General features: G+C 36.0%; 2 protein-coding genes across 6 annotated transcripts; one reads left to right on the top strand and one right to left on the bottom strand.

Annotated features, from left to right (window-relative positions):
* Positions 1-2,370: 2,370 nt before the first annotated feature.
* BDP1 (B double prime 1, subunit of RNA polymerase III transcription initiation factor IIIB) lies at positions 2,371-98,073 on the bottom strand. Of its 5 annotated transcripts, none has more exons than XM_037149058.2 (39): positions 97,636-98,073; positions 93,339-93,615; positions 91,815-91,924; positions 89,723-89,779; positions 88,015-88,143; positions 83,828-83,961; positions 82,608-82,702; positions 75,300-75,354; positions 72,047-72,190; positions 69,636-69,920; positions 67,965-68,112; positions 60,249-60,407; positions 57,402-57,561; positions 55,166-55,257; positions 53,944-54,133; positions 52,695-52,822; positions 47,884-49,039; positions 46,547-46,734; positions 45,620-45,842; positions 43,757-43,935; positions 42,847-43,057; positions 41,887-42,023; positions 34,515-34,716; positions 34,062-34,252; positions 32,698-33,088; positions 29,330-29,452; positions 24,447-24,483; positions 23,875-23,970; positions 22,372-22,597; positions 21,735-21,892; positions 20,348-20,498; positions 19,923-20,103; positions 17,505-17,568; positions 17,013-17,190; positions 16,062-16,266; positions 9,971-10,010; positions 9,117-9,384; positions 7,403-7,649; positions 2,371-5,027 (listed from the first exon to the last, which is right to left on the bottom strand). In XM_037149058.2, the coding sequence occupies exons 1-39, from the start codon at positions 97,845-97,847 to the stop codon at positions 4,896-4,898; spliced, it is 7,359 nt and encodes a 2,452-aa protein (XP_037004953.2). In that variant the 5' UTR covers positions 97,848-98,073; the 3' UTR covers positions 2,371-4,895. The 5 variants fall into 5 exon arrangements, with proteins under 5 accessions (XP_037004953.2, XP_053513243.1, XP_053513242.1 ...); XM_053657268.1 differs by having other exon boundaries at positions 16,062-16,161; XM_053657267.1 differs by having other exon boundaries at positions 60,249-60,404.
* A 2,917-nt stretch (positions 98,074-100,990) lies between these two features.
* Positions 100,991-105,396, top strand: LOC119052082 (small EDRK-rich factor 1). Its single transcript, XM_053657176.1, has 3 exons — positions 100,991-101,106; positions 101,907-102,015; positions 105,030-105,396. The coding sequence occupies exons 1-3, from the start codon at positions 101,100-101,102 to the stop codon at positions 105,100-105,102; spliced, it is 189 nt and encodes a 62-aa protein (XP_053513151.1). The 5' UTR covers positions 100,991-101,099; the 3' UTR covers positions 105,103-105,396.
* Positions 105,397-105,728: the final 332 nt, after the last annotated feature.

Raw genomic sequence — 105,728 nt, 5'->3', positions numbered from 1 at the left:
GGGAATCTTTAGGGTTTTCTACATGTATCATCTGTGAACAGAGATAATTTTACTTCTTCCTTTCCAATTTCAATGCCATTTATTTCTTATTTTGCCTAATAGCTTTGCCTAGAACTTCCACTACTATGTTGAACAGAAGTAGCAAAAGTGGACATTCTTACCTTGTTCTTGATGAAGAACATTTCCCAGAAGAGAAGGAAATGAGTTTCATATTTAAAAGGCCCATGAACTGCCCAACAGCATGAATGTGGGGACAGGAAATGGGCAAACTTACACCAATGTGGCTTTCACCATTCATTATGGTGCAGAATACCAGGATCAAAAAATATATAAATAAGCAAGCCAAAAACTTAGGTGTTAAGAAATGAAACACTGCTTATTTTGGTTCACATTAATACTACGTATTATAGGTTATAAATAATCTCAAGATGATTAAAGTATACTGTAGGATATGCAAATACTCTAGGATATGCCATTTTATATAAGGACTTGAGCATCCTCAGATTTTGGTACCCACAATGGGGTCCTGGAAACAATCCCCACTAATACCAAGGGATGACTGTACTGTATTTTTTTTACCTTTAAAAAAAATGTTCTATTGATTATGCCATTACAGTTGTTCAGTTCCCCCCCTTCATTCCCCTCCACCTGCACAACCCCTCCCCCACCATTCCCCCCTTTAGTTTATGACCACGTGTCTCAAGTTCTTTAGATTTTATATTTCCCATACTATTCTTACCCTCCCCCCATTTTCTACCTACCATCTATACTACTTATTCTCTGTACCTTCTCCCCCCTTCTCCTCCTCCCACTCCCCTGTTGCTAACCCTCCACGTGATCTTCATTTCTATGGTTCTGCTCCTGATCTAGCTGTCCTCTTAGTTTGCTTTTGTTTTAGATGTGGTTGTTAATAACTGTGAGTTTGCTGTCCTTTCACTGTTCATCTTTTTTATCTTCTTTTCCTTAGGTAAGTCCCTTTAACATTTCATAAAATAAGGGGCTGGTGATGATGAACTCCTTGAATTTGATCTTACCTGAGAAGCACTTTATCTGTCCTTCCATTCTAAATGAAAGCTTTGCTGGATAGAGCAATCTTGGTTGTAGGTCTTTGGATTTCATGACTTGGAATACCTCTTTCCAGCCCCTTCTTGCCTGTAAGGTCTCTTTTGAGAAATCCACTGACAGTCTGATGGGAACTCCTTTGTAGGTGACTGTCCCCTTATCTCTTGCTGCTTCTAGGATTCTCTCCTTCATTTTCATCTTGGCTAATGAAATTATGATGTGCCTTGGTGTGTTCCGTCTTGGGTCTAACTTCTTTGGGACTCTCTGAGCTTCCTGGATTTCCTGGAAGTCTATTGCCTTTGCCAGATTGGGGAAATTCTCCTTTATCATTTGTTCAAATAAGTTTTCCATTTGCTCTTTCTTTTCCCCTTCTGGTAGCCCTATAATTCAGATGTTGGAGCGTTTAAAGATGTCCTGGAGGTTCCTAAGCCTCATTTTTTTGAATTCTTGTTTCTTCATATTTTTCTGTTTGGTCATTTCTTTCTTCCTTTCTGGTCCACTCCCTTGATTTGAGTCCCAGTTTCCTTTCCATTACTATTGGTTTCCTGTGCATTTCTCTTCATTTCAATTAGTTTAGCCTTCATATGTTCCTCTAATTTGTGACTGAAATCAACCAGTTCTCTGAGCATCCTAATCACCAGTGTTTTGAACTGTGCATCTGGTATGTTGGCTATTTCTTGGTCACTTAGAGTTACTGGCTCTGGGGCTTTGAGTTCTTCTTGAGCCATGTTTTGGTCTGCTTGCGCCTGTTATGTATGAGGAGGGGAGCCTTACGTGTTCACCAGTGCGGGGCCACCCAGGTCGCTGGTTTGTGACACTGTATGTGGGGGCGGGGTCAGAGAGGGACAATAGTGGTCCCTTCTGCTGCTTTCTGCTGCTTCCTGTCACTGGGGCCTGCATGGTCTCACTGCTCGCTCCTTCGCCAGTTTATCTGCGTGCGAATGTGTGGCCAGGGTCAGCCTGTTGCTACTCGCACCTGGGATCGGCCCTTGGCTGCCTGTGTGCCTGGGTTGGGGGATCTTTTCTGCCTGACCCTGCTCTGCTGCTGGCTCTGACCCTCTACCGATCTGGCTGAACGGTTCATTGTTGTCGGACTCCGGTATAGTTCAATTTTCTGCATTTTGGCTGTGTTTTTTGTTACTAAAACTTTGTTGTCTTTAAACTTGGTTGTGCGAGAAGGCACAATGTTTCCACCTATGCCTCCATCTTGGCGGAAGTCTGTACTGTATTTTTATGGAAAGGAGAAAGTAAGTATAAGCTTATGTGAAAAACTACTTGTTTAACATTAAGAAAAGGACACAACAGAAATAGTAGAAAATAAACTTTATTTACATAATTTATATCTGTAGAACATAATTGCTTTCTTTAAAACAAGAAAATTTACAAGTGACATATTGCTTTTTTGTCAAAGACTTCTTCAAGCAAGACAGTATGTACACACTGTCACTTCTATTTCAAATAACATAGTGGTAAACAATGGATATTTATATTTTTATCTCTGCCTCAAACATTTACCAACAAATTAGGCTCTTAAACTGTCATGTTAATCATTTGCTAAGATGTAAGTGTTCAGGAGGAAAGTCAAGAAAAAATAAAGGCTTTTAATTATATCTCCTTTAAGATTCATAAAATACAAATTTTTCCCCACATCATCTTTACATGAATAGATTAAATACAGGTCTGAACAAGTCCTTCCACCTTAAAAGGTAAATAAATACAATGATTAAGTTTCTCTTTCTCCAAGATTAGTTTTAAAGATATAATAGTAGGGTAATTTGGCTAGGTGACTTCTCTAATAAAATAAATGCCCCCCAAATAAAATTATTTATACAGTAAAAAGTTACAACTGGCATAAAATTAATTCAGTTTAGGTGTACAAAAGACCAACATTAACAAAGTTAAAACATAAATATTATACAAGAGATAAAATAATAGTTTAATTGTGGCAACCTAACACCCAAATCAACATTAATCAAATGAAAAAAACCTTTTCAGAATGAGTTGTTTAAAAATTTATAAAAACAGGACATTAAAATAGCAATGTGATTTACTAGCATGATTATTGTGAGCGCATGAAATAAATAAATGCATGCCTACAGAGAATTTCCACTCAGATTTATAGATCCTCCTTTATGGCAGAAAAAAAGTTACATTTCACTAAAAGAAAATGAAGAACAAATGTTCTCATATCAATTATTTTAATAAATTATGATTACTCCTGTACTTCCTCCTGAGCCACATTCTATTTTACTAATGAACCTGAAAATTATCACTATTTTTTCAATATACAATTATCTAGATATTAAAAATCTCTTCCTTTTGAAATACTGATCATTCCATAATGCAATCAATAGTTTTGTTAGGCACAACTACAACTTCAATGACAAATATCTCATAGATAAAGACATAAGCACCTTAAGGTAAGAAATGTACTGTCTCCGTAGAGGGTCAAACTAAAAGCGAAAGCCAGCCACATCCATCATTTAAGTATCGTCTGTGGCTGTTTTCAACTCAAATGGCAGAACTGAGTAGTTGCCACAGAGGTCATCCGGCCCATAAACTGACAAATATTTTGCAAGAAGTGTTTCTGACTCCCAACTTAATGTATTAATATTATCAACTGAGGATAAATCTGCTCTTTGAGAAGTTTAATTTGAACCACACCAAAGATTTGCTTGGGTGAATAACAGATTACATATGTAAATTACAAAAGCAAAAACACCTAAAATTCATAATCACTGAATTAACAGTCTTATTGTTATCTTATTTTCTGTTTTTAATGTCATAATTATGTTCTGTACTTAAAAGCCTAAGTGTTTCTTAAGCAGAATTTGATGGGGGGAAACTATCAAGAAACCAGTTTTTAAAAACAAGGAATGTGTGTGTGTGTGTGTGTGTGTGTGTGTGTGTGTGTGTGTGTGTAATGGAGACTGGTTTTGTATGAAAAGTTGCCTCATCAATGAAGGAAAGGGTTTTTTTCCCCATACAAATCCTGAGATTATCCAAAAAATAAGAAGAAAACAAAATATTCACAGTACAAAGTCAATATACTAAATCTATGAGAAAAATGTATTCAAAACATACATACTATCCAAATACTTTTAGTTATATCACTTTCAACAGCTTTAAAATTAAAGAGGGAAAGGAGACAAACAAAAGCGTTTTGCCTTCTTTACCCATATTCTGAGGGGTGAAAATAATTAAAACTGAATATTCTTTTAAATAAAAAATTTAAAAATAAATAAGCTTTGTGATGTTTCATCTTTATAAATAAATTTAAATACTAGTTCTTCAATTAGGGCTAATGTTAACATGAATTAGAAAAATACATTATTTCTCAGTCAAACAGCTGATAATAGAAAAAATTTTAACAATTTTCTTTCATATGCTTAGAGGCAAGTGAAAACACCTTAATCACCCAAAGAAAAATCTAAACAAATAAAACAAAACAAACACTTCACAAAAGTAGTCTGCTAAATGTTAAATACAATCCACCTCCAAATATGTAAGCACTGTGATTTATACAGACACATTTATCAACTCACAACATTCCAAAATGTCCATGTGTTTTCAGTACAGGAAGAGTCAAAATGTAAACAAGAGTTGCTATTTCTGAGAAAGCAATCTTAAATACTTATTATTTCCAAAATGCTGAATTAATCAGAATGAAGGGAACCTCAGCAATGTGTCCCAATGATCATATAAAAAACTTCGAGTTCAAACTTCAAATCAATATAAAGAAAAACAGACATGATGCTTTTTTCTAAATAGAGTTCTGTTGATATAATTGACTCTGGAAATTCTGGACTTAAAGAAAAACAACAACGAAACTTTCATTCTGTTTCATCCACTTCAATAAAGATATCATTAAAGAAATACTCAGAGACTGTGGATGACTCTTCTTCAAATGCCTGGTTTTGGACACTTTTACATTCTTCTTTCGGTAAGGAATAATCACAGGAAACCTAAAAAAGGTAATAAAAATAAGTATGCAATATAACATTTATTACTGGTAGTGGCAATCCAAATTGATATGTTTGAAAAGCCATAAGGACAAATATTAAGAGCTTTAAATATGTTCATACTCACTTCTATGGTATTATATTAAGGAAATAATCCTAAACATAGTTTTGTGAATAAGATAATCTTTGTAGCATTAACTATAAAAAAATTGGAATCAACAAATAAACACTAGACATGATGAGCTTAATTGTAGTATATCCCTAATCCATTATATCACCCTAACTTCCATGAAAAAAATGTAACATAAGAGAAAAAATATTATTATTTAGCATATAATGAAAATGTTTTAATAGCCAATATAAAAATAAACCCCTAAACAAAACAGTACCAATGGAATCATCAGAAATAAAAGCAATCCTATCAAAAATTACCATACCTATAAATCTGTAAGAAATTAAGACAGCATAGTATTGGCACAGAAACAGATGCGTGTATCAATTAAATAGAAGACCAGAAATATCCCCACCACATGCATGGAAATAAAGTATCTGATACAAATAATGCCTCACTTAGATTCCAGACGCTATAAATTAGCAAGATAGAACAAAAAAAGACAATAAAGTATCTAGTAAATATATGGAATAAACCAAGTCACTGGTAACTAAAGAAATGCAGGTGACGGGAGGGGGTTCTTCCCTATCTCCTTCCCCCTTCCTGTTTTAAAGAAATGCAGGTGACACAAATAAAATGAAATGCCCCTCCATCGTTACATTAAATTTAAAAAATTATTTTGAAGAGTTATTATCTGATGCTGGTAAGAATATGAATGAACTGGCACTGGAACAGTGCTGGTAATTGCAGCACTATTCTCCAAAGTAATCTGGCAAGGATAACACTCAGAAAATCTTGGTATTGGAAGACAATTCTGAGAAATAGTATAAAATATTTTTAAAAGTTTAAAGATTTTTTACAAAAGTACCCCTTCCTTTGAGTCTCATTCTACTCATTAGAAGTCACCAGCACTCCAAGGCGCCGCTTGTCCCACTTAAAGGGCCAGAACAGACCAAAAATGTCGCAGGCAGAACTCAAAGCCCCAGAGATAAATCTAAATGACGAAGAAATAGCAAAACTCTCAGATGCACAGTTTAAAACACTGGTCATCACCTTTCTCACAGATTTGGTGGATTACAGCCACAAATTAGAGAAACATATGGAGGCTAAATTAAGGGAAATGAATGGAATTCCACAGGAATCCCATAGAGATGAAAAGGAAACTGGGACTCAAATCAATGCAAGGGTCCAGAAGAAAGCTAATAATGGACAAGCAGAAAAGAGTCAAGGAGCAAGAATTCAAAGAAATGAGGAGAGTCTTAGGAACCTCCAGGACATCTTTAAACGCTCCAATATCCGAATTATAGGGGTACCAGAAGGGGGAAAGACACAACCACCAGTGGAAAAACTATTTGAACAAATAATAAAAGAAAATTTCCCCAATCTGGCAAAGGAAATAGACTTCCAAGAAATCCAAGAAGCCCAGAGAGTACCAAAAAAGTTGGACTCAAGAAGAAACACACCAAGGCATATTATAATTACATTAGCCAAAATTAAAATGAAGGAAAGAATCCTGGAAGCAGCAAGAGCTAAGGGGACAGTCACCTACAAAGGAGTCCCCATCAGGCTGTCAGCAGATTTCTCAAAAGAGACCTTACAGGCAAGAAGGGGCTGGAAAGAAATATTCCAAGTCATGAAATCTAAAAACCTACAACCAAGATTGCTCTACCCAGCAAAACTTTCATTTAGAACGGAAGGACAGATAAGGTGCTTCTCAGATAAGACCAAATTCAAGGAGTTCATCATCACCAAGCCCTTATTATATGAAATGTTAAAGGGACTTATCTAAGAAAAAGAAGATAAAGAAGAAGTCACCAGCCTTTGCTGAAATTCTAAGTCACGCAATATTCTTCTGAAATCTTTGATAGAGCTTCTCAAATTGCTCTATCCCAGTACTTCCCACATGTACAGCTTTGGAATGCATAGAAATAAAACAGGCAAATAAATTCTCATTTACTGTTCCTTGAATTCTTATGGGTGTTAGGACACTTCTCTGAAAGAAAATAAAATGCAAGCACTGCTCTGTTTTGTTTCCACCCATCAGAAGAATGTTTGCTTCACAGAAATGGTAATTAAGTGTCTATTTATGGCTAGTTCAATAGCTCTATATTAAACTAGCTGTAACTTCCTAATTCAACACCGTATCTTCTTCCAATACAGTGGTGCGAGGGGTGGGTATAATGTAGAGATGGGACAGGATTTGCTCTGCAATATTTCTGATATCCAACCCATCCCATATGAACAATAATAAGCAGACATCACATACCTGAGCTACTGAACTGCCAACATTCTCAGGCTGAGTATTATCAACACTTGGAGATGAAAGCAGATCAGAGGATTCTTGAATTTTTTTCTGGCTTTCACTGAGTGGTTTGGATCTTTTCAAATTCTTTCTTGATACAGGTATAAGAGGTTTTAGGCGTTTCTTACTATGAACCTGAGTAGGTGCATCAGACTCCAAACTATTCTTTGAACATATTAAAGACAAAAATCCCAGGGGTCTTCTACCAGGTCTAGAAATGCAAATATAAAGGTATTTTTAAAATATCCAGAAAGACATATTCTTACTACTGACTTCTTTCCATTAATCCTAAAATGGTATATATGATACCACATTAGTGGTATCAGCACATCTACTAAGTACTGAGACCACTATGCCTTGACATATATTTGTGACAAAGGTCTATGCTTACTGCACAACAGTACTTCTCAAGCTTAAAAATGTGTACAAATCATCAGGGGATCTTATTAACATGAAAATTCTGACTGAGTTAGTGCAGGTGGGGCCTGAGTTCTATATTTCTAACACACTGTCAAGTGATACCCATGCTGGTGGTCCCAGGACCAGACTTTGAAAAGCAAGCTCCAGAGCAGAGGTCAGCGAACTACTGCCCACAGGCCAAATTACAGTTCACCATCTGGTTCTCTAAACAAGTTTCAGTGGAACACAGCCATGCTCATCTGTTTAAAAACCACTGCTTTTGCACTATAAATGCAAGGTAAGGAGTTGCAAAAAAGACTACAGGCTACAAAATCTAAAATATATACTACATTATCTTTACCAAAAAATTTGCTGACCCTCAACTGATTTTAACCCAAAACCCCATGATGCTTCCTCCCTCATTCTATATTCAGCACATCTCTAGGACCAGAACTACTGATCCTCAACTATTTTTAACCGAAAACTCCATGATGTCTCCCTCGTTCTATCTTCAGCACCATACCATCTCTAAGACCAGAAAGGATACTGCCAAGCTTCACTTTCTGTAGTTTACATTACGAAAATAATAGATTCATTAAATAAGCCTTTTTAAGCTACACGTGTCCTTCCCCTCCACCTTTTCTTAACGGAGGTTAGTGTATATCCTCTCCTCTTCAACTCACCAACACTGTGTTAACAATGTTAATACTGCTGACGAGTCAGTAATTACCTATAACCAAGAAGGCTTGTTTCTAGAGTATGAGGAAAATAATGTGTGAAAAGCTAGCTCTGGGCTTAAATTCAACACTTGCATAGGGAGAAAGCTGTGGTTTACCTCTCTGGTATGCCACAAGAGAGAAAAATGGACACGTTATTTGGGGCCTCAATAAAACAACATCCAGAGCTACTTCTGATGTCAGCCCTGTGTCTCAGGTCATCTACATCTGCACTGGCAGCTACTGTATGACAGAATATATAATGATCAAAATAACCATGGACAATCTGGAAAACAAAGTACACAACACTAAACTCTAAAGATTTCCTATCTAAAAAGTCCAGGTTTAGGCGCTTAAAAGTTAAGCTCTTGTTATATGAAATGCACATTGTCCTCAAACAATCTTACGAAAGTGTTTGACATTACCATATTTCCTTCCTTTACCAACAAAGGGTTATTTTCTAAAACACCATCCTTAGTATTGAATTTAGTCAAATATATATATTATATAAATCCCGAGAGAGAAATGGAGAATGAGAAACATTAGGGATTTTCTCATGATACCTGGATAGTGGAGTTTTTGAAGATGGTGTGATGCCATCCACTTGTTCAGACTTAGAAGCTATACAAGTTCTTTCTTCCTTATCAGACACAATCATCTTATCCTGAGGTAACTGAGGAGTGTTCTTTTCTATATGGGTATCCATTATTTTACCAAGAGGTCTAGATCCTACACTCTGAAAAGTTGGTTCAAGTTTCTCTTTCTGAGGTTCTGGAGCTATGTGTGTGCTTTCTGAAGTAAGAAAGAGATCTTGTCCCTTGTAAGACTTCCCTTTAAAAAAAAAAGAAAACAAATGGTAAGAACACATATTAAAATTAATACAGCCAACTGAATTGCAAAATTTGAAGGAAAAAACCCCATGACATTCTATTATAAACATGCCCTCATAAGAGTAAGCTGAATTATAAATTAGTGGAGTTACCTGGACGCTTAAGAATAATATAACTAGTTAAAAGCTAATAGCTTCTACATTCAGATACATAATAGTCATCCCAATATATTTTCACCTAGAAAATATTTCTCTACAAATATTTCTTGTATTAACAAAGTGATCACTTTCTAATCTGAAGATATAGCTAAGGACCTATGAAAACTCCTTTATATCCAGGTTTCTAATTTCCAAAATGCAGTTGTCACCCTTTTTCAGGAATCCTGTAGATACATCATTTTCTACTAATTACAAGAAGAAAGAATTTTATGGCTACCAAAGTGATAAATCAAAAATCTTAGCAAGGAAGAAAAACTGCTAATAATAAGTGAGCAAGACTCTGCTTAATCCTAAATTTGAACAAGATGCATCAAAAATAATAAGGGGTTCTTAGGAAAATGTAACCACAATAAAATTTATTTCACTCACCTGTTTCCTCAAAAACGTTCATTAATTCCTTTGAACATACCTGTTTTAAGAAAATTTACAAAAAAATTAAAATCCATTTATCAAATGAAATTAAATTTTCTTTCATTCATTCTTTTTTAGGTAAAGAAAGCATGTGTCTCTCAGAAAGCTCTAGAGTTAGGCATGGCTTATGGGAATTCTATCAAATATTTATTGAAAAGACACTTTTGCTGTTATTTATATTGTTCCAGAACACAATAAAAGAGGGAAAGCTTCCAAATACCTTTTATAAATCAAGTATAATATTGATATGAACTAACCCTTTTCACGTAAGCGCAAAAATATAAAATGAAATATTACATATAATTCAGCAGTATATCAAAAGATCAATAACACATCATAATCAAATGGAGTTTGTTTCAGGAATGCAAAGATGGTTCAATATTATGAAATCTATTAATATAATTCAATAGGTATGAAAACAAAATGATATAGCTTCTTTTCGCAGGAAGTGTCCAATAACATTCTTTAAAAAAAAACTTGAAGCCCTGGCTGGCATAGCTCAGTGGACTGAGCATGGGCCTGTGAAGCACAGAATCGCGGTTCAATTCCCAGTCAGGGCACATGCCTGGGTTGCAAGCCAGTTCCTGGCAGGGGACTCACGAGAGGCAAACACACACTGATGTTTCTCTCCTTCTCTCCTTCCCTTCCCCTCTCAAAGATACATAAATAAAATCTTTAAAAAAATAAAATAAAATAAAACTTGAAATTCAGTAAACAGACTTTTAAAAAAATATTTTATTTATATTTAGAGAGAAGGTAAGGAAGGGAGGAAGAGAGGGAGAGAAACACTGATTAGTTGCCTCTCATATGCCCCTAACCTGGGACCTGGCCAGCAACCCAGGCATGTGCGTTGCCTGACTGGGCAACTGAACCAGTGACATAAAGGTTTTCATTACAATGCCCAACCCACTGAGCCACACAGGTCAGAGTAAATAAGACATTTTCTTTCTTTTTTTACTTACTTATTTCTAGAGAGAGGAAAAGAGGGGGAGAAAAAAAGGGAGAGAAACATCAATGTGTGGTTGCTTCCCATGCGTTCCCTATTGGGGACTTGGCCCGCAACCCAGGTATGTGTCCCAGACTGGGAATCAAACCAGTGACCCTTTGGTTGGCAGGCCGGCACTCAATCCACTGAGCCACACCAGCCAGGGCAAGAGACATTGTCTTAAAACCCTAAAATGCAACCATGGCAAACCAAAAGCCAGCAGCGCCCTACTTCTTAAACACTATTAAGTATCTCCACTAAAATCGGGAATTTTTTAAAGAAGTCTAATATCAAAAATATTTTCTGATATTTTGAGTTATATTAGTTAATATAATAGAAAAGAGAAAGGAATTAAAGGTATAAAAAGTAGAAGAGAAGAATTAAAGTTATATTTGCATACGATTATTTACTTAGACAACCCAAGAGAATCAACACAAAACATACTGCGGGGATTTCAGTAAGCTCTCTAGGTAGAAAAGAACTCTATGATTATAGCAACAAAAATAAAATAAAATAAAATTCTTAGGAAAACCTAGTAAAAATGTACCAGATTTATGTGAAGAAGAGTTTCAAGTACCACTGAGACATACAAAGTTTTTAAATGGGAACATTCAATATCACAATTATGTCATCATTTTCCCTACGTTAATCTGTCAAGTAATTATGATTGTAATACAAGTACCAATAGGATTTTTTTTAAGTTCTGAACAAGCTAATTCCAAAATTGATATGAATTTTGAAACAAGTAAGCAACTAGGAGAAACTTGAAATGAGAAGAATACTTGTATGGGCTGTAGGGGGTAAGGGGTGGAGAGACTATCCCTTTTAGATATTTAAGCACTTAAAGCTACAATAATTAAAACAGTATGATACTGGCCCTGGCCAGGTGGCTTAGTTGGTTAAACAACCACCACCATATGCCAAGCTTGTGGGTTTGATCTCCAGTCAGGGCACATATAAGAAGCAACCAATGAATGCATGAATGAGTGAAACAACAAACTAATGTTTCTCTCTCTCTCCCCACCCTTCCTCCCCTTGCCTCTAAAATCAATAAATTTTTAAATTTTTTTTAAAAAGGCAGTGTGATATTGGCCCCAGAACAAATAAGTGAATCAATGTAAAAGAAAAAAAAAGCTCAAGAATATACCCAAATACAAATGGGAATTCAACACCTGATAAAAGTAGAATTTTAAATAAGTGGAGGAAAATTAATTATTCAATAGATGGTGCTGGAACAACTACATAGGCATCTGGAGAAAATTAAGTTGGTTCCACTCTTCCTACCACCAAATAAATCTAAACAAATCAATAATGTTAACTAGAAGAATTTATATTAAATCTCAAGGTAGATTTTCAACGTGTAACATAAACACCAGGAGCCATTACATACAAAAACTGATAAACTTGATCACAAAAAACAAAAAATGTTCATGTGTCTATGTGAAAGCAGTATTTGTGCATTATAGAATTCGAAATTGTAACTTTCACTTTTATCAGCAATTTTGTTGTTAAAATGTGAAAACAAGGTTTAGAAAATAAATTAGCCTAGACATGATACTTCTCATCAATGTACATCTATCGTTTTTTAAATGGCATATTAAAAACCAAAGACTCAGTTTTGCATATAGTAATGTTCTATGATCTTTTTTCCTGTTCATTAAATATATTTCTAAAACAAAACAAAACAATACAATGTATGCATGGAATGCTAACTGATAAAACTGGGTGACTAGTACATAGGGATACATTATACTAACCTATCTCTTTAAATGTTTGAAAATGATAAATATCATTTGTGCAGCTAAATTTTAATCTAAATTTAATGCATAAAGGAAAGCAGTCAAAATCTAGGTCATCTTTCAACTTCTATGGCTAATATTTAAAAGTCCAGATTCCTTTTCATCTGCACATTTCCTCAGAGAAGATACTCTGCAAGTCTAGTTTAAATACATTTTCTATTTATTTGTACACGAGTTAAAGTAATGTCAACCTTTGGGAGTTAGTTTATATTATAACCAGAAGCTGCCACTTAGGTTCTAAGAATTGAAACATATTAAATTACAAGTTCCCTTTACAGAGGAATATAAAATACTTCTGAAAATATGTTTTAGTCTCACCTTCTTCATTTATCCAAATAAATAATGTACAGAAATTCAAAATAGTTTTCCCTGAAAGCAAAGCTAACCAATGGTATCGTAAGTTCACATAATGGTTACGTGCAGGAGAGAGATGGACAGTGACTTAGATGCGCATAAGGGAGCCTCTGCAGTGCTGGAGATACTTTATTTCTTGAGTTGGGTGATGACTACAAGAGTGTAATTATTTTGTGAAAGTTTAGTGACCTGCTAAAGCTACAGTTTCTTGCCTATCCTGTAATGTTATATTTTAATAAATAAGTTCCTTAAAATTTTCAAATGGAAAAAAAAAGTTTCAAAATTAAAGATTTATTTAAGTTATATCATTTTAAAGTTATCGTATTAAAGTTAACCAAAAAAGTCTGCATTGAGAAACCATATAAAGAAGAGTCAAATGACAATTAACCAACTGGGGAAAAATATTTGCAACTCATATCACAGACAAACGTAACAGAGTTACTCCGAATCTATAAAGAAAAAGATCAACAACCCAATTAAAAAATGGGTAAGGAATATACAGAGTCAGTTCACAGAAAATAACAAATGGCTCTTAGGAATATGAAAAGAAAAAAAATACAGATTCCGCCAAAATGGAGGTATAGGTGGAGACTCCGTGCTTTCTCACACAACCAAGTTTAGAGACAACAAAATATTAGCAACAGAAAACACAGCCAGAACACAGATAATTGAACTTTTCAGAAGTCTGATAACAACGAATGCTTCAGCCTGACCAGCACGAAAAGACCAAAAATGGCTCAAGAAGATCTCAAAGCCCTGGAGCCAGTAACTCTAAGTGACAAAGAAATAGCAAAACTTTCAGATGCACGGTTCAAAACACTGGTGATCAGGATGCTCACAGAACTGGTTGATTTTAGTCACAAATTAGAGGAACACATGAAGGCTAAACTAATTGAAATGAAGGGAAATGCACAGGAAACCAATAGTAATGGAAAGGAAACTGGGACTCAAATCAAGGGAGTGGACCAGAAGGAAGGAACAAATGACCAAACAGGAAAATATGAAAAAAAAACAAGAATTCAAAAAAATGAGGAGAGGCTTAGGAACCTCCAAGACATCTTTAAACGCTCCAACATCCGAATTATAGGGGTACCAGAAGGGGGAAAGGGACAGCCACCAGTGGAAAACTTATTTGAACAAATAATAAAGGAAAATTTCCCCAATCCGGAAAAGGAAATAAGACTTCCGGGAAATCCAGGAAGCTCAGAGAGTCCCAAAGAAGTTGGACCCAAGAAGAAACACACCAAGACACATCATAATTACATTAGCCAAGATGAAAATGAAGGAGAGAATCCTAGAAGCAGCAAGAGATAAGGGGACAGTCACCTACAAAGGAGTTCCCATCAGACTGTCAGTGGATTTCTCAAAAGAGACCTTACAGGCAAGAAGGGGCTGGAAAGAGGTATTCCAAGTCATGAAATCCAAAGACCTACAACCAAGATTGCTCTATCCAGCAAAGCTTTCATTTAGAATGGAAGGACAGATAAAGTGCTTCTCGGATAAGATCAAATTCAAGGAGTTCATCATCACCAAGCCCTTATTATATGAAATGTTAAAGGGACTTACCTAAGAAAAAGAAGATAAAAAATATGAACAGTGAAAGGACAGCAAACTCACAGTTATTAACAACCACATCTAAAACAAAAGCAAATAAAAGGACAGCTAGATCAGGAGCGGAAACATAGAAATAAAGATCTCATGGAGGGTTAGCAACAGGGGAGTGGTAGGAGAAGAAGGGAGAAGGCACAGAAAATAAGTAGCATAGACAGTAGGTAGAAAATAGATAGGGGGGAGGGCAAGAGTAGTATGGGAAATATAAAATCTAAAGAACTTGAGACACATGGTCATAAACTAAAGTGGGGGAATGGTGGAGGTGGGGGGTGCAGGGTGGAGGGGAATGAAAGGGGGAATAGAACAACTGTAATGGCATAATCAATAAAATAAAAATTTTAAAAAATACAAAAAATGCTCATAGTAGGAGAAACTAAAACCATTCTGGGAGACCATTTCTCACCTACCACGTATACGAAAATGCATTGCCTCTGTTGTCTGCCATCATCTAAGGATTATTGGTCAACCCCTGTCCCTTTGAGAATATAGATGCTAACTTACCTTTTCTGTAGTGTGGTTACATAATGAGTGCATTATGCTGAGTTCCAGCAAACAAAAACCAGAGGGTGCTAAAAAACACACAGCAGCACAGTGGATGCTGACTGAATCTGCACAGTATTATCAAACTTTCCTAAGGTTATGACAAATTGAGCTAAAGAACTTTGTATATTTTACCAGGGAATGTTCCAGAAAAAGAGACCTCAAAAGAAGTGCCTGGGACATGAAGGAGTATTACGCTTTTGAGAAACTAAAAGATGGCTAATATGTTTATAGAGTGAGGCGGAGATTGGCACCAGACAAGACTGGAGGCAGAAATGAGCCAGACGAATAGAGGGCCCTAGAGGTTCTAGTTTCATTCCTAATAGCAACGTGAAGATTTAAGCATTATGGTAACAGTGGTGGTATAATTACTATCATCATTTTACACAACAGCAAAACTCAACCAGAGAAAAGTGAAGTATCTTGCTTAATGTCCCACAGCTATTAAGTCGTACAACCAAGATCCAGATCTGGATGATGCTTTCAGCCTTCTTTTTAGCTGACACAGAGCTGGTAGTAGAGTTCCTGATTAATGTCAATCAATTTTTTAATGTTTTGTTAATTGTTGTTCAAGTATAGTTTTCTTCCCTTTATCAATCAATTTTTATGTAGAACAGTTTGAAAGTAGAAATACAAAACTAGTTTTCCCTAATTATTTATGGCAAAAGTATTAGAACCATCTTTATATAAAGAATCTAAAGGAAAAAAACCCAAAATAGATTTGTTGTGATATGGCCATCCTACTTAAAGACTCTCTTACCTCAGAGGTGTATTTGTGACAATTGTCTCTTGAAGTGAGTGAACATTTTTTGGCAGGAGGAACATGATCGCTTTCATCAAGCCTATAATGAAATCTCTTCCTAGATATAAAATCCAAATTAGCAGGAGGCTTTTCAGAATCATCACTTCCAGAATTAGATAAACACATGGCATCCTGACCAACTGAAGTAACTGGAAAACTCATACTGCACAGAAAATACATACATATTAAATCAGTGAATTAAAAGTTACTTAATGAGGTTAAAGGCTGAGCTACCTATTCCAATGAAAACTGACAAAAACACTCCAAAGTAACTAACATATACATGGCCATGACCATAAAAATATTGTTTTGAGCTCCATTAATACTTGAAGGCTTGAACTTCAATTCCATAATAATAAATTAAATCTGAGGTATAAAAAATGTATTCCTTGTCTGTAAAGTTAAATTTTAATCTAAAATGTCTCTTCCTAATATTGACGGCTTCAATTTCTAGTGTTAATTAATGGACAATTAAGCATCTTAATCTATAATAGTTAAAATATAACTTAAGAATGAAAATGAGTATTCAAAATATACAGAAATGTCACCTCTCTCCTATTTTTAAAACTTTTGGTGAATGTATATTCATTTCAGAATTTAAAATGTAAATAAATGTTCAAAAAATAACCATACCTTTAATAGATGCCATTTTATTATTCAGATTGCTAAATTTTTTAGCTTTTGAAATACATAAAATACCAAGCAAGTTTCATACAAAAGATTTTATTATTATACATTTAAATGACATCTTCACCACATTAAAAAAGTAAATGATTTCTTCTCTAATTTACCACACAATTACTAAACAAGATATCTAGGATAATTACAAATAACATTGTTTCCAATCAATACTGTCTGAACCATAAAGCACCTTTCCTCCTAGCAAAAACAGTTTAGCTTATTCATTACCTCATGTCAGCCTTTTCTTCCGCAGTCACTGACTTGACCAATATGGGCGCTGGCAGTAAAGGGTTTGGCATCAACTGTGTAGCAGTGTCAGTAAATTCTTCTAGTGTACTGGTTGGAATTTCCACCAGAGTTAAAATGAATTCTTGTTCATCCTCAACATCATGATGTACATTAGCAACTAGATTCATTATCAAAATTTAAAAGTTAGTAATGAAAAGCTGAACCATCAAAGAACAAAATCATTAATTTATTTCCTTTGTAAAAAGTCTCAAAACTTACCACTAAGAATAAAAACTGAATTACACTAAGAAAAAAGTAATTTTATAAAGGATAAAGACAATTCACTATGGAGATTTATAATTTTGAGCAACAAAGGTTATACGCAAAGTACTTCAAGTTTTTTTTTTTTTTAATTTAAGGTCAAATATGGAGAGGGGACATTAAAACCATACTGTTAGTTTTGTGATACTTTAGTAAGGAAGATTATCATACCTGTTAAATCCTGAGGACTGGTTGCATTCTCTTGTTGGACTTCTGGAACAGTAGTTGGTGTACACTGCCATAAAAATTAAAATGAAAGAGTGAAGCTGATCAAATCTGTTTTAGAAAGTTTTCCTAACAATTTGGTACAGTCAACAGTTGTTTCAAAATTCATCAACATATCCAACCATGTGCAATTTTTCAAGTGCTTTGAAACTTTTAGTTGTACCAATAAACTTTCGATTACTTTAAATAAACATATACATAACACACGCACAAAGGAATTGACCAAATTGCTCAATATGTTTAGTCTATGAAGGGAGCTTCAAACCCCTCAAACTCTCTGCATCCACCTCACAGCAGCCATCGTACTATTAGGAGGTGACATCTAATGAAGGCCAACTGGATTCCTTACCTCCAGCATGACTCCCTCTCATGGGTTTTTCACAAAACTGCAAACACTGTTTCCTCTAAAATGCAATTGATTATAATTCTCTAGTGTTTAATATCTTAAAGCAGAGGTCCTCAACCTCCAGGCTGCAGACCAGTACCAGTTCAGGCCTGTTAGGAACCAGGCCACACAGCAGGAGGTAAGCTTGAATGTGATGCAGGTGAATCATCCCAAAACCATCACCCCCACGCACTGTGAAAAACTGCCTTCCACAAAACCAGTCCCTGGTGACAAAAAGGTTAAGGAGCACTGTCTTAAAGGTTTCATTTTACAACCCACAACAACTGACTTGGGCAAGAATCATCGATGTACAATAAAACTACCAGATATGAGGCTGCTGGGTTTCATCTGACAAATTATTAATAATTAGAAAAGATGCTACTGAAATGCAGAAAGCACCATTTTAGCCAACTGATCAATCAGCATCACCAATAGAACAAGTTGATACTTTGTGTCTTCCAATATGATGCAAAAGGAAGAAACAGTATCTTATATGTAGTAATCTCGCAAAAAGAAATGTTTACCTGAATCTAATAATGAGGAAACATTTAAGAAATCCCGAATGCAGACTAGCCTGGACTCTTTCAAAGTGTTGGGTTCACAAGAGGGAAAAGGGCAAGGAAACTAGTTTAGATTAATAGAAAGTAAGAAGAAATGACAACTTAAATGCAACGTAAAAGCCCTGACTGAAACTGTGTATTACACGTGATTAAGTCAATGTTAGATAGTATGTTAACACTGAGTGTGACAACAGTATTGCCATTTGTCTGTATGAGAATGTCCTTGTTCTTATCAGATACAAGCTGGAGTGTTTCTGGATGAAGGCTCAAGTCTACGACTTGACTTTCAAATGGTTCAGTTTTCTAAAAGTAATATAGAGATGGAGAGCAAGACAGATAGACAAAAGAGAAAAAGAACAAATGAGGCAAAATGTTAACAATAAATAAATCCCAGTAAAGGGTTTATAATTTCTATGTAAGATTCTTGAAACTTTTCGCCAAGTTTGAAATTATTTCAAAATTTAAAAAGGTGGAGAGTGGGAAAATCCCCTGTGAATGTAGTCCAAACTCCTCAGCAATTCATAAAAATTCCTTTTATGATCTGACCCCCAGGTAGCTATCTAACTTCACCTCTGACCACTTTCTCTTTCATATTCCTCACAACTACTTGTAGTCCCCGAACATGTCATGTTGTGCCACATTTGTTCTTTATGTATGTTCCTCTCCCTTTAGCTGATAAATTCATACTTGTTCTTCCAGATCAAGAACTCTCTCAGGCCTGGATGCGCATCAGAATGACCTGGGGAACTTGAAATACAAATGCTAAAGCTTGGGCCCTACTTCTCCCAGAAACTGATTTCACTGGACTTCACTGAGGACCACTCACTCCCACAGTCTTGTGAGACACTCTTTCATAGTACCCATTAGACTGAGTTTATTGGCTAATTCATTGGTTTCCCACAACTTTGTACCCCCATATCTCACACAGTGTTGGATACATAGTAATAACATCTCAAGAGATGCTTGCTCTGCTTGTTCTGTAACTTCTCAGATCCAGGGGCTAAGAAGTAAACTAGCCAATACCTAGCTTTATAAGCTAATACCTAGCCAATTTTTTTTAAAAAGCCAATACTTTTATAACAAAGCTGGGTATTGGACAGTTTGCCTCTATGCTCTAGAGAGTAAAATACATTAAAATTTTTATCACAGAACACTCTTATGAAGGCAAAACATACCAGTGGTTGCCAGGGGCTGTGGGCAGCAAGAGGGGGGTGATTAAAAAAGGGCACTGGAGAATTTGGGGGGCGGGTGATGAAACTGTTCATGTATTAGTCTAGTCATATGACTGTGTACGGTTGTCAACACTTACAGAATTGCACACTAAAGAGGGTGAAGTTTATTGTGTTTATATCATACCTTAATTAGATTTAAAGAGAAACAAACACCTAGCACCACTTGTTATATTTTTCATTCTTTTACCTCTGGCACACAAAGTGTAAGCACATGGTCTCCATGTGAGTCCTTTCTCAGTGGCTCTCCAACAGAACTCTCACCAAGACCCCTACCCAAACCGAGTGCATGGGAGCTTGTCTCAGCGGAAACAATCGGAGCAAATGACAACATCTGAACTTCCTGAGATCCCTGGTCTTGATCTTCCTTTCTGAAAGACCAATTGGTATGTATTAGAGTTTCAGTATGTATTTGAAATCAAGCAGACAAACATAAAATAATGTTTACAGCTAGGTATGTCAAATTAACCTAATTTAATGTTTTTTAAACTGTAATGTTATACTTAATGCAACAGAACCCCATTTTTTTCTTTTTAAATCAAATTTTTACAGTAACAGTTATGGTTGCAGTTGAAACAGACTAGAAACCAAATCCCACAATCTTTCCCCTTTTACCTGTCAGCTATGCTTGTTTCCTGCAAAATACTGGTCTCTTCAATACCATGTACATGTGCCAGCGGGCTTGGCTCCCTAGTCTCTTCTGTGGTAAATGATTCAAGGTTTTTATCTTCTAATCCTGTTGCTTTAGAAACATTTTTCTCCATTTCTTAAATAAAAAACATTTAAGATATAATCCAAAACAGTACAGCTAAAATCTCTGTATCAGAAACATATTCACCCTTCAAAGACAGATCACTATATAGTGGCTCTTCCAAACATCTCTTAATCCAAAAAGCAAGTTTATTCACAGGGTAGAAGGGTAGTCCTGGCCAATGAGATTTTTGAACAGTAAAACAGATGATTGATGAATCCTGCACTGCACATATTTAAGTCCTGGTTATCAGCACAATAACTGTATCTCCACTTTATGATAATAGCAATATAATTAAACCCACAAACAAAAGAGGTTTAGAGGTGGATACACATGAGGTCTGGCCAGTTCCACCTTGGGAAAAGTACTGGGGTGGGCCTGGGGGGGGGCTGTTTTACAAAGAATAATGTCACACAGGAGAATAAAATGACTGCTATAATACAGAAAAGGTAACGAGCCTGCATAATGAGAGCGCTAACTGAATGAACTAACTGAACCATAGGCATTGCTGGTTGAAAGAGAAATTCCAGAAATTGGGAATCCCAAAACAGAGAAAAGATGCTAACTACCCAGATCTTCTACGCACAGCACACAGTTTAATACAATTTTGGTAGACACAGCAAACACCACTAACTTGTACATTTTAAATGGGTGAACTATATGGTACATGAATTATCTCAATAAAACTATTATTTTAAAAAGTGCTAAAGTGTACAGTTAGCATATATTTTTTTTTCTGAAAGAAATATACACAAGGATGTATGGGGGTACATACATATATCCCCCTCATTAAATGCTTATGTACATAAAACATTTATAGAAGTCTACAATAATAACTGTTAAAAGCAGTTTACCACTAAACGTGAGATTAGAGGGCTGGGAACCAAAGGAGGAGGGAGTTTCTAAAATTGTATACCTTTTGGGCACTGTCCTCTGCCACATTCATGCATACGTTTCTAAGAAATGTGTGCTTGAGCATTCATGTATACACACAGAAAAATACATATATGAAAAGAAAGTCTGATCAAATAAATACAGCAAAATAATAATTTCTGAATTATTTCAGTAATAATTACTGAAACGAATTGGTGGATTTGTGGGTATTTATTTTATAGCTCATTCTACTTTTTGCATGTATGAAGTTAATTATAAGTTAATATAAGTTTAACAACTGAATATTTTATTTGAAATGTTAATGCAATTTCTTGTGTCAAAGTAATTTGTAACTTGAAAGGAAACGATAAAATTTACCTCTTTGAATTTCCACTTCTTCTTCCTTTGGTAACAAACTGGGAGCTTCCTGATGAGCACGGAATCTGTTGCTCCCTAAAATCTTTTTAAGATTGGGCTTAGGCTTGGCAAATCTACCTCTCATTTTCAAATTATTGGTCACTTTAGAAGTTGTATTCCTAGGAAAAGAAGGGAAAGAGAGATATGCCAACCGTGTAAGAATTCTCTCTCACGGTGACACATTCTGACTAATATTAAAACAGTTACGTGCCACCTCCTAAGGAGCCACATGGTCTCTATGTTTCATTTCTTAATGTTAAAATAGCACATGGTGCTAACTTTACTAAACGTCTTGAGAGAAGGAAAGAAAATTTGGACCATGTTTGTAAAACAGAGACTATTACATAAAACTATTTCATTAAAGCTTCAAAGACACACATATTGTAGTAATTTTAACATGCAAAACATTAAATTGAAATCAAAATCAATCAGTTCTTTAAAGGGTGAGAAATTAGCATTGCCTACTTTACATTTATACAAGTATTATTAAAAGCCATTAATTAAATTGATGGTTGGCTTAGACACACTTATTAACTAAATACTATATTTGTTTAGTAAAACTCACAGGGAATGATAATTTTAATAAAGCAAAATAAACCTGGTTGATACAGCATTTTCCTTTACTGTCTCCATTAAACCAGTTTCTTCTTTAGTACTTTGTTCCTCCAGTACGATCTTATTTCCTTCTAATGGTGAAGGAGGCACACTACTGACAGGTAAAGAAAGCTCCTGACATTCGTGAACAATTTCATGACTGACATGATCGAGGCTGAAAGTAATATGGCTTTTATCCTTTGAGTGAACACCAGGAAGTACACATATTCCTATCGCAAAAAAAAAAAAAGAAAAGAAAATGCAAATAGATGTTGAAATAAATTCTTCAACATTCAGCAACTGCAAAATTCTATATTTTTAAAGTCTGGTCTTTTTGCCAGAGTTTTAACCTAAGTTAAAAAATTCTTATAGACTGAAATTTTTGTGTGAGTATAAGTAAAAATGAATCTTTCTGTTAGTTTCAGTAACTACATAACCTCTAATAAACTTCAATTTCAAGATAGGCTTGCCTTTGTTTACATTATTTTAAAACCTGTATTTTTATGTTCATGTTCTAGAGATCTGTGACATGTTCCAATGCAGTACTCCACCATTAAGAAAGAAGCCCTGCAGGGAACACAAATCAGAGTTTCCTGATAAATATATAGTTACAGGCCTGAAAGTCTAATATCTGCTCTGGCTGAGTGGCTCAGCTACGTAGAGTGTTGTCCCACACACCAAAAGGTTGTTGTGGGTTCGGCCCCCAGTCAGGGCACATGCCCAGGTTGTGGGTTCGATCCCCAGTCAGGGCATGTACAAGAGGACACCAAACAACGTTTCTCTTTCACACTGATGCTTCCCTCTCTCTCCCCACCTACCATTTCCTCTCTCTAAAATCAATAAATCTATCCTTAGTTGAGGATTTTAAGTTTTTTAAATAAAAAACAAAAGTTTTACACCTAAATAAACGGCAGGCTACTCATCACCAGTCAAAATAATTAAGAAGAATATAATTAACATAATTATATGTAATTTAATGTACTACAGTAGAAAATACCTAGATACTCAAGACCATTGCTTCTCTGTAAGGTCAGCCTAAAATATTAAAAATCTAGGTTGACATTTCTTTTGGCTTAGTGCAAACTAACAGAACATTTTAAATGGAATGATCTCAATGATGGTTACAGCCCCTTCATACTGTATTTGATTGTCATGTAATTGTGAAACTATCCAAAGAGGCAGCTCCTTTGCTAAAGAAACGTGAGTAATCAGTGATCAATGAGCTCAGTTAACTAATGACATTGATGATGACAAAGGTAGTTCCATAAACATAAAATGTTCTTACTAAACCAAGTGCACTATCTCGAAATGGTTAGCGCTATATCCAAAAGAGCAGTTAGGTGGGTAGTAAAGGCATAGGTATTACCTTCTCTGGGAAAAATCAAAGAGGTGCCAACTTCAAATGTAAAAGGCAGGTAGGTATTCACTTATTTCTCAAATGTGGGTATAAGTTTCTTTAAAATTGGATTTAAAAGTTTCTTTTTGAGGACTTATCTTTCATTCTTACCATCACTCTGTCCTGTACTGATCTCTGACTGCAACACTAGATCTCCCATTGTAAGTAAAGTTATGGCGGCTTCAGCACTTCCATCGTTGTTGGTATCTTGTGAGAAAATATACCAACATTAAAACAGAAGAATGAATCTGGAAATTTAAGTTTGTTTACTCAGAAGTTTTTAAATGCAGGTGTTTATCCTCTGGTAACAAGTTTCAATATCCTCTGTACCACTAATCCTTTACTAGAGTAATGTTTTATTCAGCTTACATACTGCAAATAAAGAAATCAACTGTTGCCTTCAACCCGCTGAAAATGCCTCCCACCCATTAAGTAACTTAATATCTTCAAAAAATGAATCTGTGCAGATCAGAGGAAATAAATACTTCTTTATTAAACATTTAACTCTTTTTCTAAAGTAACATTCCAAAAATCTACATTTCTTCTAGAGATAACACATTCAAAAACTGAATCTTTTTCTTCAATTCTCCAGCAAAATGACTCATTTTTGAACTGCCACTATTACTAAATCACGGTGCTAGTGTTAACCAAGTAGTTTTTAACAGTTTCCTATTAACAATTACCTGTTTCATCTTGGGTATGTTCACCTGTGGTCATTTCCTAAAAGAGGAAGAGTAATATCTTACGCATTTTCCCAAATACATGTTCTGTATCTCAAAAAGCACTATGTTGTTCAAATCTTTCTCTGCTTTTGATTACAATGGAATGAACTGATTTTCCCCCTTAATTATAATTATTCATAACTTTCATGAACAAAAGCAGAAATCATTTAAAAGCCACGTACTTTTGTCTCTTAATCCTTATTTTACCTTAGACTTATGTTATATGCAAATTTTAACTCATTATATTGCATTGTACATCTGTCATTCTTACTTTATTTCTTCACTTTCATGATCCTTCAACTTTAGTCACAGCTGCCACTAGGTTTTTACTCAATGGAAACCAAGTTCTGAAGAATAATGCAATTTTTTCACACTACTAGGTGGCTTAAAACTTGATTTTTAACAAATGAAGAAGTTACAGGTCTGATGTCCAGCATGACAGCATGAAGAGCTCTGCTGTTCCTCTCTCCGCTGACACTGGTCAAGTTCATTTAGAAACGACCATTAAAGTCTCTAGAAATGGTCCTGAGGGCACAGGATAAGAAAACATCCATTCGAGAAAACTGACGAAATTTGATAACAAAGGCAAAAGTCTGTGGCATCTGAACAAAGACTGATCTCCTCCTCATTCCTCCCAGCTCAGCAAGGCAGCGACACTACCTTAAAATGCTGCAGCCAAGAAAACGGGCCCCTTCTCCCCGCAGGTGCCAGCTAGAGGGCTTTCTTCCTAAGAGGAACAGGACTTCAGCTTCTGACACAGTCATCAGGTGTCAGATTCATAACCAATGTCAGATACACCAATATCTACTATGAATACGGACACAAAAATCCTCAAGAAATTACTAGCAAACTGACTCCAACAACATATAAAAATTACACATCATGACCAAGTAGGATTTATCACAGAGAAGCAACTTGTGGTCTGAGATCCAAAATTTAATCAATACATCTTATCAATACGATAAAAAGCAAAAGTCACATAGTCATCTCAATAGATGCACAAAAAGCACAGCAGAAACCCCCACACCCTTTCATGATAAAATATTCACACAAGCTAAAAATGCAATGGAACTTCTTCAATTTGTTAAAGGGGATCTACAAAAAAAACCCATAGCTAACATCAACTGAGTGGTGAAAGACTAAGGCTCTGCCCTAAGACCAGGAGCGAGACAAGAATGTCCACTCTTGCCACCTGCAGTCGGCATTGTACTGGAGGTTCTAGCCAGGGCAATTAGTCAAGCAAAAGAAATAAATGACATCTAAATGGCAAAGTAATTTAAATTGAACTGTGTCCCCCAGAAAGATCTGTGAAGTCCTAAACCTCATTACCGTGACATGATCTTATTAAGAAATAGGGTTTTTGCAGATGTAATCAAGTTAAAATGAGGGTATACAGGATTAGGATTAATCCAATGTGACTGGTATCCTTACAAGAGGAGAAGAAACACGGACATACATACAGACAGAAAGCCACAGCACTGGAGGCAAAGGCTGTGCTGCCACAAGCCAAGCAATAACGAGGACTGCCAGAAGGTAAGAAAAAGGCCTGGGGTGGTTTCTCCCTCAGAGCCTCCAGACGGAGCCATCACTGACAGCACCTTGATGTCAGAATTCTGCCCTCCAAAACTGGGAGAAGAACTTTCTGTTAAGCTGCCCAGTACATGGTACTTTTGTTATAGCAGCCCTGGGAAGCTAATGCAGAAAGGCAGAAGTAAAACTACCTCTATTCACACATGCCATAGTCTTGTATGTAGAAAATCCTCAGGAATCCACTAAAAACTATTAGAGATAATAATATAAATGGCAAATTTGCAGGATACAAGACCAATATACGAAAATCAATTATATTTCTATACACTTGCAATAAACCCAACAATGAAATTAGGAAAAGTTTCATTTACAATAGCATCAAAAATAAAAACATACTTGAAAACAGATGTAACAAAGGAAGTACAAAGTTTATACTCTATAAACTACAAAACATTTTAAAAAATCAAAGACCAGAATAAATGAGAGAATATCCCATGTTCCTGGATTACAAGACTCAACACTGTGAAGATGGCAATGCCCTCCCCTGCTAAAAAAAGAACTGATCAACAGGTTCAGTGCTATCCCAGCTGATGTCTCTGTGGAAAATGACAAGTTAATTTTAAAATTCCTATGGAATAACAAGGGACCCACAATTAGCCAAAACAATCTTGAAAAAAAGAATAAAATAATCCTTACATGTCCCAATTCCAAAACTTACTACAAAGAAACAGTAATCAATAGAGCATGACCTGCACAAAGACAGACACATAAATCAATGGAACAGAACTGAGTACAGAAATAAATCTATACATCTACAACCAATTGATTTTACTTTTTTTAAAAAAGATTATATGTGTGTGTGTGTGTGTGTATTATTCAAGAGAGGGTTAGGGAGGGAGGAAGAGAGGGAGAGAAATATCAATGTGTGGCTGTCTCTCACGTGCCCCCTACTGGGGATCTGGCCCACAACTCAGGCATGTGCCCTGACTGGGAATCGAAAAAGTGACACTTTGGTTTTCAGGCCAGCACTCAATCCACTGAGCCACACCAGCCAAAGCCAACCAATTAATTTTAGACAAAAATGCAAGACCTTTTAATGAAAAAAGAATAAAAGGTGCAACAGACAACTAGATAGTCATATGCAAAAAACTGAAGTAGGATTCTAACCTTACAACATATAAAAATTACTCAAAATGGATTAAAGACCAAAATGTAAAATTATAGTTAAAACTGTAAAACTTTTAGAAGAAAAATAGGAGTAAATCAGCCCTGACAAGTGTGGCTCGGTTGGGTGACATCCTGCAAAGCAAAAGGTTGCCAGCTCAATTCCTGGTCGGGGCACATGGCTGGGTTGCAAGTTCAGTCCCCAGTCACGGGGCATACGAGAGGAAACCAATCAATGTTTCTCATATCGATGTTTCTCTCCCTCCCTTCCCCTCTTTCTAAAAATAAATAAATAAAATTTCTAAAAAAACATAGGAGTAAGTCATCAGGACCTTGGCTTTGGCAAAAGATTCTTGGATACGTGAGCAACGAAAGAAAAAAATAGATACACTGGACTTCATCAAAATTAAAAACTTTTATGTTTTAAAAAGAATCATCAAGAAAAAGAAGATAGCCCACAGAATGGAAGAAGATATTCACGAATCATGTGTGTGATAAGGGACTTGTAAACAGAACACCACAGTCCCCCTAACCCACAGTTTCACTTTCCACGGTTTCAGTTACCTGTGGCCAATCATGGTTCAAAAATATTAAATACAAAATTCCAGAAGTAAACAATTTATAAGCCTTACATTGCACACCATTCTGAGTAGCATGAAGAAATCTCAAGCTGTGCCACTCTGGCCTGCCCCAGACATGTTCGCCCCTCTGTTCAGCATACGCTCTGCACATACAGTACAACAGCTCTTCTGAAAAGCCACATTCACATAACTTTTTTTACAGTATATTGTCGTAACTGTCCCAGTTTATTATTGTTGTTAGTCTATTACTATGCCTAGTTTATAAATCAAACTTTATCATACATATGTATGTACAGAAAAACATATATACCCAGTGAATAAGAGGGTACTACTGTATAAAAGAATTCTTAAAACTCAATAATATACAAATAGACGAAAAAATTTTTTAATGGGCAAAGGCTCTAAATAGACATTTCTCCAAAGATTTAAAAGTGGCCAATAAGTATATGAGAAGACGCTAAATCTCATTTATCATTGGGGAATGCAAATCAAATTCATAATGAGGTGCCATTGCACATCCACTAGGTTGTTTGATCCAGAAAGTCAAATAAAAAACAATGACAGAGATGTGAAGAAACTGGGATCCTCATACACTGCTGGTGGGAATGTACAATGGTACAGCTGCTTTGGATAAGTTTGCTAATTCCTCAAATGATTAAACAGAGTTACCATGTAACACAGTAATTATAGGAATTCTAGGACTATACCCAAGAAAAATGAAAATATATGTTCACACAGAAACCTTTACACAAATGTTTATACAATTATTTACAATAGCCAAAAGATGGAAACAATCTAAATATCCGTAAACAAATAAATAAGAAAAAATGTGGTATATTCATATGTAATATTATTTGAACACAAAAAGGAATGAAGTACTGAATCATGCTGCAATGATGAACCTTGAAAACGTTATGCTCAGTAAAAGAAGCCAGACACAACAGTCCACTTATATGAATCTGTTTATATGAAATGTCCAGAATAGACAAAGCTATAGAGACAAGTTGGTTGGCTAGGCATGGGGAAGGATGGGAGGAAGTGGAAAGCAACCGCTACTGGGTATGGGGTTTCTTCTTGAAGTGATGAAAATGTTCTAAAATTAACTGTGATGATGTTTGCACACATCTGTATACTAAAAATCACTGAATTGTACACTTTAAATGGATGAACTGTATAGTGTGTGAATCATATCTTAATAAAGTTGTCTTTAAAAAGTTGTAATCCCAAGTCTTTGTTTGCAAAAATACAATAAAAGCTAACCAAATAAGGAAGAATGCCAAGCAAAATACAATTAAAAATAGTTCAAATAATTTATATTTGGCATAGATTTAATGCAACACAAGTCTACAAGGATATTAAGACCTATATCCACACACATACACAAAGATCACTATTTTTCAAGTCCAATATAAAACCTATGGATTATTCACTAGTTTCTGCTATTTATTTCTCCAGATGACAGAAATTAGCTAAGAACTGCTTGTAAACCTAAAGTATTCAAAATTAACTTCCAGGCTTTTGAAAGTAAGCAAAGAATTAAAAACAAAACATATTGAAATGGATGCTTACAACTGATAATACATTCAAATTTTCTTCTTGTTTCATTTCCTGAGGGGTCACATCTGTGTTTGAGAGCTGATGTTCATCAACAGTTATGAATCCTATATCTGGGACATTCACAGTTATTTCCAGCTGTCAAAATGAAAAGTTTCATTATTTCACTTTGGTGTACTATACACAGACAAACAAGTAAAATAAAATGTTAAAGTGAAAAAATAATCCGCATTTATACACAATTAAAAAACTGAAATACGGTCATTTTTAAACTTATTTGACACCAACTTGGCTAAAGTAAAATATAAAGCTTTTGAGGAGTCTATGATTCTTATTAAGCAGTAACCAAAATTTCTAAAGCTATTCTTCCTAGTACCTAGCCTTTAACTTTGCATTATCCCCACTTTGTCCCCTACTTTCCTATATTTCTCTCATCAGTCTGTTAATATTTATGGAGTGCTTCCTAAAAACTAAAAGGCTACAGGTACAAGAATATAAAGCTGAATAAGACAAGTTTGGCCCTTGCTCTCAAGGAACTCACAATCTAAGAAAAACAGACACATAATTAACTAACCATATACTGTGCTAAGTACTGTAACAGAGACGAGTTGGAAGCACTTACACAGCTATGTTACCTACCCCTAACCCCACCAGGGAAATAACCCTCAAACCTCTATCATTCTTGATAGTCATGTCATGGCTATGTAAAACAATGGGTTTACTCACATTTACTCTTCATTTAGCAATTTTACTGGTCAAAGACCCCTACAATTTGGGGGCTAAAAAGACTAAGATTTATTTCTTAGACTGTATCCAAGACAGACTGGCTCCTATTCCCTTATTAACAGAGAGATGAATATAAAATCTGTATAATTCAGTAGAAACTTAATATAAAGTATGAAAACCTGCTTTAAAGACATTTATTATAGTAACCCCATTTATAGTAACCTCTGTGTTCTGTGTCTGTATTCTCAGATACAAACATTAGAGAAAAATTTTTGCTAATATCCTACAGGGCTGAGATGATTAAAAAGTTCAAGTGATTTGAAAAGACAAAATATTTTCTGAAAAGTTGGGTGAAATATTAGAATATTCCAAATAACTGAAAGTTGTTTCTTTGAATATCATAGTTTCAAAGCTTTACTTTTTAACAGCTTCATTAAGATGTAATTTACATAATTTACATGCCATAAAATTCACCCATTTAAAGTTTCTTGGATTACAGATAAATACGTGCACCAATACCAGTCACTTTTAGGACACTTTCACTGCTTAAAAAAAAACAAAAACCCATACTAATTAGTTATCGCCCCCTTTACCCCTCATTCCCAAATCCCTAAGCGACCAGTCATCTACTCTCTGTCACTACAGACTGTCCTATTTTGGACATTTCATATAAATGGAATCATACACTATGTGATTTTTTGTAAATGGCTTCTTTTGCTTAGCACAATGTTTTCAAGGTTTCAAGATTCATTTTATAGGTATTAATACTTTTATACCCCTTTATGATTTAATAATATGCCACTGTATTTCAATGCTTTTTAAAGGAAACACTTTCTAACATAAACAACTTCCCTGTCTTAGTAATCTTGCTATAAGGCACATAATTTAAGCTTTCTTTACTCAATTATTATGATTAATGCTATTTAAGAAGGCATTCTGTATTAACTCAGGAATTTAATTTTCATAATTTAATTTCTGATACTAGTTTTCACTAGCAATTTGCCTTTCAGCCAAAGAAATTTATAAAATACAAAACATATAGCTAAGTGAATTCATATGTAGCGTTAACCAGCTGTCCTTGCAAAAAAATTTAACTTTTTCTTTTGCATTTTCTTAGTTTCAACTAAAACTTAAATTTACTATATTTATTTTGAACTTTTAGTTACAATAAAAAACTTAATTTTGCCTCATTTTTGTTTAGCTTCAATTATTCTAACTCAATAACTTTACCACTCCTGGCATGTTATTATCAACAGTGAATAAAGGTGGTTGCAGACTGCCGTTCATAAATGTACATTTACGGATTCAGTAATCCATTAATTCTGGGTTAACTTAACCAAATGTTTAATGTTTCCTACATCTTTTATTATCACCAATACCATCTCAGTTAACTCCTGATTCTGTTTCAAGTGAGTAAGTACTGACTACAGAACTGATGTATATATGTCACTCTATAAGCTACACAAGCCACTGAAAATTGAAGCAAAACAGGAACCTTTGAGGTTACAGAGTTAGAATACTAGATCTAAAGGCAAAGGGGTCAGGAGCTTTTACAATAAAGTAATTTGAAGTACTATGTTCCTCCACTCACATCCATTAGGATAGCTACTGTCCAAAAAGAAAAAGAAATAAGAAATGAAAAGTGTTGGGGAGGATATGGAGAAATTAGAACCCCTGTACACTATTGATAAGAATGGACAATCATGTAGCTGCTATGGAAAATAGTACAGTGGTTGCTCAAAAAATTAAAAATAGATTTATAATTTATCACACAATCCAACAACTTCCACTTCTAGGTATACCTCCCCAAAAAATTAAAAGCAGGAATTAGAGGAGATATTTGTACACCATGTTCAGAGCAGTATTCTCTGCAACAGACAGAAGCTGGCAGCAACCCGACTGTCCACTGAGAGCTGAAGAGACAAAACGCAGTATACATACACCACGGAAATTATCCAGCCTTCGAAGAGGAAGGCGTTCTGCTGGAACTCTGATTTCTCAGGGAGCCAAAGCAGCCCCACGTAAGCTCTCTCCTGTTGCTGCTCCTGTCCTAAGGCCTTCCTTGTGTCACTGTCCCTCGCTTTAATAAACATACTCTCACAATTTAAAAAAAAAAAAAAAAAAAAGGACATTCTGGCACATGATGCAACAGAGATAAACCCTGTGAAATAAACCACTAACAAAAAGGACAGACACTGTATGATTCCACTGAAATGAAGTTTCTAGAGTACAGCACACAGACAAAAGTAAAATGGTGGTTGGCACAGGCTACAGAGAAAAAGGTAATGGGGAATTATCATTTAATGGATACAGACTTTCAGTTTTACAAGGTGAAAAAAGTTCTGTGAATGGATGATGATAATGGTATATAGCACAATGTATGTACTTAATGCCACTGAACTATACATTTAAAATGGTTAAGATGGTAAATTTTACGTTATGTATAATTTATCACAATTAAGAATATACAGGTATTAATAGATGTCCCTTGTACCTTCTCTTCCAACCAAAGGTCAGCCTAAGCACGTAAAAATTACATTTGGTAGAGGTAATTCTGAGAATGAACTCTACAAATCCTAAGAATCACTAAGAGAAAAAAAAATCAACGAAAAAAGAAAACAAGTAACAAAGTTCTAAGCATTCAAAGAACAAACTACCTCTTCCATCGTTTCCTCAATCTGAGCAGGAACAGGTTCAGGAGATCTGAGACCAACAGGTACAAACACTGGAGCTTTGTTTATTTCTTCTGGAGCAAGATGACAGCTTTCTTCTCCAAAGTCAGACTCAAAATCCTCAACATCATCTTCATCCTCTTCCTGTGAAGCCCGAAGAGTCACCAGCATGGCCTTGGAAGTTCTAGGTTCCTTCTTCGAAGTCTTAGTACGAGCTCGTTTTGATCCACGCCCTTTGGTGACATTTGGTTTGATCTTTCGATGTGTTCTCCTGACACTACGATCTGTCTCATGGCCTCCAGAGGCAGAAGAGAGAGTTGTCCTTCGACTTAGGGCAATTTTAGTGTAATTTGATTCTTTTAACATTTGTGAATGGCTGGAAGTTTAATCAAAACAACAACATAGTCACTACATGCACAAGGATAATTTTAATGAAAACCAAACTTTTAGAGTAAAATCCCACTTCAAGCCATTAAAATGAAAACTCCCACCACTCATTCTGTCAAAAACTTACACTGTGAAAAAAGAAACTTACTATTAGTTTCTCATCCACAGTTAATTCTTAGTTATCTACCCACAAATTTTTCATAATAAGTTTTTATTTCTGGGCCATTTTTCTGCTAAGTAAAGATGAAATACAAAACTGGACATCATCAGAAGAAAAAGGAGGCCCTGGCTGATGTGGCTCAGTGGATTGAGCATGAATTTGCAAACCAAAAGGTCCCATTCCCCCAGGGCACATGCCTGGATTTCAGGCCAGGTTCCCAGTTGGGGGCATCACAGTCAATTATTGATGTTTCTCCTCCTCTCTTTTTCCCTTCTTTCCCTTCTCTCTAAAACTAAATAAATAAAATCTTTTAAAAAAGGAATAAAGATCAATGGACCAATAAATACAGAATATCAGGTTTATCTTCGTGGGTAAACACAATAGGATTATTAAAAAAAGAGGCAGAAAATCAATCAGAACAATGTTATTTTTAAAACCTCAAGTTCCTTTCTACTTTTCTTCAAAATTATGGCACTTCACTTGTGTTTGTGACCCTACTTGAATTAGTAAACTAATTATTTACATACGATATACTACTCTTTGGTGAGCCTTTTGCCCATGTGTAACACTTAATAACCAGAGATTTTAAATGTCAGAAGAATAAAATCTTCCTAAAAAGGTCAGAAAAACCTAAATTTTAGTAGATAACAATCAAAAGAGGGAAAGAAAAAGAACTGTCAGTAAAAAATCTATATTCTGTTAACAAGCCATCTTTCACTCCATCAATAAATCAAGGTAAGACATTCATAAAGAGTAACTTTTCATTTCCTCTTCTGAAAGTATTTGTTACATAAAATTTTACCTTGCTAGTTTACTGAGACACTGCTCTTTAATAATCGAAGAGACAGAATTATCCCCTACAGTTTTCTGTCCAACACTTCCTGATGGTCCAACTTCTGAATGAGCATCTTTCTTGGCCAAACCATCCTCTTTGGAACCCACACAATCCTTTCTTGCAGAAACCTCCAGAGATGTCGGAAGCTCAGCTTCTTCCTTAAATTTAAGAAGAAATAGCTAATATTACCACAAAAACATAGTAATTTAATTTGGTAGCTCAGTCTGCAGATCCAAGCTTGCTCGCTTACACAAACTCACAACTGGATTTCTACATTTTCTGTAATACTGGGAATGTCACTAAATTTTCATGAAAATAGTAACAATAGAAAAGGCAACACTATATACATTTTAAATGCTCTGTTTCACGATCCTGAAAAAATATAACCCACAAATAAAAAATAAAACTTTTCAAACTTACTTTTTGAAGGAGATTGGTGTCAGAATCTCCTTGCTGCAGCAAATTATCTTCTGGCTTCCTCTCCTCACTCTGGTCTGCTCTCTCTTTTTCTACACCCGGTTCCTCTATCTTAGCATGTGCTCTTCCCAAATTTGGCTTAGGCTTTTGGAACTGCCTTCTTACCAATTGTGCTGGACTAGAACCATACGTTTTATGTTCATGTCTAGAATGAAGCACAAATCATGATGAAGAACAAAAATCAAACTTCCTTCTTAGTATAACAACTGTTAAACAGTTTTTGACAAACCACTCCTACATTCTAAGGACTGTACATAAGTTGGGTATGCTGCTAAGAAAGGAAGAACATGAAAGCTTTTTTTGGTCAGTTTTAATATACTTTATTGATTATGCTATTACAATTGTCCCATTTCCCCTCCTTCACTCCCCTCTACCCTGTATAGTCTCCCACCCACATTCTCCCCCCTTTAGTTCATGTCCATGTGTCATACTTGTCAGTTCTTTAGCTTCTACATTTCCCATACTATTCTTGGACCCCCCCCATCTATTTTCTACCTACAATCTATGCTACTTATTCTCCGTACCTTTTCCCCCCTTCTCCTCCTCCTACTCCCCTGCTGATAACCTTCCATGGGATCTCCATTTCTGTGGTTCTGTTCCTGTTCTGGTTTTTTGCTTAGTTTGTTTTTGTGTTACGTGTGTTTGTTAATAATTGTGAGTTTGCTGTCATTTTACTATATGTTTTTTATCTTCTTTTTCTTAGATAAGTCCCCTTAACATTTCATATAATAAAGGCTTGGTGATGATGAACTCCTTTAACTTGACCTTATCTGAGAAGCACTTTCTTGGCCCTTCCATTCTAAACAATAGCTTTGCTGGACAGAGCAATCTCGGATGTAGGTCCTTGCTTTTCATGACTTGGAATACTTCTTTCTAGCCCCTTCATGCCTGGAAGGTCTCTTTTGAGAAATCCGCTCACAGTCTGATGGGAACTCCTTTTTAGGTGACTGTCCCCTTATCTCTTGCTGCTTTTAAATTCTCTCCATTTTAATCTTGGGTAATGTAACTATGATGTGCTTTGGTGTGTTCCTCCATGGGTCCACCTTCTTTGGGGCTCTCTGAGCTTCCTGGACTTCCTGGAAGTCTATTGCCTTTGCCAAATTGGGGAAGTACTCCTTTATCATTTGTTTAAATAAGTTTTCCACTTGTTGCTCTTCCTCTTCCCCTTCTGGTAGCCCTATAATTCAAATGTTGGAACGTTTAAAGATGCCCTGGAGGTTCCTAAGCCTTTCCTCATTTTTTTGAATTCTTATTTCTTCATTTTTTTGTTGGGTCATTTTTTTCTTCCTTCTGGTCCACTCCCTTGATTTGAGTCCCAGTTTCCTTTCCATCACTATTGGTTTCCTGTGCATTTCCCTTCATTTCAATTAATTTACCCTTCATTTGTTCCTCTAATTTGTGACTAAAATCAACCAGTTCTGTGAGCATCTTGATCACCAGTGTTTTCAACTGTGCATCTGATGGGTTGGCTATCTCTTGGTTGCTTACAAGTATTGGCTCTGGGGCTTTGAGCTATTCTTCTTGAGCTATAATCTTTTGGTCTGTTCTCGCCTATTACGTATGAGATGTAGAGCCTTAGATGTTCACCAGGGCGGGGCAACCCAAATCACTGCAGTGTGACACAGTTTGTGGGGTTGGGGTCCGAGAAGAAACAATGTCGCTTGCTCCACTCTCTGCTGGATTTCAGTCCCTTCCACCGCTTCCTCCAAGCAAACAGGGCCTTCCTGGTGCTGATTCCCAGTGGGTGGGCTTGTGTACGCTCCAGGACCCTGTGGGTCTCTCCAACAAACTCTCCTGTGAGGCTGGAAGTCTCTCCCAGTACCTCAACCCCCACAGGTGTTTTCAATCGGCGTTTTAAGACTCTATTTCCCCTGCGCTGGTACCCTGGGTTGGGCAGTCTGTCCCACTCCCCAGTTTCGCCTGGTTTTTCTGCACACACAAATGTGGGACTGCCTGGTCAGCCAGCCGCCTTGTGTGTTACTCCCCTCCACAATCCACTGCCTTACTGGGTTTAACTATTGCCACCCCGCACCCAGGGTCTGCCAGCCACGACTTTTTTGCCACAACCTGTCTCTGCTCAGCCACCCAACTCCACCCCTCCTACCAGTCTGGATGAATATGTCTACTTTAACTCCTTGGTTGTCAGACATCCATATAGTTCAACTTTCTGTCAGTACTGGTTGTTTTTTTTTGTTTCTAAACTTTCGTTGTCCTTATTTTGGTTGTGCGAGGAGGCATAGTGTGTCTACCTACACCTCCACCTTGGCTGGAAGTTGAATGTCTGAACATCAAAGCTTTTATAACTTCCATTTCCTGTACAGCCTGGGAAATAGTTTTACAATAATATTAATTTTTTTTTTACTTTCATTGATTCTGGTTTGTGGTTTCATTCTACTTTAAGTAATTTTTCAGAGTAATAACTAGAAATAAAGAAAAATTCTAGTAGCTGAAGATGGGTTTCATAATGGCACATTAAACAAATGCTTTCACTGGGCTCTGAAGCAGGAACAAATACACAGTGGTCCCAACAACCATGGTCCTCCTGGCTCAAGAGCAGCCTGGAAAGCTAGAGTCTATTGTCCCTCCATATGCCTATCAGCTCATAAGAAACAGTTTACTGATAGCCAGTGTCACAAGAATCTCAATACAACCCATTTTATCAGCCAAAACATATAAAGACAAGATTTAAACATTCAGTAGAGTAACCACAGCCTCCGAGGCAATCTAAACAGCTGTCTTAAGGTTTCCTGGGAAGAAATAATTGGCAAATACGTGAATTCTGAATTAGAAAGCTTAAAACTAATATAAATTGTAGATATTTATCAAGAATAACTGGCCCTGGCTAGTGTGGCTCAGTGGATTAAGTGCCGACATGCAAACTGAAAGGTTACCAGTTCAATTAGTGGTCAGGGCACATGCCTATGGTCAGTTGCATGCCAGGTCTCCAGTTGGGGGTGTGCAAGAAGCAACTGATTGATGTTTCTCTCGCACATCAATATTTCTCTCCCCCTCTTTCTCCCTTCCTTCCTCTCTAAAACTAGATAGCCTCTTTTACTTTTTATAAATGAATAACTGGATATATATCTATCATTAGTTCTCTAAAATATCTGTATTAAAGACTAATCTTAAGCAATATTTCTAATAAATTAACCAGAAGAAAAAGTACTGTACTTAGCGACATTTTCAAATGTACCAACCTAAGCTCTTCTGGAAGTGAAATATCAAGGAAGTTCACAGAAGTTCTAAGAAGGTTATGATGCTAACTGATACATCTAGTGTAGGCTAATGCATCTGGGAAACCAATTTATATTTAACTTAACTATAAGCTATTTATAATCAAGTGTTTTCTACAAAAGTACTTAAAAATAAAAATATATACATAAGCAGCAATGTGCTACTAAGGTCCAAAAGGATAAAAAAATGCTGTACATGAGAATAAGTTAGCTTAAAAACTGTACAGAATATGCACTCTGAAGAAAGTATCAGTCAAGGTATAGGTAACAGCTATAATAAACTTCATGAACAGAGAACGGCAGATTTAAGGGGGAAATAGATTTCCCTCTTAAGGGGGAGGGGCAGATTTAATTGGGAAATAGATTTCCATATAGATAATTTTAAAATGCAAAGGCTGAGCATAAAATCTCTTGGCACAAGCAAAATTTCTTCCAGGAAGCTCTCTCCAGGAATTCTCTAGTCTGAAAGTCATAAATCCTGAAAACTTAAGTTTTCATACTAAATTGCCAATGTTACTTTAAGCAATCCACTTAAATCCTCTAGGTTTACGTAGTGAATTAATAAATGAGAATATTAGGAAAGGCTGACTGCCAAAGGTCACTAGTCCCTCAAGGCTCACTCAGAATAAAAATCAAAATCCCTACAAAGGCCCTACATAATCTGCCCTTCTCTCTACCCAGTGTTCACCTTTCTTTCATCTATCATTCTTTCTCTCCCTCTGGTTCATTCTCACCCGTTTTGCTGTTCCTCAAACAGGCCAGGCACGTTCTTCCCTAAAGTGCTCTTTAACTGCGGTTCCCTCTTTCCCTACATATTCCCTTGACTTGCCCCTTCATTCCTTTTAGGTCTACTCTCCAATGGTACCCTTTCAATGAAGTGGTCTCTGATCACTGCTAATTAGAAAGTAAATGCTGCCCTGGATGACAGCTCAGTTGGTTCAAGAGTCATCCAGATGTGCCAAGTTCAATCACTCTGGTCAGGGCACACACAAGAATCAACCGATGAATACATAAACTAAGTGGAACAACAAACTGATCTTTCTCTCTCCAAAAAATCAAAAATCAAAACCCAATCATGATGTTCCCAACTCCTCCACCTGCTTTATTCTTCTCTACTTACTTATTACTGATTTAGTCAAATTATCTGCTTATAATCTGTTCCCCAAATTAGAATGTAACCACCACAAGGACAGGATTTTGTTTGTTCCTATACTGTCCTATATTTTCAGCACCTAGAACAATGTCTGGCACATAAAACACTAACAGGTTTGTTAAATGATTCTTTTCGATGGCAAAATTATGTAACTCTGTAAGACCAAAAAGGGATTAAATTACACAAGGACAAGAAATCCATAAACAGTAAATTATGAAAAGCCAGAGATTGAAACAGGTTCATCTTTAATGTTTGGGAATTTACATTCCAGAAAGTGTTCCCTGGAATTATTTTTAGAGATGAATTCCTCATTGGGATCAATCATCAATCTAATCCAATATAGCACCTGTAATACAAATGTTATCTATAACGCATTTTAGTGAAAATATTTCTGAGCACCAATCATTTTATTTAAATATCCAGCCTAAAGAAATTAAAAAGTAACAAGGAACCTTGAAATTAATGTAAACAAAAAACTGGCCTCTAGTTTTAAAATAGAAACAATATAAAAAGGCCTTTCAACACACACTCACATCCACATATAGGGAAATAAATTAAAAGAAATTCATACTAAAATAATAAAAACATCTCACCTATAAGTGGAACCTATAGTTTGTTCCTACAAAACAAATCTATGTTTATTCTGTAATTAACAAAACAAGCAAGCAAGCAAACCATAACCGGACACATTGAAATTAAGAACAACTGACAGTGACCAGAGGGAAGGGGGAGGGAAATAACGGGGAAAAAAGGGAAGGGTCATCAATGAACATTTATAAACGACCCACGGACAAAGCCTCAGGTTAGGACTGAGGGTGGGAGGCGAGGGTGAGTGGGGCAGAGGAAAGTGGTGGTGAGAAAATGGAGACAACTGTATTTAAACATCAATAAAAAATGATTAAAAAGAAAAAATAAAAGTTTCGTATAAGAAATATGCCTCGCCCCGGCCAAGTGACTCAGTTTGTTAGAACATTATCCTATATACCAAAACCTTGTAGGTTCAGTCCCTAGTGAGGGCACATGCCTAGTTTGGAGGTTCAATCTCCGGTTGAGGGAGGAGGGGCAGTGCATAGAGAAGGCAACCAATCGATGTTTCTCACATCGATGTCTCTCTCTCTTTTTCTCCACCCTCCCTCCCTTCCTTTTGCTTTAAAATCAATAAATATATCCTTGGGTAAAGATATATTTATTGATTTTAATATACCCCTCCTTCCTTCCTCTCTAAAATCAATAAATATATCCTCAGGTGAGGATTTAAAAAAGAGAGAGAGGAAAGAAATCTGCCTAAATGAAACAAACTGTTTAAAATCATCCAAAATCGATAGCACTACTCATGTGGTTAGATGACATAACATGTCCAAATTCTATTTCTATGGCTTCGCAGAGGGTGAAAAAGGCTACAATAACATGTCTTCTGTAAATGGCCCTCAAAAAACAAGTTAATTCTATATAATTAAAGAAAGCTGGACTGTTCAAGTAAATTATCTATGCTAAAGATATCCTAGAACAATGTTAATAAATACTTCACTGAAATATATCCCAGATACAAAGATAGTGCAGTAAATTAGATGTATCATGGACTATATCCAGAGTAAAAAATGTATTTTAGAGGGCATATAGACATATGAAAGGATGCTCAATATCACTAGCCATCAGAGATGCAAATTAAAACCACAATGAGAGCACTTCACACTGGTCAGAATGGCCATCAAAAACAAATCAACAAACAAGTGCTGGCAAGGATGTGGAGAAAAGGGAACCCTAGTGCACTTTTGGTGGGAATGCAGACTGGTGCAGCCACTGTGGAAAATAGTATGAAATAGCCTCAAAAAAAATAAAAATGGAACTGCCTTTTGATCCATGGGATTATACCCTAAGAATCCTGAAACACCAATTCAAAAAATCTATGCACCCCAATGTTCATAGCAGCACAATTTACATTAGCCAAGTGCCAGAAACGCCTAAGTGCCCATCAGTAAATGAGTGGATCAAAAAACTGTGGTACATTTACACAATGGAGTACTATATAGCAGAAAGAAAGGAGGAGTTCCCTCCATGCTGCTTCATGGAGAACATTATGTGCAGTGAAATAAGGCAGGCAGCAAAAGACAAATACCATATGATCTCAACTGTAAGTGGAACCTAATGAACAAAACAAACAAATGCACAAGACAGAACCAGAGACAATGGAAATAAAGAACAAACTGACAGCGACCAGAGGGGAGGGAAGAGAGAAGTAATGGGGAGAAGAAGAGGAAGGGCCTAGTCACAGAACACGTATAAAGGGCCCATGGTAATGGACAACAGAAAGGGACTGACTGAGGCAGCAGGCAGAGGGTACGGCAGGGGAAAGCAACAGGGGAAAAATTGGGACAACTGTAATTGAAAAAAAAAAAAAGAAAGGTGTTTTATTTTCCTTATGTCATAGAAAAGAACCTTACACATCTTGCTTTAATATCAGTAACAAAGCAGATTGTAATAAATAATTAAAAGTGGTAATGCTGATGTATCTTCACCCTTCTGGCATATCCCATTTTAAAAGGTATCATTCTTACCGTTTGGTTTGCCAGACAGCTCCAAGTACAGCATATAGTAAGTACTCTATAACACTTTCTGCTTTTAAGAATTTTAGTCAAGAGATTATAAATTTCTAAGACACAAGAACTTAAAAACCTATCTACTGTAAGTTTAGTTTTAAATAAAAAAACTAACATTCTTGCCAAACTTTTTAAAGAATTTACAAATTAAAAAAACATCTCATACATTTCTTATAGTATTAGAAGGAGCAGATTTAAAATATTCTAGTTTCATAATTATTTATCCTTTCATAAAATTTTCAAGGTATGAAGTTATATAAAACCAATTATGTAAAAATCCAACCTTTATGTTTGGAAAGTTTGATGTTTCTCTGACTTAAAAGCACACTCACCTGATCTTTTTATTTAAAGCATTAATTCTGTCAACATGACTGTCTTCAAGAGCCACATGACTGTGATTTTCACACATTCTTCCTTCAGAAACTTTGGAGGATACAACTTCAATTTCAGTTTCAATTTGAGAATTTGGCTGAAATGACAAATCCATACTTGATTGTTTTTTGTTTTTTGTTTTTTTAACAAGAGAATATACCTGCTAAAATATTTCAACAATTAAGAAAGGCACTTCATTTTTTGAAATGAAGACTCACACTGGGTATGTTCACATTTTGCTGTCCAAAACAAAACTAACACTTATCACAGTAATGTTTAGATGATGCTTTAAAACTATAACAACCATCTACTATAAAACCAAAAAAAAAAGAAAGTTTAATGACTTTTTTTTAAAAAAAGAGTTGGGAAGTTCAAATACAGATCACAATCACTTTAAATCTAGACTTTCCCTTAATACACAGAGAAAAGGACAGAAAAACCAGAACTGTTGAAAAGGGCATTGAACTACTTAGATCTGTTTCTAATATCAAAAGATCCATCAGTAAGAAATGGATAAACTATCATTCAAAAGAACAGAATGTTATGCAGCAGTTAAAAATGATATATCTCTGTATTCTTGACAAAGTCAATTAATATCAATATATTAAATGAAAAACAGTAAGTCACAAAATAACATGTATATAATGATTTCAGTATTTAAATTTACATTTGCACGCGTAGAGATATATCTGGTAAGATATGTCAAAAGATTTTCGGTTATCACAATGAATAGGTACATTAGTTAAGAAAAAATCTATATTCACTTTTAAAAAAAATTCAGAATGGTAATCTGAAACAAAACTAGATACATTATATATTCATTGAGTAGAGTGTCAGATAACCTAAAATATGTCTGAGCTATCATTTGATAATTTAATATGCATTAAAAGGCTCTACTTAAGTATATAACAATAACTCACCAGAGTCAGGAATTTCTTTTTAGTTTCATCTCTTGGTACTGTTGTTCTTTCTTCTCTAACTATGCCTGTGGCTTTACCTTTTTCTGCCACTTGGCTCTGACCAGCCTTTCCTATGTTTGGTATGGGTCTCTGAAGTTGCCCCCTTACCAGCTGAGCAGTTTGGACAGCACTTTCATTCATTTCTTGTTGAAAAGTATTTATGTTATCAGTCCTAGAAAAAGGGACAGGGAAAAATAGAGGGACTTGACTGTAAAAAGATGAAAACTACCGAAAAAATACAAAACTTGAGTATCCTCTAATAAAAATATCCTCTCTACAAAAACATTTTATAGCATTAAAGGAAAACTGTATTACTTTATGACTATATATAAACCTTATTTTATAAAAAAACATAGTTATTCCAATTCCTAAAAGGTAATGAAGTTTTAAGAGGGACAGACAATATTCAAATTCATAGAAAGAAAGTACAATCGAAGTTGCCAAGACTTGGAGGAAGAGGGGAATAGAGAGTTACTAATTAATGGGTACAGATTTTTAGTTTGGGAAAATAAAGTTCTGGAGGTGGGTGCTGATGATGGATGCCCAACGTGAATGTATTTAATGCCACTGGACTGTACACCTAAAAATTAGGTTAAAAGGTATGTATTATGTTATATTTTTTACCATAATTTAAAAAATAATACATACCTTATATGCATGTATTTTTAAATGCAGTGCTCTGTATTAAGATCTTAAGCAGTGAACAATGAATATAAGCAGACAAGCAGTCTGCCATATGAATAAAAATAAATGAAGTACAGTATTCTTTATATCCATTTTTAAAATTCATTAACACATCTTAGTAAAAATGAAGAAGTATTTGAAAGAACTTTGTCTCATTTTAGCTTTTCAAGGGACTATCACTGTTTACCCCATAGGAACAAGTAATTCCTTTTCCTTGGCTTGTATAGACTGAGACTCCTCTTGGGCATCACAAGAACTTGAAGGCAGAAGATTCTTTTCTGTCTGTGCACATGGTAATTTCATAGGCTCCTCCTGTTTGTGGCTTGGTTTGTCTTTTTCTCTTGATGTCATTAAGGAAGATACTTCCTAAAAAGATATTTTTAAAATTTTTTATTGGAGGTTGGTAAAAAAAAACCAAAAAACTGGAAAACAGGAACTTTCATATACTATTACAAGAATAAGTATAGTCCTTGGAGAGAACAGGGCAGCTCTATTAAAAATTTTATTTCCCAGCTATTCTATAATTGTCTCTTATAAAAATACTCAAATAAGTATTCGAGAATATTTATTATAGCAGTATTATTGATCCCTTTTAAAAAAAGGAAACGGGCATTACACTAAAGAAAAAATAAATAAAAATTGAGAAAGTACAAATCTATCAGTAGGAGACTGAATAAATTATAACTTCTATATAATGCAACAGTACAAAGCCATTTAAAAGACAAATTTCTGGCCCTGGCTGGTGTGGCTCATTGGATTGAGCACCAGCCTGCTAACCAAAGGATCACTGGTTCCATTCCCAGTCAGGGCACATGCCTGGGTTGCAGGCCAGGTCCCCAGTAGGGGGGGCATGTGAGAGGCAACCGCACATTGATGTTTCTCTCTCTTTCTCTTTCTCTTTCCCTTCCCCTCTGTCTAAAAGTATTTTTAAAAATATTTCAAAAGACAGATTTATATATACTGATCCAAAAAGATGTTCACAATGTTGTGTTAAGTGAAAAATCAGAAGATAAGTTATGATGTCATTTTTGTAAAACAATAAAAATAGCCTCACATTCTATTATTTATATAGTAAGTATATAGAAATGTCTAGGTGAATATATTTAAAATTGCTACATGATTAACTGAGAGGGAATGATGGGGCATTATAAAAGACTTTCACTTTTTAGATTCTATCTTTTTTCCAATTTGAAATTTTTATCATCAGATAAAATAAGCAATAAAAATTATTTATTTATCTTTTTAAATACATAATTAGAAGGAAAAAGTACAAATGTTCACACACAATAAGACCTAAGCTATTTTAAGATATTAAAAAGGAATTTTAATTCAAAAAAAGTACTTTCGTCCTGGCTGTTGTGACTCAGTGGATTGAGTGCCAGCCTACAAACTGAAAGGTTGCCAGTTCGATTCCCAGTCAGGGCACATGCCTGGGTTGCAAGCCAGGTCCCCATTTGGAGGCATGCGAGAGGCAACCAATTAATGTATCTCTCACATATCAATGCTTCTCTCCCTCTCTTCCTCCCTCCCTTCCCTTCCCTTCTTCCTAAAAATAAAATTTTTTAAAATCTTTAAAAAACAAAAGTACTTTATCTGTTTCAGCATTAGCATTTCATTTCAAAGTTTTTGATGCTACATCGCACAATCTTAATGTTACGAATCAAGTAAATAAAATATTGCCTTTAATTTACATGAAGCTCTTAACTTGTTACATCATCTTCCCAACAGAGTGAAATTAAAAAGTTGTCGTCCTCACATTTCCTCTGAGGAAAATGGTTGCACCACGTGGCTATGATAACACAGTAAATAAAGGTCAGAACTTGAACTAGAGCCCAGGCTTCCTAAATTCCTTCCCATGACACACTTGCCCATCATCAGATATTTGAGATTCTTATGCAAAACACGTGGGGAAAAAAAGGGCAGATTAAGGACAGCTACAACGAAATCACACAAAGTAAAAATTCTATGAGGAAATATTTGTGAAATTTCAATTCCAGGTGTTTCACTCTATTAACTAAAACAAAACCTCTCCATCTTAAATATCACTTACATGCTGAGAAGGGAGAGTGTTCATTCGTTCACTATCCTGTTGTAGCACAACAGTCTCCATTTTATCCGTTTCCAATCTCTTCCCAGGCACATGTTTTTCTGCTTCCACAGTCTCTCTTTTTAAAGCTGCTCTTGATAAGTTTGGTTTTGGTCTTTTGAATCGACTTCTCATGAAAGGTACTGGCTTAACTTCAAATGGCTTTTGTTCTTGAGGAAGAGATTTGCTTTTGGAACAAGGATTAGCAAACATTAGCATGAGCTGAAGGGGCAGTGGGAACAGAGTTTTAGGACAACCTTAGTGATTGACAGTAAACATTAATTCTAATTCTTAACAGGAAAACAAACCAAACTATTTGGTAGATCCTGAAAAACATAAGTGTACAACCCGGGTAGATAAAAGCCCAAGAACTATATCATCTTTCTGCAAAGAAAATACAGGTTTGTCATACCCGTATTGACTTAGGAGTTTGTGTTACATACAATTCTGTATGTTAGTAATTCTCACAATCAACTGTCAGAATAATTTCAATCCTCTCCTAGTCTTCCCAAAACTAACTTAAAAATTTCTAACACTATGCTATAGATTATTATGTCTTGAAATTTCCATGTAACATATCTGCAAATATAACTTTATATGCTTTTTCTTTTAAAACATGCAGACCTGATCTGGCTGGTGTGGTTCAATGGACTGAGTGCCAGCCAGTGAACTAAAAGGTTGCCAGTTCAATTCCAGGTTAGGACACATGCCTGGGTTGCGAGCCAGGTCCCCAGCTGGGGGCATGCAAGAGGCAACCAAATGACCATGTATCTCTTGAACATCGATCGATGTTTCTCTTTCTCTCCCCATCACTCACTTCCCTTCTCTCTAAAAATAAATAAATCTAAAAAATAAAAATTTAAAAAAGCACACAGACCTATATATTTGTACCTTAAATTAGTGTCTGAACACTGTTCTGGAACATTAGCAGATTGTGTCCCCTGGTCTTCTGCTTTATCAAGCTTAGAAATCATTGAAGAAGTCTTTAAAGTACTCAACTGACTTGGTAATTCCTTTTCAGAATTTCTTTTTTCTTTTACAGGTGTATGTACCACGCATAGTACTTCACTGCTAATGTTCTGGAAAAACAGTCATAGTAAATCAGCACACATAAAAAGTCCTAAAGCATATCAAATAAAAGCCTACTATTTTCTAAACACTTTTAAAAATTTAGAAGTTTGGCCCCGGCTGGTGTGGCTCAGTGGATCAAGTGCTGACCTGCAAACCAAAGGGTCACCAGTTCAATTCCTAATCTAGGGCACATGTCTGGGTTGCAGGCCATGTCCCCAGTGGGGGACACAGGACAGACAACCACACACTGATGCTTCACTCCTTCTCTTTCTCCCTCCCCTCCCCCTCTCTAAAAATAAAAATAGCTCTAAAAACTATTGAAAGAAAATTTGTTTTTTAACTAGAAGTTTGTTTTCTTAATTTTTAAATAAAATGTACTAATGTTAAAACATAAAATCTAGCTAACTCTTCTTTTTATATTGCATATTATGTTTCCAAGCCACAAATGCCAATGTTATCTATTCCAAAAAAAAAGTCCTTGAAAATGTCAGAATGGAATGAAATTCAAGTAACTGAAAATTTTTAATAAAAAAGAACTTTAAAAAGTGGAGTAAGTGGAGTAAGCAGGAAAAAGAGAGAAAATGGGTATTTATAGTCAAAAGAAATAATTCCAATGTATGTTCCTACTAGTTAGCACAAATTTGTCCAATTTTATTTATTCCTTTTACCTAAAAAAGTAAACTTCAAAGTAACAGTAAGAACACCAACTCCTCCACAATTTACAAAAAGTTAATTAAAAAAAAAGAATATATAGTTTCTTTAAGATCCCAAAGCACAGGTTTTAGGGCTAAGAAAGACTTTAGGCTTTAGTTAAACACTGTTGGACTGGGTAATAATCATAGAATTATTTTGATAATGTTTCTCTGAAAGAGGATTTACCAAAAAAAAAAAATATATATATATAAGGACAGCCCTGACCTACGAGGCTAAGTTGCTTGGGTGTAGTCCCACAAAGCAAAAGGTCGCAGGTTCAATTCCCAGTCAGAGCACAAGCATGGGTTATGGGTTCAATCCCCGGTCAGGGCACATATGAGAGGCAACTAACCAAGGTATTTCTCTCACAGCGACATTTCTCTCCCTCTTTATCCCTCCCTTCTCTCTCAAAAAAAAATAATTAATTAATTAATTTTTAAAATGTTAAGGACAAAAATACATACTTTGATACTTAGTGAAGGCACAGCACAGCAGTCAGCACTACTGATAGGCATTAAATCTGTCTCAGTTTGTAGCAGTGTCCCAGTCTCCTCTGCTTCATTTTCCCTTAGAGAAATGTCTATTTTTCCAGTTTTTTGCAAATTTGCCACCATTTCCTCCTTATCACTGATCTCTTCTGATCCACTGTCCATCAAGTAAATTTTTCCAGTTTCTCTCAAATCTGCCTCTGTTACCTTAATGGCAGCCATCTTTCCTGATACCGTTTCCATCGGGGAAATGTCTCTTCCAGTTTCTTCCACGTTAATCTCCCTTTCCCCCAGGGCACTGATCCCTGCTAGCTCCTTTTCCCTTGAGGAAATTTCTTTTTCAATTTCTCTCAAATGTGTCTCCACTACATCTACAGTTTTGACCTCTGGGGACTTTTCTTGTGCAGATACTTCTCTTCTTTCGGTTTCTTCCAAATCTGTTTCGCCCTCCTCAGTGGCATTAGAAACCTCTGGCACCTTCTCCCTTGGAGAAATCTCCCCTCCGGTTTCTTTCAAACCTGCTTCCACTTCCTCAGTGTTGTCCTCTGGGGCATTTTCCTGGAAGACTATTTCACTTGTGGTTTCTTCCAACTCTGTCCCTATTTCCTCAGTGGTGTAAGTCACCTCTGGCACCTTCTCCCTTGGAAAAACCTCCCCTCCGGTCTCTTTCAAATCTGCTTCCACTTCTCCCACAGTGTTGTCCTCTGGGGCATTTTCCGATGGGGATCGTCTCCCAGTTTCTTCCAACTCTGTGTCTATTTCCTCGGTGGCACCAGTCACCTCTGGAATCTTCCTCCTTGGAGAACTCTCCCTCCCAGTTTCTTTCAAATCTGTTTCTGTTTCCACAGTGAGATCACTCATTTCTGGTGTCTTCTTCCTGGGAGAGACGTCTCTTCTCCCAGTCTCTTGCAACTCTGACTCCGTGTCCTTAGCAGTGTTAGCTTCCACCAGTACCTTCTCCCTTGGTGTGGTTTCCAGCCTTGCTGCTATCTTTTCCCCAGAGGCAACAATACCTTCCTTTGAGAAAATCTCGCTTCTTCCAGTTCTTCCTATATTTGGTTTTGGTTTTTGAAATCGATTCTTTAAAACTGGAACTTGTTTGAGTATATTTGCTTCATTATGGTCTTGAGTACTATAAGGGGGGAAAAAAACATAATCAAATTTTAAACCAGACTGACAGTTGAAGAGATGTGGTTGAGAACTCATTGCTAAAACACCAGGAACTCTCATTAAAAAAAAAAAATTTAAACCCAGGAAAGCCCCAGAAATCTCTGGGTAAAATTTAAAAATTAAAAGAGAAAAAAACTCCCCATCTTTTAAGTTATGGCAAATTTCTAAAATAATTAACTATATCTATTTATATACACTCATATATAGAGAAAAGTCTATCAGTAAGGTCAATTAGAGTAGCAGCTAATTGGCCCTGAATAGTTTCTTACTAATTGTCATCCACACCATTCTTTGCAAGTACTGGCTTAGAAAAACTCACCAGGCTCTTCACTGGAGCTAGCACAATTTCTGTCTATTAGTCCTACATCTTTTCCCTGACTATCCTTTATGGACATGTGCCTTTCCATAGAGTTAAGGAACTCATTCATATGGCCAACCCTGACTGGCATCTCAAACAACTAGATAGAGATATGACTTGAACAAGATACTCCTTATGACTAAGAACTAGGTTCACACCTTCTCACTTTTAAAAACAATTAAAAATTATATTGCCTGTACAAACATTTCTCTGAGAGCTGTGATTTCATAATAAAAATTGGGAATAAAAGGGAAAATTAAATACACAGTATTTTGCAGTCTGCTGAATGTTATTGGGCATACAACAACCACTATCTTGAACAAGTACCTTGTTCTCCATAAGAGCAGAAACACTTTTGTCTGTCTTTTATCATTTTATTGAGATAACAGTAAATGGTAAAAACCAATAAAAATCTATTAAGTGAATGAGGGGTGGAAATGGAAGGGAGGTGGGGAGTGAATGAAAAGAGCTCTTAGTGTCTGGTTAAGAAAGGTCATTAATCTGGGCAAAAGCTAGATCAAATGAAACACTAGATTTACTCAGCAATGTTAATCTGAACAAGCATAAAACTTAACAGCTTTTTAAAAAAGATTAAAAACAATGCTGGTGCTTGTTTGAACTTGTCTAGGTCCTAAGCTATCTTTTTTCATTGAAACATGTTTTTTATAATGCAATTTTTTATAACACAGGTTCTTAGGAACAAGACTGCTTTTCAAGTTATACTTGTTTATGTAACTGAGGTGTTTTTTAAACTATCATTAACTTTAGCAGTCAATAACATTTAATATAAAATTAATACCAATTGTTAAAGGAAATTTAATTTGGTTAGTCCTCAGTGGATTTTATTGTTTTATGACAGTTTTTATCTCCATCCAGAAATATCTAGCTTTTAAGGAGGTTCACACTCAAGCAATCTTGGTTTAATTATTACTGGAAAAAATACAAAGTCACATTTTAAACACTACATATTCTTAAAACATCTAAATGTTTTAAGCAAAGGGTTTATTAATGATTTAATTACTTCAGTATCAATTCAGATTTTAAGATATGAATATACAATGTTATAATTATATTCTATGTGCTTAGATTCTAAGTAATTAAAGGACTTTGATGAGCTTTACTTTTATGGATAAATACTCAGCATCACATTACTTGGAGTTCGTAAACAATTAATCAACAAATAGTTCTAAGCACCTATTACACGCCAGAAGGCCATGTTCTAGGAACTAGAAATATAACTGTAAACAAGACAAATCTCTTACAGAGCTCATGTCAGCTGCATAATTAACTGAAGGACAATATCTGAGATTAGAAATCAGATATGCAATTGTACTTGATTACTTCTCAACTTAAAACATACAATGGTCTACAACTTTCTCCCCAGATGACAGAATTTAAAAGGGGAAAAAAACAACAAAAAAAGGAGGATCACAACTGAAAAAGGTTAGAGAAAGTAAGAGAAGAAATGTACACAAAACTATAAACCTGTTCCACAGTCCACATGTGTTTTTCTAAAATATACAGTTTAAGAGTCAACAAAATACTTATAATCCTCCTTAAGATAATCATCAACCATGACACTAACCTCAAAATATTTATATTAAGTACATAGGATGTAAATTAGCCCAGAGAAATAAGTTTAAAAGACACATTTGCTAATTTATATAATCAAGAAAAATTTTTAATGCATTCTTTATCTCAAAGTCTCTTTCTCTATTTTCTCTTCCCCTTGCATCTTGAACAGTTCAAAGTGTTTGGGGAAGGGGGAGAACTGCCTATTACATATAAAGAGGCATATGATGTGATAAAACACAAATCTTAGAATCATTTCTTTTTTAAGGATGCTGAAGATTCAAAGAACAGAAAGACCACATGATAAAACAGAAAGGACACTGCCTTAAAAAGAAAAGTTGTTGAGATCAGACTGGATATAAGTTACATACAGTATCTACCAGGTTTCTAAAACCCAACGACCACTAAGAGAAAAACTTAATTTTCTACAAAGTCACATGAACTATTAAGTAGATTCTAGCTTAAACTGAAATAAATATAAACAAAAATTCCAAACTGTCAGATATCTGTAGAGATGTATAACAAGCAATGTCATTTCCAAACTATCAGACATCTAAGTAATAACTGTCAGAGATACGTAATAAGTAATGTCCGCGATTCTTCCTAGAAATTCTATAGCAGAGCAGTAAAATAGTGTGGGGTGGGAGGGAATGTGGTACAGGGAGGAAAGTACAGAAGAACAGAGGAAGAAGCAAGAAATAAAGGAATTTTTCCATCTTCTGAAAAAGATCTTCAAAATAGTTCAGGAAATCAAGCTTTCACTCTCAGGTTAGGCAGTATTTAAAGAGGCTAACACGGCTGTGAGAAAATTTAGAATAAGCCAGACTTTAATGTAAAACTGAAAAAATATTAATAATTGTTGAATCTAGATAGTAGGTACATAGGAGCCCATTATTCTGTTCTCACTGCTTTTCCAAAAGAAAAAAATTAAAGTATATTAATAATCCTATCAGTCTGACTTGCTGTCCTCCAAAGGGAATATAACAAATATAGTTTTGGCTGTGAGATGTATGGGTTTTTTAAAAATATATTTTATTGATTATGCTATTACAGTTGTCCCACTTCCCCCCATTCATTCCCCTCTACCCTGAACACCCCCTCACCCACATTCCCTCCCTTTAGTTCATGTCCATGTGTCACAAGTTCTTTGGCTTCTATATTTCCCCTACTATTCTTATTCTCCCCCCTGTCTATTTTCTCCCCACCAACTATGCTACTTATTTTTTGTACCTTCTCCCCCACTCTCCTCCCACTCCCCTGTTGCTAACCCTCTATGTGATGAGATGCATGGGTTTTTACACATGGGTTTTACACAAAATGTAAACCTTTAATAAAGGCAATATGCAACCAAATCTAATCCCAAGGAACCAAGTATTTAAAAAATAAATAGTGTTTTCACATTTAGACAGAAGACATCCAACTTAACATGCATGTTAAATGGATAATCTTATCTATTTAACCCAAGGTCTAATTTGTGATGAGTAGCTCTTTTCAAATCATCCCATAACTGAGAAACTGACATGAAAGCTGTGATATAAATTGCCTTGAAAAATTAGTTATATTTCTAAATATTATGTAACTTGATATACAGAAAACAAATCAGTCTGATCTGCTTGTTTTTAAATATTAACAACTTCAAAAACTTTTATAAATTTAAAAATTATATAATCAATAAGATGATGCTTACCTTAGACATTCATTCAGAGACTTGGGCTCATCTGGCTGAACACTTTGAAAAGTATCTCTTTTTTCAGATTGTGATGTAATGTCTTCACACTCAAAATTTTTACGTGACTGATCTATCTGTTCAGGAGTCTTAATAATAAACACATTTTAAAAAAAGCATTAGATTTCAAAATGAAAACAACCATTTATAAAATACTAGATTTCACTAAAAACTGTGCCCAATTTGAATACAAAAAAAAACACAAGTAAACATTTCAAAATATAAAATGACATTAAAGGCATGCTTTTTAATGTTTTTTTCTTCAGAGACCTTAGAAAATTTCATAAGCCACATCTTTTACCTCATCTCAAAGCCCGTATTTTTCTCCCAATCAGAAAGCAAGTATCATATTTTGCTGTGTATAATGCGTAACTTTTTGCCCAAATTTTTTAGGAAAATATAAGGATGCATATTATACATGGGTATTACTAATTCCATAACTAAATACATATTTTTGATGCTTTTATTTATGCTTATGCATTAAAAGTGTAACTCTACAAAGCAATAATGCTATCCATATGCAAACTAAAACCCTAGAATACAATAATAGGCTTTGTTTCTAGACATAAATAAATAAGTAATTGAATTAAAAAGTTAAAACAAAAGGTTTTCTTCCTGCAAGTCTAGGCCAAAAACATAGGTGCACATTATACATGGCAAAATTTGGTAACTGCTTCAGTCTCAACCATAAGAATTATCCCCTGGTGTCTATCTTTCTGAATCCGTCTTATTATTATAATCACACTATAGACCTTGAAGATTATAAGAAGAAATTCAATTACAGCAACTGTTACCCTTATCATGAAGATGTATTATTATGTAAATAATCTAAAATCCATAGTCTTTGTTCTTAAGATTATATTTTAGTAGGGAGTTTTTAACATTTTATTCAGCTTAAGCCAGCGTTAAAATTCACACATCTAGCTATATTTTCAAAAGGGAAGTGTAATTCAAAACCTGCAGAGTATTGGGGGAAAGCAAATCCAAATGAGGCAGGGTAAAAGCTGACGGTCCAATCACATTAATGCTCAAAATCCAGAGTGTTGCCTGGCTTTACAATTAACAAAGCAGCTGGCTTTGAGGTTTTGGCCTTGTATTTAATGAACGATGTACACAATTGCATAGCACTGCTGTTTGAATAAATGGGACGGTAAAAGGAGGCTTATGTACCTTGTTGAACAAAAAAACTGGGAGGAATCAGAGTACTTACATCTCTACAAGATTCACATTCATTCTTTTCTACACCGGCCTCAATTTCTCCCTGTGATGCAAGAATTTCTCTTCTTTCAGATGCTTTACCTATATTTGGCTTTGGCCTTTGCAATCGGCCCCTCATTAGTCGTGCAGGTCTAAAAGCCTTTGGTTGATCATCTTCCTGCAGACCCACTTTTTCACTCGAACTAGAACAATTACAAAGGAATAAGATCAATGAAGTCACATACTTGCTTATTTTCAGTAGTCCCTTCTCTTAGGTATGAATAAATAAGCCATTTATAAAATAATTCACCAGTGTCCTAAAGAACATCCTTCAAAGATACTTACACTTCTACACTCTGACCCTTTGGAACCAAGACATAATCCTGAGTATAAAAAGCATTTTAAAATCCAATTTTCATCACAAATATAGAAAAATCTACACCTGACAAGCATGTAACACAATTCCCCACTTAGGACAATACTGTGTAATGTACACTTCCAGGGCACTGGAATCAGATTGTAGCATCAATGCACAGTTCATAATCCACTGGTTCAGATTCATACTGGAGCAATGCTTCTTACCGATTTCCACTGCAAATTAAATATTCCCTTTTGCAACCCCTTGCTATAAATATAATTATCCAGAAACACATAACTTACCCATTAAGTTATCTAACAAGACTTGTTAATAATCTTGTTAATAAGCTGAGGAAGAAAAGTAATTGCTAACTCGATGGAACCATCTTCTTATTTATTTCTACAATACAGGGGTGGACAAAAGTAGGTTTACAGTTGTTTGGAAAAAGAGATGCAGGTTATGATTGTAACACGAACATAAAGTGCATACTCACAACTGTGAACCTACTTTGTCCACCCCTATCTTAAGCATAAAAAGCATTATTAACATGTTCCAACAATACCTACTGTTAAAAATGCACCTGAACGCCCTGACCGGTGTAGCTCAGTGGATTAAGTGCGGGTCTGCAAACCAAAGTGTTGCCAGTCAGATTCCCAGTCAGGGCACATGCATGGGTTTCGGGCTAGGTCCCCAGTAGGGGCACACGAGAGGCAACCACACATTGATGTTTCACTCCCCCTCTCTCTAAAATAAATAAAATCTTTTAAAAATGCACCTAAAGTACATAGAATAAACTTCAGACGGTATCAAGTAGAAATCAAGTTATTACAATCATTACTGAGAATTACTATTTTTATTCTAATTCCTCTCTACTTACTTAGGTACGGTATCAGCTGCTGAGTTCTTCCTCTCTGTATTCTCCATTCCAGAAATGTCAAATAAATTCATTTTATCCTTTTCCATTTGAATCTATGAATTCAATGTTTTACATTTAATCTACTTAATATAAAAAGTTAAAACTTTGTAATAGTAACTGGAAATTAAAAACAAAATCTCTTTTGTACTTCTAATTAGAAGAGAATTTTAAAAACCATACATACAAAGTACTATAAAACATAGAGTGTGGGGCAAAAGTAGGTATCCAGTGTCCATATGGAAAATAATATAATAAGTAATAATACAAGAATAAACTTGTGCCCTGGCCAGAGTGGCTCAGTTGACTGAAGTGTCATCCTGTAGACCAAAAGGTCACAGGTTCAATTTCCAGCTGGGGCACATGCCTGGGTTCTGGTTGGGTTCCCTGTTGGGGCATGTTCGGTAGGCAATTGCTGGATATTTCTCTCTTTCTCTCTTTCTTTCTCTCTTTCTCTCTCTCTCTCTCTCTCTCTCTCTCTCTCTCTCTCTCTGGAATCAATGTATATACCCTCAGGTGAGCCTTAAAAGAAAAAAAAAGAAACAGAAGAATAAACCTGTGCTTTGTGTACTCACAACTGTAAACCTACTTTTGCCCAACTCTGTATCACCTTATACATTACTGAAAAAAGCACAAATCACTATATCCTTTCTGGAAAGACTTTTGCCAATATGCATCAAAGCCTTAAAAATGTTCATACTTTCTGACCCAGTAATATGACAGTTCTAAGACTCCGTTATAAAATATTTAGATAAAGATTTAAGTACAAGGATGTTCACTGGAAAATTATGCAAAATAGCAAATACTGGAAACAAAATATTCAATAATGAATAAATGGCTAAATAAATTCAGTCTAACCCATTGACAGAATATTATGAAGTCACTAAATCTTTAAAAAAATGTTTTCAAAAGACATTTAATGATACAAAAAAATATTTATAAAATGTTAGGTATCAAAGAAGGATACAAAACCAAATTAATACCACCACTCGATTTTGTAAACAAAAACCTAGAAGAACTGTATTTTAAAGAGTCAGCTGCATCTGGATAATGAAATACAAGTAGTTTTTGTTTTAATTTTTACATGAATCTATATTTACCTTATTTTCTAGAATTTAAAAACATCGTATATAATAATATAACTATATGAAAAAAAGTATGATAAAAAATATTTCACAACAGAAAAAAATAGGTAGACTAACATATTAAAACTATTTTAGCAAATATAAAAAATTGGTAACAATACATTGCTGGCAGAAATATAAAGAAACAGGGACATTCATTTAATGCTTGGAGTGTAAATGGAGTTGCATCTTTGTCAGTCTTGCAATGCACAAGAGCTATAAAAATATTAAAAATACTTTAACCTATTTATCTCACCACCTCTGAAAATTTATCCTTATTTTTATCCAGGAGAAAGCCTTTTACAAAATTGTTTGCTTTTATATCAAGAGGTTTTTTTAAAATAAAAATAACCTAAACATCCACCATCACAGAAGTGATCAGGTAAATTAATTAATTAACTTGATGTAACTATTAAGGTGATCAATTAATTGAAAAAGTATAAATGAATAGTTTAGAGAAAAAAGTTTTAAATTTTATAATTAAAAACCATAGAAATGTTAAAAAAACAAATACAGAAATGTTTATATACATAAAAAGAGAGCTAAAGTTTATAAAGGATGAAGGAATGCATCTGTTTTTAGATAAAAGAATTGTGTATAATTTCAGGTATAGTTATTTTTTAAATATTTTTAATAAAAATTCTATATAAGTCAGCTTTGTCATTACTGAGGATGTCTGAAATTTGTCCTAGGTTCTAAAAGAAAAATGCATAAGCAAGAAACTAGTAAGACAAATTCAATTATTAATGTATCATTTTCGGACCATAAGATGCACCTAAGTTTTACAGGAAGACAAGGGAAAAAACTGTGAAGCGAAAAATGTGGTAAAATGTTTAATAACATAAATAACATAATATTCCACCAATGAAATGTAAACAGAACTCACAGCAGCATTAACAACCATTATTCCTCCCAAATGGCAGGGAGGGAGTCTTATAGTCTGAAAAATATGGTATACATTTCTTGTATTTTTATTTTATTATCAATAACATTACTTTGTAATTACAACTAAACACTTTCATTCCCAACTAAAAATTTTTATAATTTTAATTTCCATAAAGTCTTTTATTCCATACCTTTTCAAATGAAGTTTCTGAATGTAAACTCTTGCTCTCTGCATCTGTTTTACCTTGTGAAGGAACTGATTTCTTCCCAACAGCCCTTGATAAATTGGGTTTAGGTCTCTGGAATCGTCCTCTTGCCATCGGTTTAACATTTCCTGTCTGATCAGTTTCCCTAAAAAATTTACATTATTGAAACTGCATTATTTTGCAAGCACAATAAGTGAAATTCTTAACAATCCACTCAGAGCCAGAATATAAATCCTTTAAGCTTACTTACAATAAGAGTAGCAAAGAGAACTAAAAAAGAACGATGAGGTAGTAACTAACTTGTTCTGTCAGATATTAAAAATATAGTAGTCAGCATCAATAATTAAAACACTGTGGTTCTTCTGATATATGAAGCAGATAAATGAAACACAAGAGAAAACTGAGATAACCCCAAAATACACAATTTTAGTATAAAATAAAGGTAGCATTTCAAAACAGTAAGAATAAAATAAAATATAAAATAATTTAGTCTTAAAAATAAATATTAAATAAATAATGATGGAAAAACTGTTAACAATGGAGAATAAAATAAAATTAGCTCCACTCCTCACATTGTACTTATAATACATTCCAAGTGAATCAACAATTTAAATGAAACCATAAAGAAAACATGGATAAGTATTCTTCTATAATCTTGAGGTGGGGTTAGACCTAAAATTTAATTAAAAGTTCAGGAGACATAAAAGAAAACAAAACTGAGAAAATTAACAACATAAAAATTTTTAAAAATTGCCGTGGCTTGTATGGCTCAGTGGATTGCACACAGGCCTGTGATCCAAAGGGCCACCACTTTGTTTCCCAGTTGGGGCACATGCCAAGGTTGCGGGCCAGGTCTGCCCAGTAGGGGGTGCACAAGAGGCAACCACACATTTATGTTTCTCTCCCTCTCTTTCTCCCTCCCTTCCCCTCTGTCTAAAAAAATAAATATAATCTTTAAAAATAAATAAACAAAAATTTAAAAATTTTACATGGCCTAAACAAACATGGCCAAATCAGAAGTCAAACTACAAACTAAGAAAGCAGGTTTTGCAATTTATACCACAAGGCTTTCCTCCCTAAAATATACAGAACTCCTACAAAAAATATCATCAATAACTAATTTATAAAAGACAAAGGATATGTACAACTCAAAAAATAAAAAAATAAATGTAGCTTTAAATGTAAAAAGATGCTGAACTTCACTCCTAATAAAAAAAGTACATACTGCCTAGCCAGGTAGCTCAGTTAGGTGGAGCATCATCCCAATACGCTAAGGTTGTGAGTTTGATCCCCACTCAGGGCACATACAAGAAGTAGCCAATGAATGCATAAATAATAGAGTAACAAATCAGTTTCTCTCTCTCTAAAGTTAATAAATATTTTTAAAGTACATATTAAAAGTAGAGAGAGGGAGAGCATGAGTGAGTACAAATGTGACATTAAAAATCAGAGAATATAAGTGGGATTATATACAGATATTCACTGTTCTATGCTACTGATTTTCATTTAGGTTAGAAAATATTACAATGGAAACTGAAAAAAAAAAAAGAACAAATAAAAGAATTACATACCCTGACAAAAAAGGAAGGAATGGAGTGTAGGTACTAAGATGTTATTTCATAATCTATCCAGACCAGCAAAAATCCAAGTTTGGTAACACTGTTAGTTGGTAAGAGAGGCAAGTGCCTCTTTACATTGTTAGTGGGAATATAAACTAGCATAAGTCCCATGGAAAGCATTTTGGCACTATCAAAATCATAAATGAACACACATAAATATCCATGGAGCGAGCATTTCCATTTTTAGGAACTTACCCTACAAATATACTAGCATAGAGGTGAAAGAATGGATATATAAGATTATAAACATTGTTTATAAATCAACCTACGTAGCCATCAATAGGGCACTGATAATCTAAAATGTGATTCCTGCATACAAGAACACCATGCAGCTTTAAAACAAATAAGGTCTTTATGTAAAGATATGAAGATGTAAGACCAAAAAAATCTGCAAAATGTTATGTACAGCATGCTATCACTAGGTTTTTTTAAAAGAGTAAGAAAGTAAATTTGCATTAGCTTTAATATGCTTTTTTAAAAAATCTCTGAAAGAATTTAAAAATAAAACTGGTTACTAGTTAGAGTGAATAAGAATATGATAGGAGGAATATTTCACTCAATACCTTTTCACACTTTCAGACATTTGAACCAAAAGAATATACTGCTTAGTCCAAAAACTATTTTAAATTTTTATTTTAAAAAATAAGGTTGATTCTCAATATGACTCTGCTTTACTGAAAATAAATAACTCAAAAACTGAATAGCTTTTAAGTCCATATAAGAGTTATAGGAAAGACAAAAAATCTAAATTTTTGGAATATCTCTTCAAAAGGAAATTCTTGTGGTGCCTTTATTCTATCTTTAGTGAAGATATTAATGTAACCAGTATCTGTATAGTAAAAACAATCTCTTTAAAGTCATAAATATCAAAATCAACTATTTTGACAATAGGCATGAATATTAACTCAAACCAACTAAAAGTAAAATCTCATAGTAAATATTTAAGTTTCTAAATTATTTCAGAATTTCCTATGTTAGCATTTTGCTAAAATTCATGGCACTGTGATACACCACGTATAAAAGAGACTCCTTTTGTAAAAATATAAAGTGAAAAACCTCAATGTCACACTCACATCACAGTACGGTTACATATTAAATGGTCTACAGTTCCCTTCACATCCCTAAGGAAGCAGCATTATTACCATTTCTTAAACGATAATAAATTATCAAGTTTGAAAATAAATTTTAAAATCCCACAATATAAAATACTTACAGTGATGTGTTTTTTAGGTCAACACTTCTTTCTTCTGTACAACTACTCTCAGCATTATTCACTTCACACAAGGCTCCGATTCCAACTTCTGATGAATGCAAATCTGGAGTGCCTGAATCTGAAGTCTCATTTGCTACAGACATGGCATCTTCTTGGCTGCTAAGGAAAAGAAAACATCATGAGAAAAGAAATTCTTTGTAATGCATACTTTATACTAATTATTTAAAACATTTTTTAAATACTGTATACAAATCAACGATATGAATGATAATCTTTCATATTACAAAAAAATTAAAACAAATATTTCATCTTTTCTATGATCTTTCTTGCACCATGTTATTAAAAACTATTCCTGCAAAGAAAGTAGCCACCACAAATTAACAAGCTTGGGAAAGTGCTCAGAAAGGTACAATAGGAAAAGCCCTTACCTATATGGGGTTCACAAATCAAATGCATGTATAAAATCATAGTAATATTTAGGAATAATCTTTCATTACAATTTTATTACATCATTTGAAATCTTGCTCCCCGGCATGTGTGTCAGTTTGGCTCAAATAAATTCTTATAAAAATTCAAAAATTAAATTAAATTAAATTAAAATTTTATATAAGTAATCCTTGCTTTGCATGAATTTACACTGTGTTAACAAAAATTCATGTAAATTGAGGATACAGTTTCAATATACCCAAGTTGCAGTTAACACTGTACTATGCAAAGAAAAGACTACTGTATTATGAAGTGTTTCAATGAACAATAATATAAATGATGGCCATGTACTAACTAGCACTCAGTTTTCACATTTAGCCATCCTTTTTTTTTTCCTTTTTTTTCTACTGTATCTCCCCTACCAATTAATAAGAGCTCTTTGCTCTTCTTGGGTTAGATGTTACCCATAAAACTTCCCAATCAGTAGCTTGCCTTCTACTAGAGCCTTTTGTCAACAAAAGTATTTAATTTTACTGTAAATTTATTAGTTTTATCTTTTAAACTTTGGCTTTTTTGTGTCTAAAATAGTCTATGACATCACAAGCATTTTCCTTTAAAAATTTAAAGATTTGCTTAATACATGTAGTCTCTATCAGGAATTTAGTGCACAGGGTGAAATGTGGATCTAACACTGTATTTTTCATATCTTAGCACCAACTAATAAGTAATAGTTCAATCTTTACCCACTAATTGCTACTACTACCTCTGCCATGTATCGAATCCCTAAATCTCTCCCCAGACTCTATATTCAGTTCCTCTGAGTTACTTTGTCTATCCCTGTACCAGTATTACACTACTTTAATTACTCTAGCTTTAGAAGTCTTAATACATGTCCTCCTTAGAGGCATTTTTCAAAATTGTATTTATTGTCCATGACCCTTACTCTTGGGTATACAACAACTTTAGTATCAGCTTGCTATTTTATAAAACTAGTTGAGATTTTAATAGTCATCACAGGGTTTTCCCCCTAAGTTAGAAAAAATAATCAGTATTGTTTTATGTGTAGTTTATGAAATTAGTTGTTATCTCTGAAGTTACAATTTAGAAGTCTATAGCTTCACAAGTTGAGAATCATGACCCTGGCCAGGTTACTCAGTTGGTTACAGTATCATCCCAATACAGGAAGGTTGTAGGTTCGATCCCTGGTCAGGGTACAGACAAGAATCAACCAATAAATGCATAAATAAAGGGAACAAATCAATCTTCTCTGTCTCTCTGCCTGTCTCTGTCTGTCTCTCCCCCTACCCTCTCTAAAAAATTAATTAAAAAATTTTATCAGAGGTCCATGGCTCAGATTCAAATAAAGTATTAACATTCTGAACCATATGACTAAATTAGCACATGTGCATATGTTTTTCTACATGAGAATAAATTCCATCAAATTTTTCAGAAGACAGACATATAAACCAATAGAACAGAACAAACAGCCCCTAAGTAAATCCACATAGATATGGCCAAATGATCTTTTACAGGGTACCAAAACTGCACCATAGGAAAAGAATAGTCTCTTCAACAAATGATATTGGGGAAGCTGGATATCCATGTGCAAAAAAATTAAATTGGAGATTTATTTTATACCAAACACAAAAATCAACTCAAGGTGGATTAAAGACTTAAAGGTAACACCTTAAACCAAAAAACTCCTAAAAGAACACGGGGGAGGAAAGCTTCATAACAGTGATATTATTAGGAAGATTTCCTGGTTATGCTACCAAAAAGCAGAAAACAAAAGCAAAAATAGACAAGTAGGACTACATCAAACTAAAAAGCTTATGTACAACAAAGGAAATAATCAACAGATTCAAAAGGCAACTATGAAACAGGCAAAAATATATGCAAGCTATATATCTGATAAGGACTTAATATCAAAAACATAAAAGGGACTTCTGGCCAAGATGGAAGCACAGGTAAGACACACTGTGCCTCCTCACACAACTGAAAGAAGGACAACAACAATTTAAAAATAAAAAACAACCATAGCTGTCAGAAAATCGAACCATATGGAAGTCCAGCAATCAAGGCATTACAGAAGAAACATTCATCCAGATCAGTAGGAAGGGCAGAGACGGGCAGCCTAGCAGAGAGGACTTGCAGCAAGGCCGCAGCTGGAGGACCAGGGCAGGAAAGGCGGCAGCTGGTGGACCCCTCGAGACAGTGACCGGTGGAGCCGGTAATCCCACATTCATGTGCAGATAAACTGGGAGGAACAACTGTGGAGCAAGACAGATAACCCAACCCAGGGTACCAGCATGAGGAAATAAAGCTTCAAACCTCTGATTGAAAACACCTGTGGGGGTTGAGGCAGCAGCAGGAGAAACTCTCAGCCTCACAGGAGGGTTCATTGGAGAGACCCACGGAGTCCTAGAATGTATACAAACTTACCCGCTGGTAATCAGTACCAGAAGGGTCTAAGTTGCTTGTGGGTAGCAGAAGAAGTGACCGAAAGCTGGCAGAGAGGGGAGCAACTGTCATTGCTCCCTCTTAGACCCCTCCCCCCATACAGTGTCGCAACCCAGACACATGGGTTGCCTCACCCTGGTGAACACCTAAGGCTTCACAGCTTACTATGTAACAGGCAAACCAAGCAAAAAAAAAAAAAAAAAAGGCTCAAATGAAAGAACAGATCAATGCTCCTGAAAATATACAACTACGCAATGAAGATAGCCAACCTATCAGATGCACAGTTCAAAACACTTGTAATCAGGATGCTCACAGAACTAGTTGAACATGGTTGCAAAATAGAGGAAAAAGTGAAGGCTATGCTAAGTGAAATAAAGAAAAATGTACAGGGAACCAACAGTGACAGGAGGGAAACTGGGACTCAAATCAACAGTCTGGACCAGAGGGAAGAAATAAACATTCAACCAGAACAGAATGAAGAAACAAGAATTCAAAAACATAAGGAGAGGCTTAGAAACCTCTGGGACAACTTTAAATGTTCCAATGTCCAAATCATAGGGATGCCAGAAGGAGAAGAGGAAGAGCAAGACATTGAAAACTCATTTGAAAAAATAATGGAGAGGTTCCCCAATCTGGCGAAGGAAACTGACTTCCAGGAAGTCCAGGAAGCTCAGAGAGTCCCAAAAAAGTTGGACTCAAGGAGGAACATACCAAGGCACATCATAATTACATTAGCCAAGATAAAAATGAAGAAGAGACTCCTAGAAGCAGCAAGAGATAAGGAGACAGTTACTTACAGAGGACTGCCCGTAAGACTATCAGCTGATTTCTCAAAAGAGACCTTGCAGGCAAGAAGGGGATAGAAAGAAGTATTTGAAGTCACGAAAAGCAAGGACCTACATCCAAGATTTCTCTATCCAGCAAAGCTTTCATTTAGAATGGAAGGGCACAGAAAGTGCTTCTCAGATAAGGTCAAGTTAAAGGAGTATATCGTCATCAAGCCCTTATTGTATGAAATGTTAAAGGGACTTATCCAAGAAAAAAAAGATGATCAAAAATATGAACAGTAAAATAACAGCAAATTCACAGTTATTAACAACCACACCTAAAACAAAGACAAACTGAGAAAACAACTAAAACAGGAACAAAATCACAGAAATGGAGATCGCAAGGAGTGTTATCAGTAGGGGAGTGGGAGGGGGAGAGAGGGGGGAAAGTTCAGAGAGTAAGTAGCATAAATGGTAGGTAGAAAATAGACAGGGGGAGGTTAAGAATATTATCGGAAATGTTGAAGCCAAAGAACTTATGTGTATGACCCATGGACATGAACTAAAGGTGGGGAATGTGGGTAGGAGGGGTTGTGCAGGGCAGAGGGGACTAAAGAAGGAAAAATGGGACAATTGCAGTAGCACAATCAATAAAATATATTTTAAAAAAGAAAAAAAATATATATAAAAGGAACAAAAACACAAACAACTGCAAAATGGGAAAAGGACCTGAACAGTCATTTCTCCAAAGAAGACATACAAATGGCCAACAGGTATATATAAAGATGCTTACATCACTAATCATCAGAGAAATATAAATCAAAACCACAATGAGGCATCTCATACCTATTAGGATGGCCATTATTTTTTAAAAAGTGCTAGCAAAGATGTAAAGAAACTGAAATACTTGTGAATTGTTGGTGGAAACATAAAATGGTGCAACCACTATGAAAAACAGTATGGAGGTTGCTGCAAAAATTAAAAATAGAACTATCATATAATCTGGGTATTTGTCCAGAATAACTGAAAATTGAATATCGAACAGATATTTGTACTCCCATGTTTATTACAGCATTATTCACAAAAGCTAAGAGATGGAATCAACCTAAATGTCTACTGACAGATGAATAAAGAAAATGTGATATGAACAAAATGGAATATTATTCATCATTAAAAAATAAAACATTCTGTCACATGCTATAACATAGATGAACATTAAAAAATATTATGGTAGGTGAAATAAGCCAGTCATGGAGGGACAAATAATATGAGATAACTAAAGTAATCAAACACACAGAAACATGAAATAGAATGGTGGTTGTCTGGGGCTGACATTAAGAAGGAAATAAGGAGTTTCTGTTCAATTGATACAGCATTTCAGTCATGCAATACAAAAAAGAGAGATCTGCTCTACAACATTGTGCTTATAATTTACAATACTGTACTATATACACTTAAAAATTTGTTAGGAGAGATCTCATATCATGTTTTTTTACCACGATTTAAAAAACAACAACAAAAACTCAGACAGCAGGATACTAACTGAAACTGCAAAAAAAACAAAGAGAAAATCTTTATAAAAAAAGACAAACCCATGAAAACACTATCACAAAGAAGCTGTAGTGGTAAATAAGCATCAGAACAAAAGGTGAAATGTGTGGACTTCCAGTCAGGAGGGAGGCATAGGTAAACACCACTTGCTTCCGCGTACGGCCAAAGCAAAAATTACTACTGGATTACAAAAGAAATATCACCAAGAATCATCAAAAAATTGAGCACTGTGGAAGTCTAACAACCAAGGAATTAAAGAAGTCACATTCATCCAGACAGTACTTGGAGACATGCTGAGAGGTGCGGAGGCATGGAGACACAGCACAGGCAGTCCCACACCCATGTGTGGTAGATAAAAATCAGGAGGGTACCTCAGGAGCAAGGAATCCCAGCCCCACACCAGTCCACCCTGCCCAGGGGTCCAGTGCCAGGGAGATAAGTGCACTAGTTTTTACTGGCTGTAAAAATCCAGTGGAGGTTGGGGAAGCAAAGAAACTGAAGGATTCTCAGGAGTCTCCTCTTAAGGGGTGTGCAACAGACTTTGAATTTATGCAGACTCACTCCCTCTAGGCATCAGCACTCCAGAACCAGCTGGAACTTCACCAGTGGCACACAGGGAGAAATGGAAGTATCTGGCATCAGGACAAGTACTGGGGGACAGCTCCTCCTAGACAAAACTCGAGGCCAGGCAGCTGTGCTCTTCCCTTTCTGAGCCCTCCCTCACACAGAGCCACAAAGTAGTGACACTGTATCAGAGACTCCATCAACCTGGTTCACATGGTTTGCCCCATCCTGGTGATTACCTAAGACTCTGCCCCATCCAACTTACTCCGTGCACTTTTCTACAACAGGCCATATTACCAAGACGGGGAGTCAAAGCAACTCTACCTAATACATAGATACAAACACAGGGAGACTGCCAAAATGAAGAGACAAAGAAATATGGCCCAAATGAAAGAACACGACAAAATGCAAAAAAAAAAAACCCTAAACAAAATGGAGATAAGCAACCTATCAAATGCAGAGTTCAAGACATTAGTTATTAGGATGCTCAAGAAACTCTTTAGGTACTTCAACAGCACAAAAAAGACCCAGGCAGAAATGAAAGTTACACTAAGTGAAATAAAGAAAACTTTACACGGGACCAACAATGCAGTGGATGAAGCCGAGAATCAAATCAATGATTTGGAACATGAGGAAGAAAAAACATTCAATCAGAACAGCAAGAAGATGGGGAGGGCTGGAGTGCTGGGCGGGGGGGAGAGGCAGAAATCTGTACTTGAACAACAATAAAAAAAGTTATAATTTTTAAAAAAGAACAGCAAGAAGAAAAAAAGAATTCAAAAAAACAAGGACAAGCTAAGGAGCCTCTGGGACAACTTCAATAATACCAACATTAGAATCACAGGGGTGCCAGAAGGAGAAGACAAAGAGCAAGAAATGTAAAACTTATTTGAAAAAAAGAATGAAAGAAAACTTCCCTCATTTTGTGAAGGAAACAGACACACAAGTCCAAAATGCAGAAAGAATCCCAAACAAGACAGACCCAAAGAGGACCACACCAAGACACATCATAATTAAAATGCCAAAGGTTAAGATAAAGAGAAAATCTTAAAAACAGCAAGAGAAAAGCAGACAGTTACCTACAAAGGGATTCCCATAAGACTGTCAGTTGGTTTTTCAAAAGAAACTCTGCAGGCTAGAAGGTACTGGCAACAAGTATTCAAAATGATGAAAAGCAAAGACCTACATCCAAGATGACTCTATCCAGCAAAGCTTTCATTTAGAATGGAAGGGCAGATAAAGTGCTTCCCAGATAAGGTAAAGCTAAAGGAGTTCATCATCACCAAGCCCTTATTATATGAAATGTTAAAGGGACTTATTTAAGAAAAGAAAATGATCAAAACTATAAACATTAAAATAGCAATAAATTCACAACTATCAACAATTGATTCTAAACACCAATCTAAGCAAACAAGCAGAACAGAAACAGAGTCATAGATATAGAGATCACATGGAGGGTTATCAGCTAAAAGGGGGAAGTGGGAGGATGGTAGAAAAGGCACAGGGATTATGACCTACAAATTGGTAAATAAAGAATAAACCAGGGGATGTTAAGAACAGTGTAGGAAGTGGAATAACCACAGAACCTACATGCATGACCCATGGACATGAACTAAGGGGTGGAGGATTGCCAGAGGGAAAGGGGGGTACTTGGTGGAGAGGGGCAAAGGGGGAAAATTGGGACAACTGCAATAGCATAATAAAATACATTTTTTAAAAAGGCAGTATCAGAATTATATCACAAATGATAAAAGAGTGATTTCCTCAAGAAGAGACAATAATCCAAAATATGTATGCATCTAACACAGAGCCTGAAAAATACATAAGAAAAACAAGTAGAATTGAAAAGAGAAATAGGCCAAATAATAATTATTGTTGACAACTTCACACTCCTTCCTTAGTAACTGACATAAAACACAGACAAAGTCAGGAAAAATATATAAAATACCTTGGTGAAAGAATAGGGTCAGTTTTTTCCACAACTTTGTCTTTGGAAGACAGATCTGCAACTTCACTGGTGTTCTGTACACAGGAAAGCGTCTGTTTCTTATTGCCTTCATCTTCATTTATCTCAGGTCTTAAAGACTGACATTTATCTATGAATACAAAATGCATGGTATTCTAAAAACCGACAGCAGAAACATCTATATTTTAAAGGTCAAAGGAATTTACATATTACACCATTAATACCATCTCTTTCTATAAATCATTAATCCATTCAACATGTAAGTTTCTTATATGCAAGAGATAGATTATATTTCTAGAACATTAATGAAAAATCAATCAACTTACAACTATTTGTGTTTTGAAGACCTGCGTAAGTTTCTTGGGCAGTTTATAGCATCCTTCTTTTATCTTGCTTTAAATTTTGAGTGGTTAAATATGTCTAGTTAGGAAACAGTACATTTGGCTCTTCTGCTCTTTCAGAAGTGTCATAATTAATAACATAATAGCTATCATTTGAGTACTTAACTAAATGACAGAAACTGTATGTCCATCAGATAATTATCTCATTTAATATTTAAAACAATCCTACTAAAAGTTACTAATACTAACCCATCAACAAGAAAAAGGATCTAAGTTCAAAGATCTTAAGTGATTTGCCCAAAGTCATACTTATCAAATAAAAGAGCTAGAATCTAAATCAAGGCCTGCATGATTTCCAAAGCCCAATTTCTTCATCATTGAGCTATTCTACTTCACATGAAATGTCTTTAATAGTAAGCCACTAAAGAGCATTATATTTTAATTCCTATAAATCATACTTTGCTACCTACCAGAACTCATTCATTAAATCTAATTGGTGAAGATGAACTGTGTAAAATTTAAATTCTACATAAAGGCTGTCCTGATCTGCTACTATCTTTTTCTCCTCTCTTTACTTGCTTATCTACGTTCAGTAACATACACAAACTCTTAAGAAAAGAGATCAAGAATTCCCTAAACTCTTAGCCTTCATTCCCTAGCAACTCATAAAAGTCAGTATGTCTGCATTTTAAGGAAGTTTAAAAAATGAAAAAATGGGAGAAATACTTATTCCAGCTTTTTCATAGAAATTAAACAACTTATTGTAGGTTCACAAAAGTGCTTTGAAAAGAAACATGAAAACCTGTGATTTGTTAACAGACACAAGCAATATACATTTAACTATTATCCTCAAATTGTCAATAGGTTCTTGGACCTGAGGCAAAATGACGTAACACAATCAATTTTATCAGAAGCTAACTGAACTCTTTGTAAACAAAGAGTTAAGTTCCTACAGCATCCCTCAAGCTGTAGAAAAATTATGTTGAATGAAATCACATTATTCAAGAACCTGCAGTATATACATGTGAATTCTTATCATTGTTAATGAGAGTACATAGGAGGTAATACATCTCAGAGACCAACTTTGGAGTAAAAATCTCTCCATTTAGTTTTGGGATTTTTGAACAACTTTTTTCCTACTAAATTAAAAATAAAAGAATTTAACACACTACAAAAATATAGAACCAATTAATAAGCATTAATAATTACTACTATCCCAAAGGAAGCCACGTAAGTTACACATCATATTACTGTACATATGTCCTCAAATAATACAAGGGCTATTAAAATATTTAAGAAACTTAAAACTTACTTTTCTGTTTTTCTCCTTTAGAAGGGCCTGGCTGAACAGTGCCATTTCCTGAAAGACTTTTTACTTCTTGGTTACCAACTTCATCTTGATTTTTTCTTCTCCTTTTCTTTTGATTTATGTCTGGTTCTAATGCAATTTGTTCTGAATCCTGTCCTGATGAAGTCAGAGGCAACGGTTGTTCTTGAATTGTCTGAGCATCCTTCTGAGATTCTTTTGTGCCTGAAACGTTAGCCGTCACAGATTCATCTGGATTTTCATTCACTCCTTCACTGGCAACCTTTTTCACTGAAAATAAAAGAAATGGTTATAAATATGTAAAAAACATACAGAAAAAAATCTTAAAGGTGTACAAGAGAAATATTCAAGGATATCCTCTGTAGTATTATCTGTATGAGCAAAATTTTGAAGACAGTATAAAATGCCCAACAGAGAACTAAGTAAGTTATAATGCTACATTTATGCTATAAAAATCCATGCAGTAAATAATAATAATGAGGTAGGCTCATACATAGTGATGTCAAAGATTTCAAAAAAATTACATTTTTAAAAAATCAAGTTGAAAAACAACATATATAGTATGACCTCATGTTTATTAAATAAAAACAATTTCATATACCCTAGGAACACACATATATATACACACAAAATATAGCTGAGTAATAGTTATTTCTAGAAAATCTGAAGAACCTGATTGACAGGGTAGGAAAGAGAGTTCAAGAATTTTATTTCCTGTATTATATCTCCTTTTAAACATATATTTTAAAATAATCTCTAGTGCTTTTCCTTTGAAGATATATTAATAGTCAACTGTATCAAAAGATGAAAACAATGAAATAATTTAAAAACCAAAAATAGAGATCATCATGAGAACAGCTTCCAAACTAAAAGCAAACTTCACAACCATGGCTGATCAGAGACGACTCTAAAAATATCTAATCTTAAAAAGATAATAAAATTCGATGTCATTTTTGTGGGGAAAAAAGCCAAAATTTTGAAACTAAGAAAATAACATTTGATTTATTCTCTATCAGAATAATAATCAGCATTTTTTAAATTCTGACATTTGTAATAATACATCTGAAAAATTTCACATTAATAAGATACAGTGAGTTACTTGTGCTATCAACTGTAACAAGATAATCACAACATTAACACATCTAAAGAATAAAATAACTTTGCAGTTATCAATACTACTTTTTAAAAGATGCGCACCATACTTCAGAAATGAAAATTCTAGATTGACTCTGTGCAGAAGAGTTAACACAACAGGCTAGCTTTTGAAAGGTCTACTTAAAAAGGCTGGCCCACGTGGGGAGAACTCCTATCTGTCTACCTGACAAAAGTGTACCTCACTGTACCTCAACTGGCTATACAAATAATGTGGTTTGTGTTAACCACTGCTTTCCTTCTGGAAGTCTTGAATTCTGGTACATGCCAGGCAGAGGGTATGACCAGCCTCCAGTAAAATCCTTGGGCAGAGTTTCTTACAAGCTTCCCTGGCAGACAATATTTTACATATCTTGTGACGACGTGGTGATAGAGAAATTATGCATATCCTGTGTGATTCCACTTGGAGAAAATTCCCACAGGCATGTACATGGGGTCCCCTAGATTTTGACCCCTCTGCCTTTTCCCTTTGCCAACTTTACTCTGTATTCTATAACTGTAATAAATCTCAGCTGATAGTACAACTATACACTAAGTCCTGTGAGTCCTCCTACCAAATAATCACACCTCGGGAATGGTCTCAGGAACCCTAACACGAGCTCTCAGTTCAAAATTTGAGTCCTGCTTCTGCCACCACTTACACTGTGAGACCTCAGAAAAAAGTGACATAGGATCTACAGGACCATTTCTGGGTAATTAAAACAACAAGAAAGGGGCTGGGATGTGGACTAGCTAACATAAAGTTTCCTGCAGTTCCAACATTCGTTACATTATGTGAATATAGCTGAACACTGTCCTCATATATCAGAATTTAAACAGTTAAGAATATAAGACTAAAAATTAAAAACCTACACAGAAACCATTTTCTACCTGGTACAAGTCAACAGTAACCCTCAGAAATAAGTTATGCTCAAACAATACAATTCAGTCACAAGTCCGAAGTATGAGTTTCATATTTTTTAACATTAGAATTTTGTGTCAGATTTTTACAGAGAAAAATAAGTAACCAAAGATGATACTCCAAAACTCTAATACTCTTGCAAATACGTTTTAGATGTAAGAAAGATGTCAAATAGCCCATACATGACAATAAACAAATTTAAGAGAGCTGCTCTTTGGGGCCAGGTAACTGGAATACCCAGATGATCTCAACTACCTGAACTACATGTGGATACTCAAAGACTTGAGGAACAATGTTGCAAGTCTAGTAAGGAAAATAACACACTTTCTTATGAAATAAATACCTTTTACATTTTTCCGTGGTTTAGAGGATTTCTTCTCCTTTAAACTCTGATTTTTAATGGATTTTTGTTTTCTTTTCTCTTCCTCAGCAAGAACTTTCTGAAGCAAATGAGCAAAAAAATTGAAGTCAAAAGGGCGCTTTTCCTCTGTTTAAAAAAAAAGAAAGAAAAAGGACCTTCAAGTTTTTATTTAAGTATGGTAACATCAAAAGCAAATGGGACCCTGGCTCGGTACCTCAGTTGGTTAGAGCATCATCTTGATATGCTAAGATTGCAGGTTCAATTCCCAGTCAGGGCACAGACAAAAATCAACCAACGAATGCATAAATTAAGTGGAATGACCAATTAATCTCTCTCTCCGTCTCCCTCTCCCATGAACAAATAAATTTTTTTAAAAAGCAAATGGGCTTATCAACAGGGGAATGGATAAACAATTCTAGTCACTATAATATAGTCCCATAATAGACCACTGAGCAATAAAAAAATAAAAATAAACAAACTATTTTTTTTTTTAATGATGTGAGTTGAAATCTCAAAAAAAAAACATGATGAGCCCTGGCTGGTGTGCCTCAATGGACTGAGCACCAGCCTGTGAATAAAAAGATTGCCAGTTCAATTCACAATCAGGGCACATGCCTGGGTTGTGGGCCAGGCCCCTGGTTGGGGGCATGAGAGAGACAATCAATCTTTCTCTTGTACATCGATATTTTTTCATTTTCTGTCTGCCTCCATTCTTCTCTCTCTAAAAATCAATAAATAAAATCTTTTTTTAAAAAATCATGATGAGTGAAAGAAGCTAGACACAAAAAAATACATACTGGATGATTCCATGAATAAGACATTCTGAAACAAGCTAAACTAGTCTATGATGCTTCAAGTGAAAATAGTAGTTGACTGGGTCAGGATATCAGTGGAGACTGACTAGAAAGGGAAATACATCATTTTGGGTGATGGTTACACCACACTACAAACTGTACTGTGTATTAATTATACATCAACTTTCAAGAAAACCTAAGACTAAGAAGTCCTCAATAGTCTAGTACCACCACATGCCCTCACTTTGTTACTATTAACTCTACTCTTCCAAATATTAGCAAAGTGGAAAGCAAATGAATATATTGATCAGGACCACTCTTACTAAATACCCATCAACAGCACTGTATCAGAAAGAGCAATTTGTGAGCGAATCAGAAATCAACCCACTACTGGAGTGAAATCCTTTCCTAAGTTAGCTCTACTCCAAAATATAATAAAATAAATAAATTTAAAAAATAAAAATATAGCCCCGGCTGGTATGGCTCAGTGAATTGAGTGCCATTAGCCTGCAAATCAAAGAGTTGCCAGTTTGATGCTCAGTCAGGTCATATGACTGGGTTGTGGGCCAGGTTCCCAGTTGGGGGCACGGAAAAGGCAACCACACATTGATGTTTCTCTCCCTCTTTTTCTCCCTACCTTCCCTTCTCTAGAAACAAATAAATAAATAAAATCTTTAAAAAATAAAATAAACATATAGTAAATATAGACAAAATGATGCTCTCTCTGTAAACATAAGCTCCAAGATTAGTTTGATTATAAGATGATTTGAAGATGGCCTCCGAAAAAAGGTATATACCAAAACAAAAATAAATCAGCCTCAGGAAGTCAAGCCCAAACCTGGGATTTCTGAAGGCCCTGTTTTACTGTAGACTCAGCCTTTGTTCTGACCTTCCATAACAATGACGGTAAAAAAATACAGCACTAAAATAACCGATAAGGATGCTCAAAGGAATCTGAAATACAAGTTCTAGAAAACACCATTTTGGTCTTAATTTTTTTTTAATTTCCTTCTGGGAGTCACCATTTTTTAATTTCCTTTGGTGCATTACAAAGCACCAAACTCAGTCAATTTTAAAGGTATCTACTTATAATGGTTTTAACAATGGCTCCATACCCCATAAAAGGCAATTTACAGATTTATAAATTCTTTTGTGATTATAACATGTAAAACATAATAAAAAGTTTCAGGACCACTTCTCTAAAATGGAGAGGACTGAGGACCACAGTATTTCAGATCTTCCAAGAGCCACGTCTGAAAGTGGTTTCCCTGAGGACCCAATACAACATGGGGTGTAGGGTCCATTCATTGACCTTTCTTAATATTTACTCATTAAATAAATGTGCATGCTCCAAAACCTAGGTCCTCTCTTCAGATTTTTTCCTAAGATGAGCACTACAACAAATAAACATTAAGTATATTTATTAATCATGAAACACTGATAATCATCTTTCAAAGATGATTGCAGGAACTACTTTATACAGTACTTTTTTTTTTTTTTATGGATCCCCTGATGTCTTTTTCTGGATTTAAAAATAGAAAATGTTAATTATAATGAGGCTATTATTTAGAACGAGGGTGTCCAACCCATGGCTGGTGGGCCACATGCAGCCCAGGATGGCTGTGAAATGTGGCCCAACACAAAATTGTAAATTTACTTAAAACATTATGAGGTTTTTTCATGACTATGTGTCGCAATGTATTTAATGTATGGGCCAAGACAACTCTTCTTCTTCCGGTGTGGCCCAGAGACACCAAAAGGCTGGACACCTGATTTAGAAGCTGAAAGGTATACATCATTCCTTCAAATTAGATGGAAATTCAAATGTCATTTCTTCAGACAAAACCTCCCTGACCAGCCAATCTAAATATCCACACACCTGACTCCCTGTCTTTTCTTCCTCTTGGAAATTAATCACTATCTGAAATTATCACATGTACAGGCTATAACCCTTCCCCCACCCAATTAGACTGAAGGCTTTTATAACAAAGCAGGATTTTCATCTGTCTTGTCACCATTATATACTCCATGCCTAAACAGTACTAGCACATAGCAGACGGTCAGTATTGTTGACGGAATGACTGAGTGACTGCTGGAAGGAAGCATCTATAGTACAGTATCTTCCAGAAACATTCAACTCCTTCTTGAATAAATCTCCTTCAGAATAAAGAGCACCTAGCAATAATATCTTCAGGCTATCTGTAACCTCTTGGACTAAGAACTCCACTTACTTTCTTCTCAATAACTTAGCTATCCCTTATCTATAGATCTAAATCAACAGCCAGACCTGCACTGCTAAAGAGAAAAATTTCCACTCTTATTCTTTCTATGACAATACAAAAACAAAACAAATCTAAAGCACACTGGAACCAAAGACAAAAGATTGGTCACTTATTAGGATCTCCAAATGATACATTATAAAAAAAGGTCTTAATACTTACGGAATGCTTTGTCAATTCTCCACCCATTTGTTTTCTCTTCACGCTTAAATTTATTCTGTTAACAAAACAAAAATGCTATAATAATTTTCTCCCATTAAACAAGTGAGGATTATGTTAAAAAAATAAGTGTTAAAAATGAAATGTTACAGTAACATATAATTCTCAAATAAAAATGCCTTTGCCAACAGACAAGTTACTTAACCTTTAACATCTTAAAAATAAGTATGAAAGATTTATACTGAGTTTCCTGATCCTCCTTATGATTACTACTAGCGTGAATCAGCAACAAAGTCTTCATTTACTGATAGGAAAAATAAAGTCCTCTAGCACAGAAACAGATCAAACCTATAATCAATTAAGCTACCCAGTACTAACTCTTTGAAAACTAACATGCATATCAAGTAAAACCTATTACATTATTATTCTAATACATTTTTAATGGCATGGTGGGGAGACTGTAAAGAAACACCTATGCAAAATTTTGAAACAGGTCAAGTTTATCTTTGGAACCTTCTTTGTATTAAGGCACATTTCCTCATGCCCCATTCCCAGCTCCACTTCATATTAACTCCATTACAATGGGGATAGTTAAGGTTTATTGCTCAATCCATCTTAAGGTCATTAGGATACCAGAAGGTGTAAGTGTGTGTCTCAGAATGTCTCATCATGCATATACATTCTGGGAGAGAAAACAATCTGCTAATCTCTCCCTTCTATATAAAAATAAAACTTTTTATTAAAAAAGATAGAGAAAAGCACACAAATCAAAAGAACTACTACTCAGTGGGCCACGTCTTCCCTCTAAAAGAACCTAACCACTAATCTGGCTTTTAAAGCAATTATTTTCTTGCATTTCCTTCCTGTTTATCATTCAAGACAACATTCTTAGACTCTATAGTTTATCCTTGCCCATTCTTTAAAAACTTCTTATGACTTTAACATCTTTCTACAGATTACCCCTCATTTTAATTCTTTCTCTACATAAACTTTTACCAAGTGATATAAAAGTTTTCAATGATCATCTTTCTCCCTTAAAAGATCCAATTATTCTTTGAACATCTCAAAAGTTACATTCATAAAAAGTGACGTGCTATATATAATCACTGAATTAAACATCCTGAGAGAAATGCCAATAGGCTCTAGGTATTCTTCAATTCTAAAATACTGCTGCATCATATTTTACCTAACTGGGAATATAATTCGGACTATTTTAAAGCTTTTTGAAAACTATACTGTTATTAGTCATTCATTTCATAGACAGGAACCCCTGTAGACCAAATCTGATGATCACAAAACAAATTCCATAATTTCCACCTCTGGCCCTGACAAAGTGACTGGTTACAGATTTGTTCCACACCCCCTACACACACTATAAATAACTAACAAGGAACAAAATAAATGCATCAACTATTTCCATGCCCTCATGCACTATAGACAAGAGGCAGAACAAGAAAGACTACAATTCCACAATCCTGAAGAGAAGGGAAACACACAAGAGGGACCGACATTTACCCTGGCTCATGCCTGAGCTAAATTTCCTAACCAGTGAAAGGGAGAGAAAGACCAAACAGAGCATGGAGATCCTGCTGACCTAAGGAGGCAGAGAATCTTTAGGTGAAGTGTTCTTGAGAAAAGAGCTATTTAAAAGGGAGCCTCACAAGCTTGGTAGAAGTGCACCATGTCTTGGTTCTCTCCAGGTTGTGTATGCCCAGAGCTTGAGGCTTAGGAGACCAAGTACTACAGGGATGACAACAGAAGAAGGATACCAGAAGTCACATAACACAGTGAGATGACAGTGTTCTGGCCCACATGAATGAAAACACTTTGTTTATACCCATTTACCTCAGATGCCAGAAAAACCACCATTCAGAGATATGGACCACACTCTAGAGCAGCTTTTCTTAGTCAAGGTTCTAGCATGAGAATTAAGCCCTAATGCCCTATGTCACCCACTACATCAATGAATTGCCTTCTCTCCTAAGGATCTAGAATGGTACTAATATGACTATTCTTAGAGAATGGGAAAACAGTAACTGAAATTATTCTCTGTCATTCAGATGAGAAGCCCAGAGTAAGGACCAGTCTAGATCTTCTTAAGGAAGCTTAAAACCAAGACTTGACAGGAAATGAGAACAGCTGGCAGTATGTCAACTGCCTTCTAGAAACAAATCTCAGCACTCTGAAGGATAAAACCATAATCCAGGCTCTGTATATACATCACCCACAATGTCTAGTACACAATTTATAAAATACATAAGATGTGAGGACAGGAAAATGTAATTCAGTGAAGAAAATAAAGAGAAAGTCAATAGGGGAGGGTGGAGGGGACAGTGGGGAGAAGGGTTTTCAGAAACGACTATAAAGGACATGTGGACAAAAAGAAGAAGGAGGGTGGAAGCGAGAGAGGGAGGGAAAGAGGGAGGGAGGGAGGGAGGGAGGGAGTGGGGGAAGGGTAGGAAGAAAATACGGACAACTATAACTTAACAATAAAATAATTTAGATAAAAAATATTAAATAAATATCTATTGACTGAATAAATTCCACAAGTACATAAAAAAGTGAATAAAAACAATTTTAACACGATTCAGATTTTGAAATTAATAGACAAGATAATTCAAGTACCTATTTAAGTATGTTTAAGAATTTAGAGAAAAATATGGAATGAACAGATAGGTACATCTCACCAGAGGAATAAAAATTAAGAAAAATAACCAAGTGGACATTACAGAAATTAAAAATATAATATCAGAAATACAACATTCACTGAATGGGCTTAACATAAAATTAATAATATCAGAAGTCAATGAACTTATTGTAAACATAGTAATAGAAACTAGCCAAACTGAAATAGAAAAAAAAAAAAAAAGACTGGATAAAAATAAACAGAACTTTAGTAACCTGTAGTACAATGTCACGCAGAGAAATACAAACAAGCAGAGACCAAGGAGACAACAAAGCAGGAAAAATATCAGAGAAATGACAGCTAGGCAAAACACAATTATACTTCTAAACACCAAATTTAAAGAATAAAATCTTGAAACAGCCTCAGAAAAACAATTTGTCACATACAGGGGAAGAATGATATGAATGATAACCAACTTTTCATCAGAAACACTGGAAGCTGGTGGACAATGGAACAACATTAAAAAAAAAAAAATCTGTCACACCAGACTTGTATATCTAGCAAAAGTCTCCAAACCTGAAACCAAGTCCTGGCTGGTGTGGCTCAGTTGGTTGGAGGGTAGTCCCATAAACCAAAAGGTCACGGGTTCACTTCCAAGCCAGGATACATGCCTGGTTTGTAGATTAGGTACCCAATTAGTGTGCAGACCAGAGGCACTGCTCAGTGTTCTCTCACATCAGTGTTCCTCCCTCCATCCCTTCCTTCCTTCCTCTTCCTTTCTCTTTCCCCTTTCTCTCTCTCTCTCCTGCTTTCTCTATCTTTATCTCTCTCCCACCTTCCTCTCTTTCGGGAATCAATAAATATATCTTCAGGTGAGGATTAAAAAAAAAAACACTAAACCTAAAAAAAAGGTAAACTGAAATAAAGACTTTCAGATAATAAAAGCAGAGAAAAATTTTAGACAGCAGATCTGCTATTCAGACATCTGAAATGAGAAACATCAAAAATAGTAAATGTAGCTAAATATTAAACACTGGTTTATTTTTTTTACTCAATTTCCTCTAAATACTAAAGAGTCTTTAAAATGAGTTCATTGTAGAGTTTATAAGATGTATAGGAATAAGATATATAATAGCACAAAGGACAGCAGATAAGCAAAATTGTATTTTAAAGTTTGTTTGTGAAATATGAAAGGAAAAAATAAAGTGGTGTTACAGAAAAAATAAAATGCAATACCAAAAATATTTGGTTAACCCCAAAAATAGCAGAAAAAAAAATTTTAAATGAAATAAATGGAAAATAGTTAACTGGTAGGCTTAAACACAGCCATATCAACTGTTAAGATTAAGTATAAATGAACTAAATTATTATAGATATGTAAAACAGGCATTTTGTTTTTTGTTTTTATCAAGGGTCAACATAAGAAAACGATTAACATTTTCTCATTTCTCATACAAATAAGCTTTTTAATTTATTTTTATTGTATTTTTTTCCAATGCCATTTAGTCTCCTTATATCCCTCTCCCCACCGCAACTGCCACACTGGTGTGAAATAAAATTAAATGAAAAGGCAGAGTGTTGGACTGGATAAAAAAGCACGACCCAATGTAAATCTAAACCACAATGAACTATCACTCATACAGAACACCTATTATCAAAAAACAAAAAAAGAAAGAAGTGTTGGCAAGGATGTAGGAAAAAAGGGAACCTGTGTACACTGTTAGTGAAAATGTAAACTGGTATAGCTGCTATGTAAAACAATATGGAGAGTCTTCAAAAACTGAAAAATAGAATTACCATATATTCCAGCAATTCCACTTCTGGGTATTTATGTGAAGAAAATGAAAACACTAACTCAGAAAGATATTTGTACTCACATGTTCATTAAAGCATTATTTACAACAGCCAAGACACAGAAACAACCAAAGTGTCTAATGATGGATGAATGGACTAAGTAATTATTATTCAGCCATAAAGAAGAATAAAATTTTACCATCTGTGACAACATGAATAGACTCTGAGGGTATTATGCTAAGTGAAGTAAACCAGAGAAAGACAAGTACCATATGATCTCTCATATACTGGAATCTTAAAAAAAAAACAAAAAAAAAACATGTAGATACAGAGAAGATTGGTGGTTGCCAGAGATGGGGGGTGGTAAGGAGTGAGTGAAATGAATAAAGGGAGTCAAAAGGTCTAAAAAAAAAAAGTAAAGAAAAAGAAAAAAGAAATCCTAACCCAACTACGATGATATCGGAAGGTGGAGCATTTTGGAGATAATTAGGTAATGAGGGTAAAGACCTCATAAATAGGATTAGTGCCCTTACAAAAGGGACCCAAAAGAGCTTTTGCCCTCTTTTCTCTATGGTAGGAAACAATGACAAGTCTTCGACCCAGAAGACAGCCCTCAACAGAACCTGACTATGCTGACACCCTGATGTTGAAATTCCAGACTCCAGAGTTGTGAGAAATACTGATATATGTGTGTGTGTGGTGTGTAAATCATGAGGGATACTGATATACATATATGTGTGTAAATACATATATCATGAACAAAGGTACAAAAAATCCTCACGAAAATATGACAGAATATAACAGAATTCAGAAACAGAGAATAATTTAGTATGACTAAATGGGATTTATCCCTGGAATCTAAAGTTGGTTCAACATTAAAAAAAATCAGTGTAGTGCCCTGGCTGGTGTGGCTCAGTGGACTGAGCACCAGACTGTGAACTAGGGCGTTTGCCAGTTCGATTCCCCATCAGAGGACATGCCTGGGTGGCGGGCTGGGTCCCCAGTGAGGGATGTGAATGGGGAGCCACACACTGACATTTTTCTCTCTCCCTCCCTTCCCCTCTCTAAAAATACAATAAAATTAAATCTTTAAAAATATATATATAATAAAAAATCAGTATAGTTCAATAGTCCATTTTCACTTTTCTACACTTTGCCCAAAGACCTAAAGGAACTACAGTTATTCTTAGGGGAACAGTCTAAAGGATTTTTGAGAAAAATACCCTAGTGACAAATTTATCATTAATTACACAGATCGGGTCCTCCCAATCTGAGACAATCAATTTCTAGCCTTCACATTTTGTTCTCAACATTAAAAAACATAAACAATTTCTCATTTTTGTAGAAATGTAATGACCATTACACTGTACAATATCCCTCAGGTGATCAATCTATGCCTAGCCCACCAGAAAAAAAAATCTTTCATAATGGTCCATTTAACTCATGAAGGAAAAAGCTCAGAGTTGGATAAAGATCTCGCTATCATGTAGAAATGCACTGTAGCAACACAGTATGCACTCAAATGCACTCCAACCCAGGAAACTTGTAATAAAGTTCCCCAACAAAAGGAACTATAAATAGAGAAAGCTCATCCTTTTAGGAATATTAAAGCACTAACTGAAATCACTGCTGTTATTGAAAATGTCACTGGTTGCCCCATAGTTAAGGTGCCCTAAGAAAGCAATGGTCAGCCCTGTCCGGTGTGGCCCAGCAGATTGAGCATCAGCCGGTGAACTAATGGGACACTGGTTCGATTTTCAGTCAGGGCATATGCCTGAGCTGCAGGCCAGGTCAGGTCCCCAGTGTGGGGGCGCATGAGAGACAACCACACATTGATGTTTCTCTCCCTCTCTTTCTCCCTCCCTTCCCCTAAAATAAATAAACAAAATCTTTTAAAAAATAAAAAGAAGTAATGGTTAGATCAGATAATGATAACTATGTAATTCTGCATGCTTCTCTTCATGCCTTCACAGGAAATACATTTTGTGAACAAAAAGCTACAATTAACCCAAATATTCTAGTACATTTATCCTTTCTCTTCATTATCTAATTCTTCTTTTATCTTAGTTTCAATGGCTTTAGTGGTACTCCCTCAAAGACATTTTAGAAGTGGACAAGATATAAATTTTAAAATACTAGGGAAGGTTTAAAAAATGTTATTCATTTATTAAAAATTGTATATTTATTCTCACATGTTTAAACTTCAGTCACCTTCAAAATATTCTCCGTTTAATGCAATACACCTATAGGGATGGTTTTTCCACTGCTCAAAACAGTTCCTGAACTCGTCAGTTTTGATGCCTTTTAGTGCTCCTGCCACTGTTCATTGCTCCTCTTCCACATCAGCAAAATGTTTCCCTTTGAGGGCTTTTTTCATCCAGAGAACAAAAAAAAGTATTTCAGGGCAAGACCGGGTGAACGAGGATAGGGTACCAGGGTCATGCCATTTTTGGTCAAAAACCGCTGAACACTCAGCACAGTGTGGGCAGGTGTGCTCATAAATCACGCATTATGAAATGGGCAAACGCAATAAAAGAGTCTTCAAAAAATTTACTGAAGCCAAACACAGCCTCTCACAATGCCAGCTAGCACACTGGTACAGATGGGTTCCTAGAACACTCACCCAGCAGAGAAGACTGTACTACAAGGTGCCCACCCTCTACAAAATAATTCTGGGGTTTTTCTGGGGTCACCCCTCTCGTGATACTAAAGTTAAGGAAATTATATTCATATGGAATTGAGAAATATTACTTTTTGAGCTGCAAAAAGAAACAGGTTTACCAAAAACATAATAATAAAAATGGATGGACTGAGATTTAAATCAAAGGTTAAGAAAATGTTAGTAATTTTTAGTCTCTTTCCAATCCAGAAATGTAATGGGTTTACTTTACCTTAATTTCTATCCTTGCTCTGTGAGGAAAAAGCTGTCCAATCATAGAAAAGTCAGTTCCTACCATGCTGATGGCTAAAAAGAACATATCTGTTTCTGTAAAAATAAAAGATTTAAACAGAGCCAAATTTATTTTTCTTAATATTTCAGAGGAAAACAATCTTACCTAAGTATATAGTTTGAATTACAGTAAGTTTGACAATACGCAGTAGTTTATTACAGTCCAGTAAACCTTTAGGCATAAAAATGTCATAATTCAATTATGTTGTAAAGAACCTCATGGATCTAAAAACATCTTTTTTAAGCCCTAGTCAGGTGGCTCCAGTAGTTAGGGCATCATCCCCATATGCCAAGGTTGCAGGTTTAAAATCCCCAGTCAGGACACATACAAGTATTAAACAATGAACACATATAAGTTAAACAAAAAAAATCAATGTTTCTCTTTCTCTCTTAAATCAATACATTTAAAAATTTTTTTAAACATCTTTAAACTTTCATACAAAAACATGGTATAAGAAATTTGCATGCTTATACCAAAGCAGCTGGAATTTTTTTAAAAAAGGCATTCTACCTGTCTGGTCTCAAAGTCAGCCAATACAGTATTACCATTACATAAGCGAACAAGATGTACTTAGTAGTATGTGAGAGAAAGTAGCTAGAAACATACATAAGAAACTGTAGACAGAAGCAACCTCAAAGAACAGGACTGAAGAAGTCAGAGAGGGGAAATATACAATCTTTTCTCTCTATATTATTCTGTTGTGTTTGAACTTTTTCCCCAAAGCAGACTGTATTATTTCTACAATAAAAATAAGCAAGTGTGTGCAATAGGTATTATATACTTTTTTAACAGCGTAGTTTTTAGTTGTAAAAATTTTATTATGCAATACTGAGGTAAAACATTATTGTAAGCACTAGAAATAGTGTTAATTCTCCACTAAAACATTTTTGTTGTTCAGTGATTTGACACAGAGAAACATTCCACCCAAAATGACTGATCATAATGCTAATTCCTAAAAATCTTTCTAAGTCAGAGTCGCAGTTTCACAAGGAATGGGGGAGAGCAAAGGGGAAGTGTCAATAAAATTAGCTTGAGAGAAACAACATGGTAGTTTCCATTTTATTTACTTATGGGAGATGCGGTTTAATTCAGAACCAGAGAAAATAATTCACTTCACTTCAAATAAATGACCTACACAGTTTAAAATGAAAATTAGTTACCTTTATTTGACCATGGTTTAGAGTAATAGTTTTTCCTGAAGCTGGAGTATGTAGTTGTAGAACCACGCTCAAATATGGGGTCATTTTCCTCAACAACGCAAGGACCTTTTGTCCTTAAAACTTCTACGGTCAAACTGAAAGAAACACATTTTTAAATAGATCTACTTAAAATACTAAAAATAAGTAAACGATACTTGTGTAGTGACATTTTAAAATTTAACATGGCAGAGTCACATCAAAAGTACAATATATATTTAAGGTGTACACATTTTCTAAGAATCTAATTTTCACTTAAAATGTGATTTCCAGGGGCCCTAGCCAGGTAACTCCGTTGGTTAGAGCATCAAACTGATACACCAGGGTTGTGGGTTCAATCCCCATCGAGTATGGACAAGTCCAATAAATGCATAAGTGGAACAACAAACCAATGTCTCTCTCTCTCTATCCTCTCTCCAAAATCAATATATAAAAAAATAAAATGTGATTGCCAGGGAGTAAAAATAAATGCCAGCTTTTAAAAAAGATTTTATTTATTTTTCAAGAGAAAGGAAGGGAAGAAGAAAGAGATGGAAAGAGGAATTCTGACCAAGATGGAGGCATAGGTAGATTACACTTTGCCTCCTCACACAACCAAAACAAGGACAACAACAAATTTAAAAACAAAAAATAACCAGAACTGAGAAAAAAATCAAACTGCATGGAAGTCTGACAAAGAGTTAAAGAAGAAACATTCATTCGGTAGGAGGGACAGTGACAGGCAGCCAGGGTGAAGAGAACACAGGCAAGGTGGTGGCTGGTGGACAAGGAGGTCCACATTTGCATGCGGAGAAAGAAACCAGGAGGAACAACTGGGGAGCAAGACAGACCACGCAACCCAGGGTTCCAGCCCAGGAAAAGAAAGCCTCAAAACAGCTAACTGTAAAAACCTGTGGGGGGTTGAGGCGGTGGGAGAAATTCCCAGCCTCACAGAAGAGTTCATTGGAGAGACCCACAGGGTCCTAGAAAATACACAAAACCACCCACCTGGGAAACAGCACCAGAAGGGCCCGATTTGCTTGTGGAAAGCACAGGAAGTGAGTGAAAGTTGGCAAGAGCCAAGTAAGCAGCACTGTTCCCTCTCGGACCCCACCCCCATACATAGCACCACAACACAGTGAAGTAGTTTGCCCCACCCTGGCAACTATATCTAAGACTCTACCCTTTACTATGTAACAGGTGCACCAAGAGAAAAAAATGTGGCCCAAATGAAACAACAAATCAAAGCTTCAAAAATAGAACCTAAGCAACGAAGAGATAACCAACCTATCAGATGCACAGTTCAAAACACTGGTAATCAGATGCTCACAGAATTGGCTGAGTATGGTTACAAAATAGAGGAAAAGGTGAAAGCTATAAAAAGTGAAATAAAGGAAAATGTACAGACAACCAAGAGTGACAGGAAGGAAATCAGGACTCAAATCAATGGCTGGGATCAGAAGGAAGAAATAAACAGTCAACCAGAACAGAGTGAAGAAACAAGAATTCAAAATAATAAGGAGAGGCTTAGGAACCTCCAGGACAACTTTAAATGTTCCAACATCCAAATCATAGGGGTACCAGACGAAGAGGGAGACAATGAAACTAAAAACTTATTTGAAAAAATTATGAAGAATTTCCCAATCTGGCAAACAATATAGACCTCCAGGAGGTCCAGGAAGCTCAGAGAGTCCCGAAGAAGTTGGACCCAAGGGACCACACACCAAGACACATCATAATTCCATTACCCAAGATTAACAAGGAGGAGAGAATCTTAAAAGCAACAACAGGAGACAGTTACTGTATTTTTAGGACTATACGATATACCGAACCATAAGACGCACCTAAGGAGGAAAACGGGAAAAAATTTTGAAGCAAGAAATGTGATAAAACATTGACTAACCTGTGACCCCGGCTCCACTGCCACGCCCCAACATACAGCAAGCCAGGTAAGCTACATTCAGACTATAAGATGCACCCTCTTTTCCTTTCAAATTGTGAGGGAGTGCATCTTACAGTCCAAAAAATAGGGTACCTACAAAGGAGTTCCCATAAGACTATCAGATGATTTCTCAAAGAAAACCCTGCAGGCAAGAAGGGACTGGAAAGAGGTACTGGCAGTCATGAAAGGCAAGGGCCTACATCCAAGATTATTCTCTCCAGCAAAGCTATCACTTAGAATGGGAAGTCAGATAAAGGGCTTCCTGGATAAGGTCAAGTTAAAGGAGTTCATCATCACCAAGCCATTATTATATGAAATGTTAAAGAGACTTATCTAAGAAGAAGAAGTTCGAAAACTATGAACAGTAAAATGACAACAAACTGACAACTCTCAATAACTGAACCTAAAAAACAAAAATAAAAACTAAGCAATTAGAACAGGAAAGAAGGAAGAAGTATAAAGGACGCAGGGACAATAACTAAGGGGGTTACACGTGTAAGTGGGAGGGAGGTGGGGTGCATGGGGAAGGGGTGGGCTGGGATGGGAGAAATAAACAGAAAACTGTACTTGAAAAATAACTAAATAAAAATTTTAAAAGAAAAGAACAGGAAAGAATCACAGAAATGGAGATCACATGGAGGGTTATCGGTGGGGAAGGGGAAAGGGGAGAATGGGGGAAAAGGTACAGAAAATAAGAAGCATAATTGGTGCATACAAAATAGGGAGAAGTTAAGAACATTATAGGAAATGTTGAAGCCAAAGAATTTGTATGTGCAACCCATGGACATGAACTAAGGGGGGAGGAGAATGCTGGTGGGAGGTGCGTGCAAAGTGAAGGAGAATAAAGGGGAGAAAAAATGGTACAACTATAATAGCATAATTAATAAAATATATTTTTTAAAAAGAGAGAGGGAGAGAAACATCAATGTGTGGTTGCCTCTCACACACCCCCTACTGGGGACTTGACCTGCAACCTAGGCATGTGCCCTGACTGGGAATCAAACCAGCAATGCTTTGGTTCACAGGCTAGCACTCAATCTACTGAGCCACACCAGTCAGAGCTTTTTTAAAATCCTTAAAAGCAATATAAAATTTAGAAAATATCTTTGGGCCACCTAAAAAATTACCTGTTATATTGACTTCTGCATGTCTCCTATATTTAATACATATTATCTTATCATGCTAGACTTAACAAAGGATATTGAGAAAAGTAAGTATTTTATACTCATGTTTTATATTCCTGCACACAAAGCAGTTAAATATGCTTTTAATTACTTACTTAATGACTGTAAAATCATCATCACATAAATAATCGAAAAAACATGTAAACACAATTATTATTAAGAGTATTACATTTATGTTAAATTATCTTAGAATTTATAGGCTATAAAAGATTTTTTACTAATTAAACTGTCAGAAGACTTTCTATCCATCTTTATTTACTTACTAAAAGTCATTTATTTACTTTTTAAAAAAATATACTTTGGAAAAACAAGTAAATTCCACAATGCCAAATATGAGAAATTCAATGTTATAACTGAGAAATTATACCAAACGAATTAAACCTCATCATAACAAAAACAGAAAATATGTTAAACCTGTATTTCATTGCTTTTTCATTATTACCATCATATACCAGAATATGGTATTACTTAATAATATGAAAACTTGAATATTGACTTCAAGACTGAATCAATCTTTGAAATCTTTCTCAGAGGAGGACAGCATGGGATTAGGTCAGGAGCTAATCCCAACTACCCACAAACTAGGTAAAACAATGGTGGTAGGTTAATGGATCACAGGGCAGCAGTACCATCTTCTCATACAAATACAAATTATGAAAATTATAATTTGTATTATAAAAACTGCTAAAAATTATAGCCCAGGCCAGGCAGCTGTCAGTTAGGTCATCATCCCTATACACCAAGGTTGAGGGTTTGATCCCTGGTCAGGGCACATACAAGAATCAATCAATCAATGCATAAATAGGTGAAACAATATATTGATGTCTCCCTCCCTCTCTCTTCCCGTTCTCTCTCTCTCGAAATTCAATTTTTAAAAAGTTTAAAAAATAAAAACTGCTAAAAATTATAAATAAACTTAACACGCCTTTCTACTTATAACATCCATTATGCACATATAAATATCAAAGTCTAAGTAACAATGACAGATGGAGAAACCCAATCTCTTCTGTTACAAAACCACAATCTCTCTCTTTTTTGTAACTTACCTTTCTTCATCTAAAATTATAGAACCATCTTCCGCTACTTTTACTCGGGGAACCAGCAATGGCCCATCATCCATCTCTTCTTCTAGTTCTTCATTATCTTCATCATCAGGAGTACTCTTATCTTCTTGTCTACCAAAGGTAAACACAGGTTAATTCATATATCCATGAGAAGGATTTCTGAACTTCCAAAATAAATTTTTGGAAATTCAACCTCCTAGTTATTTCCAACTTTTCCTATAACCTAACTAAAATTACTATGTATTGCCCTGGCCTAGTAGCTCAGTTGGTTAGAGCATTGTACTGATAAGCCAAGGTTGCAGGTTCAATACCCAGTTAGGGCACATGCAGGAATCAGCCAATAAATGCATAGATGGGTGAACAACAAATCAATCTCTCTCTCTCAAATCAATAAATTAAAAAAAAAATTAAATCGAAGCCTTTCTCTCCAAAACCAATAAATAAAAGAAAACACTATGTGCTGTTAAGGACATGGTTATAACATTTCCTCAAATTTTATCTGGTAGCATTTAATAAAAGCCTTACTCTCTGTGAAAATAAAGAGAAATAAATGCTCATCTTTTCTATCTCAATAATCAGAGAAAACCACCTGTGTATTGTAGAAGTAAAAAAATAACCCGTATGGTTATACAGCATTAGTTTTAAAATCATTTTATTAACTCTCAGAACAACCCTCAGGGGTATTTTGATACTCACTTGAGCCTTGGAATAAGTAACTTCCGCTCTAGATTATACAAACAGTAAGGATAGGACAAGAAGCCAAACACAGTTTCCCAAGTAACTACTCCATATCCCATACGGTCTCCATTTAATTACATTGTCTCCTTAAGGTTTTACTAAAGCAAATATACCTATAAATCTATAAAAACATAACCTTTGTAAAGCTTGAGAGTTCTACTTTAAAATAGTGTGGATTCTAAGCAAAACAGTATCATTACTCAATAAGCCTTGAAGTACCATCCAAAAAATCCCAGTGTTTTTGCTGATTTTCTGCAATCCTCCACCATGACAAGGCTACATTAACTTCCACAAAATCTCTTGGAGGGCTTTCTTTGTAGCAAATTAGCATGCCAATGCAATGTGAAAAGCAACAGGGGGCTTGTACAAAAAAGACTCACTAGTGGCATGACAACTACACCTATTCAGGACAGTACACACCGACTGCTAAAAGAAAACAAAGAGGAAAGGAAAAGGGAAAGGAAAGGAAAAATTTTATACACACACACACACACACACACACACACACACACACACACGTTTGCGTGAATAAATGTAGGCTGGAATTGGAATGATACATTTAAAAAATGGTAACATTCTCCCTCCAGGAACAGGAACTAGATGTCAGAAAAACAGAAATGGAAGACTTTTCTCAGCATACTTTTATTCCTTTTGAATTCTGTAGCATGTGAATATATTATTATTCTAAAGCAAAACAAAACCCCTTTTAATTTTAAAAGCTTTAATTTAAGATCATAACAATGGCCATTTATATGTGTAATACACGAATAGTATGGGGCTCTCTTATTTATTAACATCAGGCAGTAACTTTATTCTTGTTAGAAATTCTGCTGAAAAATTCCTATTACCTATCGCATATAATTTGACTATAACAGGAATTATCATTCAATATCATTTCTTAATGTGTCCATACCAGAATATATTCAAAAAAAGAACAAAATGAGATGCTTACTCTCTTATCTGGACTTGTGTCAATTTTTCAGTTTTCTTTTCTTGCTCCAGTGAATACCTATTTAACACAAATAACAGAACATTTCTTAATAAATAATTAATTTACATCTTGTCAATTCTATCTATAGGCAAGAAGTAAATTACTTTAACTTGCAATTTTTAATGATATACCATAAAACTACTACTACTAACAGTGTGCCCCAACAGTCATGTTTTCAAATACTTTTGTCAACAAGTATAAATAATTTATTAGGGCCTAAGCAGCGAACTCTCTTACCCTCTAATTCCTTAGTGAAGAAAAGCCCCCAGTCCCAAAGCAGGAAGCAAACTAGTAGCTTGTCAAACAACTGAAAACTCAGGTTTCTGGCCCTGCCTTCAACTAGACCAGTGATTTTCAACCTTTTTCACCTCATGGCACACATAAACTAATACTAAAATTCTCTGGCACACCGAAAAATATATTTTTTGCCAATCTTACCAAATAAATAGGTATAATTTGATTCATTCATACCAGACAGGTATTGTTGTGTTGGTTGTTGTAATTTTTTATTTGACAATCCTAAGTGAAAAGAGGTCAGTGCCCCTGACTAAACAGTCAGGCATTTTACATTTTAGAAATTATTGTGCCCTGGCTGGTGTGGCTCAGTGGACTGAGCTCCAGCCTGCAAACGAACAGGTCACCAGTTCAGTTCGCAGTCAGGGCACATGCCTGGGTTGCAGACCAGGTCCCCAGTAAGGAGCATGCAAGAGGCAACACACATCAATGTTTCTCTCTCTCTTTCTCTCTCCTTTCCCCTCTCCAAAAATAAATAAATAAAATATTTAAAAAAATAAAAATTATTGTGACACACTAGTTAAAAATCACTGAACTAGGCCAACACCTAGGGAATCTGAAAAAGGCTATACTGAAGTTATGCCACTACTCCTACAGCCATCAACAACACAACAATGAGATTTATCACAAACCTTTTGCCTCCCTAGACTAACTCTGATTAAAGAAGCGTTGTTCTTGGAGGATTTGTTAATCAAATGCTACCCCATTTAATTAAGAAATAGGGCATAAAAATTAGACCACAACTTTTGATAAGGTCATAGTATATAAGAAATAGAAACTGCAATCATAATTACAGAAAAGTTGTTTAGTTTTACTACATCTTAATATTACAAAGGAAACTTACTGTTTTTTTTTTAATTTTTTAAATTTATTTTTAGAGAGAAAGGAAGGGAAGGAGAAAGAGAGGAAGAGAAACCTCAATGTGTGGTTGCCTCTCACATGGTCCCCAATAGGGGGACCTGGCCTACAACCCAGACATGTGCCCTGACTAGGAATAGAACCAGCGACCTTTGGTTCACAGCCCATGTTCAATCCACTGAGCTACACGAGCCAGGGCTAATTTTTTAAATTTTTATTTTAGAGAGAGGGGAAGGAGACAGAGAGGGAGAGAAACACTGATGTGAGAGAAACATCCATCAGTCGCCTTCCAAATGTGCCCCATCCAGGGACTGAACTTGTACCCTAGGCATATGCCCTGACCATGAGTAGTAACTGGCAACCTTTTGGTTTTCGAAACAATGCCCAACCAACTGAGCCATACCAGCTGGGGCAGAAACTTATTTTTAATCTCAGAGGTAAATGGGATCATTTACCATGCCTAGAAAGCAGTTATCTGAAGTACAACTGATACTTGTTATAAATTCCATTTAAGAGGACATCAGAGCCCTTGCCAGGTGGTTCAGTTCATTGAAACATTGTTCCCTGAACAAAAAGGTTGCAGTTTCAATTCCTAATCAGGGTACATACCTAGGATGCAGGTTCATTCCCCCGGGTTGGGGCACACAGAGAAAACAACCTATGTTTCTCTCTCTCCCTTTCTTGCTCTCTCTCTCCCTCTCTCCTTTCCTCTCTAAAAACACATCCTCAGGTGAGGATTTTTTTTTTTAAAAAGGACATCAGATATGCTATACAAGAGATACAAATGCTATACAAAATGTTTTAGAAGCATTTTGCCAATATGCTTTTGAAAAACATAAAACTGTACAGATGATACTTAAACCACTACATGCTGAAACAGAATAAAATAAAATGTACTTACGTCATTGGATTGCTATCTGGCAGGTAATATATGAAGTCTCTCATAGTCATTTTTGAACGATCCGGTGGCCTCTGACTTTCATTTATGGCGTATTTGTTTTTCCATTGTTTCTAGAGACACATACACACAAAAATCCACTTTTATTTCAGGAATATACAAGAATTTCAAGTGTCCCATATTCAAGCACACAGTCCACTATTGCATTCATGGCAAGTGCTTGAATATTACTCCTACCACAATTGTGCCTACTTTTAGGAAAAATTTTATAAACTGAACATTAAAAAGTTGTCATACAGTAAGAAATTTTAAAAACTAAAGTGACTAAAACTGAATAAAAGGCCAATGTATAAAATCATGCTTACTGATTCCTTTCAACTACAATATAATTCACTAAGAGGTTATAAATACATAGTTTTTGCTTACCATGCAGTGAGTTCTAATTCTGTGTATTATATGAAATTCTTGAAGCAAATGTTTAATCTTAGTTGCCCATAATAAATCAAATTAAGCATATTCTATAAAACAAAACATTTTAGACACTTAGATTTCAGAAGACATGAGCTCAAATGTCATGTCCTCTACTGATATCTGACATAAAGCAAGTAATTTCTCTGAGCTTGTTCCCTCCTGTGTAAAAAATTCACACAGCTGAGAGAAATGAGAAAATGAGATAATGAGTACAAAGCACCAAGCTAAGTACCTGCCTCTTAATTTAAAAAAAAAAAAGAATTCTATAATTAATAATAAGAGCTGACATTTGCTAAGCTCTTAGTATTTGCCAGACACTAATCTAAATGAGTTTTACATGATTAACACATTTAGTCTTCACAATCCTTCAAGTATCTAGGTAGATACTATCATTAGTCCTATTTTACAGATGAGAAAATACACACAGAAAAATTAATTAAATTGCCTAAAGTCACATAGTCAGTAAGGGGTGAATCTAATTTGCAAACCTTAAGTAACTAAGTCCAGTGCTTACATGCTTCACTGCTGTTGTGTGGCCCTCTCAAAAAATTAATCTTCAAGATTAAAAAGAATATGGGCACTACTATGTGCACACATAAAAATTTTTCCCATTTATAATTTTCCATATTGTCAACTTAGAAAATATTACTAATTCATTTCTGTTCAACTATACTTATCTTAAATCAAATTAATATAATTCCTGTCACTTGGACATCCTCATAAAAAATCCAATTAAAAGTTATACATATGCTTGTATGTGTAGCTCTGTGTATATTTGTGTGTGTGTGAAACTTCTATTTGTGGCCTTCACCAGAACCAAAGATATATATTTAAAAAATATATAAAAATTAGTATCATGGAAAATAGAGCTTAAGTCCATAGTGCTTCTTAATCATTCTATTAAGAAAGGAGATATTAATATGAGGGATGTTACTTGGTTTTGTTCTACCATAAAAATGTTACAGATACTTAATTTTTTCCTCCAAATGATGTTTGACTGATATAAAAAGAGAAATCTAGAAGGCAGCAGTCAAAATTCTAATTTTTCTCTCTTACCTTCTCTTTTCTTAATTCTTCTTTTAACATTTCTCTCAATTTCTGGGCTTTGTATATTCGGTATCTGTCTGAGCATGGCTGTTTCTCTTTTGTTGGAACTGAGTTTGGCTGTGGAGCTTCTTGATTGACTGTAGATAAGGGATGAGGCTCTGGTGGAACATGGACACCAGGCTTAACCAGTGTAGGAGTACTTGATATTCGCTTTCTTCTCTGTGAAACAGTAGAGGAAGATTTACTGGGCTCTTCAATATCACTCTTACCATCAGTCTTTTCATCACTGTTGAAATTCAAAAAGAAAATAAAAAGGGCTTCATGGATCTTCTTTTAATATTCTAATTTTAAAATCAATCTGGTGTCCTGGGTGGGTAGCTCAGTTGATTAGGGTGCATCCCAACATTTTAGGGTTGCAGGTTTGATCCCCAATCAGGGCACACAGAGTGAATGCATCAACAGGTGGAACAGCAAACTTGATGCCCCCCCCCTCGATCTCCCCCTCCCCTTTCAAATCAATAAAATTTAAATAAATAATCTGGTAAAAATCCAAAACAGTAAAGTTTCATTATTAAAAAAAAAAAAAAAGACTGGAGATATATATTACTTATAACAAAGGTTGAAGTAAAAATTTCATTAGTAAATCATTAGATATGTAAATTCTATGAGGACTGTTGATATTTTTCAAATTTCAAGTCCCTAAGCGCATCACAGCACATAATTTTATGCTAATGCTAGGTCCCTCAAAAAAAACCCACAAAAACTTATTTAGCCTAATCTGAATCACTAAATAACTGAGTTAATTTTTCTAAAGTTAAGCTTATAATTCACACCAACATCTTTCTAAACTGATCTAAATTATTGGCATTTTACTTTTATTACCAACCTGAGATAAGTCAAACCAAACATATACATCAAACCTCTGAAATATCTGTATTGCAGTATTTGAAAATATACATTTAGCTACACTAATCAAACAAAATTCTGTTTCAGGTAGAAATCATTTGTCTTTTGTCATACACAACTCTACTTATACAGCTATCAAACTCTTCACTCCAAAAAAATGCCCAGTCACTCCAAATTAGATATTAGATATAATTCAGATTGGACATAAGTGTTTCAGGAATGGCTTGAAAGCAAGGTAAGTCAAGAAGAGAGCCCAGCCAGTGTGGCTCAGGTGATTGGGCATCATCCTACAAAGAGAAGGGTTGCTGGTTCAATTCCACATCAGGGCACATGTGAGTTGCCAGTTTGGTATCCAGTAGAGGCATGTGTGTGGAAGGCAGCCAATCGATGTTTCTCTCACATTGATGTTTCTCTCCCTCTCCTTATCCCGCCCTTCCCCTCCCTCTAAAAATCAAAAAATAAGTATTAAAAATTTAAAAAGAGAAGAGAAGGTATAAGTCAAAAGTTAAAAGCTTTTTAATATGTTACAAAGTTAATATGCTACTTTTTTCATATGTTACAGTTATACATAAAAGTGGAAATGCCTAAATGTATAATATAACCTTCCCCAAAAGTCTCCAATTTAAATATCTCAACCATTATAATGTGATACATGCACCATATGCATCCCACCCAATTATGCTGAGTGCATAAGTTCAGAACATATGCCCCTGGGGAAAAAAGAGCCCAGAAATAAGCCCATGTCTCTATGGTCAATTAATACTTGACAAGGAGAGCATATGCATACATTGGAGTCAAAATAGCCTCTTCCACAAATGGTGTTGGGAAAACTGGACTGGTACGTGCAAAAAAAATGAAACCAGACCATCAACTTACACCATATACCAGAATAAACTCAAAATGGATAAAAGAGTTAAATGTCAGTTGTGACACCATAAACCTCCTTGGGGGAAAAAATAGGCAGGAAAATTTCAGATATCCCATGTAGCAGTATTTTTGCCAATATATCTCCTAGGACAAAGGAAATTCAGGAAAAAAAATAAATAGGACTACATCAAATTAAAAAGTTTCTGCACAGCTACAAAAAACCATCCTCAAAATGAAAAGGGAACTGACCAAATGGAAGAGCGTATTTGCCAATGGTACATTGGATAAAGCTGATCTCCAAAATATATAATAACTCATCCAACTCAACACCTGGAAGACAAACTCCAGTTAAAAAATGGGCAAAGGACATGAATGTACATTTCTCCAAGGACAAACAGAAGGTCCATAGGCATATAAAAGGATGCTTAGCATCACTTGCAACCAGAGAGATGCAAATTAAAACCACATTGAGATATCACCTCACACCAGTCAGAATGGCCATCATCGACAAATCAATAAACAGCAAGCACTGGCAAGACTGTGGAGAAAAGGAAACCCTAGTGCACTCTTGGTGGGAATGCAGACTGGCACAGCCCCTGGAGAAAACAGTGTGGAATTTCCTCAAAAAACTAAAAATGGAACTGCCTTCGGACCCAGTGATTCCACTGCTAGGAATATAACCTAAGAATGTCGAATCGCCAATTCAAAAGAACCTATGCACCCCAATGTTCATAGCAGCATTACTTACAATAGCCAAGAGCTGGAAACAGCCTAAGTGCCCATCAGTAAACGAGCTGATCAACAAACTGGGCTACATTTACACAGTGGAATACTATGCAGCAGAAAGAAAGAATTCCTACCTTTCGTGACAGCATGAATGAACTGGAAAATATCACACTAAGTGAAATAAGCCAGTCGATGAAAAGACAAATACCATATGATCTCACCTATAAGAAGATTCTAATAAACGAAATAAACTGATGAGCAAAATAGAAGTAGAGGCATGAAAACATGAAGCAGACTGACAGTGACCAGAGCGGTGGAGAACAAGGGATAATGGAGGAAAGAAGAAGGGACTAGTGAAAGAACACATGGACATGGACAACAGTGTGGGAACTGACTGGGAGCAGGTGGTGGGCTAGGCAGAAAGGGGGAAAAACTGGGACAACTGTAACAGAATAATGATTAAAATTTTTCAAAAAGAACATGTACCCTATAGATTTTTACAAATAGCAAAGACCCATAAAAAAACACATGATAAAAACACAGTATACTCCCTAAATGTTAACTCTAAAAATTAAATATTCTCTACTATAAATGTCAAGACTCTACAGACTTCTAGTAATTTATTAAATACTCAGTCATCACACATTATATGTATATGTTAACAGGATCTCTGTGAACTTTATTAATTTAACAGTGACTGGTATTTGTATTTCCATTTTGGGAAAGAACTTTGAAGCAAATTCACTTAAGAAACTTGGAAATTACTAAGTATCATTAAGCTAGCAAAATAACACCCTATTCCCAGCACCAGTTCAGGCCAACAGAGGAAGAGGAGCCAAAAAGAATAAAATTTTCACCTTCAAGCCAGAGCATAAACAGAATTTATACCATCTCACTATCATTTAAAAATAAATTGTTTTCTTTTTTGGGGTGGAGGTGGTGGTAAGTTGGTTTTTACTGGTGTCCTTTTAAACAAACAATTTATGGTTTATATCAGTTCAATTTATGGTTTATATCAGTTATCTCTAGTCTCCACGATAATTCTCAAAGCAAGTAATAGTATCATCATTCTACAAATGAGTAAATTCTGCCTAGGCAAAGTCTACTAAGTTGCTCAATTCAGTTGAAGAATCCTGAATCCAAACACGGTACATGACACATGCTTTTCCATTCAGAAAGCACGGTCACCATGTTAAAGGGGCACACCCTCAAATCAAAGCAAGTACCAGACCTTTCCACTAAGATTAATCTGCAGAGTCAAAAGAACACTAGTTTTCACTTAAAAATAAATGGGCCCTGGCAGGCTACCTCAGTTGGTCAGCGTATCATCCCGATACACTAAGGTTGATGTTGGATCTTTGTCAGGACAGATACAAGAAACCACCAACGAATGAATGGATGAGTGGAACAACAAATCGATGTAGACTCTGTTCCTCTCTCCCTCTCCCTTCTCTCTCTCTCTCTCTCTAAAAATCAATCAACAAACATTTTTTTAAATAAAAATGTTTTTAAGATGTAAAGTACCATCCCCGCAATGCACTACAGAAGACTGAAAACTACGCTACCCTAAATTCTCTAATGACTAATAAGACATTTGGGTATTATTCACTGCGAGACTGTTACCCTGGATTCCTCCCACGACCACTTTGAAGACCTGATTCTCTCCCCGATAACTTGTATCATCCGGCCTCAACTGTAAGACTTCGCACGAGAGATACATCTACGGTAAAGTTCAACTACTCGGCTTCCAGCTGACGGGCCCGGAGAGGCGGAGCAGATGAAAATGCTCCCCTCTTTAAACACTTACCTGCTCCTGGGAGCCTCTTCTTGGGGCTCCGCTCCCTCGAAATCCACCAGAGGCACATCTGTGGGTTCCGCTGGCTTTGGGTCACGGGCCGATGCAGGTTCCGGCGGCCTGGGAGCCTCTTGTCCGCGCTGGGGATTGGGGGTGATGGAAGACCTAGCGCCCACACCAGGCCTGACATTGGGCTTCACGCTAAGGCGTGCCCGGCGGAACATGGCGGAGCCACGGGGCCCGGGGAGGCGGCCCTACGGCCGCTCTTAGCCCCGAGCCCCGGCCGCTGCCCGGAGAGGGGTTTAAGAACTACGCCCTTCCCACAAAGGCACGAACCAGCCCAATGAGCAGCTACAGCAGATTCACGCCCCCGCCGCCTCCTGCTGCCTCCCGCCGCCGCCTCTTCTTCATGACCCAGCCACAGTAACAGCTAAATTTCCCCTTACACCTTGCTCCCAGCCCTGAACTAATTGCGTCATCACCAAGCGCTGCGGGATGACGTAAGACGCACAACTCCCGGAGCCATGGTAACTGTCAAACTACTGAGTGGATTACCGCTGAACTAGAAATAGAGACGCAAGACTGTGTGCTCTCCCCTCTCCAGGCGTCCTTAGGAGTTTTTGAAAAGAGAGGGGGGAGGTAGTCAACCCCTCAGTCCAATTTTTTACAGGAGAGCTGGCCGATCGCTGGTCGATTTTTTTTTTAGAGTGTTCTGTAGAGCAGGGCTTGTTCTCCAGCACATGCCCAAGCCTTAGAAATTCTAAATTGAGCGGAACATAGATTAGAAATTTAAGTGTGAAGCAACCGATAATAGTTACCTCCTAGGAAAGGAACTGGGTTTCTGAGAAAGATGTCGTGGGGGGAAGAGCATTCACTTATGTGGTGATGTAATTTTCAATGTGGATGTACTGCCTGTTCAGAAATGATTACAGTTAAAACTCTATAAATTAATGTGAGTATTCTTAATCTACTACAGAAGTAGCAGTAGGGCGACAAACAGGCATTCTGGGTAGGAGAGGAGAAAATACAACGAACAAATGAACAAAATAACTTAAGAATGCATTAAATACTCTAAAAATGTAAAGGGTAATATGACAAATTAATAAGAGACTGGCTTACTTTAGGTTGGATGGTCAGACAAGGCCTCTATGATAGAGGAAAATCGGGCAGAGAGGGGGTTAGATCTACAGAGTATGGGCCTGTTTTTGAACTTGTCATATAAATACTCTGACTTGTGGAAACAAAGTTCTCATTTTCTTCTCAGAAGGATAAAATGATTCTACAAGAACATCCTGCTACATTAACAACAAAATGTCGAAGGAATAAAATACCGAACTAATTGAAGAGATTGCTAGGTCATCCATCCAGAGGGAGAAAGAACGACAAGGGCTTTTGACAGAAGGAAGGCAAGGCTGAAATCACAGAAGAAGAGATTGCTCTAAGACTGAAAGAAAATGGAGTTCCATGAGTTCTGCGGGCTCCCTCCGGTACTCTAAGGAAGCAACCGAACCTCAAATACACTTGAAGAAGCTCAAGAGCTTTGGCCAGGCACCTCAGTTGGTTAGAGCAATGTTCTACTGGCCAAGGTTGTAGGTTAAATCCCCTGTCAAAGCACATACAAGAAGCAACAACAGATGAATACAAATCGATGTCTGCCTCTCTCTCTCTCTTTCTCTCTGCCTTCCTCCCTCCTCCCTTCTCACTCTCTCAAATCAATTAAAGAAAGAAGAAGCTCAAGAAAGTGATAAGAACAACAACAGAAAACCCTGCTGGAGTTGTCTCAAGAACCTTGGAGCCACTGCCAGGACCATATAGCTTCTAGTATATTCAGTATATTCTAGTATAGTATATTCTAGTACAGTATATTCTAGTATAAACTGAAGATACAAGATCTTTCCTCAACTGTTCCGTTCCACATAAACATCTAGGGTATCTCCACAATTCTGCAGGTAAGAAAGTCAATAGTGCCTAAGAGGAAATTTCCCATTAGTAAAAAGATGAGAACAGAGTCAGTTTAATTTTATTATTAAAGTCAAAATATTTGTTACACACCCAAATTTATGGAGTAAAGTCTTAATGGCACCACAGTAATTTTTAAATCCTCAGTTTTTACTAGCAGACACATGCAACATTTCTCATGTACATGCTGTACATGATGTGTATCCCTACAACTCAAAAACTGCATTTTCAGCTGCAAAGAAAAAGCTCAATGAGACTGTAAATTAAGGCCATATGCAGAAACAACTCTACCACTTCCCTTTCAATACCACTTCCTTCCCTCCCTTGTTCATGATGTCTTTATCTCCATAAAGAACCTGGCCAGAAAGTCCCCTGCTCAAGTTATTCCAGAAGAGATTCGCTAAGTGGAAACAGACACCTGTCCTGTAAACTGTATTGAGGAGGAGGGGTGGCAGGTAGAGAGTGATGAGCAAGGCTCTCAGAGATTAAAAGAATGACAACAACAGCCAACATATTCAGTGCTAATTGAGGGTAATTTTAGGGTATCCAGAACACTTCAACATTTCTCAGTTTGTAATGGTTAACGGAATAGATAAAGAAAATAAGTACCAACCAAATAAACATCAAGCATCTTTACATGTGTGTTTCTAGCAATGGCAGGTGCTCCACAGCTTTTACGTGGGCTCCAAGGTTATTCTGCGTTACACTAAATATGAGGTAAGACTGCATCTCCGCCATTCTCTCCCCATCACACAACCCAAGCACAAAACCATTAACTTAAAACTCCTAAAGTAGGGTCGACCGTGACAAGGGCACTGGTATAAAAAGGGAAATGAACAGAGTTTAGAGTCAGTCTTAAATTTGAAGGTTAAGTTAGTAGCTTCTAGTCTGAGTCTCAGTCTCCTCTTGAGTAAACTGAGAACAATGAAGACTGTCTACCTTGCATGGTTGGTGCGAAAATAAGGAAGGAAATTAAGTAAAGGCCAAACACTGCCTTTCGCAGTTAATCTCAATCTGCTCTGTCTCATTCATCCCCTTCAAGTCGCTGCAAAAGGATGAATGAGGAAAGCTGACGTTCTTTGTGGGCAAGTTAGATGTTACAGTATTTGTCATTTTTGTTATTTCCAAAAAAAAATGGGAGCTGGTCAAGTCTCAGTGCCAGGTAGAGGGTGGGGAAAATCCACACACGTCTATCCCTGTCTCTCAGACACAAGACCTGTTTTCGGGACTCTACCCAACTTGCAATGCAGAAGACGCCAGGCTGCAGGCAGGACCCCGCAGCTCGGGGTCGAGTCAGCCCCGCCCCGCCGCGCACGCGCACGGGCCGGCCGGTCGCTCCGGTTGATTTCTGTGCGGTCTCCAAGGGCGGGGCGGTGGACCCGGCAGAGGCGGGGTCCAGCGAAGGGCGGGCACTGGCTCAGCCTTCCGGATCCCTCCGAGAGGACGTCCGCTGAGCCAGAGAGAAGGCTGTTGCTTTTCTGAGTTGCTCCCTTCCGAGGCTCGGTCGGCTGGTCCGCATGGCCCGTGAGTGTGCCGACCAGATGGGGGAGCGGCGGGGAGCGCCCGGCTAGGAAGCCAGTGGATCACCGAGGCGCGGTTGGTGGGGAGGCGCGGGCTCGCTGATGAATCCCCTTGGGTCACACAGGGCGGGGACCCCGTCTTCACTCGGCAGAGAGAGGGACGCTAGGCTTCGGTGCAGCCTTGGAAGGGTACCTTCCAGGTACCCCTGAGGTGCTCGAGTTGACACGGTAAAGAACACCTCCCCAGAGGTGAGGTGTGTGGAGACCGCAGCCCCGGGAGGGGTCCTGGAGGGGTTTGGAGGTGGTCTGTAGCTGATACTTACAATCATAAGGCCTAATAAAAACTAAGCTCCGACTGAGCCTCCTCCCTAGTTCTTTTGTTTGGCCCTCACAGGTAACGTTTCACCAGCATCTGCATTTGCTTGCTTAACAGTTGGCTTGTTGTGGGTCAACTTGTACGAAGTGTGATCCCCGTGTATCTTTCTCCACACACACTCCGCAAAAGCCAGAACTTATTTTGGAATACTGGCCGGTATATACAGTCTATTGGAATGGAATGCCCGGTTTAAGAGCTATGGTATGTAGAGCCAGTGAACACCTTGATTGGAATGGTACTTTTAAGACCTAAAGTATGTACCTTTAAGCTTCCTCCTTGTGGTCAGACCTGGGAACACCACTCAGTGCACTAGTCTGCTGACTTACCTATTAAAAAGCAATGCACTTCAGATGCACTTAAATTAGAGCCTTATAATGGAGTTACTAATTTTGGAAACTTGGAAAGAGTATGACCGTTTCTCTTTGTAGGTGGAAATCAGCGAGAACTTGCCCGCCAGAAAAACATGAAGAAATCCCAGGAAATTAGCAAGGGAAAAAGAAAAGAGGATAGCTTGACTACCTCTCAGAGAAAACAAAGGTCAGTGATTACTAATAGAATTCTCAAGACACTGAAGTTTTCATTGTGGAGAATGGAAAGCCTTTTTAAAAAATTTTTGGTAGAACCATGCCTAACCTGTAGAAAGGGGTTATACAGTTGAATATTTATTGTGTGCCGGGCATACTAAAACTACATGAGGTAGTTATCCCAACCCATGGATGAAGAATTTAAAGCTTTCAAGCTATTGCTTATTTTGCAGATAACCTCATGTAACTCCACCACAACCATAAGAATTTCGTTTGGCACAGCAAATGAACATCTTCCATATGTCCACTGTTAGGTGCCAGGAATGCAATATTTTTATTGTTATTCTATTACACTTGCCCCAGTTTTTTCCCCCTTTGCCCTCCCCTGCCCAGCCCACACCCCACTCCCACTGTCAATCCCCACAGTGTTGGCCATATCCATGTTCTTTGACTAGTCCCTTCCCCTTTCCACCATTATTCCCCTCCCTACTCCCCTCTGATCACTGGAACACTTTCAAAGCAGGCATTCTGTCCAAACTAGTGTAGGTGTCTCAATTATAGTAATAACTGTTTGGAAGGAGACAAAGAAAGTAAATATATGTAGCTATATTGACGTTGGAAGAACCATTGGGTTGGTATATGACTGTGTATGACAAATTATACAAAACTGCTTGCTATAGGAATACTGTGAGACTGAGCTTAAGTGGAAAAAATGTATTCATGTTTCTAAAACAGTTAATCAAAGTTGAGTGTTATTCTAAAGTCAAATGTTGTTATCCATGTGGAAATTGGAGGTCAGGTGAATAATTGACTACACATGTACACATGCTTTAGCGTGGCTTCTCTGTGGTCTTGAAGCCTGGCTGCACATTAGAACCACCCGGGAAACTGAAGTCTGCTCAGTCTATTGTGCCCTACACCCAGTCCTGATTTACCGGATAATTAGTCTGAGGTCAGGCATTAAAAGGTACTACTCTAGCTCTGGCCGGTGTGGCTCAGTTGGTTATAGCATCATTCTGTACACTGAGAGATCTCGGGTTCAATTCCCAGTCAAGATACACACCTAAGTTGTGAGGTCAGTCCGGTTGGGGCATGTGCCAAAGGAAGCTGATGGATGCTTCTCTCTTGCATCGATATTTCTCTCTCTCCCTTTCTCTCTCTCTAGGGTCAGTGGATATGTCCTCAGGTGAGAATTTTAAAAAATAAAATATAAAAAGTGTTCTAGCCCCCCAAAAAAGTGTTCTAGCCCTGGCTGGTGTAGCTCAGTGGATTGAGTGTGGGCCTGCGAACCTCATGATGTCGGTTCGATTCCCAGTCAGGGCACATGCCTGGGTTGCAGGCCAGTTCCCAGCAGGGGACTCACGAAAGGCAACCATACATTGATATTTCTCTCCTTCTCTCCTTCCCTTCCTCTCTAAAGATAAATAAATAAAATCTTTAAAAAATAAAAAGTGTTCTAGATAAATGTTATTATACCTTAGTTAAACCTAATTTCAAAAAAACTTCCCAGGCGATTCTGATGTACAGCTGGAGTTAAGAATCATTGTTTAATGAGATTGAAGCCTTTAAATGTCATTCGTGCTTTCTTCTATGACATTTATTAAAATAAGTTTTGCCTTGCAGTTGTATTTACTCACATTAAAAGTGAAAGTGGTACAAATCAGTGACACTGAATTAGTATTTTTATTGGAGAGTCTAGTCTAGCTTGGCTCAGTAATAGCCACTGTTTAATGGATTCCCATGTCTTACAAAGCTCTGTGCCGGGTGTTCTATACATAGTATCTCTAATCATCGCAGCCCTGAAAAGTGATATTGGGCTCAGTGCACAGAACGGGCAACTGAGACTCTGAATTCGTAACAATACTAAGTTCATACAGAAAACACAGCAAAGCTTGGATTCAAACAGAAAACTCACTATTCTCTCTGACACCACATTTCTTTGTAGCTGTCTTGTTTTTCTTGTCTTCTCATTCCTTGTTTTTGCTATTGGCTTTGCAGAAGTGTCTTATGCCAAGAACAGAACTACTTATCCTGAACCAAAATATAATACTTAATCTATGAAATAACGAGATAGAAAAGAGCCTGGACTTTGGGATTGGACAAAGCTTGGTTTTTATGTGATTTGGGACAAATCATTTAGCTCTAAAGCCTTTAATTTTTTCCTTTTTAAACAAACATTGTATCTGAAATGTTAATCAAGAGCCAATAAAGTACCCAGATAGTCTGGCTGTAGGTCACACTTAATATGGCAGTGGAGTTCAGCCAGACACTCAAAGGGTTAAGAAAATGCCCTGAATGCCCTACTTTTCTTTAGTGTAATCCATTTTTAATCACTAGCTATTGAGCTTTCGGCTTAAAAGAAACTGAATTACTTCATAACATCTATGTTCTTATCCTAGGTACCAGTTAGTATATCCAGGAGACTTCCTCTTTTTCTTTTTTTTAATTGATTTTAGAGACAGGGAGGGAGAGAAACACCAATTTGTTGTTCCACTTACTTATGCATTCATTGGTTGCTTCTTGCATGTGCCCTGACCAGGGTTCAAACTCACAACCTTGACAGCAGGATGACACTTCAACTGAGCTACCCGGCCAGGGCTCTAGGAGACTTCTTAAATGCCCCCTTTTTCCCCAGGAAAAAGAATGAATTAATTTCATTGACAACAAAGAATAATTACTATTATTTCTATATGTAGCTCTTAACTAATGTCAGATGCTTTTATATATATTCATAGCTATTCCTCTGAACAATCCCGATCGATATGTATTGCTCTAATTTTGAAAGGCTTTGAGATTATTTGCCCAAGCTCATGATAGTAGAGATGGTGTTTAAAATAAGATCTGACTTCCAAGCCTTTCCATTCTTTGCCTTCTCATTCTGTCTCCACCCATGAAAATGGAAAGACACGAATGTTTACATCTTCTTTTAAGTTGTCTTGTAATATTCTGAATAGGTTATATATAGAAAACAAGGGAGAACATAGTCAGCTTTTCTGTGACAACTTACAGCCTTTTCTCCTGTTATAGGGACTCTGAGATCATGCAACAAAAGCAGAAAGCAGCTAATGAGAAGAAGTCGATGCAGACAAGAGAAAAATGAGGACCGACAATTTGGAAAACCTGGGTGCTATTGCCAACTAGGTGTATCATAAGCTCTATGATCAGGATTTTGTAGAGTGAACAATCATTACATGTGTTATAACATATCCTTATAGAAACTATTTTAAACTCTACCTTTCAGCCTGACTTAGCGTGACATTTCAGAACCATTCTTCAAAGAATAAAATACTGGTCATGCTAGGGGGAGGGGGCTATGAGGGGACTACATGGTAATGGGAAAAAATACAATAAAGATTAAATCAAAATAAAATCAAACACTACCATGCATGTGATATATTGGTGACCATTATTTTTAAGTATATTTTATTGATTATGTATTACCGCTGTCTCAATTTCTTTTCCCCTTTGCGCTCTTCCGCCTGGTACTCCTGCTCCCTGCAGCAATACCCCTACTTAATTCATATCCATGGGTCATGCCCCTAAGTTCTTTGGCTTCCTCATTTCCTAAACTGTTAGGAACATCCCCCTGTCTATTTTGTACCTACCGTTTATGATTCTTAATCCCTGTACCTTTTCCCTCATTCTCCCCCTCCCCTGTCCCTGCTGATAATCCTCTATGTGATCTCCGTATCTATGATTCTCTTTCTCTTCCAGTTGTTTGTGTAG

Source organism: Artibeus jamaicensis, unplaced genomic scaffold (assembly GCF_021234435.1).
Source record: "Artibeus jamaicensis isolate MK-2021 breed Jamaican fruit bat unplaced genomic scaffold, CSHL_Jam_final scaffold_369, whole genome shotgun sequence".
NCBI classification, from domain to species: Eukaryota; Metazoa; Chordata; class Mammalia; order Chiroptera; family Phyllostomidae; genus Artibeus; species Artibeus jamaicensis.
This window is presented reverse-complemented; position numbering and strand designations above follow the sequence as displayed.

What these genes read in the sequence shown, in the direction of transcription:
- LOC119052082 (XM_053657176.1), top strand. An exon ending in ACCTCTCAGAGAAAACAAAG is followed by an intron (nt 102,016 to 105,029) that starts GTCAGTGATTAC and finishes CTCCTGTTATAG; the next exon opens with GGACTCTGAGATCATGCAAC.
- BDP1 (XM_037149058.2), bottom strand. Translation starts at nt 97,847, where the DNA reads ATGTTCCGCCGGGCACGCCTTAGCGTGAAGCCCAATGTCAGGCCTGGT. An exon ending in AAGAATTAAGAAAAGAGAAG is followed by an intron (nt 91,925 to 93,338) that starts GTAAGAGAGAAA and finishes ATGTGTCTCTAG; the next exon opens with AAACAATGGAAAAACAAATA. An exon ending in CAGTACAGGACAGAGTGATG is followed by an intron (nt 22,598 to 23,874) that starts GTAAGAATGAAA and finishes TTTTTGCGATAG; the next exon opens with GAATATGTGTACTTCCTGGT.